Below are 144,179 nucleotides of genomic sequence, written 5' to 3'. Positions count from 1 at the left end.
CATTTCTCAAATGAACTGAGGGAATCACTTTCCTTAAATCATTTGAGTAGTCTTCATTTATTAGGGTTTACAGTGTAAAGTTCACATTCTGCATGATCCAACACAATCTCACGGCAATTCGTAACTTTTTGATTTAGTGGCTAATACGTATGAATTCGTACAATCTAATTCGTACATTTTCGTACAATTTGCTCATCACCCAATGACGGTTAGCTTTAGGGGTGGGGTTAGGTGCCACGCCTCCTTTTTAAAATCGTATAATTTCGTACGACTGAACTTGTACGAATTCGTACGAATTAGCCACTAAACTGACAAAATGTAAAATACTTGCGTTTTCTCGTGAGATCAGGCTGCATGATCTTATTTTCTACATGCTTCTTACCTACATAAACCCAACTACTAGCTTAACTATTAGTAGGCATAAAATCATTGTTTCAGGCAAGATTTAAAGTTAATGGTTTATTAAAAGTGAGAATTGCACCTTAAATTGAAGCATGACCAGGAAATAAGTTTTAATGCTAGTGCTCTCTTTTTTCTGTTTGTTTTTACTAATAGAAATTACTTTTATTTATTTTCATCCTCATTGGATTGATTGGTTATAAAGTGTGGGATCCCTATACACTGTTTAAAAAATGAATGACAGAAAGTTAAGACTTTGCTTTAACTTATTTAATACGCCAGTCAGGATTCAACTTAATTTTTTAAGCAGTACAAAAAGGCAACTAACATTTTTAGTCAGATTTGATTGATGTAAGTTGAGATGACTATACAATTTGATTTGATTCAACAACAAAAAAAATGAAGGCAGCAAGAATTTTCTTTTTACAGTGTACATTTAGCTACATATGAATATATTTTTTATTTCCGATTGACTTCCCAGAGAGTGAACGTGTGTTTATGGGAATGTTTTTACAGAGCCGATCCAAGTAGCAGGTCTAACTTGGTCCGACTGAAATTTGGGAGTTAAACAGAGACACTCTCCAGATCATGCATTAATATATATATATATATATATATATATATATATATATATATATATATATATATATATATATATATATATATATATATATATATATATATATATATATATATATATATATATATATAAGATACACACGTTCACACATACACACAACGAACACTGTGTGAAGAGTCTTCCGTTTTCTCTCTTACTGCCACATTCCGACTTGCAAGACTTTTGCCTTTATGTGGGATGTTTCAAATTTGTGACGATTGCCATGGGAGACCAAATACTGTTTGTCACAAAGACATCAAGCTACTATGCAGTCTTGCAGACTGAGGAAAACACGCCATAAAACACCGCTGTGTGTGCCTGCGTGTATGCGTGTAGCTGAGGACGAGGTGGTGCTGGAGTGATTGCATGAATGCATGAGCAATATTCGATTATTGATGAAAAAGCAAGGAAAAAAAAGACAAACCCTTTACATATCAGCATTTCAGCAGTGTTTATTGATGCTGAAGATTGTGGCATTAAGATTCGTGGTTTCTATTAGCGAGACTTGACTTGTATGTATTTATAAACATTGATTGCATTTCTTTTTTAATTCGCTTTTTTAATACATGGGGTATTCTGTATTATACAGTGCCCGTATGATTTGATTATTACGAACGTGGGTTTTTTGTAGGATTTTTGTATTATTATTTGGTTGCCTTTAATTCTAGCGAATCAACAAAACTATTTTATGTAGTCAACCAGTGCAAATACCCCCCTTTTTTGTAGCTATAATCGATCCTTTCAAATACAATTTTGCATGGGAGGGAAAATAGGAATGTTTTTGGGGGGAATTGCCGCAGTGTTCTTTCCAATGGAAAACGTTAAACAGAAATGATTCTGCAATGTATCTATTTTGACCATTTGTGTGTGGGTGCGTTTGGACTTTCTTGCAGCTTTCGATTGAAGTGCTCCAGATGAAGGGAGTATATACGAGACCCCTCTGCCCCGCATCTGAGCACCCAACCCAGTCTCATTGCAGTTTCTTATATAGGTTGTTTTCACATGACGCGCGAAATTCAGATGAAGGGCAGGAAGTGATTCTTCTACAAAGGTATCGCTATCAAAACATCAAAATGTTTGTTTAATGTTGTTTATAATTGTTTAAATCAGCCAAAATTAGAAATGTCAAACAGCTTTTATAGACTTCCAAAAATTTTTGCTCATAAATGGGAAAAAAAATTCAAGAAATTGACTGAAAAATGTTAAAAAACGTGGCGTGTGTACATTTTTTCAATGCATTCATGTGTGCAAACGTTTTTTGAACGCTATAATTTGCTTGATAGCAGTAATAAAGACAGGTCTAACTATGTGTATTATATGTTAATGTATTAAATAAAAATCAGATACTACAAACACCATCACACTTACAGGGTGCTTTCACACCTAGACTTTAGTTTCGGAACCTGGTGCGTTTCTCCAGTTAGCGTGGTTCGTTTGGCATATGTGAATCCAGCAATTGCGCTCGGATCCACGGCAAAACAATCGGTCCAAAATCGTCTGAATGAGGTGGTCTCGGCTCGATTGAAATGAACTCTGGAGCGGATCGATTGTACTGAGAAAGCGATATGATCCAAACCAGGCTATATCACAGTGTATTATGGGTATGTAAAAGGCATATATGCGGCTATAAGAAGAGAGAATTATGAGTAGGGCGGGATGTCATCATTCCCACCGGTAAATGTGCGTTTCATGTTAAATATGAAAGTGAAAGCATGTTAACTATTAACGAGAGCTGTTTATACATTGGGAAAATTGACCAAACAGCAGTCTTGGTTTATCTGTTATTTCTCTCTATAATGTAAAAGCCTATAATGCATAAGCCAACTGCTATGTATGAGAAAGTTTTACCTCTGATTTATATTTGGTGATGTCTGTGGGTGTCACCATTCAAAATTAAAGCCCAGATTTCCGCTTATAATGACTTATTGCTCATCGTCATAAATTAAAATAAGGACGCATGACAGTTGAGCCGGACTCTGAAAAATAAACCGTGGATCTCTGACCAATGTGAGGAGAGTTTACTCGCACGTGACAACATTGTAACAATTTTAATCCTTGATTTGGAACAAAAGAATCGATCCACATGTGTGAAAGCACCCTTATAAAAATCCAGGAGAACATGCATAACTTACCCTGCCATGTAACTGCTGCAATGAAATCTCCATCTCCTTTTTTTTCTGGTTCGTTTCCATGTCTTTACTAGCGTTTCGGCAGAATAAACAAGCCTAACCTTAACTTCAAGATGTGCAGCAGAGTTAAATATTGATGGGAAGTCGAATGAACGGAAAAGAAAAGCTGCTGTTGCGAGCAGAACTAGATGGTTATTATTGTGGAGCGCTGTTTGCTCGTCTGTAAACAATACTGTAACGTAAAATCTGGTGCATTGTGATGGTGTATAGTGTAGAAAACTGTAGCCTATTGAATCATTTGTTTATTAATACAGCTGTGTTGTACCACAGCCGTCATATAATTACACATGACAGTTTAATTCTAGTAAACACTATAGCATTTACTATAATATTTTTTCATGTAATAGCTTACAGTATATACCGCCTCGATGACAGGCAAATATATTTTAGTTTAGTAAAAAAACTCTGTCCTTTTCATAATATAGAGATCATACATTTTCTACTTAAAATATCTACCTTTAAAATATGGTATAAATCGTGAAAATATGGACTTTCCTCTATGTTTTCCATTCAGTTTTTGCTTCCTGCCCTCCATCTGAATCCCGCACGTCACCAGAACCACATGATTGCAAACAACCTATAGTCACGGAATTTAATCTGTCGATTTGTGTTCACAGACATGATTTTATACGTTACTCAACTACTGGTGGAAAGAGTGCTGAAAAATCATATTCAAGTAAGATGTAGTGCCAATAGAGTAAAAGTATATCTGCTGTTAATATTACTCAAAGTATGAGTAAAAAGCCCTTTTAAAAGCACTCAAGAGTAGTGAGTATTACACTGCTGATGTGCCAGGGATGTGTAAACGTAACATTCTGTAGTGCATTTAGTGATTGCTTAAGGCTGTTTCACAGTCGACATCCTTCATTTTCTCATTAGTGACATGGAGTCTATAGACGCACAGTCTCTAGGTCGCTGAGTGAATAGATTTTGGCTTCTTCTTGGACACTTTTAATGCTTCCAAACACTTTGCTGAATATATAAAGCGCCCATGTCATGAAGTTTAGTATGATGCGATTTACTTTCTATGTACGATTTGATTAGACAGGAAACGCAGGACTGATTTGTCTACTCAGCCAATCACAATAGACAAGAAAATAATAATGTAGTGACTGCAGGTTGAAGGAAAATAGTGGAGTAAATGTATAGATACAGCACTAAAGATGCACTCAAGAGAAAGTAAAATGACACATTTTTAATACCCTGCAGGCACAGGACATCAACATGACAACATATTGACGTTGTACTCCAACATACCCCAACGTCATGGGGACATTGGATTTTATTTGGAAATGAAAATCAGGTTGACGTCAGAATCCAACAATCAACGTCAATGTCCAACCTAAAATCAACCAAATATCAACATTTAATCATGTTACACCTTGACATTGTGTGGATTTGGGTCACTTTCCAACACAACCTAAAATCAACCAAATATCAACATAATTTGACGTCGTTATTGGACGTCAAAATAACGTTATCCTTAGACACTGGCTAGGCATTGAATTTTGGTCACTTAACATCATGATCTAAATCTAACCTAATATTAACGTCTTATGATGTTGTGTGCCTGCTGGGTAGTTAGTAAATAACAATTCTTAAGAAAAACTGCTCAATTACAGTCATTTGAGTAGTTGTAATTTGTTATTTTACACCAATGTACTCGACACCTATTGTTTTTTAATCTGGAATATCTTTCGTGCCAACACATTCCCACTCCTGACAGTCAAAATGATATTATTTACACCACACTATGAGCACGTAACCCAGCTCCTAGCCCTAATCCTAACCATTTGTCAGTAAAAAAACACAGGATAGCATGCAGGCAACTGATACCAATGTTATCACTCAATTGAATGGGCGTTATCAGTGGTTATCAGTTGATAGATATAGGCACAGAAGGCTGTTATCATCCATCCACATGGTTAATTAGCTATAGATCCCATATGGATGCGGCCGGAAGTTAGCGAGAATTATTTATATTGTTTATAAAATTTTCCATTAATTTTATTTTATTAATGTCTACCCCAACCCTAAACCCAACCATCACAATAATGTAAAAACAGATCAGGAGCCTAGTAGGCGCAGAAGGCCCCTACTGGCCCATATCTATCAGCTGATAACCACTCAATCCAGTGATAACATTTGAAGCGGCTGATGCAGGAATAAGTGCAGTCACAATTTACTCAAATGACATAAATATTTCTAAACTTGGAATATTTCTGAGAGGAGTAGATATGATGATTGTTTTCATCTGCAATATAGCTCAGGTACCAAACGCTGTCTGTGACAAACTCAAATATGGCCGCCAGAAATAAATGTTACGTCAGTTTTGGTTGTCATGTCAAGCTAATATGCAAGAGTACACTGTAAAAATGCTGGCATCCACATAATTCCTTCATATTGTCTTAACACAAATCAATTAAGTTAACTTAATTTGCCTACTGCTTTTTTCAAGTTGTTGAGAAGAGGGTACATGCGAGGTTAAGTGCTCCAAAGTACTTCTGAAAGCATATTCATGACTAGTCGGGAGATACGAAAGATACCGTTTAGTAAAATACAATATCTTAAAACTCATGTTGAGGAACACAAGTAAAAATGGCTATTATTGAAATACCTTAGTTAATGGTCATGTTGAGGAACTTTGTGTCTGTGAACAAGGATTTTGTGACTAACAGATTGTCGTGAGACTGGGTTGAAGGACCACAGTGCGTGTTTACGTTTTTAAAGTGTCAGAGTAAGCCGAGGCGATCCTTTAGAACAGCCTCTCGTCTACTTTTGTCAGCTGTCTGAAGAAGAGAAACCGAAGTAGTAAGCTACTTTACTTCAGACTCCTCTGACACATCGCTTTTGAAAGCAAAGTCTTCTCAGCAGGTCACAGTGAAGTCTGAAGAGTGTGTGAGTGAGCGTGGACGCATGCGTTTCTATTTATTGTCCTTTCCGGGTTATCTTTAAGCCACTTTAAACCTTAATGTGTTTGATAAGACCTTTGTTTGTCCTGACTGGTATGTGTTTCTATAAATGTTGTCACTGTGTTTGAAAACGAGGGAGAAAAAAATAATGCTTTTAATGTGCCAAGCTGGATTGTCCAGCGATGTACAATTATTTCCGATTTTGGAAAACCCTCTCTTTGGATTTGGAAATGCATGTTCAGAGCTATTTTGTTAATAAAATGAAATAAATAGGAATGGTGTGCGTCTCTGGGAGAGAATATGTGCATTTGGCATTCAAAGGCACCCACGTCCAATGTTTCTTTGCATGTCATAGACATGATTTTGATGGTTCATGAAAGGGTCAGCCTATTATTCATCCCTATCTTGACGGATGATGTGTTAGCATGGAGGAAAGCAGGGGGCGAGTCACGTCTGTCTGTCTAACTCACGTCCAGGACATCAACTGTTTCTTGGAATTTGTCAAATCAGGTTTTCTCATGGAGTGGAATCCATACGGCATCAGATTGCCTCGTTAACCAATAACAGCTCTGCAAAAAAATAATAAACATTCGTGTCAAAAGAGATTCCCAATGGGAATGTCTTTCCCTTAAAAGGGGGTAACACAGATGCAGAAAAACCGGGTTGCTAGGCCAACAAGAGCAGAATCCCTTGAGTGTTTGCAGAACAGCTTGCAGAAAAACAGAAGTGTGTTCTGCTCTCCAAACCACTCATCCTCTAGGATGAAGGGAACAGAACACTTTTCACTAAAAGTAACACTAATACACAGAGTCCTACACTCTCAGAAATAAAGGTATGTGAGCTGTCACTGGAGTGGTACCTTTTCAGAAGCTACACATTTGTACCTAAAGGGTCCCTATTAATACCTCAAGGATACATATTAGTATTTAAAAAGTGCAAAAGTATACCTTTTAAATGTTTTAGGTACGAATATGGACCCTTTAAGTACAAATGTGTATCTTTTGAAAAGATACCACCCCGGTGACAGCACATGTACCTTTATTTCAGTGAGTGTATAGACAGTAGATGGGTTTCCATCATCCTGTTACTCACATTTACTGCATATACTTCATGAGAAATTAGTGATTTCAAATTTTAAAAAAAAAACTTAATCCCTTCATTTTGTAAGCGACTGTAACATCAATAACTACTTGTTGACCACAATATTTCGTAACGTATATAATTATTTAAAAAAAAATCTTACCTGTGAAATGTTATGCCTTCATCTTTTACAGTGTGGCCAGACGTTGATAATTATCGTATTTGTAAGATAATTTCGACCTCTGTAGGATGTGCGATCAATAATGAAAGAAATCCTATAATGTACGATAATTTCAGAATTGTATGGCATTTAAAATGAGTAGATGGTGGCCACATTGACGTGTCGAAGCAACAAACTGAAAGTGGACCATGCTTTTTCTATTATAATGTCTGTGGGTCAAATGTATGGACAGACACACACCAAACAGCAGCAGGGCAGAGGTGCATCAGTCACTGAATACGGTCATGGTTTCTCAACTGTCCTCCACATTCTGTCTTTATGCTCTGTAGCTCAAAGGGCTCTATGCACAGCTAGTGTTTTTCAGCCAATGATAAACTTTCAGTGAAATCTTAATGTGACTATTTTCAATTTCATAAAGTTCCTTTTACAGCATCGATGCTGTAATGTAAATACAATATATATTGTTAAATAGACTTACGCATTCATTTGGTTGTACAAGCATGAATCGAGATGAAAGACCGTGTAACCGCTAGCACCATCAGGATCAGCAGGCGAATGCAGAAACTCCATTCAAAACACTGGGGTAAAATAAACTGCCAGGTTTTAAAGACATGGCAGGGAGAAATGGAATGTAATGCAGTGCCTCTTGTCCGGTCTGAGACTTACTTCATATGTTATATCAATCAGGCAGTGAAGATCACAGATTTTTAATGAAATCAGACCTTAGATGTGGTCAATTTTATAATGGAAAGACAGTTCACCAGAAGCGCTGAGGATGGTTGGCTGAAAATTAAAAGTCTGTGTGCATATAGTCCAATGACTGCATTCTGTATTTAGCTTTTCCCTTGTATGGTGGCTCTGAACTGTCAAAACACCTCTCAAAGCGCTTTTTTGGAAACAAAAAGCAGAAAAAAATCTAACCCAGTTTGAATTTTATTCTGATGGACGAAAGTTTCGGACGTGGTGTGGCAAGACGATTGACAACGCGAGGTCTAATTTATTTTTTAACATGCAAAAATTACGGACGAAAATGTCAGATTCAGATTTTTAAAAGATTATCATTCAGCCTACCTGCAGCGCACGTGAGAGTTGGATCCGCAGCAAATTCGCTTACGCACTATACCTATTTCATTTATAACTTTAAACTTGACTTTGCAGGCCGATCATCTTTAAACTCATTTTTAAGTGTCCTAACTTGACTGCTTCTGCAGAATGGGATGTTTCTTTTCTCAACTGTAAATGTGCGCTTTAGCGATGTCAAAATGAAAGCAAACATTCAAAAGGGTTCTGCGTTTGGTCAATTTTAGCTTAATTTTAATAATATTAATAATAATGAATATAATAAATTAAAATATTAATTATAGTGTACAGTAGACCACTGTGGGAATGTGCAGTGTCCAACTAAACATCTTTAGCTTATATGTTTATATGTAGCATTTTCGGCTACATATCCCCTAACTGAAAAACTAATGTGAAAATAACAGGCAGTTGCGTTTTTGCTCAAATTAATTTAATGGCAAATTTCTTCTGCGTTTTTTCCTTTTAGAGCTCAAGAGAGTTGTATTTATAGAATCGGTTAACCAAAACATGAAATGAATTAGGCTGCTCGCCTTCATGTCATCCACTAGTCCAGTTTTCTCCCATGTGAGTTGAGTACGCCTCCGCCGCAGAGTGCACGTTTTAAATGCTTAATACGTCCCCTCTAGGGACCAGATCTCTGGACTATATGCCTAGCTTTAATCTCACAGTTTTCATATTTTAATTGGTACTTCATATTATAAAATATCTAAATGTGTGTTCTGAAGGTTGGAATGACGGGAGTGTTAGTAATTAATGACAGGAAAAAAAATTGTTTTGCGTGAACTAATCCTTTATGAAAACTGTGGGGGGCACAAATTCTTTCTTTTGCACCCCCGTAGCGCCGGGCCTGGCCATCAACATGCCAATCCATACTAGAAACTTGCTTACCTATATGTAGTTATCTGTCTATGCCAACTGCTTCAAACTTCTTAAACTATTTCAATTATTGAATTTTTAAAGCTACTTCAAACTTTCTGACTAGGCTTTCTCCAGACACCATAAAATATATCTACCAACTTTTCTAGTTCAAAGTATCTTTTGTGTTGGCAAGAAGAAACTTGTACAAGAGGAGCATGATTAAATGACAGATTTCAAATGTTGTAGTGAACTATCCCTTTGAAGGTGCACATTATGCATGCTTTAATTAGTAGTTTCCAGTAGTTGGTGATTCATGCCTGTTTTTAACACTTTCAAATCACATTATGGGACCTTGGGCTCTGTTATGAACGGTGCTTATAGTGTGTAACCAGTGTAAATAATCTGCAGCTGTGTGTGTGTGCAGATTGATATCAGCTATCAGAGTAATCAGACGTAATCAGAGTCTGAATCTGTGCAAAGCATGATGGGATGTGTAGTACAGGGGAATGGCTGATGGAATGGACATGAAACTGGAGCGCCCTCTAGTGAGTCTTTTGGGTACTCCAGCTATTAGTAAGTGAGTTTTATTGACAGTTTTGGTCTTTAAAACAACCTGTACAGTAGAACAAATCATAGAAATGAATCCATAAAATGTATAAAAATAAATGAATATTGACAGCTCAGTGTCTGTTTTTAAGAAATATGCAACTGTAAGTTAATATTGTGCTCAAATATTTCCTCTATATAACTTGACTTGACTTGCAAAGATGGCCATAATTGTCATGTGAAGTCTCTTGTAAAAATTAATCATGTTTTAATACAAATTAAACCAAAAAGGCATGATTATTGTAGTTAAACCATGATAAACACAATCCAACCAGATGTCGCAACAGTGGTTTAGCCATGGCATTTCTTGTAAATGTGGTTATATAATTGATAGTCAATGATAATCAAGGGATACTTTTTAAAGCACACAACAGTGTTTTAATTTTAAATAAATAATCAAAACTCAAATAAACATAAGATGAACTCAAAAAATTGAAATAACTAGAAGTAAACAAGTGACGGGAACTTATATACGATAGAAAAATTGCAACCAGAACAGAAATATGACAGACTTTATTATAATAATAGAATCTTTCATTTGAGATGAACTGCTTTAAAGAGTTTTGAAAGTGATTCTTTTTGTTTTGTGTGTGTGTGTATATATATATGTATATATATATGTATGTATATATATATATATATATATATATGTATATATATATATATGTATATATATATGTATGTATATATATATATATATGTATGTATATATATATGTATATATATATATATATATATATATGTATATATATATATATATATATATATATATATATATATATATATATATATGTATATATATATGTATATGTGTGTGTGTGTATATGTATATGTAGCTTGCATTTATACACCAGTGTATTTGTTATGCAAGTTCGTCAGCAGCCAGTGATTCTGTTTGAAAGCATTGATTAACTGTTTTTAGGTCATCCAGTTTTTTTCCAACTGAATGGACATTAGGATTGGATCCAGAGCTTTCCTCCATTCATTTCTTACCCTTTGCCGTTTGATGGTTTGGTTTTATATAATAGGGGTCCATCCATTCGTCCGTCAACACCTACTTCTATTCACACGCTGAGGAATTCGAGGCACAAATTGCCAAGCTGTCCTTTCATAACAAGCTCCAATGAGAACATCTGACCGTGAAAATCCTTTCAACTGACCAACTCGATGCCATCAGATTATTCCAGAATGTTCAAAGGTAAGACGATCAAATGATCTGGCTGTACTAAATCTGCTTTGAATAGATATGATGATATAAAATAATTATATTTTGGCATTGTTCACCTAAACAATGACCAACTTATTTGAAATCAGCTGAAACAACACAATTCTAGAAGGTTTTTTTTTGGGACAACTTAATTGTTTTATGTTCAATCCACTCAAATTTGTAAAAACTATAAGTGAACCTTAATCTTTCATGTTAGCTCAACACAAATCCATACAATTTTACAGTGTTGACTCCTTTTTAAAGAAAGTTATTCATTTGTTTTGTTTTTTCTGGTTTCGTCTTTTATTTTTAATTTTAAAAATGTAGTCTGGAGCTTTCATGAAAGCAAGATCACTATAGCAAGTATAAAAAGTATTTATTTCCCATGTGATAACAGCCATTTAGGCTATTTTCACCTGAAACCTTCCCATCCATGGAGATTGAAGGTGCCCTATAATGAAAATCTTGGCATAGTAGAATAATAAAGGATCGGTATGGAAATGGGTATACTGTGAGCCTCAGACGCCACTGTTTTCTTATTTTCTTGTAAATTTCACGAGTGTAAAACCCTGGTGGACAACGGGCCAATCAGAAGACAAAACAGACTGTGACGAGATTCACAGCCCTCCGCACAACCACAATCTAGAGATCAGTAAAAGAGAGGAAAAATACAAGTTGCATTAACTGCAGAGAGAGAAAAGACTAACAAAACAAAGAAAGGGGTTAGTAAATTACAATTGTACAAAAGTGTATAAAAATAAATAAAAGCATAAGCTATCAGAGTCAATGGACAACAGTTCTTCATATGGTACCAAAAATCAGTCAAATTTTTAGTTGTAACACCTACAGAAAGATTTGAGGAGAGGGTCGAATTCAATCAGAAAATGTCCAAAAGTAGGGATTTAAGCCCTGCATTTTTGTTTATGTATAGACCATTTCAATGTGGTCATGTCATTGGCCCGTGAACATTTCCTGCTTGTTTTCAAATTATTTCATAACTGTAACAAAAGGCAGTTCAATCATAACTTAATGTTAAAACAGCTATCATAACATTATTTATCAATACGTGGCTCATTTTGGATTCTCTGAAGCTACAGAAATTGAAATGTAAAACAGGAGATATGTTGGGACCATTGTTTTCGTTTACATCCCTCAAAATGGTCTATTATCAAATTTCCAAAAAAAAAAAAAAAAAGTTGAAGATAAATTTTTTAGATTTATGTGCAGATTCTGAGTAATAACAAATAATTTCTTTTAAACTAAAAGATTGTGCAAAGGTAGGAGAGGTGTTTAAATAATGATACAAGACGAACCAAAACTTACTTTAGGTCATTTATACGGACTTGACGAGCAGCTGACGTATAATTAAGAGTACAGGACTCAAACGCCGCTCTGACATCATAAAAAAGCTCCGAGATCAATAATAAGCACGCCTCAGGCTCTAGTGTCAAGCCTTTAGTAAGACAACAGCGATCATTTTCATCCCTTCGTCATTTTAAGCGGATATTTCCCGTTTGTAGGACTTTCATTTTGAAAACGCAAGCGCCAAATTGTTTACTGTGCGTTACTGGGCAACCACAGCACGAGGCATGTACAAACTCGCCTCAGGACGCAAAATGCAAGTTTTACAGATTATACATTTATTCATCTCCACAACGAAGAGGAATGAGGTATGTTTAGTTACATCTTTTGTTAATTTATCGTGTTTATTGTGAAATTAGATGCGTATGTATCAACAAACACTTGTAGACTGTTGAATAGTGTCAATTCACTCAGCTCAACTGTCATCTGTTCATGCAGAGGTTGATATTAATTCGTGGCTGTGTTTTCTTTGACTATAGCTTTAAAATACAATGCGATACAACTCTATTACGCACTGTTGTCAAGTTTAATTATGATTTAGCTTTTATCCACAACAGATCTGGGGAGCAAAATAGGTTAATGTTACTCTGATTGTCTGTGTTCAGCTTACATCATGCGCGCGAGAACTCAATAATATTCACGACAAAAACCATACATGGTCAATTATGGATCTTCTGATTCTAGGGGTATTTTATGGTGTAATAATTAGCTTATAAATCAGATATTCTGAAATTCGGAAGATTTTTCGATCTTACCAAATCTATTAACCTGCTATGTAGAAAACAGAGAACAACTGAACTTATTAAACCAATGCAGTATATAAGTTAGCACCTTTAAAACTGGATTGAATCCTTCTGAAATGTTGTGAACTTGTGTATAACTCAAAAAAAGATTAAAAAATAAAATAAAATTCTCCATTTTTCTTATGAATTCATCAAAGCTATGCGCAATATTGGTGGGAAAGAAATTATATGAAGAAAAAAGTGTATTATTACATAAAATTCTAAAATACGCATACAACCATTCTTAAAGTGCCCCTATTTTGCATTATAAAAGGTCATATTTGGGTTTGGGGGGTCTCCAACAACAGGCTGACATGCATGCAAGGTCAAAAAACACTTTCATTGTCTTATAATATGCATTTATTTTTACCTAATTATCCCAATGACTCCCATATCATTTGTTCAGCGATTCATATTTGGTGGTGTAGTGTATTGACATCTACACGTTCAAGCAAAAGAACCCAACCCAACACGATTCGTTTATTTGACTCTGAGTCGACTATTTCATTAAAGAATCAATAGTTTTAAACACAGTGAACTTTCAGATTTAAACCTCAGCTGGATGTTTTCATTCACTTAGTGCTGTGCTGCACACTGCATAGAAGGTCATTTTCAAAAACCCATAATAGGGGCTCTTTAACATGTTGTAAAATGATAGTTTGCATCACTAGATATTATTGTTGCTTGTTATTTATGTTATGAAACATAGATTTTAAATGTTTGCTTCTTATATTTGACCTCAATCTCTTTCAGCATTAAACTGATGCTTCACACTGGGATTTCTGCTTTGCTTCCGTGAACCGTAAATCTACTGTGATTTGATTGGTCATCTTCATCGACGAGGTATAAATATAAAGCCACACAGGTTTAAAACACAAAGGTGAGTTACTAATTCAACTATGTTCATTTTAAGGCAAACTATCCCTTATTTATAAAATGTATTTCTTGTTTTAACAATACAATAATTCCTAGTAACTGTGGAATATTCTTTCAAAACACATCAAACTGTGTCGGCATGGTGGCTCAGTGGTTAGCACTGTCGCCTCACAGCAAGAAGGTTGCTGATTCGAGTCCCGGCTGGGTCTGTTGACATGCGCTATAGGTGAATTGAAGAAACTAAATTGGCTGTGGTGTATGAGTCTGTATGGGAATGTGAGAGTGTATGGCTATTTCCCAGTTCTGGGTGGCGGCTGGAAGGGCATCTGCTGTGTAAAACATATGGCAGAATAGTTGGCGGTTCATTCTGTTGTGGTGACCTCTGATAAATTAGACTAAGTCCGAAGGAAAATGAATGAATGGACACATCAAACTGCACAGACAATTTGCATTTGATCAGAAAGTGATATTTAATTAATAATTAAAAGCAACTTTAATTTACATTACAGTGATTTCTGTGTAAATATAGGGCATTCAAAACTGGCACGCTGAAAATTGGCACTATTGTCAGCATTTACACCTTCTGTGTTAGCTTTTTTTATGCTAACCCACATCTATGCTTCCTATTATTTCACACGGTCAATGTGACACCACACTTTGAAGCTTTCTATTTATGGCAGACATTTCCTAAACTCACAGTCTTGCGTTATAAATTCAGTGCTGCTTTTTACAGCTATTTCTGCACACCTGAGATCAGATTCACATTCACTGCCAAAGAGGACAGACTGGCACTTGTGATGAATGCAACAGTGCTGGAGGAGCACCGCTAAAGGCTGACTAAGGCAAGACCGCTTAAGGAGTGTTTAAGGGTGCAACTCTGGGTGTCATTTTCCTAATTAGAGTTCTTTCACAGTACACCAAGGCTAAAGTCGGTACATTCATTTTTAGCTAGTTTTGTGCACAAGGTTATCTCAAAGTAACTCAAAACTGATGAATTGGTTGTGCATGCAAGAGTGCACAGCAAAACAAGCAATACAGATTCAGTGCACATTTACAGCTGCTTCTTACCACACATCCTTCCTAACAAAATGTGTTGTACTTCTTAAAGGGTTAGTTCACACAAAAATTTAAATTTGATCATTAATTATTCCTATTTCGTTCCAATATCCAACCTTCTATCATGTTCATAGCACAAATTAAGGCATTTTATATACTGTAAAAAGCGAATAGGTATCATAAACAACCCATATCATTCATAAAAATAATCAAAAATATTCCATGTCACTTCATTGGTTCAACTGTAACCATACAAAAGCTCCAAGAACAATTTTGTGTGTCAAAAACACCTGTAAAAATGACTTTATTCACTTGTCATGTGTCAAACTCAAGGCCCACAAAGCAAATCCTGACCGCTGTAGAATTTTATTTGGCCTGCGAGGAAAATTCTAATTTAAGTATTCGTGCAAATAGATTATATACAATGTAAATGCAAACTGGTTGATGCATTTGCTGCGAATATCCTCTGGCAAAGTTTGAGATATTTAACTCAAACGTAAAATTCATGTGAGGTGAAAAACATTCTAATCTAGAGTGAGTGACGCTGTGCTTCATGTTTGGTATGAACCCAGCATTATAACAAAAGTCCATGATACTTTATATCATATATTGACTATAAACTATATCTCCCATAATGCATGCTGGTTTTGTGAACCAAATCTGATCCTTAATTTGTATTTTCTATTGGATTCAAGTCAGGTGATTGGCTGGGCCATTCCACAGCTTGATTTTCTTTCTCTGAAAGCATTTGAGAGTTTCCTTGGCTGTGTTTTGGATCATTTCTTGCTGAAATGTACACCCTGGTTTCATCTTCATCCTCCTGCTAATGTAGACGTTAAACTGAAGCAGCGAATATTAATTTAAAATGAAGGACAGAGGCTTGCTGAAGAACTACTGAGAGATTTCAGCTGCTGTCTGGGCTTTCACTGCCTTTCTACACCTCCCTTTCTTCATGTGTTCAATACTTTTTCCCTGCGTCATTTCATTTTATTGAGCATAACTTCATTTGTAAACAAATTAGTTTTGTTTTCTTTGCATATATAAATTTCTTTGGTTGTTACCAACATCAGGTGAAAATATCAGGTTAACAGCACCTTTAGAAATATGTTTTAATTACTTCAATATGTTATAATGAAATAAAGAGAAAATTATTTAACAACATGTTAAGAGCAATTCTAACATCAGTCTTACAGTTATGTTTGCTCTGGTCCTTTGAAAATGAGCTTGACACCCCTGCCCTACTAGTCTTCCAGGTCAGATTTTCTATATGCAGCATGCTGCTAATAATGGCAAATACAAATGGCAGTCTAATGTTAAAAACATTGTAGCGGCCATAATACTGTACAGTGTACTGTTGCAGAAAAGCCAGCCTGATCTCGTAAGGAAACGTAACTATTTTACATTTTGTCAGTATTATGAGTTCAGTACGAAAATGTACGATTTTTAAAAGGAGACACCAAACACCCCTAAACCTAAAGCCGCCTTTCCACTGCACACGACAAACGTCAAGCAACAGTCATTCATTTCCAATGGAGAGTTGTCCGGGAGCTGCGTGGAGTTTGATCATCTCCGCAGAATTTGCATCTGATTTGAGTTGCGGATCCGTTAAAATATTTGAACTCCTATGACTAGTTGCAGTGGAAACTGTCTTTGGAAGAAGAGTAAATTATCCTTAATTGTACAAATGCGATCGTACAAATATGACACTAAATCAAAAAGTTACGAATTGCAGTGAGATAGTGTTGGAAAAGGAGGCAGTGGTGAGCAAAGTCATTTTTAGGTTTGGGAGCTTCATATTATTACAGTTGAACCACTGAAGTCGCATGAAAGTTTTTGAAAATGTTTTTAGTTCTTTTTCTGGACTTCGAATATCAAGACCACTGCTGTCGAAGGAGCTCTCAGATTTCATCTAAAATAGCTTAATTCATGCCCTGAATTAGGGTTGGGTCGATAGACGATTCCATCGTCCATCGCCGATGGCCGATAGACATCACTATGCTGAGCCGGCATTGCGATCCTCCCCCCCCCATCGCAGCAGCAACAAACTCGCGAAAAATACACACTTAGGCCCTGTTTACACTAATACGTCTTAAGCCCTGCTCACACTGTGAGATTTCAGCCACGATTTTGTCATCTTAGACAAATTTGTGGAATCCTAAAAGAGTCCTGAAATGCTAGGCTAAAATCGGAGATCTTTGATCGTTAGTTTGACATGTTCACAGACAGCCGATTAGTGTCCGTTGCGATCAGATTTTTCCTCCGATGAAGTTCTGGCAGTGTCAGAAGATTTCAGACACTTTCCTGCAGTGTGACAACTGCTGCGATGAGCATCAATCTAAGAACCAATAGGAGCGGTGAATTTGATGAGGCAATCCATGCAACAATTCAAATGACCACGGAGAAATGCCAAAAAAAAAAATTCTTCCTGGTTTTATTATTGAGACACCGTGAGGAAAATTGCATCTACAGATTGTTTACGTTGGCTGTGAGGAATCATTTCAGAACGCGGGATGGTGAAAGTGTCACGGGTGGATGACGTCAAACTCCGGAGGTGTTTACTTTTGTGTTTAGCACGTCTTCATAGTCGTTCAGTCTTACTTTATGACAGCTGAGATCTTAAAGTGTGACATGGGTTTCATCTAGCATTTCTGAAAAGCCCTCCTTACACAATACACCGCTGAAAACGCACATCACGTGACCACACACACACAAAAACACACTGGATCGTGTCTCACTATAGTTGTTAAACGTGATATTTAATTAATCTTGTCTCTAACTAACACCTCTTCGGTCTTGAATCTATCAGGTAATGTGTCACAGCATCAGCACACTGCTTCAATCTTTCACTTTCACGCTTGTACTTAGTAATTTTAGTGAAAACCTCAGATACTGTTGGTTGGTTCCTGTTGGTTGTGCATTTTTTTATCAACCAAGTTTGTCGACGCCATTATAACGACACAGATCACTCTGCCTATTCCTGCCAGAGTCCTGCAGAAAAAGTGACTGATAGGTGGTCATTTGTGTGTAACTTATCTTTATTTATGATTTGGTTATGGGTAAAATAAAGACCATGCGGGTCAGGTAGTTGAAACGGTAGGCTACAAATAAATAATTTGTTATGAGTTCATAAATAACTAATTCACTGATGTCATCATCCATCAGGATGTTTCACATTAGATATTGTACGATGCCAAATTGGTTGATATTGCCCAACCCTACTCTGAATATGAAGCAAGATCTCTTGAGAGTGCGTAATCAATAACCGAGTTTTCATTTTTGTGTGAACTAACCCTTTAAATAAACAGAGGTATTCTGTATGCAATCTACACCAACGTACCTTACGTTTCCCACCAGCCTCGTGTTTTATCTATGAGCAGGCTGACATTCACCCAGGTGTATGTGAACCACACCTTGCTTATGGAGTTTCAGTAATTGTTCGAACTCGCTCGGCATTGAATGCACATTTTTCTTGCTCTCCCGATTATCGTAATAATGGTTGGTGATAGGTCGACTGTCGTTCGGATGTTTACCGAAGGGCCAAAAACCGTACAAATGGACATTAGTACAGATTTCTAGAGCCAAGCTGGCCATGATGAGCCCAGTGCTGGGGCGAACAGAGTTTAGGCCTTGCTCACGCCAAAACTTCGTCAACTTTCTCAAGTATTCTGGATTCAGGAAAATGGGCAGCGGGCCCTCTCTGCCAAAGTCTTCCAGTGTGTAAAAGGCACGCAGGGATACAGGCGTGTTGTGACCGTAGGAGAAGGCTGGCAGCAGTAATAAGGCTTGACCGTATGAGTGAAGGCTTTCCACAAATGGACGCCGCCGCTCCATCAGACCACTATACCTGTAAGATGAGAAGCAGAAATAAAGTCTCAATATATACACTGATACACAGTTGAAGTCTAAATTATAAGCCCTTTTCTTTTTCAAATATTTCCCAAATGATGTTTAACAGAGCAAGGAAATTTTCACAGTATTTCATATAATATTTTTTCTTCTGGAGAAAGCCTTATTTGTTTTATTTCGTCTATAATAAAAGCTCTCTCTTTCTTTTAAATCATTTTAAGGTCAATATTATTAGCCCCCCAAGCAATATTTATTTTTTGATTGTCTAAAGAACAAACCATCGTTATACAATGACTTGCCTAATTAACCTATTTATCCTTTTAAATGGAACTTTAAGCTCTTGTATCTTCAAAAATATCTAGTCAAATATTATTTACTGTCATCATGGCAAAGATAAAAGAAATCAATAATTAGAAATGAGTTATTAAAATTATGTTTAGAAATTCTTTCCGTTAAACAGAGTTTAGGGGAAAAAATTGGGGGCTAATAATTCAGGTGGTTTAATAATTCTCACTTCGACTGTATATAGCCAAATGAGGAGATGACATCAATAAGAAGTACATGAGAAATGATTCTTGGCAAATATTAGTGTTGTTTACTGTTAAGTGAATGGGCAAGTCAAAGTCAATCAATAAATCAATGCATCTAAAGCTGCATTCAGCTGTCAAGAGTTGTGTGAACTTCCTCTGTGAAGTCCTCTGTGAACTTCACATACTTTTCAGAGTTCAAGAGTTTAGCTGATCCTGATAAGCACTCGATGTTAAAGTTGCAAACACAACTGCTATCTTCCTCCATGAGTTTAGGATCAAGATAGTTTTGTTTTTAGCTCGACACAATTCCTGGGATGTCAGGTAGATGGCCAATGTTTCAAAGCTTTTGAAGAGTTTTTTGAGTGCCTTTTGCATGTGATGTTCAGCCAACACATGGCCGTGATATTTGGTGTAGACTTTGATTGACAATATATGTTGCCATCATTAATTTTCAAAAATGTATATTGTGTGCTGATATGAATTTAAATGTAAGAAACATGGTTTGTTCATTGAATAAATTTTTTTGTGTTTTATCATAACTTTATTATCACAACCATTGAGCCATTTAATTTCCCTTAAAACAAAAGTGCTAAAAGTGATGAGTAAAAACGTTTGTCACAAGCCATATCCATGAAATTCGAACCAGAAAACCCCAGATTTCTGCAGATTGTTGAGCCTGTTTTTACTCTATATGCAGTTGTTTATATTATGTTGGTTATATCATAAATTTGCAAAAAATATAGATAATTTGTACACAGTGCAATTTATAATATAATATTCTCTATACCTTTTAGTGGATGTGTTATAGGATACCTATTGTAGATTTGTTTACCAAACAAGGGGTTCTAATTGGATTTGCATTTTAAAATTTAAGTAAAAGTAATTTTTTTTATTTTATTTACGTTTTCAGCTCCTATATTCAAAACCATTCAGCATAAATCTGCATACGTTTATTTATTTAACAAAAAAATATCAGCAGGAATAGAAAAATACATGCAGTAAATAAATGGGGTATGCGTACAGACCTTTAATTTCAGCTTGCCAAGCCCAGCACTTCTGGTGAACTGTTTTCATTATAAAATTGCCATGTTTTATAATGCCACATTTTTCAAAAAATCGGTGATCTTCACTGCCTGATAAATATAAGTTATAAAGTGGGTCTCAGACTGGACAAGAAGCACTGCATTACATTCCGTTTCTCCCTGCCATGTCTTTAAAATATGGCAGTTTATTTTACCCCAGTATAGTTTTTGCGCTAGCCTGCTGATCCTGACGGCACTTGCGGTTGCACGATCTTTCATCTTGTCTTATGTTTGAACAACTAAATGAATGCTTAACTCTATTTAACTGAATGTATTGTAATTACATTACAACATCAATACTGTAAAGGAACATTAAGAACTTAAAAATAGTCAGATTATCATTGGCTGAAAAGTACTAGCTGTGCATATAATCCATTCTGCAGATTCTGTTGACCCTCCCATGACTGATTGGCTCGAGCTCCTCTATCCAAATTCCCGCCTTTCGTTCATTTAAAAATAAACGGTCGCTATCATCACCTGCACTCTGAACACCATCAGCTATGTGCGATATGCGTTGGATAAAGTCTATCGGGTTAAGATATGGTTTCATTTAATAGTAACCACAGTATTTTAATTGGATAATTTTAAAAGATTGGAATTTAGCCGAATGAGCCAGCTGAGGCTGAACCATAGAGCTGAGTTACCGCAGCTAAACATCCGCAGAAAGAATTGCAATACAAAAATGTTTTACAGTATGTGAAAACACCAATTTCTACACTTAATGTGGTTACACATTCAAGCCGTATACATTTTTTACATACCATTGACAACGCAAATAACATCTACTTAAATGTTTTCAAATGAACGATCCCACGAATGCTGTTTGTGTTTGACTCGCTACAAAGAGTCCATTCAGTCATACGTCATACGTTCGGTTATGTTTTATAGCTTATGTTTTCATAAATTTTCAATCATTTCTAAAAGACTCAATTGGTCATTCATCATATAATCTGACCACACGGTGGTACATTTGCCAAAAGCAATTATGGTCACAAATTCTCTCATTACAAACAGTTCAACGGAACTTGCGAGCATAGTTGGTTAACGTTAGTGATTCAATAAAAACAACTCATTAGAGTTGTAGAGGCGCCACAAACTAGGAAAACATTATAATGTTGTTCTGTTTGCGTGGTCGACACAATAACTTTTCACATGCCTCATCTAGATAATATTATATATTAGACATTGCTGTAATGCATTCATATATATATATATATATATATATATATATATCCTTAGTACAAATCTTGTTTCTTTATTATATATTTCTTTGGACAGTGCTCTTAGTGAGCACACAACTGGATCGAGGGGTATTTCTATATCTAATATCATATCTATTTCTTTTTAAAAATATTTTCAAAATTCCGAAATCATAGGACAGTCCCAAAAAAATGTGGGTATGATCTCCAATTTTACCACATTTTTTTTCAAGACAAAGCAACAGATCTCACTTTACATATGTAGAAATCATCAAAGGAGTATTAAATTACCTCATTTTTAGTTTCCTATCAAATTCTTTCCATTATTGACTATTAATTCCTTTATGTCATCTTTCACATAACTCAATCCAGACCTCGTCCCATTTTATCTTTTGTATAAAAGGGAGACGTGTCTTTTAGCTGGAATGTTTTTTTTTTTTTGCAATATTTATGAAGTATTCTTCTATTTTAATTGCTGTAAGAATTTAAAGTTTAATTTTATGACCAAACAAATGATTATTCTTTCTCTTCTTTCTTCAAATCACAAGCGTTAAAGGGATAATTCACCCAAAACTGAAAATTCTGTCATCATTCACTCACCCTCCACTTGTTCCAAACCTGTTTGACTTTCTTTCTTCTATTGAACACAAAAGAAGATATTTTGAAGAAAGCTGGAAACCAGGTAATGATTGACATCTGTAGTATTTAATTTTCCTACCAAGTCAATGCATACAATTCTGACAGTATGATAACCCTGCATAAAAATATCACGGTTTGACGGTATTGTGATTACTGCTCTAAAATTTATTCTTTTTAAATGTGTGGGTACAAAAAATCCCATTTGCACACAATACATTTTATTTTGAGAAACATTTCAAATATTTTGGAGCAATAAACATGTCAGGCTAAACCAGGGGTGCCTAAACTCGATCCTGGAGGGCCAGTGTGCTGCACAGTTTAGCTCCAACTTCTTTCAACACACCTGCTTTAAAGTTTCTAGTATACCTAAAAAGAGCTTGATTAGCTGGTTCAGGTGTGTTAAATTGCGGTTGGAACTAAAATATGCAGGACAACGGCCATACAGGACTGAGTTTGGGCCCCCCTTGACTAAACAATTCAAACGAATCATTGACTTCTGCTGTCTTCATTAGTTTCAAAAACACAGATTTCTTCGCAATTTAAAATAACATATTTGAAAATCTTTTCTGCTGGAGATACTGCTGTCCTAAAAATCTAATAAAAAAATCTTACAAATACCTTAGGATTGGTATTGTAGAAAATTTTGGCAGTTTTAAAATCTTGACTTTTTCAAACTGTGGTAAACCTTGAAAACGGTTAGAGTCCCATGCCTGGTTTAGCTTTCTTCAAATATCTTCAACTGTTTCCGACAGAAGAAAGAAACGATAAGGGTGAGGGTGAGCAAATAGTTTGTCCTTTTTTCATTTTTGGGTGAACCTCAATCACAGACTCACTTCTCATGGAGGATGCTGGGATTTGCTGTGACAAGATTGGTTTTGTTTCCCACATCTTTCTCATATCTGTCATCAAGTGGTGGAAGGTTGCATCTAAAATACAGGGGTTGATTAGGATTAGTCCATGGTTACTGATAGGAAAATTATTTAGTATTACTAATGCTGAAATGGATTATGATCATTGTGATAATAATGTAAGCAATAGTTCACATAATATGAGACATACCTAATGACAAACTGGGCTGAATTGATTTCTTCTCCACAACTGCTATTGGCCAAAATACCTCCATTACCCACCACAGCACATGACTCCCATGTAACATTTCCAAATGGCTGCTCCTACAAAAAAAGCACGCACGCACGCACGCACGCACGCACGCACACACACACACACACACAAAATATAAAAAACACCATCTGAAAAACAGTCATCAGTTTTAAACTTTGTATTAAAGTTTGTATCGCTACCTTAGCCAAGATGTTGAACAGGGCTTGGGTCACCTGTAGTGGTTTTCTTCTTTCTCCATCATAGACAACATTTGACCCCAGAGGAGTGTTATTCTGTGTGACCACAGCCTTTGACACAGCATGGCATTTGTCATTTAGTAATAACCTGGAGAGAAACAGAAATGCTACGTTTATGATTCTCTTGATTAAAAACATCAGATCTAACTGTAAAGGGATAGTTCACCCAAAAGGAAACATTTTCTCACTACTTACTCCCTCAAGTGGTTTTAAACCTTTATGAAGTTCTTTCTTCTGTTGAACACAACAGAAGATAATTTGAAGAAAGCAACGGTAACCATTGATTTCTATAGTATTTTTTTACTAGTATGGAAGTCAATGTTTTCAGCATTCTTCAAAGTATCTTCTTTTGTGTTCAACAGAAGAAACAAATAAAAGTATTTTTACTGTTAAACGGACTACCGTTTTACCTGAATCTTTTAAAGTTTGCCTCGTGTTTTTTCCAGCTGTTTGAATAGTTTCCCAGTGCTTTGCCAATGATCACACTGTCTCTGAAAGCATTACAAACACATACAAATGGAAATTATAAACTCTGGTGTTTCACAAACAAATGCATTTACATTTAATCAGACAGTTTTATCCAAAGCGACCTACAAATGACAACACTGGAAGTAATCAACACAACCAAAGAACAACAATATGCAAAGTCACACTAATGTAAAGTCCTATTTCGCCTATTATCCCTACATATCAAGTTACAACCTTCCTTTGTTGGAAGTTTACATTGTAGCCACTTTTGTGAAAATTGTCCCTATTAAGTTCTTGACTTTCACCATCGAATTAGCTGCTAAATCATCCAAATAAATTGTAGAAAAAAGCAATCCATTCCATCACCAAAAAATATTTTGTAGTACCTGTATTACTGTCAATATGTCTGAATGGCTCAAGATGCTGGATTATAAGGTTCTAGCTGACATTTCTGTCAAAATTGATTGATTTACATAATCTTACTCTGGCAAGTTATTTACATTATGTGCTTTATTTATTTAAAGTGTGTATGTATTTACACACTTTATGTATCTTTATGTATTTATGTATGTATCATTCCCATATAAATATTTATATATGGAATGAAAAATCATGAAATGAAAATAACTGCTCAATTTCTCAGATCCATTGAGAATGCCCATTGTAACCTTGTACATTTTAATTGAACACATCACAAACAGTACCTATGGTGATTTTGTGACGCATTTTTAGTTCGAATAGGCTACCAAAATATTGAAAACTAAATCCTCATAATGCGCATAAAACTAAATATGGTTTTGTTAAAGAAAAATAGTTAGACTACATGTTTTTCTTAGATTATTTGTGTATTGCAACCATAGTATTGTGAAAAGCCATGCTGAAAATTGCGTGCTGATATTTTAGCTGATGAAGTCTGTTATAGCACCACCCAGCGGCCAAAAGCATTTTGCAGAAAATGTGGCGAACACAATGACCACAATGTAACCAACTGTATACATAAATATACAATAGTGTTTTAGTCACAGAAGATAGAAAAATAGATCAAAACAATTTAGTTAGTAATTAAATGCAGTGGTGAAAAGAGTACTGAAAAATCATACTTAAGTAAAAGTACCATTACTTGCCTATAAAAATGTTGTGCAAATAGAGGAAAAGTATCTGTTGTAAATATTAGTCAAAGTATGAGTAAAAAGTAGACCTTTCAAAAGTACTCAAGAGTAGTGAGTATTACGCTGTAGAAAGCTGATGCTTTAACATGTAATTTGTGGATGTGTGTAAACGTAACATTCTGTAGTGCATTTAGTTATTGCCCAGCAGGCACACGACATCATAAGACGTTAATATTAGGTTGGATTTAGGTTGTGATTCAGTGTGTAAGGACAATGTTATTTTGATGTCCAATAACGACGTCAAATGACATTGATATTTAGTTGATTTTAGGTTGTGTTAGAAATTGACCAAAATCCAACGTCAAGCCAACATCTTAAAACCAACGTCATATTGACAACAAATACTGACATTCAGCAGTTATGCCAACCAAAATCCAACATCTGATAGACGTCAAGCTGTAACATCATTAGATGTTGATATTTGGTTGGCCGTTGGACATTGACGTTGGCCTGACGTTGGGTTCTGATGTCATCCCATTTTTCATTTCTAAACAAAATGCAACGTTCCCATGACGTTGTGGTACAACTTCAATGTGACGTAATGTTGATATTTTGTGCCTGCTGGGTGTTTAAGGCCATTTCGGTCATCACACAGTAAACATCCGTCATCTTTTCATCAGTGACTGGTATCTAAACAGTCTCTGAGTCCTTGTGTGTAAAGATTTTAAACATCTTCTTTTGTACACTTTTAACGCTTAACAGTTTGCTGCAATTATAAATCGCCCTTGTCTTGAGGTAGTTCATTATGTGGCGATTTACTTTCTATGTGTGATTTGATTGGACAGGAATCCCAGTTTTATACATTGGACAGGAATATACATTTTTCTAATCCCCATAGACAAGAAAATATAAAGTAGAGACTGCAAGTTGAAGGAAAGTAGTGAAGTAAAAGTACCAATACTGCACTAAACATTTACTCAATGGATAGTAAAAGTACACATTTTTAAAACTACATAGTAAAGAACAATTTCTGAGAAAAACTACACAATAACAATTACACAGTTTGAGTATTTACACCCCTGATTATATGCTGTATGAGATCCAGCAGAGAGTGTAATCCTTTTTATTAATTAATTTATTTTTACCTGAAATACATATTTTTGTTTAGATCTTATGTTTACATTGGGTGTCTGCCATGTTGATGAAAAGACATCATGTGATGTGTAACAATGAGTGATTTTGCATACGTACTTGCATGCCTTACAAGATTGTGTGTTGGAGGCTTTTTGAGGAAACCTAGATGCAGGGTGAGGGATTACATTACTGTGGAGAGAAAGAGATTTAAAATGAACAAACAAACAAACAAACAGAACCACTCTAATATTCTAGTGGGGATTCAAAGAACTGTTGCAGAATAATAAGCACCACAAATGTCAATCTTAACTTGGATCGGAGGAATAAATTTATATGTAGACAGACAAGCTTGCAGCTCGCATAATAGCATACTGCATAATCACATAGTGGATAATTACATAATGGGTAATTACATAATGCAGTTAGCTCTTATTTCCTTGAACATCTGTTATGGGCAGAGCAGACAGCCCTTCTAAATGCGCTGCTGATTTATACCAACTCTTTCTATATTGTTTAGCCAATAGGTGGCGACAGATGACATGTTTATCAGCATGTTATTCATTTGTTCGATGGCATTCTGTACCAATTCAAACACAGGATTCATTTAGAATGAAACGACTGACTGTCTTAAAGGGATAGTTCACCCAAAACTAGGCCTATCACAATAATCAATATATCTTGCACTTATCGTGCAATACTTGGACACAGAGATAGGAAATAATGAAGTACAAATACTTTGTTACTGTTGAAGATTTTTCTGGTATCAGTACTTTAATCCACTATTTATTTTTTGACAACTTTTTACTTTCTACACCTTCCATTTCTTAATTGGTCTCGTTTCTTTCGTTTTGTGGTGCGATTTACATTTTTTCTTGTCATTTGAGTTGATTTTTGATGCACTCAGTCTATTTTCATCATTGCCCGCCTGCGGCTTTCACACACATTATGAAGGCTAGTATATGAAGATTACTATGAGAAAGGCAAGGATGACTACGCAGATAAGACTAATGGCCCGTTTCCACTGAGTGGTACAGTACGGTTCGGTACGCTTTTATGGCCGTTTGCACTGTCAAAAGGTGTACCGAAGCGAACCTCACCATACCACTTTTTCGCCACCCTTTCGAAAGGGTACCAAACACAAGAAAATGGTCGATAATAACGAGTCATGGTCGATCCGGGCTCAAACAAACCTTGTTGTCGTCTTGATGAACAGCCACAAAGCCAAAAAGAAGAGCAGTTTTACCCTGTGCCCCTTAGTTTTTTACAAGCCAGTCTGAAGCGCGAGCGGTTTTGCTTTCTTGCTTGCGCTCGCCACGCATCTATGAAATAACAAACTTCTTGAGCTGATGATAATACCATGCGCTTGATTATTGACGTGCTTTTGAAACCCCGATCCTGTCAGACACTGACAAATGCGAGAGTGACCCGCAAAAAACAAAGGAGAAGCCGGAATAAAAGGAGCACATTATTTTTTCAGCAAACCTGAACAAACTGCCATGTTTAACTATTATTATCACCTTTTGGAAAATTATGAACTCAGAATGATGGAATTACTGTCTAACAGAGGCTACATGTGCTGCTGAAGATTACAGACACAGATGAGAGGTTTACACTGACTGTGGGCTTTATTTTGTGTTGTTTTTAACCTAAATAAGGACTAAATGTGTGCTGTGTGTGGTTTTACTGTAATTGATAACATATCGAAGACTGTAAGGGTCTGTATGTGTTTATATATGTTGCATTTATTTATTTTTTTAATATAATTACAGACATTACAGTTGGCTGTTTCGCACTGTCATTGATCTGCAGTTATAATCAACTCATGTTCATAGAAAAGTTAGTAATAAACATGTATACACAAGTATTTATGTGTACAGCATTTGTTTTGTGAGAAGTGCTTCTCATATGCAAGCGACCCATACAGCTTTATTGTAGACATTTCCTCGAGCGAGAATGACGTCGACTTAAACTTTCTGTCGTACACCACGCCCACCAAAAGGGTACTCTTGGTAGTGGAACTGATAAAGGTGACCCGTTCCGACCCGAACCGACCTGTACCAGTCAGTGGAAACGAGCCAAAAGGGAGTCTGCAAATTTAACATGATGACGCTGCCCTGTTTACACGGTAATAAGACACATTTTGCTCGATTAGATCACAGGTAAACAAGAGAGATACATTCCAGTTTAAAAATATGCCATACAAATGCTTAAGGTAAACAGTCTTTAGTCCACTTCCGTTCATACTGCACGGCATTTCTCTGGTCTTTCAGTCTAATACCACAAAAAAGTGCTTTTCTTTGTAAAGATTTGTACATTTAGTACTAAAACAATCAAATACTATATAAAAACTATGCATTGAGATTTATTTCCTTTTTATTTCGATGACTTCATATTTCCTAATACAGAATTTATGCTGTTTAACATTTTTTTAATAGATTTTTTTTAATTGGCTATATGATTTTACATATAGGCATTTTAATCTTCAATTATGATTTTAACAAATGTTGTTACAACAACAAAAGTAATTATACTGGGCAATTCAGCAATAAAAATATAATGCAAAAGATCCAGAATTTATTACATGAGTAAAGGATCATGCACTTGTTTTGTAGGTTGTAGTCAGGCCTGTGTAGCTTTAAGCATAGAATAAATGTATTAACAGAATTAATGTGTATCCATTAAATAAAACATTCACAATACCCTGGAAAAAAACACTAAAATAACGGGTTATGTATGAGAGCTGCTAAAACAAACAAACAAACAAACAAAAATAGTTTGCAGTCATTTACGATGTGTATTTATTTTAGCAAAAGAAAATATATTTTCAATATTTTCAATAATATTCAAATATAAAATTAAAAAAATTCAATATATTTTGGACAAACGTCAGTGTAAAATGTAAGACGTTATTTATAAAGATATACAAGCCCACAGAGTTATTTTTAGAGTGTATTGACATGAATGGCAGCTGTTGTTCTTGATCCAACAGTCACAGTACCACATGCTGAATTGCTGTGAGTTTGCATCAGGATGATGATACATGGGGGGAAACCGGATATTTACCCACCTAGTAAAACTAAAACATGTAGTAGTAATGGGTACTACTTAAGTACATTTTTGAGGCTCTACTTCTTTTTTTTTTTTACTTGAGTACAAAACTGTAATCAGTATATCAACTTTTACCAGAGTCATTTTAAACATGAGTATCTGTAATTCTACTTGAGTAAAGGATGTGTACTTTTGCCATCTCTGCTTGGACATGATCGCAAAAGTTTTTGGTGTAGTAATAAATATTCACAAATAACGTTAAGGCCATTTTACAATTACATTTACATTCTACCTCACCGGTGTCAATAATAATTGGACATCTACCTAATAGGGCATTTAATTGTGTATATTTAAGAGGACATCCCTCTAAGTGAGTCAACAAATCATTCACTCAACTGATTCATTTAAGAACACTGATTCATTCAGGAAGTTAACACCTTGTTTGTTTTAGAGACGTAATTGAATTTGCTGTGAGTTCGTTTGGATGGTTTTTGTTAGCAGAGCAATTAGACTGCTGGATTCATGGCTGTGCTTTTAAGGTAAGTTACTTCATTTGTTGTTTGTTGAACTGTTTCGTTATGCCAAACCAATCTGAAGTAAATAACGAGTAAAAAAGTCTGTATTTCAACAATCTGACAATTATATTTATGTGACTTAGCTCAGAAAAATGCAGTGTTATACAAAACAACCACTGTTAATAGTTTATGATGTACTCTTTTGGCTTGCTGGCATGAGTTTCTTTTCTTTTACTGCCTCTTGCCTTTCATATTTAGTCTTGCTTTGTTATAGTTTTATACACATCAAATCTGCAATTTATACACCAAGTTGTAAACTGCTGTCGACTTTACAAAAGTGTATCCCTGCTTAATTTCCACACGGTCAGCTTTAAAATTGCTCATGTACCTTGCCTGACAAAAGTCTTGTTGCTTATCCAAGTTTTAGCAACAACAAATAATAACTGGACTTCTAGTTGATCATTTAGTATCAGAAGTTGCTTATATGAAAGGCAAAGTCCTCTAGATTACACTTATCTTAGCAAAATAAATTATGATCATGCCTTGATTTTTATTTATTTCATTAGGACAGTAAATTCTGACTTTGCTTAGACAAAAGTCTTGTCACTTAACAGAAATAATGTACAGTATAGAATATAAAGTCATGGTGCAGTGGGAAAAGAATTAATATTGTGTATGACTCCCATGAGCATGGAGAACTGCATCCATACATCTCTGCAATGACTCAAATAACTTATTAATAAAGTCATCTGGGATGGCAAAGAAAGTGTTCCTGCAGGACTCTGAGTTCATCAAGATTCTTTGGATCCATTTTCAATGAATTCTCCTTCATCTTACCCCAGACATGCTCAATAATGTTGATTTCTGGTGACTGGGCTGGCCAATTCTGGAGCACCTTGACCTTCTTTGCTTTCAGGAACTTTGATGTTGAGGCTGAACTATGAGAAGGAGCGCTATCCTGCTGAAGAATTTGCCCTCTCCTGTGGTTTGTAATGTAATGGGCAGCACCAATGTTTTGATACCTCAGGCTGTTGATGTTGCCATCCACTCTGCAGATCTCTCACACACCCCCATACTGAATGTAACCCCAAACCATGATTTTTCCTTCACCAAACTTGACTAGTTTCAGTGAGAATCTTGGGTCCATGTAGGTTCCAATAGGTCTTCTACAATATTTGTGATGATTGGGATGCAGTTCAACAGAAGATTCATCAGGAAAATCAATCTTCTGCCACTTTCCCAAATGATCAATTAGAAGTCAAGTTATTATTTGTTGCTTTTACGACTGGGATCGATGACAAGACTTTTGTAAGGTAGTGTATAGTTTGTGGGATATTGTAAAGTTATCAGTCTATTGCAAACAGCCAAGCAAAGAAAAGTCTTTGTACAAGTACTCGTGAGACTGGTTTTGTTCCCTATTTCTTCGCCTCTTGCTATATCTTTGTTCCTATATCTCCCTATCTTAGTTTTCAATTTCTATTACTCCCACATTGTCTGTTACTCCCTATCATCCACACCCACGCTCTCCATCTCACTTCAACACTGTTTGCAAAATAGAGCTAGTCGTCTTTGAGTACAGCCCTCGGTTCAAAAAAAGGAGAGAGAGTGATAAATTAATTTGGGATAAAGTACTATTTCTTTAACCTGCATAAAGTAGTTAATTTTGCATTCCAAGTCAAGTCATGTAGGCTTTTATTCATTTCAAGCATATACAGTTAGTACGACAAAACAATGTGCTACATACTACAACGAAAATTTAACAACATAAATGAACAAAAACTAAATAAGAAATCTTATTAGCTGATTTCCTAATTAAGAGAATACAGATTGACAAAGTGCCTATGCAAATGTGCAAACAGAGGCATGTTTTAATAATGTTAAAGTAATAGTTTGTTTGACATTGTTTCTTATGTTAAGGTATTTTGAAGAAAGCTGGAAACCTGTAACTTTGACTTCATGATGTCAATGGTTAATTTGGCCCAATCCCAAGTCTATTTTTGCACCCCTACCCTTTGCTCTTCCCCTTCCTCTTGGTCCTTGAAACAGAAAGTAAAGGGGAAGGGCTTCAAAATTTTTAGAAATGGGAGAGCACTACAACAACAGCTCTTGCTTCATATGAGATTGACGATCGCGACTGTTGAAGTTATTCCAGTTGCGTTATTTTTTTGGTTTTTATCTTCAAGAAATCACTGATGGCAACAATATCATGTTATCATAACAATATAATGTAACAATAAGATTGTAACTGTACTGTGCATTTACACCTTGGCCGTATCTATCCATGTACACACAAGAAAACAACATTAACATTTTAGCAGACACTGTATAAAGCCCATTCCCAGTCACTAGACTTTTTTTTCCCAAGTGTCAGAATGTTGTTGTACTGCTATACAGGAGTTGTTATTACTATGGATTATAGATAGCGAAATTTAGCGGCTTTTGTTTTAGCACTTTTTTTTACCATGACAGTAAAACAGAAAGGTTATGAACATATTAAAACATATGCTTGTTTGTTGTAAAAATTCGTAATAATGACACAAAAACTAATTTCACTTCCATGTGCAGCCATGCTGCCGTTGTAGTTGGTGTATTTTGGGAAATTTTCTTACCCCTTGGTTTTGAGTGTAGTCCTGAAAAATCTTCGTTTTAAGGTCTATCTAGCCCTTCCCCCTAGCCCTATGCCAGGGGCGTTGCTAGGGTCAAAAGGGATAAGGGGCTTAGCCCCAAAGAATAAATGGATCTATATGTGTTCTTCCAGCCATCTTAGGTATTTTCACAAGAATAAAGTCGATTTATTCAATGCTAACTGATAAAAGCATGTTACAGTAGATTATAGCTATAAAATAATAAGCTAGATTCATGAACTCACTGTGATTTAACTATTACAGAAACAGATGTGACTGGCTATATCATATCTAGATAAATATGTCTAGATATCTATATCATATCTAGAAAGCTATACAATTTAGTTTTTTCTGAATAATTCGCATGTATTTTTAAAATGAATTACGCACATTTTATTGATCACAGTTATTTTATTTCATCAAAACTGCACACCTTTTATATTGTGAAAACACATTTTAAGCTCCATCAGCAGTTAGAACTATTCAGTTTAGTGAAACAGTTGTATTATTACCTCATCAGCTTCAGCTCCTCAAAATAATGAATGAATGATGACAGCAGTAACAGGATTTTTTTAACACTTGTCGTGTGAACAGTACCACTCCCACCTGCCGGTAGAAACAGGTACTGCTGAACAGCTGACTATTTAATACTCAACACGAATGTTGCGTTAAGTGTAATGTGCATGATGTATGGTAATTTTAAGTACTTGGATAACAAAATAAATGTTATACAGCCTATTTTTTATTTAAGTGCAACATATTCCAAAAGATCAGAGGCTTTTGACAATACATCAGGGGCAAGTCCCCACCCCCAACCCCCCTCGCAACGGCACTGACCTACGCCTTCAAGCTAAAGAGAATTGGGACACCCCTTCCCCATCACGTGCAAAATGGGGGGTAGGGGTAAGGGGAAGGGCTAAGAGGTAGAATTGAAATTGGCCCTACAATGTAAAGCCCAACAGTCAACTTTATGATGAAATGAGTGTCGTTTACTCTACTTATTTGAAAAGAGTTTTGAACTCAGTGTTGAAGGTAACGACTTATTTAAATACCTCATTACTTCAACTTAAATGGAGTAAGTTCACAGTACTCATACAGATTAGTTTCTTAATTCAAATGGTTTGTAGCAATCGGTTTCCTCAAACGGTTTGAGTTGCCTTAACTTATCAGGTTTTACAGTACTCAGTTGGTTTGAGTTCTCTTAATTTATTGGGTTTTACTGTGCTCAAACTGCTTTGTTTACTTAAATGGATTAAGTTGACAGTACTCATTAGGATTCGTTTTTTAACTTAAATGGTTTGTTGTAATCGGTTTCCTCAAATGGTTTGAGTTACTTTAATTTATTGGGTTTTACAGTGTATATGTCTTATTTTGGGTTCAACAGACTAAAGAAGCTCGTAAAGGTTTATAAAAGTTGTGTAAATAAATAGTGATATTCAGTGTATTTTGGATAAATTATCCCTTTAAAACGGTTCCTCAGAGCAGTTCTCCATGATCACATTCGCAACTCAAGGTCCATATCTGAGCTTCAAGCAGAGTTCATGTCCTCTAAACAAGCAGTCATATGCAAACAGCCTCCAGTGAAAAGAAGCTTAAAGTTATCTTGATTAAAAAAAGATTTTGTAGGCTACACAGGTGACTTTAGACCTTCTAAACTCAGGGTAGAGTCTATTTGTAGGTTTACGCTTTCTGAAGCCTGTGTGGCAATTTAGCATTATAAAGTTACCGACATGATTCACTATAATCCAATTTAATTATGCTTCTCTTCAAGTCAAATTGAAGCCTTCAGTTTGTTTGTTTCCTGTAATTTGCCATATACATGATAGAAACCTAATTCAGCTACTGTGAAGCACCCAGTGATTTTGTGCTGTTGTGAATTTCTTTGGGAGTTTAATCTCCCACATGCCTTGTAGTGATTAAAGGCTGCTGCTGTCAGTGTAACAGCACACAAGAGAAAACAAGAGAAAGGTCACAAGCAAGACAGCAAACAGCCATAATTTAGGGGATGGCTGAATAATTATAGTCATTATAATTAGATATTGTATAACATGGTTAACATCTGGCTATGAGACACTATATATAACTACACTAGAATGTAGTGTTTATGTGTATATATACACTTCCGGTCAAGTTTGGGGTCAGTTTTTTTTTTTTTTTTTCCTCCCAGAAATTATTCTGTTCATGAAGGCAGTGTTTATTAAATGTAAAAAAAAAAGTTAAATCATTAAATATCTATTAAATTTTTAAAAACAGCTTTTTTTTTTACATTTTATTGTATGTAACTTTACACTATTACTCCATTTTTGCTTTTATTACTTTAACTATTATTATTAATAATAATAATAATAATAATAATAATTAATATTAGATTGATTTCTGAAGGATCGTGTGACCGAAGACCGGCGTAATGAAGCTAAAAAATGCATCTTTAAAATCACTGGAATAAGTTATTAAATTAAATGATAAACTGCCTTTGAACAGTTATTTTATGGTGCAATAATATTTCACAATTTTACAATTTGTATTTTTGAATAAATAAATGCAGCCTTGGTGAGCAGGATAAGCTTATTTTAAAACATTTACAAATCCTACTGACCCCAAACTTTTGACCAGTAGTGTATATCTGACAATAAACTTAAGAGCTTTCTTACCTGATCTAAACCTTATTTATTTATTTAATATATTAGTCATGACATGTTATTTATTTAAAGAGCCCCTATTATGCATTGAAAAGGTCATATTTTGCTTTTGGGGGTCCCCAACAACAGGCTGATATGCATGCAAGATCAAAAAACACTTTCATTGTCTTATAAAATGCGTTTATTTTTACCTAATTATCCCAATGACTCTTATATGATTTATTCAGCGATTCATTTCTTCCCAAACCCCTCCTTAACGCGATGCGCTGATTGGTCCGATGACCCAGTCTATTGCGAATGGTCGACTGCGTTCAGCGCGAGACCTAGCACGGCTTATCAGAGTGCAGAGTGTATGTGTGAGCCCAATGTAGGAGTGCATTTAAAGGAGTGCAGTTAAATACCAGCATATTGCTCTATTCTTAACCATGACACACAATCAGTAATAATCCACACAGTGGCAAAAGCTGAACTATTTTGAAACCTGACCGCCGCACGTGTGTATAGGAACAGCTGACGGTGGCCATAGCAAGGACAAACGGCAGAGGATCGCGAGCTTACAAACAACAAAGCAGCACACGTTGCATTTTCTTTTTTTTTATTGTGGTTTTATTAAAGTTTTTATAAGCATAGTATACAAATATCATTTACTTAGAATGTTTACATTCACAAAAAAATAAACAAATAGACAAAAAATAATAATAGATAGAAATTATAATAATAAATAAATAATATTGACATGAGTCACATTTTCAACGTGCCTTTAGACGTGATACGAGAATAAAAAGAGTTAACCAGATACAGTACAAGCGGTTACAAGTAATAAAACATAATTAAATACATAATTTGCAAGCTAGAGAAAACAAGGAAGCAACCATTTTAACCGCACTTACTTACACTTGTGAAATGGAGGAAGGAACTGATCCATGAACTGTGCACTGATAAAGTTCCTGTCAAGCTCTGACAAAGTCCCATACATCAATAGTCTTTTCTGATCCTTCCTTTAACAAACAGCTGACGAATCTCCCATTGTACGCGTGTAGATTGCTGAAGAACTCGACAGAAAAATGACGGGAACACAGAACAAGGCTGGGGCTATAATGCTGAGGTGTTTTTCCAAAAATTATGTTAAACCACTGACTCTTAACAGCCTCATCTTTAGGTAGAAAAAGTAACACTAACTATCCCTCACACTTCAGAGCACAGCGTCTTCGCAACATGATTCAGCCGGGATCTGCTACAGTGTTTGTCTTCTTTTTCTTTCCGCAGTGTTTGTGTGCGGGGCTGGGGGAGGTCAATTTTCCCAGGTCTGCGCGTTTGCAACAAATGGGCGGGGCTTGAGTTCCATATCAATGTCACGCCGACACGGCTAACGATTCGTTACAGAGATGAATCAATAGTTTTAAACACGGCACACTTTCAGATTTAAGCCTTAGCTGGATATTTAACTTCACTTAGAGCTGTGTTACACACTGCATTGAAGGTCATTTTTAAAAACCCATAATAGGGGCTCTATAAATAAATCCAGATAATTGTGTTATTATATTCTACATTATTTTTTTGTTTTTATTATGTCGTTTCTATTATTAACTTTCATAAATATTTGTAGTGTCTGCTACAAATGTCCAGCTAGTGTTCAGTGATACCAAATTAATCATCTCTCTAATTATCATGTGCTATATTATTTCTGCGAACACTTCAAAAAGAGGAAGGGTTACAACTGCAGGCGTGAACATTTGTACTAAAAGAATCTCATAATGCTTTTCCTAATAGTTTTATCTAGTAGTTCCTTTTTGGTTTTGTTCTATTGCACATTTTTTATAGAAGTGTGTGCTGCATTTAATATATTTTACATAAGAGATAAAGACTAGTTGGTATTCAAAAATGTACAATTGAAGTCAAAATTATTCGCCCCCCCGCCCCCCGTTTTTTTTCTTACACCAATTTCTGTTTAACGGAGAGAAGATTTCTTCAACACATTTCTAAACATAACAGTTTTAATAACTCATTTCTAATAACCGATTTATTTTATCTTTGCCCTGATGACAGTAAATAATATTTGACTAGATCATTTTTCAAGACACTTCTATACAGCTTAAAGTGACCTTTAAAGGCTTAATTAGGTTAATTCGGCAGGTTAGGGTAATTAGGCAAGTTATTGTATAATGATGGTTTGTTCTGTAGACTATTGAAAAAATATATAGCTTAAAGGGTCTAATAATTTTGACCTTAAAATCGTTTTTAAAAAATTAAAAACTGCATTTATTCTAGCCGAAATAAAACAAATAAGACTTTCTCCAGAAGAAAAAATATTATCAGACATACTGTGAAAATTTCCTTGCTCTGTTACACATCATTTGGGAAATATTTAAAAAAAGAAAAAATATTAAGGGGTTTAAAATTCTGATTTCAACTGTAGCTAAAAGAAATATTATTAAAACAAATGATGTTTATGTATCCTTTAATGCAATTTATTAGCAATTGTGATGTATAACAGATAATTATAGGGGTGTACAATATTTATTGTAATTATCAAGGTTGTCAACCTCGCTAAAAACAAACAGTCATGTTTCTGAAGAGTCTAAAACCCTTCATTTCATGATGAAGCCAGCACAAAAGCTGTCATGGGTCAGTGCCTATGTTTGTACTTAAAGGCTCCCATTACCTTTAAAGATTGCTTTTGAAAAGGTTTCCCCCCAGTTGTACATTTTGAGAGTGTATTAGAATACAGCTAGAAATCCACTTTAATTCATAAAGTTATGAATATGAAATTGTCTGTTTAAAAAGGTGAATTTCATAAAACTTTAGATTTTTTTCTTAATTTTGGCTTTGCATTAATATGTAAAAACATCAGTGATGTCGCAAGTGTGTAAGATATCAGTATTCAGGCAAACAAATGCAACTTTCAATTATTTACTCGTGTGAAATGTGATTCTAAGCTTTACTGAAACAGAACAAACAATAAGCATCTAAAGTCCAACTTTTAGACCTGTCCAGCATCCCGAAACACTAAACCATTTACCAAAACCATTTTAAAAAGTATCATCTTCTCGCTTCAATGAAAACCTCCTTAAAAAAACGACGCAGTATACTCTTTCGCTAATCAGATGCCTGCGTTGAAACAGTTTCCTGACGGCACAAAGATAGAGAGATCTTATAAAGATTTATTGATGACTTACTTGACTTGAAAAGACTTCCTTCAGTCATGGTGGTCTGATATCTGTTAACACTCTGGTCTTTTCAACTTTACTCTCCAAATGGATACACACAAAAGGCTGATATACTCACTTGTTGGAGATGAAAACCCAGAAGGCCACACTGCAGAAGGAGCACAGAAGGATGACAGGAAGCAGCCAGCGCATAAGAGTCCTCATAACGCGCATCCACTGTTACACACGGTCTCGGTGGCACACATATCCGCGGACATGCGTGTGCTCTCGTTCAAATGCAGATGCTGCTGCCGCTCTCTCCGTATTTTACAACTCTGCCTCTTTCTTAACGACTGCACCCTTTTCTTTACTCTCTCTCTCTGTTTCTCTCTCAGACTGTTAATCTCCTCACTCTCCCTCCCTCTGCTTAATTTAACTGCCCCTCGCTCTCTCTCTCGCTCTCTCTTTCTCTTCTTTTCTCCACTGACAGGCCTGGCTTTTTATTACTCAATCCATCAGCCCACTTTTCTTCTCACATGCACAAGAACAAGTTCCTCCGCTGCTTTTCTGTCCAGCGCATTCCTTTAAGGCATCTTTCTTATTTTATCCTCAGCACTTCTTCACCTCATCCTGTTTCCTCTCCGTACTTCCTTCTTTCCACAGAAGCTGCTCTGACTTTCCTTCCGTCCGTTTCCCCAGAAAAGCTGTTGCTTCTTCTCCTGCATTCTCAACCCCCTCCCCCTCTCTTTCACCCTGGACAAAACTTGCCTGCCCCTCCTTCTGCTTATATCTCAAACACACTCTCTCTCTCTCTTTCTCTCTCTCTCTCTCTTTCTCTCGGGGTAATACGAGTGTCGAGTACAGAATTAGCCCATGGCATGGCAGCACCTCATGACTGGAGGAAGGGTTATGTGTACAAGAGAAGGTTTCACCCCTTCGTTTCAGTAGCCAATGATGGTCACAATGCAAAGGGCAGCAGCCAATCAAATGCTTGCCCACCCCCACCCCCCGACAACCCCAGTTTTCTTCTGAGTCTGAGAAGGGAACATTCTGTTGTTGTAAGTCTAAACATGTGCTGCAGTGATTCAGGCTGTATGTGTTAAAGATATTTAAGGTACAGGTTGAGCATAACATTGAAAGTTTCTGTTTGTTTACTCGGCATCGTAATGTATGAACCGCTATGATTTTTGTCTTCTGTGGAACACGTAAGACATTTTGAATATTATTATTACTTCTGCTTTTGTCCCTACAGTTAAAGTAAGTGAGGTTCAAAACAACTCTGGACTCTTTTGACTTTCTCTATCTATCTATCTATCTATCTATCTATCTATCTATCTATCTATCTATCTATCTATCTATCTATCTATCTATCTATCTATCTATCTATCTATCTATCTATCTATCTATCTGTCTGTCTGTCTGTCTGTCTGTCTGTCTGTCTGTCTGTCTGTCTGTCTGTCTGTATTAGTGGTGCAATGAATCACAAGACTCAGGTCAGATCATATTACGTTTTTGGAGTCAAGGATCAGATTATTTGTATTACTTTCAATACTTTCTATGTATTCTTTAAACAGCTATACCTAACATACACTTACTGACCACTTTATTAGGTACACCTTACTAGTACCGGGTTAGACCCACTTTTGCCTTCAGAACCTTTGTGGCATAGATTCAACAAGGTATTGGAAATAATTCTCAGATTTTGGTCCATGTTGACTTGATGGCATTATGCAGTTGCTGCAGATATGTTGGCTGCACATCCATGATGCGAATCTCCCTTTCTACCACATACCAAAAGTGCTCAATTGGATTGAGATCTGGTGACTGTAGAGGCCAGTTGAATACAGTGAACTCATTGTCATGTTCAAGAAACCAGTCTGAGATGATTCGCGCTTTGTGGCGCGTTATCCTGCTATGAGTAGCCATCAGAAGATAGGTACACTGTGGTTATAAAGGAATGGACATGGTCAGCAACAATACAACGTTGACACCATGCTGTGTTGGTACTAATGGACCCAAAGTGTTCTAAGAAAATATCCCCCACATCATTACACCACCACCACCAGCCTGAACCATTGATACAAGGCAGGATGGATCCATGCTTTTATGTTGTTGACGCCAAATTCTGACCCTACTATCCGAATGTCGCAGCAGAAATCGAGGCTCATCAGACCAGACAACATTATCCCAATCGTCTATTGTCTAATTTTGGTGAGCCTGTGTGAATTGTAGCCTCAGTTTCCTGTTCTTAGCTGACAGGAGTGGCACTCGATGTGGTCTTCTGCTGCTGTAGCCCATCTGCCTCAAGGTTGGATGTGTTGTGTGTTCAGAGATGCTCTTCTGCAGACCTCGGTTGTAACAAGTGGTTATTTGAGTTACTGTTGCCTCTTCTATCAGCTGGAACCAGTCTGGCCATTCTCCTCTGATCTTTGGCATTTGCACCCACAGAATTGCCGCTCACTGGATATTTTCTCCTTTTCAGACAATTCTCTAAACCCTAGAGATGGTTGTGTGTGAAAATCCCAGTAGATCAGCAGTTTCTGAAATACTCAGACCAGCTTGTCTGGCACCAACAACCACACCATGTTCAAATTCACTTAAATCATCTTTCTTCCCCATTCTGATGCTCAGTTTTGAACTGCAGCAGATCGTGTTGACCATGTTTAAATGCATTGAGTTGCTGCCATGTGATTGGCTGATTAGAAATTTACGTCGACAAGCAGTTGGACAGGTGTACAGTGAGTGGGCAGTGAGTGTACAGTATTGAATACTAGTAAACAATCTTTTTTTTTCTAGCACAAATAAATAGAAATGAAATAAGGGCCGTAGTAAGTTTTACTTCACGTAGCTTTAATATTTTAGTATTAAAATAGCAGTAGACAGATCTGAAAAAACACATCTGATGATGATGAAAAAAGCCTTTATTTGTCACATACACTGTTACATATAGCGAAATTTGACCCCATGAGCTTGAAGGACTGCATCCATACATCTCTGCAATGAATCAAATAACCTAATAAAGTTATCTGCAATGGCAAAGAAAGCATTCCTGCAGTTCATCAAGATTCTTTGGATTCATCTTCAATGCCTCCTCATTCATCTTACCCCAGACATGCTCAATAATGTTCATGTCTGGTAACTGGGCTGGCCAATCCTGGAGCACCTTGACCTTCTTTGCATTCAGGAACTTTGATGTGGAGGCTGAAGTATGAGAAGGAGCGCTATCCTGCTGAAGAATTTTCCCTCTCCAGTGGTTTGTAATGTAATAGGCAGCACAAATGTCTTGATACCTCAGGCTGTTGTTGTTGCCGTTCACTCTGCAGATCTCTTACATGCCCTCATATTGAATGTAACCCCAAACCATGATTTTTTCTTCACCAAACTTGACTGATATCTTTGAGAATCTTGGGTCCTTGTAGGTCTTCTACAATATTTGTGATGATTGGGATGCAGTTCAATGGATGATTCATCAGAAAAATGGACCTTCTGCCACTTTTCCAAATTATCAATTAGAAGTCAAGTTATTATTTGTTGCTCTTACAACTGGAATCGACGACAAGGCTTTTGTCAGGTAGTGTACCCACCAAGATTTCATCCCTCAAAAGTTCAGTGTGCAAACACAAAATTAAGTTTTCTTTTACACCCTTTTTTTGGGAATTTTAAATATTGTAAAAATTCTTACAACATTTATGATGATGCAGATGATAATTAAACTTAGCAGTTACTCTGAGCATCACTTGAATTCCGTAATGTGGTGTGTGTGGTCTATACTATAATCTGTTACATACCTAAAATTCAGCACTGGAAAAAAATTAAGAAACCACTGAAAAATAAATGAAGAATGAAAAAATCTATTATCTGTAATGAAGCAAATTAATGTTTTATTCAAAACACATAATGTCAATTGCCAAATCCAGAAAATCGATATGTCATAAGCAAATTATTCAAAACACATAATGTCAATTGCCAAATCCAGAAAATCGATAATAACCGTCTAATAAATGCTGTCTTCATTTCCTTCCAATGCTGTATATTTATATTGGTTTGGAACAATGTGTGGATGAGTAAATGATGACTCCAAATGATGAACATTTCCCATGATTTTCTGGAAAAAATGGCTTAGATCTGTGTCCTTAAACACACCACTATCCTTGTGCAAGGACCTTAGGGTATAGATGTTGTAGTTAGGGATTTTTTTTACAATGAATCAGGCTGAAAAAACAAATGAGGAATGGAGAATGAATATAAAGAGACCTATTTTAGTCTTAGCCAGTCTCTTCATTGCTCTGTTCTAGTAGAAAAGCTCATGACGCACTGTGAGACACTACAGCATTTCCTGTGTGATTTCATGTGATCCTGACCGAAAGAAAAATGTGATGGAAAAGAGAACAGATCTCTTTGTACAGTACCATTATTGTATCCTGCTACATTATTTAGGTACATATAAATGTAGCCTGAGGTCTTGCAAAAAAACATGACATATGAACTGACATAAATATTAAGCAGTTCTGGTTATCAGATGTTCATATTATGTGAAACAACTAAATATTTGAATTTCTTGTCGTTTCCTTTATCTGCTTGATGACACCTATAATAATCTTTACAAGCAGTTAGCATTTATTATTTACATAAAATGAAAGAATATTTCATTTTGCATAAAGAAAGCTGATTAAACTGAATTTATGATGATTATAAAGAAAAAATTTGACATGTCTTTGTCCTTGATGTCTAGATTATGTTTATCAGATGCAGAGGCAAAAGGAACACACAAGCAATTTACATAAATTACCTGTCGTTTTTGGCACACATTAAATATTTGTTAAATTCTTTCCGCTCTTTGCCATTGGAATTTCCAAAGCATATGCAAGCATAGTTTAGAAACAAATGTAAACACAGCTCTGAATGTCTGTACTCTTAGTCCAGTGGCCCTGTGCCAATCGTTTCTAAGTTCCCCCTTAAATTAGGATGTAGAGGGAATAAAATATGCATAGAAATAGAATAATCAATAACAGAGATGCCCAGTCCTGCTTCCGGGGGGCCTGTGCCTGCAAAGCTCATTTTCAGCCTCCAACAACTACGGTTGAAATAAAGCCTAATATATTTCATATTATAACACAACTGGCTATAACATAACTGCCTCCTTTCATTTTCATTGAAAACTATGAATCATAACCCTGTCTCTTTTGCTGAATATCAGTTTTAATAATCAATATTGGCCATTATAAACGTGTAACAAACAATAAGTTAATACAATATAGGAAATAAAGGCAAGCAATGAGTAAAAATATGCAGAATCAGTGTACGTGTTTACATAAATTCATAAATTAACTTATCTGCGCTCAGCCGAAACACGTTACCTGAAAACAAGTAATCAATTCAAATACCAAAGAGTAGTTAGATACAGACAAGATTAATTAAATATTACGTTTAACTAACTATAGATCCAGCAGTAGATCCTTGATAAACTGTACTAGGGAGGTGTGCTCAATGCACTTGCTGACTGCCTGCAGCTCAGACGTGCGCATACACTGCCCCATAGAATGCATTGATAAGTTAAAAGCATCAGATTTAGGTGAAATTTCAGCTAACCCTGCACAAGAAGAGCAGGGTAGTGTTTTCCAGCTTGACTAGCTGTAAATTATTTGATTAGACAATGTAATAATAATAGTAAAGATAACAACAACAGCAGTAATATAATTACAGTAATGTGATTATTTGGTTTGCATATAGTAGCTTGATTGAGCTTTGGAGTCAGGACTGATTTGATTATTGTAACACTATTAGCCATTACAGGACTGGAAAATGATTATGAGAGAGGAAAGTGATAGGAATCTTGCCTTTTATTTTGTTCCATATTCATAACAACTTTAAAAAGGCGATGCTAATAATATTGATAGCATGTCAGTTATTATCTATTCTATAAAAACAAAACGTATTTAAACAATGAGATTATGTGTGTGATTTGAGCTGGACAGAATCTGAACATTAAAAGAAAGTTCTTAGTTTTAATGAACTCTGAACTGAACAATTTCAAAAGCTGAACTGATTTAGTTTTTTATTGCATGTACATTTAAAAAAACAATATTTATGTGCAACTCAATGTTTCCAAATGTACATACAGATGTATGGTATATAGGGTTTTCCACAGTGGGTTCACAAAACAACCAAACATCAAAATCCAGAAGTTGTAGAAATGAAAGAACTTATAAAATACAAAAAAATCCATGGGTGACACGGTGGCTCAGTGGTTAGCACTGTCGCTTCAGGGCAAGAAGGTCGCTGGTTTGAGTCCTGGCTGGGCCAATTGCCATTTCTGTGTGGAGTTTGTATGTTCTCTCGTGTTGGTGTGGGTTTCCTCCAGGTGCTTCGGTTTCCCTCACAGTCCAAACACATGCGCTATAGGTGAATTGAAGTAAACTAAATTTGCCGTAGTGTATGTTTGTGAATGAGCGTTGATGGGTGTTTTCAAGTAATGGTTGCAGCTGGAAGGGCATCTGCTGTGTAAAACAAATGCTGGATTAGTTGGCGCTTCATTCCGCTGTGGCGACCCTTGATGAATAAATGGAATAAGCTGAAGAAAAATGAATGAATGAATGAATGAATGAAAAAAAATCCATAAACGCGGAAATTACATTACTGAGTCAAGGACATTATGAGAACAATCAAAACAATACATTCATAATGGTTTTGTATATCATCAAAATGAAAATATAACTGATTTGTTGCTTTTCAATTACAATTCAATTGTGTGCTTTTTTTTACCCATATTGAGGCACCCAGTCTCCCTTTTTTTTCCCTAAACTATACACTACCTGACAAAAGTTTTGTCGTCGATGCCAGTTGTAAGGGCAACAAATAATAACTTGACTTTAAGTTGATTTGGAAAAGTGGCAGAAGGTATTTTCCCGATGAATCATCTGTTGAACTGCATCCCAATTGTCCCTAAAACTGCAGAAGACCTATTGGAACCCACATGGACCCTAGATTCTCAAAGAAATCAGTCAAGTTTGGTGAAGAAAAAAACATGGTTTGGGGTTACATTCAGTATGGAGGTGTGTGAGAGATCTGCAGAGTGGACGGCAACATCAACAGCCTGAGGTATCAAGACATTTGTGCTGCCCATTACATTACAAACCACAGGAGAGGGTAAATTCTTCAGCAGGATAGTGCTCCTTCTCATACTTCAGCCTCCACATCAAACTTTCTTATAGCAAAGAAGGTCAAGGTGCTCCAGGATTGGCCAGCCCAGTCACCAGACATGAACATTATTGAGCATGTCTGGGGTAAGATGAAGGAGGAGGCGTTGAAGATGAATTCAACGAATCTTGATGAACTCTGGGAGTCCTGCAGGAACGCTTTCTTGGCCATTCCAGATGACTTTATTAATAAGTGATTTGAGTCAGTGCAGAGATGTATGGATGCAGTCCTCCAAGCTCATGGGAGTCATACACAATATTAATTCTTTTTTTCACTGCACCATGACTTTATATTCTATACTGTACATTATTTCTGTTAAGTGACAAGACTTTTGTCTTAGCAAAGTCAGACCTTACTGTCCTAATGAAATAATTAAAAATTAAGGCCTGATTATATTTTATTGTGGTAAAATAAGCGTAATCTAGAGCATATAAGCCTAGAAGTCAAGTTATTATTTGTTGTTCCTAAAACTTGGATAGGCGACAAGACTTTGTCAGGTAGTGTATTAAACTGTGAGGATGGTACTTCTAGCATCTTAAAATGTAAATTTTTATAAATTCATTTTAATAGGTATTGTTTTTCCTCACTATCTTATTTTATATTTTCTCTCATTACAAAAAAAAAAACACAAAATAAAATTCAGATCTTTCTGACTATATATTCTGTATTAAGTCTGGTCTTGATGGGAGAATATATTCTAAAACCTACTGATTAGCTATTGATATATTCAATAACATTTGATAAATAAAATTAATGATCAGTTCATCATTCTAATAGTCATAAAACAATGGTTTTTGCAGCCGCTTTTCTCTCTGGAAGTTTCCAGTAATCCCACACTGAATTGTGGAATTCAGTCATAAAAAATGGAATTAGCTTTACAATCCAAGAAAATTCTGGACGAATCAAAAGAAGTCATCTGCCCTTAATCAAATCACAATGTGGACAGTGTACTGTGAAAATTAAACTGCAGAAATACTGTTTTGTCTTTTGTGTGTGTGAATGAACTCATGCTTTTCTGTATGAGGACATGAACACATGACCTTGATCGACTGAGATCCTCTTCACAGCTCTTTAAAAACAGTTTTGTTTGCAAATTGTAAGAAAATTCAAGCATCTTCACATCAAAACATAAATTAATGGATGTTTTGTTGTTGAACTCTTAATAGTTTCAAACTGAATTATTGTTATGCAAATGTAAGACTTTTAGCAGAAAAGATTTACATCAAGAAGATATTTGATAATATAGAGAAAAATGCACAAGCCTCTTGATTTATTAAAAAATCACATCACATGTTCAAAAATGAGCACATTCAGCCCAGCACACTGCATTGTTCTGGATTTTTAGTAAGAATGTCATAAAAGCTACTACTTTGTTTGTTTATAGCAATGAGTTCTGTCTTAAAAATTAAAGTGGGAACATTTTTGAATTTGTCCAGGACCCAATGAACCAAGTCCGAGTGTGAACAAGCCCTGAGAAACACCATTAGCATGACTGTTGTGGACTTAACCAGCATCATTTCTCCAGTGTGTGTCGACAGAAATCAACTTTTCCACTAAACATCAGTCAAGGTAAGCCAAATGAGTGTTATTAAGTGTGGTATTAAGTGAGTACTTTTTCAGTTTCCTAGTGTGACTATGTGTTTATATGCACATTTACACTTAATAGAGGAAGCACAGGATGACGGATAATCTGAATCATTTGGAGAACTGACTGGCAACATGATGCACTCCTGTAGTTTGATGTAGTAAACAGATCAAATCGTATGTAGTACATTTGTTTGTAGTAAGCTGGATTCCCTGTGTGAGATAATTTGATATATAGGTCGGCATTAGAACAAAAAAAATGGATGATGATAGTGATTATTTTCTTGCTTAATTAACTGAACATTACTGATAATCACTGACAGATTTTATTTTTATTATTATTTTAAAGTTAATAATGACTTTTCTATATAATAATTCCATGTGGAATCATCTGTGGTTCAGTTTTCGCTCGTGGATGTGCACTGGTAGAGAGGAAGAAACACATCAGATTGCGTTTCTGGACATTTACTAAAGTAAACATTGTGCAGCAATATTCTTCTGCATTAATGTACAAAGATTGAAAAATAAATGTTCATTAAAATGTGACCTGCAGACTTAAGCGATTAAGGCGCTGTTTGTGTTGGTTTTCTGCCAGGGTTTGCTCTTTAATTAAATATTGACACTAAAATTCCAATGGTAGAATCTCAGAGGCAGCACGAAATGCCAAGACATATCGTCTACACAAAAATGATGTTTTAATGCAAGGAATTCATCATTTGTTATTATGGAAAATACTTACGTTTTAAACCTAAAGTTTGGTGTCTAAAAAAAGTACCACAAGATGGAGACAAGCATTGGACTATCTTGCCAAAATCGATCGTTTATATTACAGGATTAAAACTTGAACACTTCACCAAATGAATTTAAAGTTGGAAAGACTAAATAGTGATTTATGATTGTGTTTAAGGAGTTTTTATTTATCCGGTTTGCTCAGAGAGGGAGACAGATTATCATTTTTAGACCTGCGCTGAGGAATAATTCACTATGGCAACATTTGCAAACATAATGAAAAACCCAGCATGGCTGCATACCATGCCTTGTGAATGTGTATGCATATTAGGAAACCTTTTGCTGAAGTGAGAGGTGATCATGTAATATCTTAGATTGACAGTTCCTAGCTTGATTTAGTTAAATGAACATTAGTTAATAATGCATAGCCTTTATTGTAAGTTTTGATGCGCATTCAGTGATTTGCTCTTCAGTGTTTGGACTTTAAGCAGTGAAAATTAAACCACAACGAACGAAACTAAACTTCAACTCTGAAAACTGGACTGACAGTTTGAATTTCAGTTTACTAGAGCTTCTATGTTAAGCTGCTTTGACACAATCGACATTGTAAAAGCGCTAAAAAAATAAAGATGAATTGAATTGAATGTACATTTCACACCAGATCTATTGTATCTAAAATAAGTGGCAATTAATACCAATAGAAAAGTAGTACAGAAATGCTGACTGTAAATACTAATAGAAAATGTTTTGAATTAGGGCTCCACAATATTGGAAAAATATGACATTCCAATATTTTGTTTTTCTGCGATATATATTGCGATATGAATACAATTTCACTAGATGACTTGAATAGCTCTATTGGGAAATCATTCATTAATTTATCTTAAACTGATTGGGATGATTCTGTAGGAGGGTGAATCATGCATCAAATATAACAAATAAATTACAAGCACAGTTAAATACAATAGAGCAAGTATATTTAAAAAGGATTAGTAAATTAGAAATTAGTCAATTATTAAATTAAAGTAAATTAGTATAATCAAATATAAAACAACACTGTATAGTGCATATAGTGCTGTAAAGTATATTGTATAGTGCATATAGTGCTAGTATAGTGCTGTATAGTGCATAAAGTGCTGTATAGTGCATATAGTGCTGTATAGTGCATATAGTGCTGTATAGTATAGTGCATATAGTGCTGTATAGTATAGTGCTGTATAGTGCATATAGTGCTGTATAGTGTATAGTATAGTGCATATAGTGCTGTATAGTGCATATAGTGCTGTATAGTGCATATAGTGCTGTATAGTATAGTGCATATAGTGCTGTATAGTATAGTGCTGTATAGTGTATAGTATAGTGCATATAGTGCTGTATAGTGCATATAGTGCTGTATAGTGCATATAGTGCTGTATAGTGTATAGTATAGTGCATATAGTGCTGTATAGTGCATATAGTGCTGTATAGTGTATAGTATAGTGCATATAGTGCTGTATAGTGTATAGTATAGTGCATATAGTGCTAGTATAGTGCTGTATAGTGCATATAGTGCGTATAGTGCTGTATAGTGCATATAGTGCTGTATAGTGTATAGTATAGTGCATATAGGGCTGTATAGTGTATAGTATAGTGCATATAGTGCTGTGTAGTGTATAGTATAGTGCTGTATAGTGTATAGTATAGTACATATAGTGCTGTATAGTGTATAGTATAGTGCATATAGTGCTAGTATAGTGTATAGTATAGTGCATATAGTGCTGTATAGTGTATAGTATAGTGCATATAGTGCTGTATAGTGTATAGTGTAGTGCATATAGTGCTGTATAGTATAGTGCATATAGTGCTGTATAGTATAGTGCATATAGTGCTGTATAGTGTATAGTATAGTGCATATAGTGCTGTATAGTGTATAGTATAGTGCATATAGTGCTGTATAGTATAGTGCATATAGTGCTGTATAGTGTATAGTGCATATAGTGCTGTATAGTGTATAGTATAGTGCATATAGTGCTGTATAGTATAGTGCATATAGTGCTGTATAGTATAGTGCATATAGTGCTGTATAGTGTATAGTGCATATAGTGCTGTATAGTGTATAGTATAGTGCATATAGTGCTGTATAGTGTATAGTATAGTGCATATAGTGCTGTATAGTATAGTGCATATAGTGCTGTATAGTATAGTGCATATAGTGCTGTATAGTGTATAGTATAGTGCATATAGTGCTAGTATAGTGTATAGTATAGTGCATATAGTGCTGTATAGTGTATAGTATAGTGCATATAGTGCTGTATAGTGTATAGTATAGTGCATATAGTGCTGTATAGTATAGTGCATATAGTGCTGTATAGTGTATAGTATAGTGCATATAGTGCTAGTATAGTGCTGTATAGTGCATATAGTGCTGTATAGTGTATAGTATAGTGCATATAGTGCTGTATAGTGCATATAGTGCTGTATAGTGTATAGTATAGTGCATATAGTGCTGTATAGTGTATAGTATAGTGCATATAGTGCTGTATAGTATAGTGCATATATTGCTGTATAGTGTATAGTATAGTGCATATAGTGCTGTATAGTGTATAGTATAGTGCATATAGTGCTAGTATAGTGCTGTATAGTGCTGTATAGTGCATATAGTGCATACAGTGCTGTATAGTATAGTGCATATAGTGCTGTATAGTATAGTGCTGTATAGTGTATAGTATAGTGCATATAGTGCTGTATAGTGTATAGTATAGTGCATATAGTGCTGTGTAGTGTATAGTATAGTGCATATAGTGCTAGTATAGTGCTGTATAGTGCGTATAGTGCTGTATAGTGCATATAGTGCTGTATAGTGCATATAGTGCATCAAATATAACAAATAAATTACAAGCACAGTTAAATACAATAGAGCAAGTATATTTAAAAAGGATTAGTAAATTAGAAATTAGTCAATTAGTAAATTAAAGTAAATTAGTGTAATCAAATATAAAACAACACTGTATAGTGTTCACTGTAGAAATCATTTTAAAAATTTGCCTTTATTCAAATTTCAAATGGTAAAAATTTTTGTGCCTGACATTTCACTCCATGTAAATTTGAACAAATCTCACGTGTTCTGAACTGTGGATCTTGGTTTACTATAAAATAAATTATAGGCCATTTTGAGGGATGTAAACAAAAACAATGGTCCCAACGTATTTACTGTTTTACATTTTTAATTTCGGTAGCTTCTGGGAATCCTAAAAGAGCCACATATTGATAAATAATGTTATGAGAGCTGTTTTAACATTAGGTTATGATTGAATTGCCTCTTGTTACAGTTATGAAATAGTTTGATAACAAGCAGGAAATGTTCACGGGGCAATGACATGACCACATTGAAATGGTCTATAGTATAAAAGTAGTGAGCGATATCAATGCTAGAATGATATATTGTGCAGCCCTATTTTGAATTGTTTTAATTGTTCAAACATGTAGTTGGGCACACACCTTTGTGGAAAAGCCAATCAAATCAGTTATTTTCATAATTTTCTCTCTATTCAAATGTTAAAAAGAAAAAGTTTATTTGTTAAAATCATTAAACTTAACTTGTAAAACCATAACATGTTATTGCGTCCCTCGATGGTTAGTTTTTACAATAATATTTGATCATTTTAATGGTGCATTGGGCAAGTATATAGTAATGTGTGCATATTTAGTGCCCATTTATGTCGCCATTTTTCTGGTTTTTATCTTAGCTCTCAGGTCAGTGCTTTTTACATTTAAATAAACATTAATAAGTGCAAGGTTGCAAAATGACACGTGACGCTTAATTTAAGTGACAGCAACTTTTATTTACAAAATAATACTGAAGGTAGGTCAAATGTAACATGGTGCAGAAAACAGATCAATTTAATGTGAGAAATGGTGCTTTATGTATTCCATCAGCTGCCTAAACTTTTAATTCATGGTGGCATTTGACATTTACACTCTTCAGAAAATCCAACTCAATCTCCTTACAAATGAAACAGAACAGTTTTGTGCTGGATTGGAGCAAAATGGACTGTGGTGGCGCAGTAGGTGGTGCTGTCACCTCACAGCAAGAAGGTTGCTGGTTTGAGCCTCAGCTGGGTCAGTTGGCATTTCTGTGTGGAGTTGGCATGTTCTCCCTGCGTTCACGCGGGTTTTCTCCCGGTGCTCCAATTTACCCCTCAAGTCCAAAGACTTGGTGAATTAAGTAACCTAAATTGTCCGTAGTGAATGAGTGTGTATGGTTGTTTTCCAGTGATGGGTTGTAGCTGGAAGGGCATAAAACATATGCTGGATAAGTTGGCAGGTCATTCTGCTGTGGCGACCCCAGATTAATATAGGGACTAAGCCGAAAAGAAAAGAAATGAATGAATGAATGAATGAATGAATGGAACAAAATGAATGAATACGTCTACACTACTTGACAAAAGTCTTGTCGCCTATCCAAGTTTTAGGAACAACAAACAATAACTTGACTTTTAGTTGATCATTTGGTATCAGAAGTGGCTTAAATGAAAGACAAAGGCCTCTAGATAACACTTATTTCACCAAAATAAAATATGATCATGCCTTGATTTTTAATTATTTCATTAGGACAGTAAGGTCTGACTTTGCTTAGACAAAAGTCTTGTCACTTAACAGAAATAATGTACAGTATAGAATATAAAGTCATGGTGCAGTGGAGAAAGAATGAATATTGTGTATGACTCCCATGAGCTTGGAGGACTGCATCCATACATCTCTGCAATGACTCAAATCACTTATTAATAAAGTCATCTGGAACAGAAAAGAAAGCGTTCCTGCAGGATTCCCAGAGTTCATCAAGATACTTTGGATTCATCTTCAATGCCTCCTCCTTCATCTTACCCCAGACATGCTCAATAATGTTCATGTCTGGTGACTGGGCTGGCCAATCCTGGAGAATCTTGACATTCTTTGCTTTCAGGAACTTTGATGTGGAGGCTGAAGTATGAGAAGAAGCGCTATCCTGCTGAAGAATTTGCCCTCTCCTGTAGTTTGTAATGTAATGGGCAGCACAAATGTCTTGATACCTCAGGCTGTTGATGTTGCCATCCACTCTGCAGATCTCTCACATGCCCCCATACTGAATGTAACCCCAAACCATGATTTTTCATTCGCCAAACTTGACAGATTTCTTGGGTAAGAATCTTGGGTCCATGCGGGTTCCAATAGGTCTTCTGCAGTACTTGTGATGATTGGGATGCAGTTCAACAGATGATTTAACAGAAAGCTCTACCTTTTGCCACTTTTCCAAATGATCAACTAGAAGTAAAGTTATTATTTTTGGGATGACAACTGGGATCGACGACAAGACTTTTGTCAGGTAGTGTATGTCCAATAATCTTTGAAAACTTTGTGTAATTCTGAAACATCACCAAATAGACATTAAAAAGTAACACAATCTCAAGTTTTAACATGCGTTAACATGCAAATAGTAAATACACACTTTGAATCCCTTACACATGTTCAAAAATCCAGATGAAATATGAAATGGAGATGGGTCCAGATTGAATACTCTTTAAGGAGCTCTGTCCTAAATAGTGTAATAATTTGGCTACTCACTGGACTAAAGATGACTGTCTGTATTTCCAGTTCCTGCAAACAGATGCTACTTGTGTACAGTGTAGAGTTTCAGTTTACTCTGCTTCTGGAGATCAATAGAAATGCATTCACCATGACAACAACTTCAAACAGAAAAGGCTACAGCATGTCATATATCACATAACAAATATTGTGTATTCCACTCCACGTTCCTCGTGTATCTTTTCAGAACTGTACAGTATACACAAAGAATGCTGCTTGAGCTTTCATTGTCTGTTTCTATGAATTAAGGTCTGGATCACTTAGTAAGTCTGTTGATTTAAAATGGGGGAAAAAGTTTCATGAACATTTTACTTTAAGACATGTTTGTTTCTAACTCACAACATCATTGATTGATTGCGTTATCCACCAAACAAGAAATCGATTCACTCAAGCTTAGTTATTTATTAACTGGCCTCTGAAGCATGAGTACGTTGAACTGTAAAGTAGCATTGAGAATCACTGAAGGAGGAATATCCAACGTGGAGAGACCAAAACAAAAAAGGTACTCACACTTTTACCCTTACAATCAAGTACAATTTCAAAATCTCATAACACTTTTCTTATAATAGATCCACAGGATGAAGTTTTCAGCAGTTCAGCGTGAGACATGGCTGATTTTGCTCACTTTTCTACACATGTGGATTGGATCAAATAATGGATGCCTTTATCCAGGCGGTAAGATCAAGTCATTTAATGGGAACTTACAATTAACAAAGAATTCAGGAAATGCTTCAGTTGCATTATAATGCCAGGGTGTCTGCTATTGTCTTAAGAATGATTAAAAGTTGGTAAATCAATTTAGAGAGATTTAAGACCCTTAAAAAGTATTTTAAAAAGTCTTAAATGCTATTTTACATCGTATTCAATTTTGTATCATTTTTAGTTACATGCTAAAGTTTGCCTGAAATTAATCTGTGAATATTGTCTTGCTGTGTAGTTTATGAAACCGATAAGTTTATTTATAAACTAATTTCGAGAGGATCAAGTGCTTATGATTGCTTGCAGCCGGCACTGCATTATTCAATTTATGATTCACCAATCAGACGATTGCTAAGCCACTATAAAAACCCTGAGTTCCATATAACAGCCATCTTCGTTTTGAAGAATCCCCCCTTCCACCCCTACTACTCCTCCTTTCCTGAATGGGTGGCTCGGTGGCCCAGTGGTTAGCACTGTTGCCTCACAGCAAGAACGTCACTGGTTCTAGTCCTTACCAAGCCAGCCGACGTTTCTGTGCGGAGTTTACATGTTCTCCCCGTGCTCACGTGGGTTTCTCCCGGGTTCCTCGGTTTCCTCCCACCATCCAAAAATATGCAACTTAAGTTAATTGACTAATCCAAATCGGCACCACAGACATGTTCCTAGTAAGTAGTTATCTCTTAGGAGCAAGTTATCTCTTATCTGTTCAGTAGCTACTACAGCAGGGGAGTTCTCAAGTTCTACCTGAGCTCAAACTCCCCTCTCGCCTTGCAAATGGGAGGGAGCCCCGGGCTCGAGGATCTTATGAGCTAAGGGCTCTCTCCCGGGACAGCATGCCAAGCCAGCTTTATAACCAATCATCAGCTAAGTGTGAACTCTTGAAAAGTATTACTACTACGTGATCTCGCGGTGTTTCCATGTCACTTCTCGCGTGTGTTTGGTTGTGAGACGTAGTTTGGACAAAGTTGTTGGTGAATCTTCCTATTGTCAAGTCATGCGGTGTGAAACCTCCTGTCGCCGATCCATCTTGCAGTGTAATCACAGCACCGTCAGAACGCTACCCCAGATAGTCATGCAGTGTGAAAACATCTGTGATGCCACTACTTTGATAATCAGATTTCACTGTTTAAACCCTGTATGTATATACCCAGAATGCTGTTTTACTGTGATAACTCTTTCATACAGGTGATTATGAGTTTAAATTGAAACTGGACAAGAATGTCATCCCTGCTTTGGCGGGATGTGCACAGATCCCCTGTGCGTATTCTGCTCCAATGAGAACACATTCAGGCCGGCTGATCTGGTTCAGCGGGAGCCCTGACTTCCCCATCAGCCCACAAGAGATGGAGCGTAAGGACGGCCTGCTGAGACCACTGGCTTCTATTCTGGAAGAGTGCAGCATTATTCTGTGGGACTTCAGCGGACATGAAAGAGTCGAAGAATATGGAGTCATGTTAGAATGGGGAACCAATGAAACGCATGTCTACGATGAGAGAGTCGCGGTGTCTTATTCTGCTGGTATGTGTTTTTGACTTAATGCTTGATTTTAACTCCCACTGTGTGTGGTTTTGAGCAGCTTGTTTTAAAGTAACCCACAGTATGGTGGCCCTTTTGAGATAAAGTGATAAAACAGAAAAGTACAAGCCCAAATTACATATTACTTTAGCTTCTGGAATCAGTATACAATGAACCTTTTTCCCCATAATAAGTACCTATTTAGTATACAATTTCCATTGCAGCTTAAATCATTCATGCATTTTCCATCAGCTTAGTCCAGGCATGGGCAAACTTGATCCTGGAGGGCCGGTGTCCCTGCAGAGTTTTGCTCCAACACTAATCAAACACACCTGAACAACCTAATTAGTGTTTTCAAGATCACTAGAAAGCTACAAGCAGGTGTGTTTGATTAGGGTTGGAGCAAAACTATGCAGGGACACCGGCCCTCCAGGATCGAGTTTGCCCATCCCTGGCTTAGTCCCTTATTTATCAGGGGTCGCCACAGCGGAATGAACCGCCAACTGTTTTGGCATACATTTCACACAGCGGATGCCCTTTCAGCCATAACATAGGAAAACACCCATACACACACACTCAAACACAGCCAATTTAGTTCATCCATGTGGGGGAAACCAGAGCACCTGAAGGAAACCAACGCAAACACAGGGAGAACATGCAAACTCCACATAGAAATGCCAACTGGCCCAGCCAGGAGTTGAACCAGCGACCTTTTCTTAGTTTAGCGTGAACTCTTCCTTTAACAACGAATGCCTGCATTCTGATAAATAACACAGTCTGCTTAACTTCTTTTTTCCCAGCAAAACTGAACATCAGTCTACACACTGAAGTCCTTGAAGCTGGAAAACAGACAATAATAATCTGCAGTCTTCCAGACCTCTGCCTCAACAGTGATCCAATAGTAACCTGGAAGGGGCTCAACTCAAAGCAGCTTCGTCGTCTGAGATTTCCCAGGGAAATGGAAACATATTTGATGTACAGCGAGCAGCTCTTCTACACACCCATCCCCGAGGATCACCAAGCCGAGATTACATGTGAAGCTACGTTTGGGAAAAATCTGAGCGCCAGTGCTTCCATGACTTTGACCGTTCACTGTAAGCACAGTTATATTTCACTTTCAAATTCACACTTAAAGCCTCTGATTAGTGATGAAGTTTGTGTGTGTTTCAGCTCATCCTCGGATATTGAACAGCTCCACGTGCTCTCTGAAACAGGATCTGCTCACCTGTGTTTGTGTCAGTCAGGGTGTGCCTTTGCCTGATGTTCACTGGCCTCTGCAGAACAACATTGATTTTAACACCGTTGTTACATCAGACGGCCACATCACCGTGAGAAGCACCTTCACCATGACTGTGGTGGACCTTACCAGCATCAGTTCTCCAGTGTGCGTCAGCAGAAATCCACTTGGTCAGACAAATATGACTCTTCCTCTGAACACGGATGAAGGTAAGCCAGATGTTAAGTGTGGTTTGTAAACCGCGTTGCTTTGCATAGCATCACCATCTGTGCCTTTGTGTGTCTACAGTAATAGAGGAAGCAGAAGGTGACGGGCAATCTAAAAATGATTTGGAGAACTAAAAAACAACAAGCCTGCAGACTATGATGGTGGAAGTGTTCCAGTAGTTCAAGTAAAATCAAATTTCATTTGCAATATTAACAATGTATTTAATGTACATCTTAGTGTACATTAATGTATTTAATATCCTAATGCAATGGTATATATTTGTGAGCATCTTATGTGCATCATATTATCTTATGTGTTTGCATTGTCCTTGCTTTCTTATGTCCTTGCATTGCTTTTAAATTGAGATCTTTTATCAAATTAACTGAACTGTCGTGTTCTGTCATTCTACTAATGTGTTTATGAGCTGTTAGTCAAATTGGGGGGAATTTACATTCTTGCTTCTCAAGAATTTTTAGAAATATTTCTGTTTAGTTAGCAGAATTCATGACAATGTTTACATTGTTTACTTTAAATGTAACAAGTTATAATGAGGCTCCTACATGTGAGAATAAAAATAAAAATAAAAAAGTGAACTCATGATTTTAGAAAAGCACTTTCTTTAATTATTGAAAAAAATATATTTTTCGAGCTGTAAAACCTTCCGGATTTACCACTTACAAAGTCCACCATGTAAATAGCAAATGCGCTATGGCGCAATGCAACTGACTCTTAAAGGGAATGTGAGATGAGACTCTGATTGGTTTATCCTCAAAACACACCCATAACTCATTAAGAGAATAAGCTCAACCCTGTTAGACCATACGACGAGGCACAGAGCATAGATTAAAATAAAGCTCTTTGTCTTTATATCACTCCAGTATGACTGTGGACACACTATACCTGCAAACAGTTCTGTCCAAACAGTTTTTAAAAGCTGATTTTCATCATAGGTGCCCTTTAAATGAAATAAGCTAAAATGTTGGCATAAAATCTGAACACTTCACTAGCAAGAAAACGATAGAGAATGAGTGTCCTCCAATCTGCCTTTACTTTCACTTTCTTTTTCTCTCTTTCATAGATAAAAGTGTTGTATGCACAGGCATCCATTAGTCTACATAATTAGTTTAGTTTGTTAAGTGCAAAGATTTGTTTAAAAACTATTTCTAAATTCAGTTCTAATTGCCAGCAAAAGAATAAATGAACAATAATAATAAAGTGTTATATCCAAACACACGTCCTATGCCCCTTATGGATCAAAACCTGACAGGTGGACAAATCTAAGCTTGATTTTAATAAAACAAATATAAATATGCAAATAATAAATAATACTGCTTATAATGATAATAATAACATTATACAAATGCAAGTTGTCGTAAATAAACTGAAAAAAGTCCCCCAAGATTATGGGGTGGAGGCAGTGGTTTTTATATTTGTGTAGAAAATAATAATTTTTGTAATATTTTATTTCATTCTTTTTCATTTGTAAATATATTTGTGTATTGCTGTGCATCCTGCGTGTTTTAACTAATGCGCTCTGCGCTGGACTTTAGACCTGCTCTCAGCTAGTGCACAGTCTATTTTAGTTCCTCAAAATAGCAAAGCGATAACAATGCGCCTCAACACACCTCCATTCTAGACCGAAACACCAATGAGTCCACAAAGTGGTGCAAATGGATTTGCTATTTAAACAACGTAGCGGAAAACGGGAAAATTAGAGTTGCGCTTGTCTGAAAATAGCAACATGTCAGGGCAAACACATCTTGCGCCTTGTATCAAAGTGTATGGGGTGTATGATAGGGCCCTAAAAGTCTCTTTTTTAAATTTCTGACAATTTAAATGCCTCCCATTTTGAGGGCCACTGCAACGTGACGTAGGAGTGCAGTTTCCCCGCTCCCACCGAATTGATTGACAGCAGCGTATTAACATGTCTCCGTATAATCATATCAGCAAGACAGGACGTATGCAAAGCAACTGGGATTAAAAAATCTGTTCAGCTCTCTGTGATCATCAGTCATTATCAAATGTGATCAAGAGTGAGTTTTACAATTTTAAAACGGTTTTAAAACGGTGCATGTCTGTAATAAAGTAAGTTAAAGACGGTAAAATCGCTGTAATTCATCACCACAGCTGCATGTCAGTACAATTATAAAAGAAGATGCTTCAATCCGGGTTTGTTGACGTTAAATCAGGTTTATTTTGTGCATTAACATAACGGATACACATACAGCAGTGGATATTAACGTGTGTATCCTGTCGCATTTGCCGTGCTGTGTGGGTGTGTGAACTTTGTAATGACATTGTGTGTCACTCATCATTGCAAAAAGGCTTGAATTAACTCCAACAACAAATACATCAGATAATCATTGGGAAAGTTCTTACTGTAGTATTTCTCACAAACGTTACGTGAAATCTGCTTCCTTCATGTCTGTCACTGTGCTGTTTATCTGACACCGCTGAGGCGGAGACTGAGGCACACTCTGACAGGCACGTGGGAACGGTGGGCAGGGAGAACTAGCATTAAAGGCACAGGCAACAGCTACATTGTGTTCAGAGCAGAAAATTTCAAACTTCTATAAGGTACAATAAATAATCTTATGGGTGTTTTGAGATGAAACTTTACAGACACATTCTGGAGACACAAAAGACTGATCTTAAATCTTGAAAAAGGGGTTAAAAAGGTAACCTTTAAATCATGTTAAGTGAATTGTCTACCTCACAGAGGTGTGTGTTTGTACCGATTAAACAATCACAAAAGGGAGACGAGCACAAAAACGGACTACATTCCTCTTAGAACCTTAGATCTTAGATTAATAATGCAATCTGTCAATAGGGTATATGCGGGAGAATGCAGAAGGACTTTTAATTTGTCAGTTATCTGGGTTAAGTGCTTCCGGTGAACTGTACGCCATTACAAAACCGCCGCGTTTAAGGTCTATTTTCTTTAAAAATCAGCTATCTCCACTGGCTGAGTGATATCTGATATAAAGTGGGTCTCAGAAACACTGCATTAAATTACATTTTTCCATGCCATGTATTTATAATATGAGCATTTATTTTACCCCAGTGTATTCAATGGAACTTCTGCCCTAGCCTGCCGAAACTGACGGGCACGTGCAAGTAAACGGCTTTTTTTGTTGTTTTAAGCTTGAGTAACTAAATGAATGCAAAACTAATTTCACTAATTAAATTATTTTATAATAATTATATTATAATTACATTACAACACTGATGCTGTAGAAGTAACCGTATAAAATGGAAAAAAAGTCACATTAACCATTCACCGGAAGTTTATCAGTATGGGAGGAAACACTAGCTCCGCATATACCCTATTACTTTTTGAAATAGGGTTAATATATTAAGTGAATTTTTGTGGAGGCATTGTGAATCAACAATAAGCAATCATTTATAATACTTAGAATCATTCGCATCACAAACAGTCTACTGGGTCATTTAACCAGTGAGAGATCAATATCTGCATCTCCTACTAAAGTCCAGATTATACCGCTTTAGTTTACTTTACACTGGGAGACCAACTGCAATCAAGAAATGTTGCAGCTTGTCAAATATCCCAGGACAAATATTGTGTTCATTTCATTCTGTTGCTTAATCAGTCCTGCCAACATTTTGCGCTTCTGCAAAGTCCCTTTAAAGCAAGTCATTTCACTCGGTGGCCATCTTTGAAATGCCTAAAAGGTCATAGTAAATAGGAACAGTGTAGTTCAGTTTGTAGTGTTTAAGTTCAGTTCAGTTTAGCTCAGTTCAGTGTGGTTTAATAATCACTACTGAGAGTCCAAATACTGAAGAGCAAATCCAACGATGCGCAGCTCTACAGATCCCGAACCATGCAAGCCAGTGGCGACAGCGGAGAGGGAAAAAAACTTCACTAAAGGCGGAATTGAAGAAAAAAAAAACCTTGAGAGAAACCAGGCTCAGTTGGGCACGATCATTTTAATTTCTCTGCTGGCCAAATGTCTTGTGCAGAGCTGCAGTCTCACTGGCGGAGGCTGGAAGCTGGCCTCAGTGAAGACTCGTCTGTCTCTGGAGCGTCACAGGAATCAGTCTCATGTTCTCCACTTTTCCATGACCATCACAGTAGCTGCTCAGGATTCGGCCAGGTCCAGGATATAAAAACCTTGGGATCATCTCGTCGTTGGTCTTGGATCGAATCAGTGGCTCTGCATAGTCTGAGGGCCTCGGGAAGAGTATCCCCAGGTGGAAATGGAGAATAAAGAAAATAATTAGCGTAGCTGATGTTCACAGTGTATATCAACAAGACGCATAACCTGTGTGGAAGCCCCCTAAGTGGTGCACTAAGTGTATGCTTTACTAAACAGATAGGTCTTTAATCTAGTTTTGAATTGGGAGAGTGTGTCTGAGCCTCGGACGTTATCAGGAAGGCTATTCCAGAGTTTAGGAGCTATAAATGAGAAGGCTCGACCTCCTTTACTCGACTTTGCTATTCTAGGTACTACCAGAAGCCCTGAGTTTTGAGACCTTACAGAGCGAGTTGGATTGTAGCGAGACAGAAGGTTTGTTAGATAAACAGGAGCTAGATTATTTGAAGCTTTATATGTAAGAAGCAATATTTTAAATTCAATACGAAACTTAACAGGCAGCCAGTGTAAGGAGGATAAAATTGGGGTGATGTGATCAAATTTTCTAGACCTGGTAAGAACTCTTTCAGCTGCATTTTGTACTAATTGAAGTTTGTTAATAGAGGATGCTGGGCAGCCAGCAAACAGAGCATTACAGTAGTCCAGCCTAGAAGTCATAAAAGCATGGACTAGCTTTTCTGCATCTGAGATGGATAGCATACTTCGTAACTTAGCGATATTTCTCAGATGAAAGAAAGCAGTTTTTGTGATAAGCAACAGAGGATCAGCTTGATTATTTGTGTTAACAGCACTAATGTTTATTCTCAGGTCCCAAGGGATTTTGTGAGATTTTCTGTTCACATTCAGGACTCTGGTTAAAAATCTATGTTGTCCTGTTTATCCTGTGTTGTCATGGCACACACCACATACGCTATCAAAGCAAACCCCAACCTGATTTCACCAAGAAGGACATGCTCCTAGAGTGACATCTATGTTGATCCTGGAACTACATTCCAATCAGCCAATCAGAATTAAGGGATACGTTTACTGTTTATGTTAAGTTTGGGTTACGGTTAGGTTTATACATTTCTACACGATTGTTGTCCAACTAGTATTCCGCTCTAATTTGGGGAGTAATTTACAGTTGTGGTTGGGTTTAGGGGTAGTGAATAGGTGTGGATTACGTTTTAGAACAAAAATGATGTTCCAGGATCAACATACTAATCCTGGATCGCATCGTACTTGACAAAATCATGAGGTGCCGAAGCAAAACCATGAAATCTAGATTTTTTTGGTCCTCATTTTTTTCTCTATAAAAGATTTTTTTTAATATTGTAGTGCAGTGTTTCTCAACCACGTTCCCAGAGGACCACCAGCTCTGCTCATTTTCCATATCTCCTTAACCAAACACACCTGATTCAGAGCATCAGCTCATTAGCAGTGACCTGCAATGAGTGTGACAGACAAAGGAGACATACAAAAATACATGCAGTGCTAGTGCTCCTCCAGGAACGTGGTTCGGAAATACAGTTTTAGTGTACATCTAAGATGACATTTTAGTGCTTTGTTTTATGAAAGCGTTTTAACTGTGATAAGGAACACAATGCAATGCAGAAGGCCTGATGCTGACTGGCTGAACAAACAAGCGCATCATATTTGGTCAATTTTAACATTGCTAACATTTAGTCTGCTAAATGACTAAATGTAAATGTAAACATAATTGTTCTACTGAAGATCAGATCAGAACAACAAATGTACACCTCCTTTTGAGTAAGGCTAAACAATGTATTTTCAAATCCTGGAGGGACTGCTCTATTATTTTTAAGAAATTCATATGTAAATAGTACTGGTTGTACAGGGGAGGTGGAGATTGATATGGCCACTGATCTCTTATGAAAATAAATGCAGCTTTGTTGTCTTCAGTGGAACTATTGGAGCTCAATCTGAGCTGCATCCAATGCTTTGAAATGGGCTCACCTAACCCCACCCCTAACCATCACAGTGACATCACTCACTCCATTTGAGTGCATTGTGTCTGACATTGCATCAGCTTGCCTCACAAAGGCTGCATCCAGATACTATTGGAACTTTTTGATATACTCTCCAACCCTATGAATCATTTCTGGGTCCTTCACATCTCTGAATATCTTCCGATGTTTTAGAGAAGGTTTTGCTGTTCATTTAAATTTGAGGTTTTGCATTTGAGAGGCGTAAGGGTGTTTCTAATTTACAATATTATTGATTTGTTGTGGTATGCATCAGAAAAGAATGCACTCAGGCACAGTTACATATTAACTGGTCTCCAAAGCTCTTCCTTTAAAAACGATGTGCATAAATAGTTCTCCTCCAGCATACTGAACTGTAATAGATTGAGAAGTACTGACGGGGGAGATTCCAAGATCTACTCATAGAGATTGAGATCAGCACAAAAAGGTATACATTTTTTTGTTTTTTTTGCCTTAGAAGTTTAAATTTTTCAAAATGTAATAATAATGGTCCTAAAAATCACAGGATGAAGGTAACGACTGTACAACATGAGACTTTTGCTTACTGTTCTACACATGAAGATTGAATCATCCAATGGATTGCTCCTCCAAGGAGGTGAGATGAACCAGACATTTAGTGAGAAATGAAGTTTCAGTTTTTGCTATGATAACTGTTGTATGCAGGTGATTGAAACAGCTGTGAGGATGCGCCCATTTCCCATATATATTTTTACTTTTTTAAAAGTGATATCACCCCAAAAGATCTGGTTTAGAGGATGCCCAGAGTTCCCTCTCTGCTCACTGGAGGTGGAAATGAAGAATTGTTTGATACAGCCACTGCTTTCTTATGAAAATGAATGCAGCGTTCTCTGGGACTTCAGTGGAGATTAAAGAACAGAAAGGTATGGGCTCATTGCAAAATGGAGAACAAATGAAACACATTTACAATGAGAGGCGTAGTCTCTTTTTCTACTGATATGTATGAACTTGTGTTGTGATACTCATGACTTCAACATCACCTTCCAGCAAACCCAAGTGAATAGTGATGCTCTGTTCTTACCAAGAAAGATAACTATAAGTTTCATAATCATATTAGCTTGTGTCTGGCTTGACAAAGCTCCTGTACGAGGCCCTCTTTTCTATCCATATGCACCAGGCACTTTCCTGTTGTATTTCCCAGCATTCAGTCCATTTGTACGCATATATTCATGAAGGAAGCACATTGTCAGTGTATGTGTAACAATAAAAAACATCCACAAGGTGGAGACAAACATTAAACGGTCAAGATAATTTATTCATACATGTCCAGTTTTAACTAACAGTTTTCAATTAACTACATCTAACATTGCTTAGGAAGACAAATGCGAACAAAACACTGAGCAGTAGCGTGCTTAGTCATATTAACTTGGATTAATGTGTTAGAAAGTGAAGTTCAATATTTGAATTATTTTCATTTTCTGGTGTCCTCTAACTGGACAACCTGCTGCGGGTCACTGCGTCTCTCCATCAGTCAGTGAAAAGCAGACTCTTAGGCTACTAGTTAAATAGGGTTTGTCAAATAATCATGGAATATACCTCAAGGAGCCAGATTAACACAAATAATGGCATCTCAGTGTTTTCTTTCATGCTTTGGAATACATAAACAACTGAAGCTGTTAAGGCACAGACCTCAAAATTAAGGTAGATCTCCAATTTTAAACTCATCTAAAATCTTCAATCCCTACATTGACAAATGCTTTAATTCTAAGGCTCTTAAACCACACGCTCTTGGTATTATCAAAAGAAGACTTACCTTCTCTTAAATGACCAAGGCCATTATTTTTACATTCTCAACGAACTGCTGCTTACTCTGAAACAGCAGTGCCATTGCAGCAAACAATTGTGTTTAATAGACGTCTAATAGACATCTAAACATAAATAGATTGGCTAAAGGCTAAACTTGGACTGTCAGTGAGAATATAACCGACATCTAAGAATAGCCCAAAACTAGACTAGTCATCAAATAGACACTTTATGTGGTCATTGATTTCGGTTTATTCAAGGACTAGTCTAGGCCTATTAGAAGTCTATTAGACTTTAACTGACAGCCCAAATTTAGCCAAGACAACCATGTTTAGATGTCTATTGGACGTCTTTTAGAAACAAAAAAAAAAAAAAGTGCTTGCTGGGATGAGAACTGTGGTCCTTAAATGGTATAACAATTTGAAACCTCCACCATAACCTAAAAGTTCTTAAGGATCAAATCTAGTGAAGTAGGTGCACAGCCTTTCAAAAGATGCTCCATTTTAATAGTGTGCAAACAAAATTCAATACGTGCACACTACACAAACTAATTCTCACAGAACGTTCTCTCCAAACAGAGTAATAATGGTTTGTTCGCATTTTAAACGGAGTTGCTCTTTAACAGTGTCGATGGCAGGGGTGTCCAAGCTCAGATTTGGAGGGCTGGTGTCCTGCAAAGTTTAGCTTCAACTTTCTTGGAACGAAAATCTGCAGGACACCGGCCCTCCAGGACTAACTTTGGACACCAATAGTAGTTTGTAGTTCATTTCCATGATTTTTCATCTGTGCACAAGTGGAAGCTGCATCTACATTATACACTTACACAGCCAAGATTATACATAACATTTCTTTTCTAAACTGTGTTGGGGGGGGGGGGGGGGTTGGGGCTTTTGAAATGCTGTGTAGATTCATACAGACACACTGTGGAGATCAAAGAGCTGTAACAAACGGTGTTTATTTTCATCACTTAAGTGAATTAAACAACACATAGGGGACAGCAGTAAGACAAACTTATTTCTTGGTCTCATCCTCTTTGGACAGAGTTTTAATGATCTCCTCTTTCTTAGCCTGCTGTCTCTCCTCGCGACGCTTACGGGCCTCACGGGTCTTTGTACGACGAGCTTCAGCCTGATCACTGCAGAGAGAAACATGCACAGATTAGCACTGCTCTCAACAGCACACTAAGAGCTTGTTTTATCATGTTTACAGACATATTTCAGTGGTTTACTTAAACATGCAGCATGCAGAGCACGCTGGGTAATGTAGTTTGGACACTTACGCCAAGAGCTTCTTGCGGGCCTTGTCTGCTTTGAGCTTGTGTATGTGCTCCATCAGGATGCGCTTGTTCTTGAACACGTTACCCTTTGCCCTCAGATACAGGCTGTGGTACCTGGGGAAGACACAGACGTTTTCATTTGTGGATCCCTGCATTAAAAGTCTATCCTCGTGTATGCTGCATAACCATTTATTAAAGGAAAAAAAGAGATTACAATGTAGTAACATTAAAACCCCAGCAATTTTGTTCAACATTTTGCATAAAATATTTTACATAAAGTACAAACTTCTGGGCTACAATGTGCGGAGTTAAAATGAGTGTTAAACATGGGCTCACATGTGCCTGTCGATCTTCTTGGCCTCTCTGTAACGTCTCAAAAGTCGACGCAGAATACGCATGCGTCTCATCCAGCACAACTTCTCAGGCATACGTGCATTTGCGGTACCCTTTCTCTTACCTGACAACAAGCACAAAGAAAAATCACAATATAGTCTGAAAAAGTTGATCAATAGCATTGGATTTACAGCATGTTTTGATGCATAAACTGAAACATACAAAAATTCAATGCACATAGTATAATTATCCAGTAAATTGATCCATACCAACGCCCATGTGACGACCCTTCCTTCGTGCCAGAGTATTCTTGCGGCATCGAGCACGAGAGTGAACAGTGACGGGCTTCTTGATGATCAAACCATCCTTCACCAACTTACGAATCTGTTGGCCTAAATAACAAAGACATAAAACTGTTACTTTTTAGGGGGGTGCAACAATTAAGAAACTAAAAATATATATATATATATATATATATATATATATATATATATATATATATATATATATATATACACACATTCTCCAGACTTTCAGCAGTGAAAATTAAACCACACTGAACTGAACTTCAACTCTAAAAATTGGACTGACACTTTCAAATTACTATAATCTTCTATGTTAAGCTGCTGACACAATCTACATTGTAAAAGTGCTATAAAAATGAAGAAGAATTGAAATTGCATACGGGAGTTTGCGTTGGCAATTTCATTGGTTTCGTTTGGGTCCAGCCACACTTTCTTCTTGCCACAGCGCAGGACGCTGGAGGCCAGCCTCTTCTGAAGTCTGAGCATACTGTAACAAAAAAATAAATAAGACCATTTTAGATAAACATTTTATATTAATTTCTGTACAAAACGCAGAGCTGGTGGAGTTTTTATAAAAGGCTAAATTAAGACCAGGTAAGACAAAATAACATTATATAGTACAAAAATAGCATCCTGCAAATTTAGATTGAAATATTAGCAACGCTTTCATATTTTAGAAAAATTTAACTTTAAAATTCAGACATTTTCATTTCCTGTGCAGTAGATTAAAGTGAAGCAAGTAGATTAACAAGACCAAACACCTGCCAATAGTTCTACTTCAAACGAAAGATTGATACCCCAATGACAGATGTTTGTTTTAAGCATAATTTATAAGCTTTCATTCCCAGAACACAATACATTAACATCTTAAGTGCATCTTGATTTAATATATACAAATATGATTCAATGTACAGCTTTAAAAGCCAAGTTAACCTATTTGTGTATTCAATTACTTCAAAACGATCTTTTTCCCAAATAAGCTTTCGCTACATTCTCTATAAACCAGATAACGTGCACTATTAATTGTGCGCAAGCGCAGAATAACTCCTCTACGATATAATATAGGCCTGCCATTTTGCTCAAACCTAGCAAAATAAACCAAAATTATCCCATATAGTCGCTTATTTCTTGCTTGACTTGCTTTAAAAATACGCTAAACGTCGAAATAAATCTATTCTGGTTAAGGGGCATGTCTAGACATGTTGAGCACGTTTTGTTAGCCGGGCTGCGCAGGCCCAACACTCCACGTAGCCTTTGTTTGTCGTATTAGATAAACAGAAATAAAGCAATAGTACGATACAATGGTAAACTTCGAGCGGATTACCACAAACATTTTTATTGAACACATCGTCATACAGTTTTATCGTTGAAACGACACGTTTGCTTTTGCCACAACATGGCGACGATACTCATGCAGCAGCGCTACATTACAAACGCTCTTCAGGTGCTGAATCGTCTTTCTTTTTTACAGAGCAAGGAGTGTCGACCACATAAATACTTAGATATTATGTTTAAAACGACTCCTCGAGCTAAATGAATAAGATAAATAGAGTTTAACTCGCGTAAAAGAACGCACCTCATGGCTGGTGGTCAGCGGAAAGCAGCAGCCGCTGTCAATGAGGAAGATTTCAGGACTGTGCCGCCGTATTCATAAGGGGTGGGGGGACTATCACGCAGACAACATAGATATAATAACAACTTTAAATGTAATACGTGTACGTGTTTAGTATATGTTTATCACTTTAAAGAGTTATGTTATATTTTCATTACATATGAGCATTAATATTAATATTTAAAGATAAGATATGTCTGTTTCGACAAAAAATAATGGTACATTCCACCAGTCGTACTGCTGGGAAATGTAGGCGGCGGTTTTTGTAGGCAAGCTGTGGATTGCTGGAAAAGGCCACACGGGGGCATTGCTTTACCTTTTGAAAGATGAGAACTTGCGAATTAGGCATTACTATTAATTACTACAGTGAATTAATAGACAAACTAGTAATAAATTCAAAGTATAGTTTTGGTACTATAGTACTAGCCTGTTTAATATATAGGTTCTCTTATTGTAAAGCACTTTGTGACTTCTTGTCTGCGAAAGGTGCTATGTAAATATTTGTTTACTTATTTTACTTTACTATAATAGTACTGGTGGTTTTTCATGGACCCCCAAGGGGCCACAAGGGAGAGATAGATGGTCTGAAATGCTGGAATACTAATTAAAATAAAATAAGGTATGATTTAAGTATAATAATCATGAATCATTTTAAATTCATCAACAAATAAATTAATAAAAATGCATTAAATAAAATATTAATTTGATTAAATGTAATAATTTATCAGCTAAAAAGTTTAAGGAAATGTTTAAATGAATAAACACAGCATTGTAACACACAGGGGAAAATGTAATAATATAACTTAACTAAAATTAAATGCATGTAAACGCCGTCATAAAATACATAAAAAAAAATTTCTACATATTATATAATTACATAACACAACAACAATAATGTAATAGTAAAAAAAAAAAAAAAAAAAAATACACTAGTTTTAACTGGTGTCCATGGACCCCAAAGGGGCCATAAGGGAGAGATAAGTGGTCTGAAATGCTGGGAGACATTAAAAATGTATAGAAAATAATAAAAATAAATAAGGTTTGATTTAAGTATAATAATAATAATGAACAAATATTTTTTTTAATTTATCAACAAATGCATAAATAAAAATAGATGAAGTAGAATAAAAATAATAAATTGCTTAAATGAATTAAAAGCTAAAATTATTAATTAAGTAAATAAATGAATAACAGCACTGTAAAAAAAGAGGAAAATATAATAATGTAACTTAATAGAAATTAAAATACATGTAAATGATCTCTTAAAATACATTAAAATTTATTCTAAATATGATATAATAACAAAACAAAAAAACCAACAATGAAAAAAACAAATACACTACTTTAAACTGGTTTCTATGGACCCCCAAGGGGCCACAAGGGAGAGATAAGTGGTCTGAAATGCTAGGAGACATTACAGATTTATAGAAAAATAATTAAAATAAAATAAGGTATGTTTAAGTTTAATAATAATAAAGAATGAATAATTTTAAATTCCTCACCAATAAATTAATTAAAATAGATTAAATAAAATACGAATTAGTTTAAAATAAAAAAATTGCTCAAGTTAATTTAATTAACAGCTAACATGATAAGTAAATGTGTGAATGAATACACTGTAACAAACAGGGGGAATATAATAATATAACTCAATAGAAAGTAATTACATTTAAAAGCTCTCATAAATAATATTTACTATAAATATGATGTTTACATAAAAACCACAACAACAATAATGTAATAGTAAAAATAAAAAAAGAAATACACTAGTTTAAAATGGTGTCTGTTTAAAATGACCCAAGGGGCCACAAGAGAGAGATAGGTGGTCTGAAACACTGGAAGACATTAAAAATTAAGAGAAAAATAATTAAAATAAAATAAGGTATGATTTGAGTATAATAATGATAATAAACAAACAAAATGATAATGAATTTTTGAATTAATCAACAAATATATTAATAAAAATAGATTAAATAAAAATATTAATTTGATTAAATGTAATATAATTTATCAGCTAAAATAATTAATTAAGTAAATGTTTAAATGAATGAACACAGCACTGCAACAAACAGGGGGAAATATAATAATGTAACAACAAAAATTAAATACATGCACAGTTTCTGCAAGTCAGAATTATTAGCCCCTCTGAATTATTACCCCCCCCCCCCCTGTTTATTTTTTTCTTAACAGAGAGAAGATTTGTTCAATACATTTCTAAACACAATAGTTTTAATAACTCATTTCTAATAACTGATTTATTTTAACTTCGCCATGATGACAGTAAATAATATTTTTCTAGATACATTTCAAGACACTTCTAAACAGCTTAAAGTGACATTTAAAGGCATAATGGTAATAAGGCAGGTCAGGGTAATTAGGCAAGTTATTGTATAATGATGGTTTGTTCTATCAAAAAAATATATAGCTTAAAGGGGCTAATAATTTTTACCTTAAAATGGTTTATAAAAAATTTAAAACTGCTTTTATTCTAGCCGAAATAAAACAAATAAGACTTTCTCCAGAAGACAAAATATTATCAGACATACTGTGAAAATTTCCTTGCTCTGTTAAACATCATTTGGGAAATATTTAAAAAAGAAAAAAGAAATCAAAGGGGGCTAATAATTCTGACTTCAACTGTAAATGCTGTCATAAAATACATCAAAAAATATTCTAAACGTGATATAATAACAAAACACAACAACAATAATGTAATAATAAAAATAATGAAATAAAAATAAATACACTAGTTTAAACTAGTAAACTAGTCAAATAATTAATGGTATGATTTAAGTATAATAATAATAATAAACGAATATTTTTTTATCAACAAATACAATAATAAAAATAGATAATTTTGAATAAAAATAATAAATTGCTCAAATTAATTAACAGCTAAAATAATTAATCAAGTAAATGTGTAAATGAATAAACACAGCACTGTAATAAACAGGGGGAAATATAATAATGTAACTTAATAGAAAGTAAACACATGTAAATGCTCTCATATTAAAATGTATTTTAAATATGATATAATAACAAATCACAATAACAATAATGTAATAGTAAAAATAAAAAATATACTATATTAAACTGGTGTCCACGGACCCCCAAGTGGCCACAAGGGAGAGATAGGTGGTCTGAAATGCTGAGAAACATTAAAAATTTTGAAAAAAATAATTAAAATAAAATAAGGTATGATTTAAGTATAATAATAATGAACAAATCATTTTTAAATTCATAATTTAAATAAAATAAAAATAGATTAAATCAAATATTATTTCATTAAATGTAATAATTTAACAGCTAAAATGTTTAATTATGAATAAACACAGTAAGCATTGTAACAAACATGGGGAAATATAATAATGTAACTTAATAGAAAGTAAATGCATGCAAATGCTCTCCTAAATTACATAAAAATGTATTCTAAATATGATATGTTTACATAGAAACCACAACATCAATAATACAATAGTAACAATAAAAACAGAAATACACTGGTCTAGCTTCAGCATCAGGGATTATTTGATTATTGTTTCTATTATTATTGGTTATTTGATTATTTCCAGGCTCGTCTTTGATTTATTTTCTGAAGGTTGAATAAAAGGGCATTGCTGGAAACTAATATCAAATCTTATGAGACATTTAAGAGAACAGGACTGCTTTTTCAGTTACTTATTGTGTAAAACCTTTTTCTGATTTCTTATATTTGTCTTATATTTTTATGCATTAACAAAGTAATACAGTAAATATACGAAGAGATCATTTGCAAAAACAAATAACTACACAATTAGTTAATTTTCATAAATCATGTGCTGTTTATTGTGCATTAAAGTGTTCAAAAACATATTAAAAACATTATTACATTATTAGTACATTATAATAGTATATATATATATATATATATATATATATATATATATATATATATATATATATATATATATATATATATATATAGTATATATACATTATATAATATAATGTATATATTATACATTATATAAAATAGTATATATATATACATTATAATTATAATAGTACATTATTAAAAAACGAATAATCTGTTTTGTAGATGAACTCTTCATATGAAAATAGGAACTCTTCCTACGAAAGAGCACAAAGGCATATTGTGGTTTTCTCTAATAAAGCAGAATCAAAGGGTGTGGTCATGTCGCTTTCATATGGAGCGATATTATAGAATGGGGAGTAGAGCTGCCATCGTCCATCTCATAGTAATATTGATCGATCAACCAATCAGTGCGAGGAACACAACAAAACTCCCGCCCCATTTTCATCTGATTGGTTGATGAGATACGGAGGGCGGGGCTTGATTTCTTCGCTGAACAGCTGGAGACTGAGCTCGTTGTATTTGCTAAGGGAGAGGGTTTCAGTAGGGCTGGGGGCGCAACAGCGCGGTGACAAGCCATCTGCGAGCCAAAGCAAGGAGGAAAAGCACCTTTATCTGTTTTATTTTACGTTGAATTACTTCACAATGCATAACGAACTCAAAGCAGGCTCCAAATGAAAGATTAAAACCGAAGTTAAAGTTTAAATCAATGGTACAGGAGGGTAATATGTCCAGGACGCCTTCCACCTCAACCCAGGAAATCCAAATGGACATGTTCGACCACCACGGCTCTCACGCTCAGGTAAGAGAGACAGGCACTTTTACAGCTTATACCGAAAGTGCATGCAACCAGTGGAAGACTAAATAAAACCCGTTTGGTCGCTGTTTTAGAAAGGCTTTGTGAATAATCAGAGATTTTGTTTGTGGCGAAGATTACTCGTTATCAACCGTTGCTCGTATTGTGGTTACTTGGCAACAAGACGGCATCTTCGCGCGTTTGCCACAACAGTCTTCTAAACAAGTGTTCTGCAAGGAAAGCGACACAAAGTTGTTTGTGAATTACGGACTGTTGTTTTAAACATTTCAAAACTGCATTTTCTTTGGTTATAAATGGGATTTACATTATTTCATCACCTTATCCCTGTTCGCTTGCTCTCTCTCTCTCTCCAGACAGCTGGCCTATAACAGTCTTGCATTTTTATGACAGTCTATTCTGTTTATAAGTTACGAACCATCGCTGTTGATTCAATAATGAGTGTTCAGTTGAAAGTAAGTGTTCTAGTACATCAGGGATCCTAACATTTAAATTAAAAGTTAATTAAAAGTGGTGTCTGACACTCAGTGATGGAAAGATGATGTCAATAACATACGCTGTAAAATGGGATGTCATCTCAATGTTTCTAAATTTGGGGGTCTTACCCGAAAAACACGCCCACATCCATCTATCCATCCATCCATCCATCCATCCATCCATCTGTCTATCCATCCATCCATCTATCTATCTATCTATCCATCTATCCATCCATCTATCCATCCATCTATCCATCCATCTATCCATCCATCCATCCATCCATCCATCTGTCTATCCATCCATCCATCTATCTATCTATCTATCCATCTATCTATCCATCTATCCATCCATCTATCCATCCATCTATCCATCCATCTATCCATCCATCCATCCATCCATCCATCCATCCATCCATCCATCCATCCATCCATCCATCCATCTATCTATCTATCTATCTATCTATCTATCTATATCTACATCTATCTATCCATCCATCCATCCATCCAATAAAAGGGGGTTTTAAGCAGCAAAACAAAAACTGTAACTAGGATTTACTCATTTGCAGCAAAAAAGTTAAGAATACATGTGAGATCAGATCAGAATACATGTGTTTGGGCATGGGCTGGTATAAGTTTGTGACGGTATGATAACCTTGGATAAAAATTTCACGGTATCAAGGTAACATGATTACAGCTCTAAAAAAAGTTCTTTTTAAACATCTTAGTAAAATACAACACATTTCCCCCCATTGAACACAATATATAGTAATTCATTTAATATTTTTCAATTCACAATTCACTTTTATAATCTTTTGGAACTGTAAATAAGCTAAATAAGTAAAATAAATCATTGACTTGGCGACGCAATGGTGCAGTAGGTAGTGCTGTCGCCTCACAGCAAGAAGTTCGCTGGTTCGAGCCTCAGCTGGGTCAGTTGCCATTTCTGTGTGGAGTTTGCGTGTTCTCCCTGCGTTTGTGTGAGTTTCCTCCGGGTGCTCTGGTTTCCCCCACAAGTCCAAAGACATGCGGAACAGGTGAATTGGATAAGCTAAATTGTCCGTAGTGTATGAGCATGAATGAGTGTGTATGGATGTTTCCCAGAAATGGGTTGCAACTGGAACAGCATCTGCTGCGTAAAACATGTGCTGGATAAGTTGGCGGTTCATTCCGCTGTGGCGACCACGGACTAATAAAGGGACTATGCTGAAAAGAAAATGAATAAATGAATGAAATCATTGATTTCTGCTATCTTCGTTAGTTTAAAAAACACAGATTTCTTTACAACACAAAAAATACATTAAAAAACCTTTACATATACCTTAGGAACCGTATAACAGAAAACGTTTGCGGTTTTAAAACCTTTACTTTTTCAAACCGCGGTATACCTTGAAACCTGTTATCGTCTCATGCCTACATGTATTGTTTAATTTATGCATACATAAATATCTCCTGCTTAATGACAATGGAATGTTATTTAACCACTATTCAAATTTATTTAAAGTCAAAAGTAGGCACTTTAATTGGATTTAAAAATCCCAGTCCATCTGATCAAAGAAACTCTTGTAGGGCTGGAATAAATGGAAAGTGAGTAAATCATGTCAATTTATTTTTTTAATGAACTAGCCCTTTAAAGGAACACTCCACATTTAAAATTGATAAACTCTTTTAAAATTTTTTTTGCAAGATGCTATTGAGTGATTATCAGAAGATAAGCTAAGCTAAAAGTGCTTCCACAGTCCTGGAGATCAGCTGAAGAGATTAATGGTAAAACTTAACTGTTTAACTGGGGGAGCATGCAAAATGACTCTATTTATGCAAAAATTCCCATTATATAGGTTTTTTACTTACTTTTCCAACTCACCATCTTTTTCTTTACTTTGTTCATTTCAACATTTCAACATATGAATGACAACAACAGCTTAGACAGCTTCTCAATAGCAATTTACTTTTTACTTTTGCTATCTATATTTTAAGTTTGACACTTGTTTATTCGTGTTTTGACAAGAAAGTTTGGTCACACTATTTTAAAGTACAGTACTCGCTATTAACAAACTTTCAACTAAGATTAGTGCAATGAACTCCTAATTTGCTCTTTATTAATAGTTAATAAGGTAGTAGTTGGGTTTATGTATTGGGGTAGGATTAGGCATATACAGTGTGCAAATTATACATTGACGATCGGGGGGTCAACTTTTTTGGTAATATTAGTTTGTGTAATACATGCTTCACTGAATCAAATTTAAGTATTTATTTAAATCACATCTAATTTATTGATAAAATATATTTAAGATTTCAGTGTTTTGTGGGATAGTCTGTTTAGTGTATTCTGACCTGAGTAGCTATTTTCAGCTTACTTTAAGTCAAACTATACAAACTATGCATCTAATTTGACTTTACTTTTAGGCGTTATGTATAAACAAACACCTATTTTATGAGAAATCAGTCTTGTAAACTCTTAGGGTGTCTATCAAAGCTCTAAAACTGCCAGTTTTGACTTATTCTCACGTAGACTGATTGGCGTGATTATGCATTCATAATGGTATGGGGTGGACAAATGATTATCTATTATTTTAATTGTTAACATTATTATTTAAAATACAGAGCAGGGTGAACTTTTTCTCAGATTCAAAGGTCCCCCCACAACCATATCTTGTTCAATCCTCTCCAAACCCCCATGTAAACCCCCCCAAGACTATATACTTTTTAAGTACTAATAAACAGCCAATATCTTAATAAAAGGCAGGTAACAAGCCACCCACTAGTTAATAGTGAGAATTGGGCCCTATACTGAAGTGTTACCAAAGGTTTAACTTCAGTGTGAGAGTTTAACTGATGGTTTTTTCCTCAGTTTCTTTTCTCTTTGCTTTTTTCTGGTTTGTTTCACAGGACGGTTCATTGGTTGATGTATGAATGTGCACCTGCTCCATAAAAGCCACTCATCATCATTCCCTCCAGCACAGCGTACTACTGCGCTTGGCGTGTGGATGGGTGTTTCAGTAGTGTTTCTGATTGTTAGGGCTGTATTTATATAATGCTCTTTATATAATGCAGTTAGTGTGAATGTGTGTGACCTGTGCTGTGGAGAGCTGCTCTGTCTGAATCATGTCTATACATAGATGTGAGGAGGCGGTGTGTTGAGAACCAAATGTGTGTGTACAAGCTGTTTGAGCACAAAAGAGGCATATTCCCTAGTTTCGGCAAATCTTCATGAAGGTTAGGACCACAAGTGTGTCTTTCGTTTCAAACTTTAGTTAGAGTGTAATCATGCTGTCTGATGATTAACTCCCGTATCAGGGAGATTTTTATTTATTTTTTTACACAATTTGTGTTTTAAAGGCAAAATATGTCATTTAAATTACAATATGTAATGTAAAAGGAAGCGTATTCACAACATGCAAAGGTGTAGTTTGATGATGCTCTCACTGAGTGTGGAATCATGGGAGTTGTGGTCTTCATTGCATCCTCCAGGACTCCTTCAAAATTCATGTTGATGGATGAGCTACAGTTGAAGTCAGAATTATTAACCCCCCTAAATTATTCGCCCCCTGTTTATTTTTATCCCCAATTTCTGTTTAACGGAGAGAATATTTTTTCAACACATTTCTAAACATAACATTTTTAATAATTAATTTCTAATAACTGATTTATTTTATCTTTGCCATGATGACAGTAAATAATATTTGACTAGATATTTTTCAATACACTTCTATACAGCTTAAAGTGACATTTAAAGGCTTAACTAGGTGAATTAGGTTAACTAGGCAGGTTAGGGTAATTAGGCAAGTTATTGTATAATGATGGTTTGTTCTGTAGACTATTAAAAATTATAGCTTAAAGGGGCTAATAATATTGACCTTAAAATGGTTAATAAAAAATTAGAAACTGCTTTTATTCTAGCCGAAATAAAACAAATAAGACTTTCTCCAGAAGAAAAAATATTATCAGACATACTGTGAAAATGTCCTTGCTCTGTTAAACATCATTTGGGAAATATTTGGAAAAATAAAAGAATTTAAAGAGGGTTTAATAATTCTGATTTCAACTGTAAATGTATTTAACACTTATTATCATGGTAGTATGAAGCAGAGTAAGGCTGAAAGCCATTGAAATAAACTGGAATTCAAATCTTCCTCTATTTTGTTAGCAACGCTCCTCTTCCAACAATCCAATCAGTTCCAATCGTTTTCATTTGGATGTATGTCATGATAGGGGGAAAAAGGACTTCTATTCCAAAACGTCCATTTCTTGATGACTTTTAAGAAACTTCAGTGTTTCCCTGTTTTCTATTGACCTTATTCTTCATGTATGAACCATTGCAATCTTTTTGGCTCAAGACGTCCAGTCTCAGTCACTTCCATTGACAATTGCAAAACAGTCTGGTAACGGTCTGGATGGTCCTTTTCTTCTTTGGTTTGGAGCAAATGAAATCCATTTCTCCAAAATAATACCTGAAATACTGATTCATATAACCACAATACAGGATTCTACTGTGTTATGATCCATCCCAGAGGCCTCCAAGCCCAGAGAAGTCCACTACACTTTTGGACACTGTTAACATAGGGCTTCCTTTTGGCACAGTACAGTTTTAACTGGCATTTGTGTATGTAACTACATATTGTGGTATTTGATATATTTTCAAACTTCAGATTTATTGTGTTCTGAATTCATGGACAGATATCCAGTTTGTAAAAATACAGTTTCAGGTTTTCAAGATGAAGAAATTCAGAACATCAAATACAATGTTCTAAAATTCAAAACTAGAAATTCAGACCGTGAAATTCAGATTCAGCAGGGTTAGGGGTGATCAACAGGGAAGAGTAGACGATCACCGAAAAGTCAAACTAAGAACCACTTGCCTCTGCTTTATTCTTAGTTAATTCAATGTTTTTTTTATCTACATATAGCCTAATGTAAAATTAATCTCACATGTATTTAAGCTTTAAGTATGGGGAAGGCTGCTTTTGGTTTTCGGGTCATATAAAACAAACATTATGTTGAAAACTCATCAAGTGGTTTTCCCTCTACTCGAGTCATAACAATATAGACTTTTAAAACACCTCATATGTTGTTACCATTTGAAACAAAGTTTTAAGCACCTAACAAATGAGGTTAACAAGAAATCTCTGAGCCAGTCATTCATAGTGATTCACTTTTATAAATTATAAATGAATCGATTCGAATGACTATGAATGAACAATTCAGTGACAAAGATAGAGATTTGGCGCCACCCACTGGACATTTTGGTTTTAATCTATTTTAGCCAAAAATGATGTCATATTTTTAAATGTATGGAAAAATCAGATCATTTAAATAAATATAAATGTAAGGTTAAATATGACATCTTAGATGTGAATAGATGATATTTAAAAGAGGCAGCATTTCTGTGTTGATGACTTTGGGCAAACATATCATAAAAATGTTCTTTAAATACTATACTTTATGCTATGCTGTACTATAGAATAAGAAATGTGTGCATGCAAATATGTCATTTACCACAGTTGTAAAATGCTGGGACAGTTTGAAAATGCACCTGGAAAGAGCTTGAAAAGGCCCTGTGTTGTTTGAAATAACCCATCAGAGGTTACAGTATAGGTCAGAATCAGCTCTGTATCCCTCAAAACACCAAAAACGTAAAGTAAAATTGATTTACCAATGAGATGAAATTGAATTAAATACATGAATTCGGTTCACTGAAGCATGTATATATTTACTACATAAACTACTGAAAACAGCTGACCCCCAATAGTCAGTTTGCTGAAGAATTGTGTCCTCCTGAGCCTCACATACACCAGTAAGCTCACACAGCTCTGTGATTGGCCAAAATGCTTAGTTTGACTTTTCGGTGATCGTCTACTCTTCCCTGTTGATCACCCCTGACCCACTTTCTGCTGAATCTGAATTTCATGATCTGAATTTCTGGTTTTGAATTTTAGGATATTGAATTTGATGTTCTGAATTTCTTCATCTTGAAAACCTGAAACTGTATTTTTACAAACTGGATATCTGCGGTCCATGAATTCAGAACACAATAAATCTGAAGTTTGATAATATGTCTATAAAAAATTCACTCTTCAAAAATTCAGTTGTCTTGGAAATCAGATGTTCAATATTCAAGTTAGGAAATTCAATTTAAGAAATTTAAATTCAAATTAAGAAATTCAAGTTAAACTATTTTTAACCGTATATAAAAATTCACATTTATTAAATTAGAATTGTCAATATTTCAAATTAACACAGTTCATATTCAGATTGTTTTGATGCCGTGCCGCCTGAGGGATCGGAGATCACAGTTGTTCTTCTTAGGCTTGCACCCTTGTCCTTTACACACTGAAATGCCTCCAGATTCCTTGAATCTTTCAATGATGTTATGCACTGTTGAAGGTGAACTATCCTAACTATGTCTTCTTGTCATCTTTCTTTGAGTAACATTGTGAGTAATTTGAGTAACATTTCAATAATTTTCTCATGTATTTGTTAGCAAATGAGCGATCCTTAGCCCATCTTTGCTCTTAAAGGACTAGACCTTTTTAATGCTGCTTTTGTACCAAATCATAATTACAATCACCTGTTTCAAAAAAATGTGTTACAAGGAAAAAAAAAAACACATTAAATAATGTTTGTTGCATTGTTCGCAATGAAATACAAGTCAAAGTAAATTTGATCAATTTGCTTTCTTTTTTTATTTGCATTTTTCATACCGTCCCAACCTTTTATGATATGGGGTTGTAGTTTCTAGAGGCTACAATGAGCTCCATCCTGGATTTGGGACATCATGAAGGCGAAAATTGAAATAAACCCCACTCCCGGGCTGATATTTTTTTTCAATGTGCACTAGGATGTCAGCAAATCAGAAATCTTTAAACCAGCTGACCAACCAGAGTCTATTGTGTTTCTGAGGGAGGGCTTTCATAGCATCAGGAAGTCAACTGATTATTTGTTTGAGAACAGAAACAGTGGTGTAGAGTAAGGTCTATTTTTGTACCCCGACTATACAAGAGTTATTATTAGGGATTATAGATAGCGAAATTTAGCGTTTTTTATTTTAGCGTTTTTTTTAAGCGTGATGGTACAACATGAATGCCGTTATAAATGTATTAAAACATATGCTTGTTTGTTGTAAAAATTTGTAATAATGACAAAAAAATACTAGTGCGTCTCCTGACTTCCGTGTGCAGCCATGCTGTCGTTGTAGATGGTGGATTCTGGGAAATTTTTGTACCCTTTGGTTTCGAGTGTGGTCCTGAAAAATTAAAGTGATTTGGGACACCCTTACCCCTTCACGAGAACGTGGAAAAAGAGGAGTAGGGGTAGAATTGGGATTGGGCCTAAAGGTCAATTTTTACAGCCTCTTCTCTTCTCTTGTCTTCTCGTTTTCTGTGATGAACTAGTGGTGACACTGTGTAACTCTAAAAACCTTCCCCCTTCCCTGTGATACAGCTTCTCCCCCTTAATTACCCAATTAGCCTCAGAGGTTGTTTGTCAACAGGAAGCCTCTCATCACCATAGCAATACATCCCTCCTCCCTCCCTTGACATTTTGCTGGCCTTTCTCAGATCTTTTTTTTTTTTTGCAGTATATGAACATTTCCTGCTGCTCACAAACCTCCCCTATCAAACAGTTTATAGTATAACAAGATGTGGTTTAAAACATTTTATACAGCATGTGCTCTGTGGATGATGTGATGAGAAAATGTGCAGGCGGCATCAAAAATGCAATAACTTGGTTTTTTCATTATTGTTAAATCATTCAAAAACAATGCAATAGTTGAAACAAAACTGAAATATACAATTAAATCTAAATATTACATGCAAATTTAAACTTGTAAACAAACGTATTTAATACAAAATATCACACCATTAACTCATATTTGACTTCTAAAACATTACATATTCCTATAAGAAACTTGGCTAATATTGCCAGTGGTTTGCCTTATTTCTGACAAATACAAAATTAAACTAAAAATAATTATGTACAATTAGGGCTGGGCGATATTGCAAAAACAATTATCATGATATCATGTTTCATATCATTCGATATCGATAATTATTCAATATTTTTTAACAGTACATTTAGGAATATTAGGCTTTTTTATTTAACCGCTTTATTTTAAATTACCCACTTTACTAAGGCAAATAGTTTTAATAGTCAAAAATCTAAATATTTAAACAAAATATCTCATCTCTTTATAATAAAATACACATTAGTGTTAAAGAGACTTTTAAACTTCATAAATAAAATGTGTGTAATGGTAAAGCGTAAATGTTGAACAATTAAAGCAAACTTTAAGGTGTGAATAATAATGATACACTAACCGCAAACTCTAAACAACACATTATGATAATCAAATCTGAGCTTTCAAGTAAAGGACCATCATTATTCAAATACATACTGCAATATTACAAATTGTGAAGTTGAATGACTATATTACCACTATGCTAAAAATCTTTTCGATGGGGTGCTAGTGGCTGGGATGCACAAGAAAACAAACCAAAAAGCCACTCTGGCGACATCCTTTTTATTTACAATCTCCTCACTGCTGCTATACGGCACTCATTTTCACATGTGTTGTTATTCTGACCTGACGTGACAAGCGCGTGCGCCTGGATTTCATGACCATTTACAATAGACTTTGCACTCGCGCTCCCCTGGCATCTCTCGTAATTAGGTGACCACCATCCATTTTCTCAGAGAATGACAAACAAACAAACCATTGCTGCAGCTCCGATGCAGGTTTATGGAGAAAAGTAAAAAGCACTGCAGTGTTTGGGTGCACTGTGTGTGTGTCTGAGGTAATTAGTCTGCCGTTATTACTGAAATGTGTATATTCCATACAAAGTGTGATGCAGATTGGTTAGTTCTACTTGCATGAATTGCGGTGCGCGTGCGGCATTCGGAAAAGTTCAGATGTTTTCAACTAGATACGGCTGGAAAATGCCAGCAATGCCTCCATTGGAAATGACAATGACACCCTAAGCTTATTGGCATTGCTTCTAAGGCGCGCGCTCAGCAGCCACATTTTAATAAAACTATAGCCCTCATACCGAAACTACATACCGAATCTGTTTTTAAACATTATTGACAATGGTGTTCGGTCAATAAATATCGATATTGATTTTATCACCCATCCCTAGTACAATATATTTAATTAATATGCATTGCACAGGGAAAATGTTGAAATTATTAACAGACATGCTAGTCATTTCCTTTTCAATTGGTAGTTAAGAAACAATGGTTGCTATTGGCAATGTGCTGATGATTATTGTTTAAAATTGTCTGATACGTTTTTGCATGTAATACATTGGTTAATCTCTCATGTAAATAACACAAAATAACTTAAATAAATTGTTAAGGTTTTAATTCTGATAAAAGAGATCAAGGGGTGTGACCGAATTAAAGTAGCGTAAGAAGTGTAAAAAGCTTTTTGCAAACCATATTTTTCCATAATCAGATGTATTATATGTGAAATAGATTGTGTGAAAGGAAAAATGTTGTGCATGACTTGATTTTATTCCACTAGAATAGACTCAGTATAAACAAGAATCAAAAAAAGCTGAGTTGAGGATGCTTCATATTGGGGAAGACAAGGCATTGTAGAATGATTTCTGTAAGCTTGTAATAAGTTTGTGTTTATATAACGATAATGTAGTTAAAGTAAACAAGCACTGAGGCTTGTTTTCTGTCTGTGTGTTCCCGGAATCAATAACAGTGCAAATGTGTCCGACTTTGCACTAGCCCGCTTGCTTACAGAGATATTTACTTTTTAAGCCACAAATATTTGTACATTTTAGATCACCACTCAGTCACGGCAAATGTTACACAGCAGCTCTCAGATGTGCTCCGTCATGAAGTTATATTAGCTGTCTGAACCTTAAATGACCCCTTGATAATAACGTTCTAATCTCTTTTTTCTCATATCCAGTCTCAGCATTACGAAAGCCGTTTGTAGGTTGTTTTTCTGGAAGTCCAAGTGTAAACCCTTTCAAATCATTACTCTGATTGTAAGGCAAGTTTGACAGGATTATCTGTTGATTGTCGAATGTGTCTGTTGACTGTTGGTCAGATTTGGACATTTGATAAAGAGGTTTAATAACATGGTTTTTGTGTCAGAAAGCTTGTGTGCAGTGTTGTGAATGTGGGTTTTGAGCATGTTACAGTGATGCCTGATCCATCAGGCTCTTTTAGTGCCACCAAACCCAATTAGCCGCCTTCTGGTCTCCATGGCAACGGAGTCTGGTGCCTACGAATGCCACATAGAGGGGTCTGCCGAGGGCAGCCAGGCCATTGGCCAATGTTAAGGCCAATCAGATTACCGAATCCCACAGAACACTGGCGGACACGAGTAATTATGGGTAATCATATCTGGACACAGAGACAGGATGTGGAATTCACAGTTTGTGTGTGAGAGGGCATGAATACAAAAACTGACCATTATTTCTAATCTCCCCTAATCTCTCTAATGTTCCCTCTTTCAGGGGAAGTATGCAAAGAGGAAGAGCCGCTTCAAACGCTCAGATGGAAGCACCTCCTCCGACACGACCTCCAACAGCTTTGTCCGGCAGGTAAGACGGCCAGTTCCTTATGTGTCACTCGCCTCAGTTCACAAATGTCAAGTTATTATTCCTCTCTTTGAACCATCATGCATCATAAAAACTAGTTCAGGCTCTTTCAGCATACATTTTAAAGCAATTACATGATGACATTAGGTGTCATTACCATACTGAGTCATGCAGTACTGTCAGTCTGGGGTTAGAGGATCTGACCTGTAGGTGCTTGTGCACTTTTCCTTCCCACAAGTTTAAATATATTCACAAATCCCAGATCAGGTTGCCTATTTGTTGTTTGATGTTATATATTTATTAGTGTTGTCACGATACTAAAATTCGATACCAGTCGATACCGAAACTTTAAAAACGTCCATTTCCCGCTGACATTTGAGCTCTATTGAGCACGTTCTTAAATAGCGCTGATTTGCCATTGTGTTCACATGCTCAACAGAAATGACTGTGATTGGCCCTGAAAGGTCATCAGTTCACCGAACTCACCACTGTTTACTGAGTGTAACCACAGATACAGGGACACTGGAGTGTTTCAAAGTCATTTCGATCAGCTGGTTTGTCTGTAAGCTGACATCCGAGCGATCCGCTGATGAATTGCGGCTTTAAAATGCTCCAGTGTCCCTGTATCTGTGGTTATACTCAATAAACAGCGGTGAGTTTGGTGAACTGATGAGAAATTAGCCTTGAGTAATTTAGTTTTGCTTGTGTATGTTTTTTGTTTGTTTATTTTCAAAGTGCACTAATGGTTGACTTTTATAAAGAGCACTGTTTTAGAAAAAAATTCTTGCTTATTTTTTGCTGGAAAAAGTGTCATCTTCATCTCTGAGGACCTGAGAGTGAGTAAATAAATCACAAATTTTCCATTTTGATTGGACTATCCCATTATTTGAAAAAAAGGGTTAAATAAAGAGGAGTATGTGACACCAGTTTAATAATAAACACATGATTTTAAGAATAAAATAAGATGAAATAATATAAATGGAAAACCTAGAGATACATGCATGATGTAAACTACACTGTATAATACACAATGTACTTTTTCTGATATACAAATTATGTTAGTAATTCATATAGTAACAATTTAATTTTTATTGTCATTACAGTGAAATGCTGGAAAATGAAGAGCATTTTGATTGACTATTACAAGCTGGGAAAATGTCAGAGAACCATGTCAATGCAATTATCGTTATAACACCTGCTGAATAGATCTACTATTTGCACATTTGCCTGAGGAAGGAATGATGGGGTAGTTACATTACTATCACTATTTTCCATAACATCTATGTCCTTCCATAATATTAGCTGACATTAAAACTAACAGATAGGGATAGCTATTTATTGATTAGCAAACCATGTAATGCCATACCTGTCAGGATGTAAAAATACAGGACAACAATTAGCTTCAAATGATTGAAAACATAGCAAACATTAGAAAATATTGACAATAAAATAAAAGGTCTAGCCTATTAAAATCAATGGCCTATACGGAAATTAAATAAAGTTATAAAATCTTGGTTACTTTTTAATCGCTGTATTTGAATATTGATTAAAGTTACTACAATTATTTAGTGAAAAGCAGCAAATTAATTTCTCATTTTGTTTTGTTTGATAACAAAGGTTCTGTTTATGCCCATTTAAGAGAAAATTTTGTGTTTAAAATAAAACGCGCAGGATGGACATGTTTACATATTATATTACGTGTATTTGTCTGTTTAAACACACTTAAATCACCAGAGTATCCCAAACTTTCGCTCCTCTTTAAATGGCGTGTACAGAAGCTGATCTGGAAACAGTTTATCATAGGAAGCGCGTTCGTCAGTCAGCATGCATACACTGATTCAGAGGTTGCGGCAATTAACGCACAGCTTTAATGGATAGAAAGTGAATGCAGACGATTTCATATTAATTTCAACGTGCTTTAAAGCCAAAATGAAGCAAAAGCACAATTCTCTTGAACAGCTCTTGCAATTACATAACATTTTCAGCTCTGTATTTATGGTACTTTCACTTTTCATAGAAAGATTAAACATACGGGGGAAACATGGGGAAATAGTTAAACAGAATGATAGTGAGCAAAAATGGGAGGGTTGACAGGTTTGTTTCATGGTAATTGTTATTGATGTTATTGATCATCGTCCGGATACAGCAAAATAATCATCTTTATCATAACATTACCTCTGCCTTTGCCGCGTTTTTTCCTCTTTCTTTTCTTTTTTCCTCACGTGTGCTGCGTATGCAACGTCTATAAGTCACGTAAAACTATTAATTGTAAACTGAAATAAATATAATTTGATTATATGGTTTGGAATTGGATGTTTTATGAGATTATTTACATTTTTGCGATTTATTTTGTGTTTAATTAAGAATTTTGCAGGATGGCAAATATTTGCAACTTTGCGTTGATTTTGCGTTGAATTCACGAATGCGGAATCGCAAAAAACTAGGGGGTCTGGTGCGACTGTCACACATGCATTTGCTCTGGGCAGGGGAAATTAAATAACACGTAACATATATTTACTATCACAGCCACTTGCAATTAACTAATCGAAACATTTCAAATTGCGTATATGATTCAGTTTCGATTAATCGCACAGCCCTAATTGCAAGTCAATTTGGATAAAAGCTTCTGCTTAATGTAAATGTAGACATAAACATTAAGCATCAGGCTAATATTCTATATTTTATTCCCCTCATGTCTACTTGACATTTTAAGAAAAGTTCCTGTGTCACGCTGAAATTTGTCCACCTCTACTAAAGCCTCCTCACAGCCCCTGCTGCACGACATTTGCCCATCCGCACGAGGTGTCGCACTAAAACACCTCCTCCTTGCCTGCCAGCATGGGCATCTTTGCCCCCTGTTGCCAACAGAAAGGTTGCCTCCCACCCATGCTCACCTATACGAAACTTGTGTACCTTCAAAAGCAAATATATTCAGTATCCACCATAAAATGTTCTTAGAAGAGTCATGAATATGTATGATCATATAGTAGGTTTCCGCGAGTGTCTGCCCCCTCTTTGGCAGCCGAAAGTATGAAAACCTGTGTAGGCCTTGGCCTCATATACACCCACGCTTATACACATATGAACAAATATACACACACACACACACTCATTTGTGCACTTATACTGGCCAGGTTTCCATGGTGACAGGGCCCCGAATCTCCCCACAGCATACAGCGCAGTCAGAAGAGGAGGAGGCAAATGGATTAGTGTGCTTGTGTGTGTATATAGGTGTGTGTATGTGTGTTTGGGAGCGGATAGGCCGATTGATTGCTGACAAAAAAAAATTGTGTGGTTGCAAACAGTCAGGGTTACATGTCAGTCTGGACACACACACACACACACACACGCAGACACAGTGTTCAGTGTTGTATTGTCGTGTGGATCTCAAGCCGCTGTTTGTTAGCATGAGACCCCTGAATAATTGACCGTGAGTCCCCGTGGGCTTTCCTGATGGATCACTTTCTAATTTCCCCATTAGTTTCAGTGCCATTAGATCAACCTTCCATCGTTTTGGCACTGAGGTTGAGTGCTTCTTGGCTCTCTGTGGACCGGCTGGTGTGTTTGATCACGGCTTCAAATGGCAGCTGCACGACTGAACATCCCCTCGCATTTCCCTTTATACTACGGTCACACCTGATGCCACACAAAAGCTGCTGCGCTCTGTGTGTCTGTGAAGGTTTGCGTGAGTTGTTTAACATGTTTGTTTGTTGTCTGGGCTATTTCTGTTTTGTCTAGAGTGGCACTTTTATATTTATCTCTAGAGCTGTATTTTTAAATAAATGCAAGAGTGGGCAGATTTTAAAAATGTGACAGGCTGAAAGTGTGTGAGATGATTTATAACATGCAGTTTGTATAATGTATTTATTTATTTAAAGCTTGTATTATAATTTATGTTTAGATTATTATGCCAAAGTGAGAGTAAATTTCCTAGCCACAGAAAGGAAACTTTTCATTTTTCCGTTTAGTCTTAGAACAGGATTTAACTACAGAAGAGTCAAGCTGTAAATAGCAAATTATCAAACTCTTATTTTTGTTTATTTTTATTTTTTGAGTGAGATGCTAATGGTCTAATACGATAAAATGATTTATGCTAAGCTAAGCTAAACGTGCTCCCACCAGACCTGGAGATTGGCTGAATGGATCACAAAATGGTTAAACCCAACTTTTTAACTAGCGGAGTTATAAAATGAGCCTATTTCTAAAAAAGTCGATTGTTTCTTAAAGACGCTTTTACAGAAGAATCCACCTGATTTTTAGGAGTGGTTGCATTTAAAGTGACAGAAAACGGCAGCGTGTGCTTATAATAAACAGAACAACATCGTGTTTTGGTGTAGAAGCTAATAGTTATTGTTATAGTTAGACTTTAAAATATTACATAAGCAACAGTGCTGTAAATCTCACACTCAGGGCCCTATCATACACCCGACGCAATAAGGCGCAAGACGTGTATGGCGCGATTTGTTGCTATTTTCAGACCAGCACAACTCTAATTTCCTCGTTTTTCGCCACGTTGCTTAAATAGCAAATTTATTTGAGCAACTTTGTGGACTTATGGGCGTGCTGGTCTATAAAAAAAATGTGTTAAGGCGCATTGTTGGTGTCTGCTATTTTGAGGAACTGCAATAGAGTGCGTTAGTTATGCGCCTATGCAGGTCCAAAACACTTACACGTTGCTTAATACACACAGGATGTACAACAATAAACAAATATCTTTACATATAAAAAAAGTATTTAAATGTTACAAAAATTATTGTCTAAATAAATATTAAAACCACCACCTGCCACCTTCACCTCGAGGCTTTTTTCAGTTTAAATAATGACAATTTGTATTTGTATAATTTTGTTATTATTATTGTTAGTATTATGTATTTTATGCATGTTTATATTTGTTTGAATAAAAACAAGTTTAGATTTGTCCATCTGTCTGGTTTTGGACCATATGGGGCATAAGAACAGGACGTGTGTTTGGATATAACTTTATATTATTGGATATAATATAATTTTCTCACCACACTTCGTTATTATTGTTCATTTATTTGTTTGCTGGTAATTAGAACTGAATTTAGAAATAGTTTTGAAACAAATCTTTGAGCTCAACAAACGAAATTATATATGTAGACCAATAGATGTCTTCAGTGGAGTGCGTACAACACCGTTTCCTTATCCACGAAACTAAAGAAGTAAAGAGAAAATAAAGAGGCCGAATGGAGGAGGCTCGTTCTTTGTCCTTGCATTGCTGATGGTTTGTTTAACTATTTTCTCTCTGGTGAAGCATTTATTTTTTCCACTTACAAAGTCCGCCATGTAAATAGCAAATGCGCCATGGCGCAACACAACTGACTCTTAAAGGGAATGGGAGGTGAGTCTCTGATTGTTTTATTCTCAAAACACACCCATAACTCATTAAGAGAATAAGCACAACCCTGTTATGCCATGCACCGGGTGCAGAGCGTGTTTTTCCGTCCCTAAAATAGCAAAAGTGAATTCAGACATGCTCTGAATGCTTTTGTGCCCTGCAATTTACACTTTGTGCCTAGATCGTTAAAAAAAGAGCCCTCAAACTTTGTTTGCTTGCTTTCACATCAATATAGATTTAGCTTGAGCAAGTTCTTAATTTCAGTTAGTTTTGTTATTTTTTTTTTGTCTCAGAATCAAATCCCTCATATTTAGTCAATACGCAAACATGCATTTTATTTTTTAATTAAAGGTCCCATAAAGTGCTTTGAAATGTGTATTTTTATTCAATGTTTGACAAGGGTGGGACATAATGTGACTCCTACCCCTTTAAAAAAACAGCCAGTAGCATTTTATTTTATCACCGCTCTACCAGTGAGAGTGGTTGGTTGAGCTCAAGCACATCAAATTAAAAGCCAAGGAGAAGCGACTTGAAGGAAGCGGGGCATGTCAGATACTAGAGAGCATTTGGTTGGTCACGATTTGAGAAAGTGTAGTATGAGGTGACAAGAACAAAATCGTTGATCCATTTAGGCAGAAGTGACAAACTACAAGCTTTACATGTTTATATCAGTTTTATATCTTCTAAATGCGAATTTTGACACTGTTTTGGAGCACTCTGGCTTACAGATATGTTAAAAACTAACAATACAGACACTAACATCTAAAAAACTAATTTCATGGGACCTTTAATTATGTTTAAATGTTATTTTAGGAGTTTTATTGTTTGTTTGCTTGTTTGTTTTCTTAACATGTAGATTTGAGTCATTTATTATTGAACACCATTAACATGAAAATAAGTGCCAGTTTGGAATTTTGCAAACAATTTTAAGTTGAGAAGAATCCTGAATATGAGCTGGACCTGTGGTAACAGTGTACCACACTACACTTTGAATAAATCATATTTGTATAGCTAAAAATAGCAGGTTTAAGAAGTATATATTTTATACACATACGCAATCTGTGGGCTTGTAATATATTCATCTTTTTGTTTCCCTCACGTCCACCTGACATTTTAAAGGTAAGCAGTAAGCAATTTCTGATAATGCTTTTTGATATTTGAAAATAGCAAAGCAAACACGCTTCTACCCAAAGGCATCACAGCACATATCAATGCCTCCACCTGACATTTATGACCCAACATGCTATGCAACACAGGTAACAACTGGGGCAAAGTCATTGCTTTCACATAACAAAAGCCAAACAAACAATTCCTCACATAACACGAAAGGTGAACCAAAGGAAAAAAAGCATTATATCTTGAGTCTGATATTTAGCTGTGGAAGGTTTTACTTTCACAGCTCTCACCAGCTGGAAAATAATAATGCAAAAAATGAACAAACAAGCGAACACGACACACAAGTATATTCATTCGAAAAACAGCATGTCTTAGTTTTGTAAAATGCTGCAAAATCTACATTACAACATATTGAGAAGAAATAAACCAACCTCTGCATTTGCATTCAGCGTTATTTCCAGCACTGAAAATACAGTATTAAATAGATAGTTCAGTCAAGTAGAAAAATCATGTTGTCATTTACTCACACTGCTCTTATTTAAAAGTTTTTGGGGTTTCTTTCATCTGTGTACACAAAAGAAGATATTTTGAAGAATGTTGAAAACCAGTGGCCATTGGCATCCAATTTAAGGGGGGAAAATTACAGTTCAAGAATTCACATTTAGGTCGGCGCCAATAGCATAGTGGTACTGTGCGGCGACATAAAGCACCGACGTGCTCACGGCATCCCGAGTTCGATTCCCGGCTAGAGGTCTTTTGCCGATCCTTCCCCTCTCTTTGCTCCCAATGACTTCTTGTCTGAAATCTCTACTGTCCTATCATAATGAAGTTGAAAAACCCCTAAAAAATTATTATTAAAAAAAAAAAGAGTTCACATTAACGGATGCTTGATTAAGCAAAAGCATATTTGGCATGTTCTCCCGGGAGAGAGCTCGGAGGATCCATGAGCCCGGAGCTCCCTCCGGTTCAATCAGGAGGGAGAGAGGGGAGTCTGAGCTCGGGTAGGTGTCGAGAACTTCCCTGTTATTGAAGGAGGAAGGAGTGGGGGTGATAAAGACGGTGAGTGGTGACAGACAGAGTGCTGTTTGAGAGGCTGTTCCTAAGGGTCAAAGGTCGCCCTCTAGTGGTTGTGACAAACAGATACGACTTGAGGATGTCTGCATATAGACTAACGTTCAGGATTTTGAAAGTCTCTCATTATTTTGTTTTACATTTTGTTTGTACTCTATTTAGAGGTGTTGATGCTTGCATTGATTCATTGAGCAGACACTTTAATCCAAAGCAACATGTAAGTGCCCGGATTTGCCCAGCTGGCAGTGGTCAAGCGTTATGGATTTTTCAGCACTGAATCCGATAACTGGACTGATGGGTTTTTTCCTGCAGTTGCATGTAATCTGTGTAAACATCTGATGCTAGCTCTTGGTAAATTTGGTAAATCTTTTAAAATTGTCAACGTTTCCAAATTACATGGTAGGGCTGTACGGTTTGGGGAAAATATCTAATCACGATTATTTATTTTTTGTAAAGATATTGCGATTTCAATTTGATTTGTGATTTAATTTTGTAAGTCAAGCTTCAGCTCAATAATCTGTATCGTAGCTTCTTACTGCTAAAATGTAATGAGTGTTAGTCAAAAAAAAGAGCTGAAAAGATATTAACTAACCCCAAAATTTATTCAAATTTATCTTTAAATATTCAGAAATGAAACACAAATTTTTATTTGGAGCAAACAGTAAACACAAATAAAATAACCTTACCTTTCTGTAAACATGTTGAATTAATAATTATAAAAATACAGAACACTCAGCAAACTAACATGGCTGAAACAACTCTGAAATTGTACTTTGCTGTTGCTTGCTACTAGATTAAGTGTCACTGGCAATACTTTCTATTGACTTTTTAGCAAGATACTCATCATTCAATTGTGCTCACTCAATTGCAAGTAAGACTATCACACACAGACGGCAGTCACACGTTTGCTTTGGGCAAGGGAAGTTAAATAATACATATATATTAAATATCACAGCCCCTTGCGGTTAGCTAATCACAACGTTTCAAATTGCGATTCGATTTTGATTAATCGCACAGCCCTAGTTCATAGAGTGATGCAGCAATGACACGAGAACATAATTCACTGTAGGTTTTCTCAACATTTTCCTATAAGAGTGTTTTTTTTAATTCATGAGAAATATCTTAGGTCAACATAATTGATGCTACTTTAATGTTTAATTTGAGTTGTAAAGCTGTTATTGTGTAAAATATAAATTTTTAACTACAGTATAAAACCCAAATGTTTAGGTAACTCAAACCATTTCAGGAAACCAATTGCAACAAACCACACTCAAAAAAAAAAAAAAAATGCCCGTTCAAACTACTTATTTAAAATAAGCGGAAACAACACAATTCTTGAGATTTCATTGGGACAACTTAATTTTTTATGTTCAATTGACATAAATTTGTTAAAAGTGTTAACTTAATCAATTTGTGTTGGGACAACATGAATGAATTGCTGTGCATTTAAGTTAACAGTGCATTTAAGTTCAAAAACGAATCCTAATGAGTACTGTAAACTTAATCCATTTGAGTAACAAAGCAATTTGAGCACAGTAAGACCCAATAAATGAAGAAACTCAAACCAACTGAGTACTGTAAAACCCATTAAGTTAAGGCAACTCAAACTGTTTGAGGAAACCAATTGCTACAAACCATTTGAGTTAAAAAACTAATCTATACGAGTACTGTGAACTTACTCCATTTAAGATGATGTAATCAGGTATTTAATTAACTGATTACCTTCAACACTGAGTTCAAAACTATTTTCAAATGAGTAGAATTTACTTTCAGTCAAATTTGAGTTAACTACACTCATTTTATTTGATGAAGTTGACTGTTGGGTTTTACAGTGTAGATAAGAATGCTTGTGGTATGAGTCTCTGCATTGTATGTGTGTGTGTGGATGTAGCAGAAGCGGAACATGTTTATACTACATTATTACACCTCCATTATAAAACCTCAGAGGTAAATCTCAAAGGAAGCCTACACCAAATGATCCTTCTGGGTTCTGATGTCATCGCTGCACCTCTCGCTATATATCACAGTTATTGGCTGGTAATCTTATAATCTTCAAATCCTGGCCTCATATCTGCCTGACCAATGTAATACATCAGACTGTGACTACAAAGGAGGTCACACGCAGGTGATTTCGAACTAAATGAAGCCGTTCTACTTCAATGAGTCAAGTGACTGACTAAACGCATGTGTGGGATCCAGCGGTAACAGACTCAATGAGTCAGGTGCCCTTCTGTCCTGGTTAAAGATGGTCTCTCTCTGACTCCTCCTGCTCTTTCTTGCTTTCTTTCTTTATTTCTTTCTGTCGGGCTGACGTTTACATTCCGACTCTTTCTGGCGCATGCCACTCCATACCAGAGTTAAATGCTGGAGAGATGGCAAGAGAAAGAGAGAGAGAGAGATCTGCCCCTGCCTGTCACAGCTAAATTTAACCCCTCAGTCTGCAAATGTAGCACAAGTCCTGCAATTTGACCCCCGCCCCCCCAATTCTTTCTCTCTCTCTCTCTCTCTCTCTCTCTCTCTCTCTCTCTCTCTCTCTCTCTCTCTCTCTCTCTCTCTCTTTCCTCCGTTCAACTTAGAAACTGAGTGCCGGTTTCAGCTGTGTATGTGTGTTTGTGTGTGTCAGAATGAGCCCGGAGGGGGGTGTTGAGGTTAGCAGAGCAATTGGTCACTCTATGACACACACGTATAGTCTTCAGCCTAACTTTTCTAACACACACCCATAACGGCTACACGCGCATTAATACATACCCTTGTGTAATACACACACAAGCGCGCGCACGCATCGTGTTTGGTGTGGACTCGGATCTTTGGGTGTGACTCTGTGTTACCGTGGCTAAGGAGCAAGCGCCATGGAGACCACCGCACGGATTCAGAGGCCCGCAATGGTAAGAAACTCAAGGAAACATCTGCTTGTGTGGAGGTTGATTAAGCGTACTAATGACAGCGTTCAAAAAACATGCCATGGAGCTTTTCATTTGCACCTTCTCTCTACCTGTTATTTTGTCCCTCTCTCTCTCTCTCTCTTTCTCTCTCTCTCTCATGCTGCCGTTTGATTCCATTTTGGGTTGGGCAGCTGCTTTAGGCCTGCTGGGTTTAAATTAGACCTCCAGCACTGCTCAGGGACCTTGCTGGTTACTGCCTGCCCTGCAACAAGGCCCTTTGCCTGGCTTTTATTCGGCCTTGACACCCATGGAGCTTGATTATTCGGCAAAATCACGTGTTTTAAATAATGCATTTATTCATGAAGTCATTATGGAACTGCATGAGATGCGATTAATTAAGCTTCCATTATGATAATTACATTTAGTGAGTTTTCAAAGGAACTTTATTTGGGGAATGAATACGGATGAAAATGCTCCGGTGCTAGTGCTTTTTCAGATGTTGTTCAGTTGAATCACTTGCGTGTTAAAATGTAATCTGAAAGAGCAGGTGAAATACTTCTGGAAATTCCCCTCTGTTTATCAGGTTTACAGCGACTAGAGCTTGACTTGTTTGGTTTGGTATTGCCTTTGAATTATAGGCAGCTTTATTTTTTCTAATATAGATCACAGTTTATTTTGATGGTCTTGTGTTAGTTATTTTGCAGCTACAAGTCAGCTTGTAGTCATTGGAGTATTAGTGGAGTATTACAGTATCACCTTTAGGTTAGACATAGCTGACATACTTTTAAAGTTACTTGTAGTCAGTGGTGGAAAGAGTACTGACAAATCATACTCAAGTAAAAGTACCACTACTTGCCTAAAAATGTAGTGCAAGTAGAGTAAAAGTATCTGTTGTAAATATTACTCAAAGTATGAGTAAAAAGTAGACCTTTCAAAAGTACCCAAGAAGAGTAGTGATTAGTTAGTATTACGCTGTGAAAAGTTGATGCATTTACATATAATTTGTGCATGCGTGTGTAAACGTAACATTCTGTAGTGCATTTAGTTATTGCCCAGCAGGCACACAAACGTCATAAGATGATAATATTAGGTTAGATTTTGGTCACCTGACATCACAACCTAAATCTAATGTATAGCCAGTGTCTAAGGACAATGTTATTTTGATGTCTAATTACGACGTCAAATGACGTTGATATTTGGTTGATATTAGGTTGTTAGAAAGTGACCAAAATCCAAAGTCGAGCCAAAATCTTAAATCAACGTCAGGTATGGCAACTAAAAACCAACATCTGATAGACGTCATAGTGGTAATGTCCACACAATGTCAAGCTGTAACATCATTAGACGTTGATATTTGGTTGGTTTTAGGTTGGACATTGACGTTGAGTTCTGACGGCAACCCGATTTTCATTTCCAAACAAAATACAACATCCCCACAACATTGGGGTACAACGTACAACGTCAATCTGACGTCATGTTGACTTCTTGTGCCTGCTGGGTGTTTAAGGCCATTTTGGATATATATATATATATATATATATATATATATATATATATATATATATATATATATATATATATATATATATATATATATATATATATATATATATATATATATATATAAAATAAAATAAAAATTATAGATGTAAGAGATGTGTATTTATATAGATATAAACGTGGCTAGCATTAAATGTTTCTATTTGAGTTTGATCAGATTCTGTGAGACAATAAAGCTGTGATTTATTGCTTAAGTCTGCGTGTCTGGGATCAGATTTATGCATATTGCATATCAAATTCATACAGGAGCAAACAGAATTCAAGCTTTGTTTAGAAGCATCTTAGTCTTTGCTGTAGGAGTCAATGCATTAATGGATGAATATTATCTGCTTGTCAAATCTGTATGCTCGTGTTACTATTATTCGTCATTCTCTGTGACTGTTTACTTCATAAACTGAACAGTTCAGCTGTCCTTAGGACAAATAATGAATAACTGGATCCATGTGGTGCTTTGGGAACAAATGAATTCAGAAGCAGATGGCTTTAGCGACATGTATTCGTCACTCTTTCACATCACACTCATTGAACTCTGTTAACAGTAGAAGTAGAACTGTAGGATCCATATGTTATTTAGCTAAACAATATCATCTTCCTTAATTGTACAACCCCAAATCAGAAAAGGTTGGGACAGTATGGACAACACAAAAAAAAAGAAAATAGTGATTTCTAAATTTACTTTGACTTGTATTTCATTGCAGACAATACAACAAACATTATTTAATGTGTTTTGTTTTTTCAAAATAAACACGTATTCCCATTTTGGTTCTTGCAACACATTACAAAAAAGGTTGAAACAGTAAAGCATAATGTTGCCTTTCCTTTTCACAACACTTAAAAGATGTTTAGGAACTGAAGACACCAAGTGATGAAGTGTTTCGGGTATAATTTTGTCCCATTCTTTCTGCAAACAAGTCTTATAGTGGGGAACAATTTGTTGTTGCATTTTGCACTTTAAAATGCACCACACATTCTCTATTGGAGACAGGTCAGGACTGCAGGCAGGCCAGTCAAGTACCTGTTTCCTCTTCCTCCACAGCCAGGACTTTGTAACGTGTGCAGAATGTGGTTTTGCAATGTCTTGTTGAAATATGCATGGGCAACTTTGGAAAAGAAGGCAGCATATTGTGCTCCAAAATTTCTGTTACTGAGTTAGTGTTGTATTTATTTGAACGTGTAATGACCCAGTTTTATTGTGAGCCATTAAACAGAAACCAAATTTTAAAGAGATGAGAATTTATGAAAAATGAAAATTTACGTTTCGAAATTACGAAAATGTTTCTATATTCAGTTGAACACACATAAGAAAATATTTTAAAGAAAGACAAAAACCTGTAACCATTGACTTTCATAGGAACAACAAATACTGCTTCCAGGTTTTCAGCTTTCTTAAAAAAATTCATTCTTTTGTATTCAACAGAAGAAAAAACAAAGAAACAGAAGTCAAATGAGTTTGAAACAAGTAAAGGCTCAGTAAATGATAACAGAATTTCAGTTTTGGGTAAACTGATCTCTTTAATCTGAAAGATATTTATAAAACACTCGTTTTACTGCCTATTGAACTGCTGTTACATATATAAACCTGCAGAGAAACCAAAACTATAACTGCCAGAAAATTAAAACAATTTAAGAGGGTTAATCTCTTAAATCTAGACCTTTATTCCTCAATAAGTTATTTAGAAATGGTTATAAATAAACTACTGTTTACTCAGTATGATTTATTTATTTATATATTTTTTTCTAACAATATGCAAGCTGCAAGTCTGTAATGAATTCATATATTGTGACTCTAAAGTTTGTGAATATATTTAAATGAAAGCGTTTAAACTGAACCTAAACTTTAAAATGAAATGAAATATTTAAACTGAAAGCGTTTCGATGTAGAAACAATATTCAGTTTTGCCTATTTTCACAGTTTTGTAATCTTCATTTGTTTTCCCCAAAGATGCTGATTTAATACAGAACATTCCTTTAAATCAAAATCATATTTCTCAAAAAAAAAATAGGCATAAGATTTATGAGAGAGAAAGAATCTGAGCATTTCACCAGTCGTTTATTGTTTGTTTCATATAGAGAGGGCCTAGTTGTTACAGTTGATCATCCCACAATGTGTGTGTGGGAGAACATGTTTTCAGAGCGAGCACTAATCCTTCCTCTCCACCTCTCCCACACACTCCTTTTCATTTTCGTCCCATTTCTCATTTTTCTCTCTCTTTCTCGATCAGCCATCATCTTTTGGCATGTCTTTTGTTTCTGTCCCCGCTCTGTGTTCCCGTCTTGCCGCCGCTGATGTCTTGACAGTGTTATTGATGTGCAGTGTTTGCGGGCTGCTTTCACAACCTGGGGAACCTTGCATGCTAAGACGGAAAATGTCAACTTTGTTTACGAGCTGTGCGGAGCCTGTGCTGATATTATTGTGAATGCGTTGCTACTACAATGAAACTAGCTTCATAACATTTAGGCCTGGGATATTGCTTTGAGGTTTGGCCGTGCTGTGCGGAGGGAAATGGATGTGATAGACCTTTACTGAGGTGACCTGGTACCGACCTTGAAAACTGCCAAGCACATTTGTGGCTGACAGTTACACGAAACAGGACGCAAGGGCAAATAGCAGAATTAATAGTCAGTGAGAGATCAAACAAAGCATTTGAGACAAAGAACAAGGTTCTACAAAGAAAGGTTTTCAGTTGTTATATGAGAATTTAAAGTGTAAATATGTAATAAACTACCTGAAAAAAGTCTTGTCATCAATCCCAGTTGTAAGAGCAACAAATAATAACTTGACTTATAGTTGATCATTCGGAAAAGTCAGATTTTTCCGATGAATCATCTGTTGAACTGCATTCCAATCATCACAAATACTGCAGAAGACCTATTGGACCCAAGATTCTCACAGAAATCAGTCTGGTTTGGTGAAGGAAAAATCATGGTTTGGGGTTATATTCAGTATGGGGGCTTGCGAGAGATCTGCAGAGTGGATGGCAACATAAACAGCCTGAGGTATCAAGACATTTGTGCTCCTTTTCATACTTCAGCCGCCACATCAAAGTTCCAAAAAGCAAAGAAGGTCAAGGTGCCCCAGGATTGGTCAGCCCAGTCACCAGATATGAACATTATTGAGCATGTCTGAGGTGAGATGGAGGAGGCATTGAAGATGAATTCAATGAATCTTGATGAACTCTGGGAGCGTAATCTAGAGGACTTTGCCTTTCAAATAAGCCACCTACCAAATGATCAACTAGAAGTCAAGTTATTATTTGTTGTTGATAAAACTTGGATAGGCGACAAGACTTTTGTCAGTACACGTGTACATATTTCATGTTCCTTAAATGAAGAAAGTCATCAGGGCTTAAAATGTGTGAACAAGTTACAGAATTTTAATTTCCTTGTAAAATTTTTTCATGCAAGATTCTTTTTTGTCTGATCTAAATAATAGCTTCTAATTGTTCTGTAGGTCTAAAGAAGTTCCTCTTTATGCTGTCGCCATACAGGCCCAAAGTCTTGAGTGAAATCAAAATCTACATTGTTTATTTTCTACATTGGTTCTTTTCACCAAGATCTTTTTCTTTGCTTTATTTTTTCTCTGTTGATGTCATTGAAGGCTTCAACCACAATAGAGTTTTTTATGTATGATTTATTTATTAGATTTTTATGATGGCCACAGCATACTTAACCACACCACTCTTACCGTTAGTTTGCTATTAGGGAATGATGTGCAAAAAAAGCCATGCCCCCTACTTAATATGTAATTTCAGTTGGAAGTACATCAACAAACTGAACTTAAATTCTCAGCGACGTATAGCTCACATGAACTTTAAAGCATATTTACACCAAGAATAACTTAAGTACAATTAATAAAGATGACACTGACATGAAAATGACAATTAAATGAAGTGATGATGATCAGAATCACTTTCAAAATGTTTTTTTACCCCAGCTAACGATCTATAAAAACATTGAAAGACAATCAGAATCTGTCCTGAGTTTGAGTTTATCAAGCAACTGAAAGCACAAATTCATGCTTATAATGAACAAACCAATATTGTGAGCGATGTTAGAGTAATCTTAATAACAGACATTGATGGTGTGAATGTGCCTTTCAAGAAGATGTTATATCAGATTTGTTTGTCAAACTTAATCTGCTTTAGTTTCCTTTTTAATTAATATTTGGTTCAGCCTTGAGCCTAAAATGAGACTAAATCATCCTCAAAAGCTTCTAATTCCACCTGTTAGATGAGCAGATCATTTAAGATAAATGATTTCTCTGGGAAAATGAAAAAGAAATGTAAAAGCTTTATTTGAAATTGTTAATAGCTAGATTTAAATCACATGTGGACAATTACATCCTTGTGAATTTTAGTCAATGTTATATAATATTTTTGTGAATCTTTCTAAGAGCCACATCTATAATGTAATAGCCATGGACTGATTAAGTTCAAAGGTGTTTACAATCTTAGATTTTTGTTGTTGTTTTTTTTATTATGCTTTAAACAACAGATATATGACATTAGAACAAACAAAACAATGCCAGGGTGATATAAGGTAAATAATAATAACAGTATAAAAATAAAGAAACAAAACAACAAGAGTATAAATAATTGAATAAAATTCTTACAGTTACAAACAAGCAGGACCTTTACATTAATAACTAATTTTGAAAATGGAGCACAAATTGACAGTTTTGGCCTTTCTGTTGACACTATGCTGAATAGTGCAAAAGTAATTTTTCAGTTCTTTATAAATCAGGGTTTTTTGTTGGAAAATTTACACTTATGAATATGAAACTTAATCAACAACATAAATAGATTAATAACAAAAACGTCATTATTCAAATGATCATAATTAAAATATCCAAAAATTACATTTTTAAAATGCAAATTAATATTAAAGAGTACCTTTTTTTGATAAAGACACAAGCATCATACCAAAGCTTTTAACATAACCACAGTGCCAGAACATGTGAGGTAGTTTCCAAATGCAAAGAACAAAAAGAGCAATTTATATCATTCATTCATCCATTTATTTTCTTTTCAGCTTAGTCCCTTTATTAATTTGGGGTCGCCAAAGCAGAATGAACCACCAACTTATCCAGCACGTTTTTACACAGCGAATGCCCTTTCAGCCCAACCTATCTCTGGGAAACATCCACACACACTCATTTACACATACACTACGGACAATTTAGCCTACCCAATTCACCTGTACCACATGTCTTTGGACTGTGGGGGAAACCGGAGAAAACAGGGAGAACATGCAAACTCCACACAGAAACGGCAACTGAGCTAAGGCTCGAACCAGCGACTCAGCGACCTTCTTGCTGTGATGCGACAGCACTACCTACTGCGCCACTGCGTCACCCCAATTTATATCAATATCCTTTTAAATTTACTGAGAAAATGTTTAACCGTATAGAATTTATTAATTAGTTTAAAAGATATTTCTTTTATCTTATTTGTAACAAAAAATTTGTGAGGTAATAACCAAATACTTTCCAATAGGTAATGGAACTTTGCTTGGAAACAACTTGGTTTTAAAAAAAGAGCGAATAGATTTGTTATTTTTAGACTGTGAAAAACAAATTTTACCACACATTGTGTCAGCTAGACTGATTATGGGCATATGAATCCAAGTTACATCTTTAAATAAGGAAACAATACTAGAACTAATTGCAATACCAGAGAAATTGCAGTTCTTTGTTTTTGCTTGAAGTTTTGTAGAGGAAGTATTAAAGGCTTTAGGGCTATGATGTGACAACAAGAAAACACTGAAACATACTAGATGTTGTTAGTGCACAATGAAACAGCAAGTAATACATTAAAATAAATGTGAAACTTTGAAGAAGAATAACTACAAATTAATTTTCTTCTAAAACAGTGATGTCAAACTCAATTCCTGGAGGGCCGCAGCCCTGCACAGTTTAGTTCCAGCCCTGCTGCAACACACTTACCTGTATAGGTTTCAAACAAGACTGAAAGACTCAATTAGTTCGATCAGCTGTGTTTAATTAGGGTTGTAACTAAACTGTGCAGGGCTTCGGCCCTCCAGGATTGAGTTTGACATCCCTGTTCTAAATCTTGCAATAAACTATATATTCTTTACTTTAATATAAAAAATCCTTTAAAATAATTTTAAAGGGGACCTATTGTGCAAAATATCACTTTTGCATGGGGTTTAAATACAGTTGTGTGGCAACAGTGTGTGAATATAAGCAGCTTCTAATGGTAAAATTGTGTCATCAGAGGGATTGTGTCATCAATAGCCCCGTCTATTAGTGACAATCTCTCCTTCGTTAGCGTAAGACATTAGTCTAGTTTTTGAATCTGCCACTATGCTGACACGTAGGCATGTGTAGCCCCACCCTCTTTTGAAAAAAGCACAATCTCATTTGAATTTAAAGCGACAGTTACCAAAATGGCACAATTAGGACAAAGCCTAAAAGAGTCCGTTTTAAAGAGTTATAAAAGATTATTTGTAGAAAATGTTTACAGTGTTAATTAAACCTAAATGCCCCTATGGTCTATGGTTTTATTTTTTAAACATACCAAAAAAGTTCTCTATAAAAGTTCAGAAAGTTTAAGTTTTAGAGTCTGATGACAGACATATCATTATCTCACAAAACATAAAAGTCAGTGGAAAATCCCTCGACAGAAAAACAAATCCGCCCGTTTGTGTGGTTTGTTTCTGCCAGGATTTGGATTTAGCCCACTTTATGACTGCTGCACCAACAATTACAAATATAACCTCTCTGCTATAAAAGTCATAGTCTAGCAGGCAAAGTGTGTGTGCAATCTGTTGCTGCTTAGTGAAGCTGGTGATAGGGTTCCTGTGACCCTCTGTTTCACAATGAATAATTTAACATCATTGCATATGGCATATGTCTGCCTGACACATTCTCATTTCTATTTAAAACATGCACACACACACATACATTCAAACACACAAATATGTGACAAACCCATTGCACTCATGTTCACACACACACACATACAGAAGCGCATCCTTCCAGTGAGTCATTCTTGCAGCTGTCCGCACACTCGTCCACACCTCCCACGAATGAGAGTGCACTAGACACCTGAAACAGAGACAGGAAAACCAGAGAAAAGTGGGAAAAGAGAGATGAGAGGAGTGGGAGGCTTATATAAAGGTTCTGACACTGATGTACTGTGAAAGTCAACGGCACAACGTTTGTGTGTGTCTGCCTTTAGTATCTTTATGAACTTGACCAGACTCTAAAGCAAATACAAACATCAGTACAGGCATATGCATGTTTCTTCAACTGGTCATGTGGACTTGACCTCTCATATCTGTGTTTAAACTGCTGAAAATTGCTAGAGAATAAATGAAAGACAGGGTGTATGCATGTGTTTTTTATATAATTACACATTATTCATTGCATTGATGGATAAATACTGTTAATGGAGATGATAACTAATCTGCTCAGTGAGCTTTACCTTGGTTTTTATTTAAGCTTTTGTCTCCTTGGTCCACTTTTTTTAAAATCAAACCTGTAAAAGTTATTGAATTATTGAAGTTTATGCTCTTTTTTTTAATCATTTGTAATCAATGATGATTAAACTAATTTAATATTCATATTTAAGAAATTAATATGCATATGTATAAAATGTAAAGTAATCATTTGTAGCGGAAAATACATTTGAATGACTTGAAGAGACAATTATTTAGATTATTTAGATAGATGGATGGATAGATGGATAGATGGATGGATGGATGGACAGATGGACAGGTAGATACATGAACGAACGGACGGACAGATGGACGGATGGAAGGACAGACGGACAGATAGATAGATAGATAGATAGATAGATAGATAGATAGATAGATAGATAGATAGATAGATAGATAGATAGATAGATAGATAGATAGATAGATAGATAGATAGATAGATAGATAGATAGATAGATGTAGATATAGATAGACAGACAGATAGACAGATAGATAGACAGATAGATAGATAGATAGATAGATAGATAGATAGATAGATAGATAGATAGATAGATAGATAGATAGATAGATAGATAGATAGATAGATAGATAGATAGATGTAGATATAGATAGACAGACAGATAGATAGATAGATAGATAGATAGATAGATAGATAGATAGATAGATAGATAGATAGATAGATAGATAGATAGATAGATAGATAGATAGATAGATAGATAGATAGATGTAGATATAGATAGATAGACAGATAGATAGATAGATAGATAGATAGATAGACAGACAGATAGATAGATAGATAGATAGATAGATAGATAGATAGATAGATAGATAGATAGATAGATAGATAGATAGATAGATAGATAGATAGATAGATAGATAGACAGACAGACAGACAGACAGACAGATAGATAGATAGATAGACAGACAGACAGACAGATAGATAGATAGATGTAGATATAGATAGACAGACAGACAGACAGATAGACAGATAGATAGATAGATAGATAGATAGCTTTAAAACGCTTATTTCTTTCAGTTTTCCTCCTCTCATATTCTTAGTTCCTCTTCTCTGGCGCTTGTACTGTACCTTCTGCTCTCTTTCTCGTCCTCCCACACTGTTCCTGCCCTCTCACTCAGCCTGCTCCTCATTCACAAATTGTTTGCATATTGTACAGTAACTCACTGCTGTGTGTGGTCATCTGTGCCGCTTCTCTCTGGGGCCTGTTGGAAAAAGAGATGTAAAGCTGTTGTTGTGTTTGATTTTTAGATAAGGACTATTAATTAAGAAAGAGCTTTTTCAAACGCTGTGCCAAAGGCTGTAAATTCCCCCTCCTTCTCATTGGCTCTCTGTATGTTTTCTGGCAGGGCTCGGCAGACTCCTACACCAGTCGTCCTTCAGACTCTGACGTGTCTCTGGAGGAGGACCCCGAGGCTCTAAGGAAAGAAGCCGATAGACAAGCTCTTGCCACCCTGGAGAAGGCTAAGGTGTCTTTCTTTTTCATCTCTCTTGTTCCAGTTTCTCTCTTTTCATGTCTTATTTATAAATCAGACTTTGCCCTGAGTGATCTAATGTACTTTACTGTGTGGACGCTTGAAAACATCTGATTATTAGATTACGTATTAGGGGTCGCTGGGTTTCCCTTGAGATATTCCTCTCTGGTGCTTTAGAGTGGGAGTTTTTAAAGGTGCTTTATTTTAGTATTTGACTCTTCTGAAGCGCAAAAATAGCATAATATGTTTGCAGATATTTAAGAAACAAGATAAGTGAACATACTTTATCTAAAAAAAAACAATACTGAAGTCAGTTATTCTTCTTTGTAAATGTGTGTTGGAATGTTAGTCTCTTTTGGTCTCTATAACCAGCCCACTGCCCGTTTACCAAATTATATTTTAGCTCTCAAGGTTGCCTAGGTGGACAGCACATTTGAAGGCTTTCTCGATATATGCGGTTGGAGCCAAAAATGTGACCTCTGGGGGGCAGTAGCAGCCTCTGAAATGAGACGCAGATTCAGAGATATACAAATCCACATGAAGTAGTTTTTGGTTAACATGTAGTAGTTTTTGGTTAACATGTAGTGTTGGGGGTAACGCATTACAAGTAATGCGAGTTACGTAATAATATTACTTTTCTAAGTAACAAGTAAAGTAACACATTACTTTTAAAAATGAAGTAATAATATTTGAGTTACATTTTTTAAAATGTAACGCAAATTACTTTTTAGTTTAATTAATTAGCTTTTCAAAAATAAATTGCTGAATTAAAATTAAAGTAGTCACAATGAACCACGCAGTCAATGAGAGAGTGTGTTCATTATTTTGAACTCATTGAAGAAAAGGGGATCGTCTCGATGGACAGTGATTTTACTTACGGCAAATAGTACAAAAGTAGCAAACACATTGCTTTAAACTTTCAGTAATCTGTATATATGGCATATTTAGCTCTGGGGTCAGGAAGTTCTCAGATAACATTATCCTAAAATATTATTTTGTGATGTGTTTTTAAAGGTAAATGAAGGTTATACAGTGCGTTGTTAATTACCAAGCTCTTTTATTAAAAAACAAAAAGAAATAAAAACAACTTCAGAAAGAGATCAAGCCTCAGCCAGGTCAGAAAAGGTAACTCATAGTAACATAATGCATTACTTTCCACAAAAAGTAACTAAGTAACACAACTAGTTACTTTTTTTTGAGAAGTAACTCAATATTCTAATATTGGGATGTAATTCTACACACAGCCACACATTTTTATAGGGCGCTCATTGGGATTACTGGGGGCTGTTAAAAGACTATTAGGACTTAAAAATAATAAAAAAAAATAGTAATTAAGTTTATATAAATGACTAGATATGGTTCTTTATTTGATAAAGTGTTAAATTTGTCTCTATAACCAGCCCACTGCCAGTTTACCCAATTATATTTTGGCACACAAGATTGCCTAGGTTGAAAACTCTCCGAAAAGAGATGCAGATTCAGAGTTATAAAAATCCATATGAGGTGGTTTTTATTTAGTAGAGGTCTAAACCTACACTGGTCTCACGGTTCAGTTCGGTTACGAATATTACGGTTATGAATATTACTGAACCGATACCGAATTGTCAGCGCCTGCATCGCGGTGCACCGAAGAAACATAATAAACATATAACCCCTGTAATTTAGCAAATAATATACAAATTACAAATATAAACATTGGATGAGATAGATTTATAAAATAAGAGCCTCAGGTCAGACAAAGTAACGCAAAAGTAACTCAAAAGTAAAGTAATGCATTACTTTCCATAAAAAGTAACTAAGTAAAGCAATTAGTTTTGGGGAGTAACTCAATATTGTAACACATTACTTTCTAAAGTAACTTTCCCTAACCCTGTTAACAAATAAAATAAATATTACAAATGTAAAGCTGAGCAGCTTGATAGTCAGGCACAATTGCTCCTTTTGGTGTTGTCAATCTGGCAACCCTATCCAATAATTTAAATTTGGACTGCAATACCTAGTTCAACCACTCGGTACAAAAGATTATTTTACTCATAAATTGCAAAACTTCTGAAAAACCTAGATAAATCTCATGGACAGCAAAATCATTTTTTTCTTGTGTTGTGACATAATCTTGCACCACTTTGCAAGTTTGCATACAGTTTAATTATATGTCCCCAGTGTTACCATTACGTGGTTTCTGAACTCTAAACACAGCCACACATTTTTAGGGCACTCATTGGGAATACTGGGGACTGTTACAGGACTATTATGACTTAAAAATAAAATAATAAAAACATTGTAGTTATATTTATATAAATTATCAGATATAGTAGTTCTTGATCTAATAAAGGGGTTAAATTTGTCTCTATAACCAGCCCACTGCCAGTTTACCCAATTATATTTTGGCACACAAGATTGCCTGGGTTGAAAACTCTCCGAAAAGAGATGCAGATTAAGAGTTATAAAAATCCACATGAGGTGGTTTTTATTTAGCGAATAATTTTAAAATGACAAATATAAACATTAGATGAGCAACTTGCATTGTAAGGCTCAATCTTCAGGCACGCTCCTGTTGGTGTCGTCAATCTGGCCACCCTCTCCTATATTTCCAACGGGGCTGAAAATCGTTACCCATTTAAAACAACTATTATAAAATACACATAATTTCACATGTTCAATATGGGTATGTCTAATGTACTATGTTGAAAAAATAGTTTTATAGTACAGATATTATTGTTAAAGGTGTCTTGAAATTCTTACAAATGACACGCTTTACCTTAAAGGACAGTTATTGATAAAACATACTTACATATTTTTTTGTAAATGTAGTTTACTAAACTTTGTTGAATATTTATAAGGCCCTCATTGGAAATAAACTTTAAGTTAAAAATGATTTTTTTTAAAGCATTTACCAAAAACTATATTTATATAAATTATCATGTATGGTTCTTTATTCGATAAAGGGTTAAAATTGTCATTTTGTGATACATTTTCATCCTAGTCATGGAGACACACTTGGGTGAATGATTTTGTTGTAATGTATAACACACTTAATCACGTGTGTTAATTGAGGTTTGCAACACAAAACACATTTCCACTGGGAGATGAGTTTTCAGCAGTTATATTCTATCCTCTTCACTGTATGTAAGATCACTTCTATGTGTAAACCTGTAAACCCAATGACACGTATGAACTGTGTGTCCTTTCTTTCACCTCGGAGGGTTTTGCCAGCTCTCTTTTTTTTTTTCGAAGACAGTTCCCTATTAATTCCCTCTGTTTATCTCTCTCATCGACTTCCTCTTTCTGAAGACCAAGCCTGTAGCATTTGCAGTGAGGACTAACGTTGGCTATAACCCAGGCCCTAATGATGATGTGCCGGTTCAGGGCATGGCCATCTCTTTCGAACCCAAAGACTTCCTGCACATCAAAGAGGTCAGACATCCATATTTACCTTAAAATGTGTCAAATTTTGACTTTCACTTGCAAAATGACAGATGTACCTGAAATAATATAAGAAATCCAGCATACCTGTTTTACAGCAAAAATTTGGAATCTTCCATGTATAACCCAATAAGATGATGTGCTCCCCCTTTTAAGTGTTTAAGTGTTTAACATTTCTTTGGAAGGTGATGCTTTGTAAATTCATTGGCTACATGTTCTTAAATTTGCTTAAAGTTCCAGTAATCTGATGTATGATTGAATCCTTCATTAATATATTTATAGCTATATTTACTTATGATGATGCTAAATGTATCTGCTGCTTAAACGTGATTCAAAGGCTGTGTGTTTTCTGTCAACAGAAGTATAATAATGACTGGTGGATCGGGCGCTTGGTGAAGGAGGGATGTGAGGTGGGATTTATCCCAAGTCCAGTGAAGCTCGAGAGCACTCGGCAGTTACAAGAACAGAGAATGAGACAGAACCGCCTTAGTTCCAGGTAACAGTCAATCACAGTGAGCCTGCGTCTGATGCACAGTTAATGTTAATTTGCTGCACAGTTAATTTCCCAAGTGCTGTTTCATTTTTTAAACTCATTTTTAAACATAATAGTTTTAATAACTCCTAATAACTTCTAATAAATAGTTTATTTTATCTTTACCATGATGACAGTGCATAATATTTTACTAGTTATTTTGCAGGATGCTAGTATTTAGCTTAAAATGCCATTTAAAGGCTTAACTAGGTTAATTAGGTTAACTAGGTAAGTAATGTTAATTAGGCAAGTCATTTGGTTAAAAGGGGTTTGTTCTGTAGTCAATATAAAGAGAAAAATTTTAAAGGGGCTAATACTATTGACCTAAAATCATTTTTAAAAATGTTAAAATTGCTTTTATTCCAGCCAAACTAAAAGAAATAAGACATCCGCCAGAAGAAAACATATTACTGGAAGTAGATTGAAAATATCCTTACTTAATTTCTTTAGGGAAATATTTTTTTAAACATTCACAAGAGGGCTATTAAATTTGCCTGTATACATGTTCAACTTTATTTACACAGTCTTTGTCAATTACTGGCAACTCGGGATGCAACAATACATTTAGCCCATGGTTCAATACATATCTCGGTTTTTTAACACGGTTTTTGGTTCGGTTCGGTTCTGATGGCTTGACACATAAGTGTTTTTTTGTTATTCTATGCTTAGGCAATAGAGGCAATAGGAACAGTAAGAGGTTAAAGAGAAACAAAATAAAAACGATTTATTGCAACACTCCTTTATTTTACCCAAAAGTCAAGAAAAGTACACTAGTTCCTGGTGTATTGTATAATAAAAAATTAACACTGAAATCTCACAACTGCTGGTAGCACATGTACAATCTGGGGAACATAAATTTCTACATTTTGAAAATAAACATACATGTGGACTTAATAAACATAACTTGACCATTTCAAATAAACATATTTGTACTTCAGTAAACATAAATAAACCATCTTAATTAAACTTAACAGTACTCCATTACAGTATCATTCATCCAGAATGTAAAGTGCAATTTCACTTAGGTCAGCTATCTATTCCTATATTTTGAGGTTCTTCTGTAAAAGAATCTTGTGCTTTAGCCAATTCGTACACAATAGTGTTGCGTGTCTTTTCTTGAAGGCTGGGAATTATCTGAAAAAAGTGCTGAAAAAAGTGCAAGACTGTAGTCTGTAACACAGATCGAGTACTTTTATACGATTTTATAAAATAAAGTCTTTAGCAATGAACACCTTCACTGCCTTTGTTATTTTATACGTGTAAAACAATGCTTGCACACAGTCATTTTTTTTATTCACAGATTTTTCTTCCTCAACATTAAACTCAACGGCAAATCCGAAATGTCCCCACATCGCATATTTTATTGACGCTTTCTCGTACTATTGCCTCACTTCACTGCCGCTCGCCATGTTAAAGTGTGAAATGGTAAAGCACCCCCTAACTATAGAGCATAGTGATTGAATATTTACTCGCAGGGAGGAGTTTCCTCATCTCAGCTCGTAGACTTACAGGCACACACAAACAGTCAATTCGGAGAGAAATAAAACGCACATAAATTATTTAAACGTAAAACCGGAAAAAACGCAATTCCCAAGCGTGTTTTGAACCATGGATGTCATACCGAACGGTTCAATATTATATTGAGAATTGTAGCATCTCTACTAGCAACAAATTCATTATTTATTGTATCGTGGCTTCCACAATAATATCAAATTAAGCAGCATAACCATTTACATTTTTGATAATAATAGTAAGAAAAATGTTTCTATGTAGCAAATCAGTATATTCGAATGCTTTCTGAGGGATCATGTGACAGTAATAACTGGAGCGATCATGTTGAACATTCAGCTTCGGTATAACTATGCTACGGTTTTTAAATATATGAAATTAGAAAGCACTTATTTTAAGCACTTTTTATTATTAAGCCATTTTTTAGATTAAATAAATACAGCCTTGGCGAGCAAGAGACATTTCAAACACATGAAACCTTTAGAGGCCGTTCACATATCATGTCTTAAAGTGTGTGGAAAGTGCGCTCCTTTGTCGTCTGTCATTGCTAGACTACCATCAACTGTTTTCTCAGAGGATGACAAAACCTTGCTGCAGCTCTGATACAAGTTATATTTATGGGGAAAATTAAAAAGGACTGCAATGTTTGGGTGCTCTGTGTTTGTCTACTACTCTATCAAAATGTGTATTTTCTATATAAAATACACTTGTCACGTGACTCGCGGCGTGCTTGTGGGATTTTGAAACGTTGAGATGTATTCAAATAGGTGTGTCTGAAATACACGAACGCATCACTCCCAATATGCACTTGCAAAAGACACGATATATTATAAACAGCCCCGTAAACAGCAGCGAATACACATTGTAACACATTTGAATGAATTTTCTGTTGTTCTCTCTATCTGTTTATCAGTAAGTCTGGTGGGAGCTCTAGTCTGGACGTCGCCACAGGTGCCCGAAGGCCCACTCCTCCTGGAACAGGTATGATCACACCATTATGCTGTGAGTCTTCATGTTGTTTTGTGATGAAGATATGACATCCCTGTCATTATATTAACACATACAGACATGAAATGTAAAAGCTATGATTTTACACTGGGTCGATCATTGAACGCGATGGGTTGATAGATAGGGCTTCTCCTCGGGATCCCCTCTGCCCTCCTCTCCTCCCTCTTATCATTCATTCTTCTAGTCTTCCAGCTTTTATCTCTTGTTTTTATTTCCCTTTTTTCTTGATGGGCATCATTATCAACATCTGTAGTTTGAAATCTTTCTCATATTAAGTTATGTTTGGTTTATGAGATCTGTCATGAGAGATTTTCTAAGAAGAGCCAAGTGAAGCAATGCATCATCCAAAAATAAAAAACTAAAAGGAAAATAATAAACATAAAATAAATCATAATTAATATGATTTAATCATGCTGATCTTTTAGAATTACTTCATTGTACTTTAAATATAGATACCTAAATTTAAAGATAAGACAAATAAAGATAACCACTAAAATAATAACTGAAACTTGTATACAAATGCTGCACAGGGTAGTGTAACTTTTAATATCATTAAATAACTATTGTATTTTTTGTTTATATTATAAATAGTTTTTTATTTTTATTCTTTCTGTGCTCAATTTAATTTTGTTCTTAATTTAATCAAGTTTGAGACATTGAGTTCTTAGTAAGTGTGTTGTTTTTCTAAATATATCTATATAGTTTTATTTATTTTTATTATATTTATATGTTTTTTAACTGTTACTTCAGTTGCTTTTATGGCAAAATGTATTTAAAAATATAAAATGAAATACAACGTGATTAAACGTTGTTTAATAAATAAGAAAATCCAGAAACAACTTATAGTCATTTTCAATTTTATAGTACACTGTAAAAATAAATTCGTAAAATTTACTGTAAAAAAACAGCAGCTGTGGTTGCCAGTGTTTCACCGTTAAAACTACGGTTACAAATCGTAAAAGTAATTTCTCATTTTTACAGTAAACTACCGTATTTCATTAATTTAAAGATGTAATATGTTTGTATTTTGAATTACCAACATCTACGCGTCTTTTGTTACACAGCCATATGCATGTTCTGATAAGAAAGTTACATAATGAACCAATGTTCATCACATACAACTTTTCTCTCAAGGAGAAAAGTGTATTAGTGTACAGAAGGTGCTCAGTGTCATTCACACAGCTACTAAACACCAGTATGGTAACACGCATAAAATTAAAGTCATGAAATAAACATTGTTTATCAACATTAGATGTAACTTAAACATCTAATGTACATAACTGATGGAGAAACAACTAAAAAGATCCACAGTAATGTCAACAAAAGCATAAAAAGTGATGCAGGGAATTCTGGGAAAGTCAATTTATGGTTATTCGCCGTATATATTAAGTAAACATTTTGTTAACCAGGATACAGATTTTTACTGTAGCATTTTTACAGTTTTTTTACCGTTGAAATCACAGCCATTTTTTACAGTGTAATTCAAATTTTCTCTCTGACATGTCCATATACAGTTTTAATCAACAGAATTATTAGCCCCATATTTCCCAAATGATGTTCAACAGAGCAATGAAATGTTCACAGTATGTCTGATAATATTTTTTTTCTGGAGTAAGTCTTATTTGTTTTATTTTGGCTAGAATAAAAGCAGTTTTAATTTTTTAAAAGCCATTTTAAAGTCAAAATTATTAGCCCCTTTAAGCTTTTTTTTTTTTTTCGATAGTCTACAGAACAAACCATCGTTATACAATAACTTGCCTAATTACCCTAACCTGCCTGGTTAACCTAATTAACCTAGTTAAGCCTATAAATGTCACTTTAAGCTGTATAGAAGTGTCTTGAAAAATATCTAGTAAAATATTATTTACTATCATCATGGCAAAGATAAAATACAGGGGGGGGGCTAATAATTCTGACTTAAATAATGTAAAGTTAAACCATTTTATCAAACCAAAACCATTTTACCTTTTCTCACTCTATATGGTAAGGTGACTTACATATAACCAAGCAACAGATTTGTACTGGACATTTGTAAAACATTTATCTTTAGTGTATTATTGTAGTTATTGATTTGGAATCAATTTAAAGCATGAAAAGACAATCACAATACTTATTTAAATTATTTCTATTGTTAAACACAAAAGTAAATGATATTACTTGCTTGTCATTTGGGGTTAAATAATATCCCACATTCATTTACCCTTTAAATATCAAATGATACTGGAATATAAATTAAAAATAATTTACAAACCCAAATTCAGAGCTCTTCTCATCACACAGCACTATTAGTACTAGTCCATGAAAAAGGTCATTTCCTTTTCAGTTTCGCTTCTCCTTCACTTTAAAAACACATTCTGTATTCTCTTCATCATCTTTCTGACTCTGCCAAGTCTATACATCATGCTGCTGTTCTTCCTCTTCTCTCGTCTTCTGTCCATTACCCCTGTTTCCCTGTTCTATTGCTCCTTCTCTATCTCTCCTTTACCCCTTTTCTATCCTTTTATTAAACCCCGTTCACCTCCCTATGGGTCCCGTAGCTGACTTGTCATCGGGCCTTTATGACGATGCTTTGGATTCGGATGTTGAGGAGGCGGAAACTGCCGACACCCGCGACCATAAGGGTGTAGGCGGAAGTGTCACCTCCCCTCAAGGCAACCTGCCCCGCCTCCCTTTCTTTAAGAAGGTAACCTGATGATGAATGCATCAGTAGACGGCCTCTGAGTGACTAATAATCAGACTCGTTCCTAACCCAACATGTGGGTGGTCTTTGCTGTCTGTGGACATTATTTTGTTTGTTCAAATTCGCATCTTAGAAATCTTAGTTCAATCAAAGAGCTTAGAATCACCAAGAGGCGACACTCAATAGAACGTTCCATTGCAGCAGCAGCGCCCAGCGATTCCGCCATTCAGGAGTGAAAGCGATTGGCTGTCCGTTGGATCTTATTGCTGTCGCGATGGCAGGCAGCTGCTTTTTATTAATTCATTTAAAAAGCGCATCAAAGCTGAAAAACAACCTGAAGATGACAATACAACACTTAATATCATAGTCTGGTGATTTTAATAGTTTATTTTACCGACTTAATGTTTATATATTAACCATACTTGTTTTCTTGAAACTTTTAGGTGAAATTACTTTAAATTACTCTAATTTAATAGTTTACACACTGACATAGTACATATTAATACTGGCATGTTAAATTAAATTAACATGACTTTCAAAATGGGATGTTGAAAACAGATTAAAGGTACTTTTTGTTGGAGTATTATATTATAAAAGTACATCGTATTTTTCCAGTGTTGTCTGTTAAAAAAGACTAATGAAGTTTTTATTTCTAAAGCTACTTTCTCCAAATTTATTTATTTTTAAACATTTTTTATTCATGATTTTTAATGCTGTCATTAAAAATCATGAAGGCCATACAAACTACCAGATTATGTAGTTTTTGTTGTAGTTTTTGTGGTGCATACTCATTGTTGCTTCACCCTAATTTCAGTAAAACAAAAACAAGTAATTAAGTTATTTTCTTAACCTTACTTTTATGTTATATGTGAAACAGATATTTTAAATATCAGATGTATTAAACTTAGTCTTGTCAACATTTTGGAAATTGTCAATTCTCATTGGGATATTGTTTTAAAATGTTACTTTTCAAAGGGGATGTACTCATTTTAACTCATATTTAACTCAATATTTTAATTCATTCTGTCTAATGTTAGTTATCCGGGCTGTTTTTCTATTGGAATTTTCATTCCAAAATGGCTACCATGTGACAATACCGGCATCTAGAGGCTGTTTCCCAAATAGCAACAGAGTGTCGCCTCTTGGTGATTCTATGCTCTTTTGTTCAATAGTTGAAATGAAACCCATCATTTACTCACCCTGCGTTTAAGAAAAATATATTATTTTTCAATCAGTCTTTAATAGATTTTCATTTTTTTACACAACATAAGAGACTGAATTAAAAGTTTATTATTGTTTACTTATTCAAAACATACATTAAAAACAGTAATTTGAACAAAACTGATTTAAGCGTGCATATAATTAGATTTGAGTGATTTTAGTGATATATGCAGTGATATATGATATATGTGATATGCGTTCTCAGATGTATAGTGGGGGACAGAAGTATTGAACACGTCATGTTTTTTTCTAGGAATATTTTCAAAGGAGCTGTTGACATGGAATTGAACCAGCTTTTGGTAAAAACACAAACAATACAAACAAACAAATATAACAAAACAAGGAGACACTTGTGAAATGACACTAGGAGAATGTACTCAATTACTGAAATGTATTAAATACTTTATATGAAAGGTTTATTGGTGATATCAGCTTAAAGCTGACTCTAATGTGGAGAATAAAGTCATTCATCGCTCAGGTGTGATTTTTTTTTTTTCACAGACTTCAACAAAGTGTAAAAATCTTGATGGTTCTGTGGGTCTCTTCTATCAAATCTTATTTTTATTTTGTATTTTCTATTGGATTGAAGTCAGGAGATTGGCTGGGCCATTCTACAGCTTGATTTTCTTTCTCTGAAACCATTTGAGAGTTTCCTTGGCTGTGATTTGGACCAGTGTCTTGCTGAATTGTCCATCCTCTTTTTATCTTCATTCTTCTGCTAATGTAGATGTTGGACTGAAGCAGCTTAATATTAATTCACTATGAGGAAGGGCAGAGGGTTGCTGAAGAACTACTGAGAGATTTCAGCTGCTGTCTGGGCTTTCACTGCCTTTCTACCACTCACTTTCTTCATGTGTTCAAAATGTTTTTGCTGTGTCATTTCATTTTATTACACATAACTTCATTTGTTTTCTTTTTATATATGGATTTCTTTGGTTATCAACATCTGGTGAAAATTTCAAGTCAACAGCACCTTTAAAAATAAGATTTCTTTCATTTATGGGAGCAGAAAAATATCAATCTGTAAAAGAAAATTATGTTTTAAATGAGGAAAATAGACATGTGTTATGAATTTGACAAAAAAGTCTGCGAGTTTCAGCCTACAACATACTTTGTAGAAATTCTGTAAATTAAACTGCACAACCCAAATAAAAATAATGATAATCTAAGGAACAAGGATTGTCTCTCTATAGAACAGACTTGATTGATTTTATTTTATTTGACATTTTTGCATTTATGAAGGAAAAGCTTCATTATGGATGTGACACTTTTTCGTTACGGATGTGACAGATGTGAAATTGCCACATGTGTGACTTGGTAAATCAAATATATTAGTTTGAAAACATTGACAGAGACATTTTTAAAGTACTGAAAAATACTTGCTAACACAAAAAATGTTGAACGGTTTCTCTATTTTGGTGAAAACTTAATTATTTTCATGGTATGGTTGACATTTGCATGGAATTGCTCATATACATTTTAACATGTAATTTATTTCTGTGAGTCAATGCTGAATTTTCAGTTTCGTTTTTATTCGATGTTTCTGATCATTATAAATGCTGAACACAGTTGTACTGTTCCTATATTAGCGTTAAAATGTTCATTCAAAATGATTTTAAAAATACTTGTTTTAAAAAAATATTAGATTCATAAAAGAACCGTTAAATGTATTAGGTGTTATGGTCTCCACAAAAATATGAAGCAGATCAACAATTTTTAACAGCACCACTCATTCATTCATTTTCTTTTCGGCTTAGTCCCTTTATTAATCTGAGGTCGCCACAGTGGTATGAATCGCCCACTTATCCAGCAACCCATCACTGGGAAACATCCATACACACTCACACACTACGGACAATTTTAGCTTACCTAATTAACCTGTACCGCATGTCTTTGGACTTGTGAGGGAAACCGGAGCACCCGAAGGAAACCTACTCAAACACGGGGAGAACATGCAAACTCCACACAGAAATGCTAACTGACCCAGCCAGGGCTCGAACCAGCAACCTTCTTGCTGTGAGGCGAATGTGCTACCCAATGCGCCACCATGCTGCCCAGCACCACTCAATTTAGATTTAAATAAAATTTGTTTTACATTTTTGATAATTGATTTACATCTGAGAACGCATATATTACAGTTTTGTTTGACGAACAGTCCATAATTTAAAGAGCCCCTATTATGAGTTTTTGAATATTACCATCCATGTAGTGTGTAACACAGCTCTAAGTGAATAGAAACATCCAGCTGAGATTTAAATCTGAAAGTGCACAGTGTTTAAAACTATCAATTCTATTGAGTTGACTCCGAGTCATATGAATGATTCATCCCTTGTTCGGATCTTTTGCCTGCCTTGCCCGGTCAATTTTCAAAATAGTTCAGCTTTTGCCCCTGTGTGCATTAATAATAAATGTGTGTCGTTGTTATGCATGCATATCAGGCTGTTGTCGGAGACCCCCAAAACCAAAATATGACCTTTTATAATACATAATAGGGGCTCTTTAAATTACTAGATAAAGTGTATAGTCAATGAAAAACTCTCAAATCTAATTATGTGCATGTTTAAGTCAGTTTTGTTGTGATTTGTAATAAAATACCCAATCCGGTGCCATCATTGGTGTAAAACCAAGCATGACACATCCTGATCTGCCAAATATAAATATGTGTTAACATGAATAAGATCTGCAAACTGCACCAGAGAAGACATTTATCACTGAATAACAATGACTACGTTTACATACACCCTCATAATGAAATTATAGGGAAAATCGTGATCATGTAAATACAATTCTCTGTAAACCAATCAGAGTTCAGCAGCAAGTCAAGCTCCACCTTTTTAATACCGTACTTGTTATTCCAGGTACCCTTACCAAATAGTCCCAAAAAAGTGGTTCGATATGGTATTTTTTTATGGTAATCGGCTTCTGAAAGTGGAAATGGAAATAAATCCTTACCACTTGGTGGAGAAGTGGCAATGTTTGTTATGTTTGATATAAAGACCTTTGTGTTGCTCAGATTAAAAATAAGTTGTTTACATTTCTAACAGCATTAGGGTGAGTAAATAATGACAGAATGTGCATTTTTTGGGTCAATCTAGAAGACAATCAAGTCATTTGAATAAAAGCTGGGGAGAATTTTACTTCAGATAAAACTAAACGAACAGTCAAGCCGCAGTTGATCTAATCCCCTTTAGAAATTCCATCTTTTCTTCATCTGGCCACATCTGATGCCTTGATTCATTCTCCGTACGGACAATACAGATAACTGAGCCCTCAGTGAAGCACTTTATTAACGGCAACATTTTCATTCTCTTCCAGCATCCTAAATGTATTAACAATTTGTCACTAACAAGCTTCTGTTTGTTTGCCTGCTTTGCTGTTTTCTCTCTCTCTCTCTCTTGCTGTGTGCGTAATGATAGGTGGGCCTGCCAAACAGAAACAGAAATCGGTGAGTCATTGCAAAAGCTAACTTTCTGTTTCGTGCAACCTGTCTTTTATACTTGTTATGAAAGCATCCAAGTCTTATAGCTGTTTTCTTTGTGTTTCTACATGAGCCGAGCAAATACTGTGAATATTTCAGTGCTGCTCTAAAGACTCGAATGTGAATTACGGGTGGCACATAACTGAGGATTTCTCCACCAGCATTGTTTACCACAAAATTGTTCTGAAAGCAGAAAAACCTGTCAGGATTTGTTCGTCTCAGAGCTCCACAGGACTACATCTCATTCAGATTGTATTAACAAATGAATGAATGCGGCCCATGTGTTCGCCCACATGTGTGGACACACAGAATTCTGTCGTCCTCCTGCAAATAAACGCACAACATGAGGCAGAAACACCCCGACAGGTTTCCACGCTTTCCGTTTCCATTAGAGGCTCATGACACAGAGCGAAGCCCACGCGTGTTACTGCTGTCACAATGCTACCGTCACACACGCGCAGATGGGAATCACACTATTCAGAATGATGACATTATTTTCAAGTTCTGTTTGGATGTTCTTGTTGTTTACTATAGCTAGCCATCTGAAATGTTTGGGCATGTATTACATAATCGGGTCAGTGGAGGAAAGGCAAACGGGGAAAAGTTGAGTGAAGGATCTCTGCCTTTTTTTTCTCATACACACTTCCTGAAAATAAACAGGATGTGAAGAGCTTTTAGATTCAAATTATAGGCAGTCAGGAGAGAGATAGGAATATAAGCATCCTAAAAATATTTTAAATAAGTATAGCAACTAAAATAATACAATTAGCCTCTTAACGCAGATTAATATTTGGCATTTTTGAATACTTAGAAGAAGACACTTGGCATATGTATATATATATATATGTGTGTGTGTGCGTGCGTGCGTGCGTAGTTGAAGTCAGAATTATTAGCCCCCCTTTGATTTTGATTTTTTTTTTTAAATATTTCCCACATGATGTTTTCCCACATGATGTTTCCCACAGAGCAAGGAAATTTTACAGTATGTCTGATAATATTTTTTCTTCTGGAGAAAGTCTTATTTGTTTCATTTCGGCTAAAATAAAAGCAGTTTTAAATTTTTTATAAACCATTTTATGGTCAAAATTATTAGCCCCTTAGCTATTAGCTTTTTTTTATTTTTTCAAAAGTCTTCAGAAAAGCAATCGTTATACAATAACTTGCCTAATTACCCTAAACTGCCTAGTTAACCTAATTATGCCTTTAAATGTCACTTTAAGCTGGATGGAAGTCTTGAAAAAATATCTAGTCAAATATTATGTACTGTCATAATAGCAAAGATAAAATAAATCAGTTATTAGAGATGAGTTATTAAAACTATTATGTTTAGAAATGTGTTGAAAAAAAATTCTCTCTGTTAAACAGAAATTGGTGAAAAAATAAACAGGGGGGCTAATAATTCAGGGGAGCTAATAATTCTGACTTCATGTGTGTGTGTGTGTGTATATATATACCAATTTTGAAATTGATATTTTATCGAGATTTTATTTAGGTATTTTACCAATAATAGTCACTGGGTGGCAACAAAATTCATATTATGTCTATATTATGTGTCTAATGAAGTTATTTGCCATTTAACAATTGAATGACTATGTCTAATTATTACTTTTCAATTTGAAATTGATATTACAAAAATAGAGGTTCTGGCAAGATTTTACTTTGGTATTTTACCAATAAAGTCACCAGGTGGCAAGCAAATCCACATTACCTCCAAGTCTTCCATCTAATGAAGTTATTTGCCAATTAACAAATAAATAAGGGTGACACAGTGGCTCAGTGGTTAACACTGTTGCCTCACAGCAAAAAGGTCTGTGGTTTGTGTCCCGGCTGGGTCAGTTGGCATTTCTGTGTGGAGTTTGCATGTTCTCCCCGTGTTGGCGTGTCTTTGCGCCGGTTTCCCCCACAGTCCAAAGACATGCTGTATAGGTGAATTGAATAAACTAAATGGGCCGTAGTGTATGTGTGTGAATCAGTGTGTTCGGATGTTTCCCAGTTCTGGGTTCCAGCTGGAAGTGCATCCGCTGTGTAAAACATATGCTGGATAAGTTGGTGGTTCATTCCGCTGTGGCGACCCCTGATGAATAAAGGGACTAAGCCAAGGGAAAAGGAATGAACAAATAAATGACTGTGTCTAATCATTACTTTCCAGTTTTGAAATTGATATTACAAAAATTTATGTTCTGATGAGATTTTATTTAGGTATGATACTAATAACAGCCACCGGGTGGCAACCAAATCCATATTACGTCTACCTCATGCGTCTAATGAAGTTATTTGGCAAATTTAAAATATAAAAATTGAGGTTTCATTTAAATGTGATTTAGGTGCTATACCCGAAATTTCCACCGGGTAACACATGGTTATTTATTTCTTTTATTTAGGCATCCTACGGTCACAGCTCAACACGTTTCTGTCACAGTTTCACTTTTATCACCAAATAGGAAACCTTAAGAACGTCAGACCTTTTTGACAATATGTGTTTGGCCAACATTAGAAACTTAAGACATTGGTGTCAATAGCCTAGTGGTAAAGTGTGCAGACTTATAGCTCATGGTGCTCACGGCGACCCGAGTTCGATTCCTGGCTTGAGATCCTTTGCCGCTCCTTCCCCACTCTCTCTGCTCCCCATGTAGTCCTGTCTTGTTTCTACTGTCCTATATAAAAATGGTGAAAAATCCCTAAAAATATATTTAAAAATAAATAAATAAAAAGTATAAAAAGAAACTAAAGGTATACAGTGTGTGTTTATATATGTTTAACATACATAGCCTATATCGCATATAATATGTAGAAATAATATAGTACATTTGGTAATATCAATCCTGACACCACCAATGAGAAGAAAGAGCTTGTTTAAAGCAAGCGGCAACCTCCCGCTCTCTCTCGGGAAGCCAATACGGAAGTAACTGAAACTGCAATTCATCAAAATTCCGCTAGTCCTGGCTCCATAATAGAGCAAGTTGCAATTGAGCCCACTGTTAGAATGGCCAATTTTACAACAGAAAAAAAGGTGTTTACAGCCTGGTACAAAGAACGATTTTGGTTCATATAGCTATTATTACTCTCCATGACAACTGTGAGGGGGGTGAATTTTTTTATAACTCGTCCATTTCCTTTATATTAGGTTATATTAAGTTTGCATAATTAAGGGCGTGGCTACTTGAGTGACAGCTAGGTCTCGCTGGTCGCCGTCACTTCACCTCAGCTGAATCCGGCAGATTAGCCGCTGATCTCGGCATATTCATCGTATTTTTGTTCTGTTTTATGTGGCTTTACACAGTCAGCTGCCTTTTGGACTTATTTCTTACAATTATCAGATGATATGGGATGCTGTGTGCATTTAATTGTGCTCACAAACCATTCACGTGGCCTCGTTTCCCATGTGAGTAAAGTTATATACTTGTATACCATCTCTATAAATGTATTTGTTTTATTTAAGATCATTTATCATTAATATTTTTCTTTAGACCCGTAAAGCACTCCAGAATCTGACAGATTGATTAGCTGTAGGCTCTAGAACAGTCATCTGAAGCGTTGTCATTCAGTGTTATGCTGGAGTTCATCAATAGTCTTGCATTTACTAACACAGACTATATTTAAAGTGTTTGGAAGTAATTTACGTTTTCCTCCTGTAGAAAAACGTCATAAGAGCAATGTTTAGTGGCTCAATGTATTACTACAGTGTTTTTGAAAGTCTAAACACTTTATTGATATAGTGTACAGCCAAGCACATGTGGTCAGAACACAAACGAGTCGCAGGTAATAAAGTATCAAGCGTTTTTCCCAAAGTAAAGTCTGTCTGCTAGGTCTAAGCAAAGTGCCAGCGGGCGTCTGTAGCTCCGCCCACTCTCCGCCTCTTTGCCCTTATTTGGTATCCCGCCGTGGGTGCGATGACGCGCGAACAAAATGGCGCGGTTGGCCGCGCCTACTTGTAGCTTCTTTTGCAGTGTTCAGAAACCTATGGGTGACGTCACGGATGCTCCGTCCATATATTTTACAGTCTATGGTTTAAAGGTTTTAAAGCACTGTTTCCATGGTAATCCAATGTCCTGATTTAAAAAATGGTTTTCACAGGATGAGTTCAAAGCTTTCAAATGATGTCTAATTTAGTATGATTACTAAAATATGAGATTTTGATGAGAAAAAAAGACTATAAAAAAGTGCCAAGCATCCCACAGATGGGTGCATTATTATATAATGTTTTGTGCGTTGCTCAGATAATATAACAAAATGATGTTTTTTATTAGAAATGTATGTTTCATATGCATAAGTATATTAATTTTGTGTCTATATGAATACAGAATGTCTGTTTTAGAGTTTATTCATCAACCTAAATAATATCTTTGGATTATTTTCATTTGGAATCTTTCTCCAGCCAACAGAATATTACATAATGATATGTTTAAATATTTGATTTATTAAACAGCATGCATTAATCGATTTAATGAAATATATATTTTATCTATAAAGTCGGAGCACTCACTCCGGTCCCTCGATCTCTGCGCTGGTTGGGAAAATTCCAAATTGAACCCAAAAAAAACATTACAATTGGCTTAAATTGTAGCTCTGACATGGGCATGAGGGATATAAATGACTGAAAAACAGCTGCAGGTGAAGTATATTGATATATCTCTTATATATATTGATATGATCAATCATATCTCTGTTTTGTTCTGTTGATATGTAATCCAAATATTCGTAGCCTAAAACAGATGGAAAATGACTGGATTGTGCTGCTTTTACGGCCACTCACACAGCTTGATCCACCCTGCCATTTCTACCCTTGGGTTTTTTATATATATATATATATATATATATATATATATATATATATATATATATATATATATATATATAAAGACACTTTACCTATTTAAAAATAAAGTGCATTTAGGTCAGTGTTTGGCAAATGTTTACTTTTGGTTATGATTTCTCTAAAGTGGTTTCATTTTGTGTGTGAATTTTCAGATGGAACATGTTCCTCCTTACGATGTGGTGCCTTCCATGAGACCCATTATTTTGGTGGGGCCGTCCCTTAAAGGCTATGAGGCAAGACCACACTTCTCTCAGAAATTGGCAATTTATCATTTTAGTCATGTTGTTTATGCTCATATTGTGTGTGTGTGTGCGTGTGCGTGTGCGTGTGTGTGTGTGTGTGTGCGTGTGTGTGTGTGTGTGTGTGTTGCATTGTAGGTAACAGATATGATGCAGAAAGCTCTCTTCGACTTTCTAAAACACAAATTTGAAGGCAGGTGGGTACCATAATGTGCATGCCATGATTATAATGAATAATAGACTTCTTCTCATCACTATGGAATTTGTAAACATTTAGGTATGTTATCAAAGATGAAGCTCTGTGTAGATCATTCATGATGGAAATATCACAGCACACTCATGCTATAATTGGAATACCGTCGTTATGAATTATTGTTTGTTCCAGAATATCCATCACCCGGGTGACAGCCGACATCTCACTTGCCAAACGCTCCGTCCTTAACAACCCCAGCAAACACACCATCATCGAGCGCTCCAGCACCAGATCCAGCCTGGGTACGAAACAAACCTGCACATAAAATGAGAAATGAATAACTACTTCTAAAGAATGAACAAAAATGTGAACTGTTTACATTGAGAGCAAAACACACACAAAATGTAATAGACTAAAAAGTCTTACTGATCATATCATAAAACTGGTATACAGAATATGTTAAAGTCAGAAGCAGGTCCTAAAATTAGCAGTCACTCACTAAGTGCCAAATGCAAGTAAAATCCTTAAATCTTATAATGTATATTTATAAAACATTAAACGTCTTATCAAGTTTGTAATTAAATTAAATTATGAATATGAAAACATGAAAACAAACAGCGGCACAGACATTTTAAGCAAGATTTACAGTGCATCTGGAAAGTATTCATAGCGCTTTACTTTTTCCACATTTTTTGATGTTACAGTCTTATTCCAAAATGGATTAAATTCATTTATTTCCTCATAATTCTACACACAATACCCCATAAGGACAATGTGATAAAATATTTTTTGAAATTGTTGCAAATTTATTACAAATAAAAATCCTGAAAAATCACATGTACAGAAGTATTCACAGCCTTTGCCGTGAAGCTCTATATTGAGTTCAGGAACATTGTCTACATACACCTGTCTATATAAGGTCCCAGGGTTGACAGTGCATGCACAAACCAAGCATGAAGACAAAGGAATTGTCTGTAGACCTCTGAGACAGGATTGTGTCAGGTACAAGGCTGGGGAAGGTTACAGAAAAATTTTTGCTACTCTGAAAGTTCCAATGAGCACAGTGGCCTCCAAGTGGAAAATGTTTGGAACCACCAGGACTTCCTAGAGCTGGCCGGCCATCTAAGCTGAGCGATCGGCCTTAGTCAGGGAGGTGATCTATAACCTGATGGTCACTCTGTCTGAGCTCCAGTGTTTTTCTGTGGAGAGAGAAGAACCTTACAGAAGAACAACCATCTGTGCAGTAATCCACCAATCAGGCCAGACAGAAGCCACTCCCAACCTGGAATTTGCCAAAAGGTATCTGAAGGACTCTCAGACCATAAGAAACAAATTCTCTGGTCTGATGAGACTAAAATTGAACTCTTTGGAGTGAATGCCAAGCACTACGTTTGGAGAAAACCAGGCACTGCTCATCACCAGGCTAATTCCAGCAACAGGACTTGGAAGACTAGTCAGGATAGAGGGAAAGATAGTCACCCTCCGACTCGGGCGACGTTTTATCTTTCAGCAGGACAATGACCCAAAGCAAATTGTCAAAATATCAATGGAGTGGCTTCAGAACAACTCGGTGAATGTCCTTGAGTGGCCCAGCCAGAGCCCAGACCTAAATCTTATTGAACATCTCTGGAGAGATCTGAAAACGGCTGCATACCGTCGCTTCCCATCCAACCTGATAGAGCTTGAGGGGTACTGCAAAAAGGAATGGGCAAAAAATACCAAAGACAGGTGTGCCAAGCTTGTGGTATCATATTCAAAAAGACTTAAGGCTCTAATTGCTGCCAAAGGTGCATCAACAAAGTATTGAGCAAAGGCTGTGAATACTTATGTACATGTGATTTTTCAGATATTTTATTTTTAATAAATTTGCAACAATTTCGAAAATTATTTTTTCACATTGTCATTATGGGGTATTGTGTGTAGAATTTTGAGGAAATAAATGAATTTAATCCATTTTGGAATAAGGCTGTAACATAAAAAATGTGGAAAAAATTAAGCACTATGAATACTTTCTGGATGAAAGTCAGATCAGTTGGAAAAGATATAGCAACTTAATTCAGTATAGTTTGGAGGTTTGGAGTTAGTTTGGTGGTTGCAGTATGAACGGTCTAAGAGGAGATATGTTATTAAAATAGTCTAAGAAGAAGAAGACGGAAGAAGAAGTTTATGTAGTATGACCGTATGTTGGCTTTCTCAAGCAACCATAATTATTATTAGCGCTTAGCATTTATGTAAAAATGATCATTTAAAAAAGTATTTATGTTGTAAATAAATTCATTGTTGGTAAAAGTAGCTGAGCAATGACTGGTCCTGGTCACAGATTTCAAACTCAGTTCCTGAAAAGCCGCAGCACTGCAGTTTAGTTCCAACCCTGCTTCAACACACTCCCCTGTAGGTTTCAAACAAGCCTGTAGGACTCAATTAGTTTGATCAAGTGTGTTTAATTAGAGATGGAACTAAACTTTTTTTCAGTTTGACGCCTGTGCTAGAAAACATCATAAAAAAAGTCATAGAAAACATCAGATACATTTTCTTTTTGTGTTTGTGTGTCTTTGTGTGAATAGGTTTTTAGACTTCAGACTCGCGGAGGGGTATAAATGCATTAGTCAAGCCCTGTCAGTTTTCTCTTGTGTACACCAGTGCATATTGTCTCTGTTTCCTGAACATTTTTCTTATTCTTACTGTTTCCTCCTGTTGCTCTGTTCCGTCATGTCTGATCTGTCTTTTTTCTCTTTTTCATCTCTCTCTTTCCTGACACACATTCCCACCATTCATTTCCTCCCTCTCTTTTTTTCTTCACCTCAGACTTACTGGGTACGTATCCTATCCTCCCATCCTTTCCCTTATAACTGTCGATTCATTCATCTAACTCTTCATTCATCTGTCCTTTTACTTAACTCTCTTGCTTAAGTTTGGAGTGAATCCTCTTAACTTGTCAGCACAGTTGTGGTGTCCTTTACTACACTACTAAAATAACTAAATTTTTCTATAACTTTCCAAAAAACTCTATTCTGTATGTACGCTACCTGACAAAAGTCTTGTCATCGATCCCAGTTGTAAGAGCATCAAATAATAACTTGACTTCTAGTTGATAATTTGGAAAAGTGGCAGAAGGTCAATGTTTCTGATAAATCATCTGTTGAACTGCATCCCAACCATCACAAATACTGCAGAAGGCCTATTGTAACCTGCATGGACCCATGATTCTCACTGAAATCAGTCAAATTTGGTGAAGGAAAAACCATGGATTGAGGTTACATTCAGTATGAGGGCATGCGAGAGATCTGCAGAGTGAACGGCAACATCAACAGCCTGAGGTATCAAGACATTTGTGCTGCCCATTACATTACAAACCACTGGACAGCAAATTCTTCAGCAGGATAGCGCTCCTTCTCATACTTCATCAAGGTTCCTGAAAGCAAAGAAGGTCAAGGTTCTCCAGGATTGGCCAGCCCAGTCATCAGACATGAACATTATTGAGCATGTTTGGGGTAAGATGAAGGAGGAGTCATTGAAGATGAATCCAAAGAATCTTGATGAACCCTGAGAGTCCTGCAGGAACGCTTTCTTTGCCATTCCAGATGACTTTATTAATAAGTGATTTGAGTCATTGCAGAGATGTATGGATGCAGTCGTCAAGCTCATGGGAGTCATACATAATATTCATTCTTTTTCCACTGCACCATGACTTTATATTCTATACTGTACATTATTTCTGTTAAGTGACAAGACTTTTGTCTAAGCAAAGTCAGACCTTACTGTCCTAATGAAATAATTATAAATCAAGGCATGATCATGTTTTATTTTGGTAAAATAAGCGTAATCTAGAGGCCTTTGCCTTTCATATAAGCAACTTCTGAGACCAAATGATCAACTAGAAGTCAAGTTATTATTTGCGCCAAGACTTTTGTCAGGTAGTGTATATAATGATAGTAAAGACTTTTTTTGAAGTTTTAAAGTTGCTGTCACCCAAATTGAATTCTGATGTTAATATCATGCAAATTCATACAATATGTTCATTTAAAAAATACAAATACTATTTATGTTGCCTCTTTACATAACATCAAGTATATTTAATCATGTTTTTTTAATAGTAACTTGACTCAATGGTAATTTGCCAAGTAGTATGGCTTGCTGGTTTTATATCCTCTTAAAAATTCACTGAACGCATTGATCCTGACTCACTGTAAAAAGTGTGATCCCACTTTCATATATAGCACTTCACACCCACACCAACCCATACACAAACACGCAGGCTGATCTGCATAACGGCAGCTTTAAACACACTTCCATGGATCAATGCAGAAAACTCATACTGCTCAGCCATCCATTTGTTTAAACGCAAATGGAACTAAACTCACACATGCAAATATTCGAGCAGACCATAATAACCACTACATGCATGATGTGTACTAACATAGGGTTGAGTGCCATAAAATTGTGAGGTAAGTCTGTGGTTCTATTGTTTATTAAATTTGAGTTGTGTTTGTGTGTGTGTGCTTTCAAGATTCTCTTGATATAGAGCAGAGCAGTCGGGTTCCAGAAGCCCATTAATTTTTTCTAATGGGACATTGATTTTTAAAAACAACTCATAAACTTTTACAGGCAGACCTCTTGTGTGATTTGAGGTTGTAATCAACTCAATGTGCATTTGAGGAACCCATTTTCTGACATTTATTCCTCTTTTTTTAAACATTTGTGTTAATAGTAAAATATTTGCAGAATAACTGCATTACCCATGATCATATACAGACAATTCCACCAATCAGAGCAAAGCAAGCCAAAGGAGATCTATAGCTCTATTAATAATCTTACATAAGTCTGTCTGAACAGTCTCAAAATTAATGTTTTGGTTTCAATTGATACAAGTTTAAGTGGTTAAATTTACAATTCTCTGATTGTGTCTTCTATTTGTCGGATTTTCATATACTCACCGGCCACTTTATTAGGTACCACTACTCGTTAATGCAAATTTCCAATCAGCCCATCACATGGCAGCAACTCAATGCATTTAGGCATGTAGACATGGTCAAGACAATCTGCTGCGGTTCAAAGCGAGCATCGGAATGGGGAAGAAAGGGGATTTAAGTGACTTTGAACGTGGCATGGTTGTTGGTGCCTGGCAGTTTGGGCTGAGTATTTCAGAAACTGCTGATCAACTGGGATTTTCATGCACAACCATCTCTAGGGTTTACAGAGAATTGTCTGAAAAAGAGAAAATATCCAGTGAGCAGCAGTTCTGTGGGCGCAAATGCCTTGTTGATACCAGAGGTCAGAGGAAAATGGCCAGACTGGTTCCAGCTGATAGAAAGGCAACAGTAACTCAAATAACCACTTGTTTCAACCGAAGTATGCAGAAGAGCATCTCATGCCGAACCTTAAGGCGGATGGGTTATAGCAGCAGAAGACCACACCTGGTGCCACTCCTGTCAGCTAAGAACAGGAAACTGAGTCTACAATTCACACAGGCTCACCAAAATTGGACAATAGAAGATTTGAAAAACGTTGTCTGGTCTGATGAGTCTCGATTTCTGCTGCAACATTTGGATGGTAGGGTCAGAATTTGGCATCAACAACATGAAAGCATGGATCCATCCTGCCTTGTATCAATGGTTCAGGCTGGTGGTGGTGTAATGGTGTGGGGGAAATTTTTTTGGCACACTTTGGGCCCATTAGTACCAATTGAGCATTGTGTCAACGCCACAGCCTCCTTGAGTATTGTTGCTGACCATGTCCATCCTTTTATTCCCACAGTGTACTTATCTTCCAGATTGATAACACGCCATGTCATAAAGCTTGAATTATCTCAGACTAGTTTTTTAAACATTACAATGAGTTCACTGTACTCAAATGGCTTCCACAATCACCAGATCTCAATCCAATAGAGCACCTTTGGGATGTGGTGGAACGGGAGATGCTATCATGACGATATAGACCAAAATCTCAGAGGAATATTTCCAGAACCTTGTTGAATTTATGCCACAAATGATTAAGGCAGTTCTGAAGGCAAAAGGGGGGTCCAGCCCGGTACTAGTAAGGTGTACCTAATAAAGTGGCCGATGAGTGTATGTATTTGCTGTGAATCAAAGTCTTTAAAATTTATATGGGAAAACGAATAGGGAAAAGACTTGTGGACCAACAGTTTATAAACACTGCAAATAAATAAATATATAAACATTTGGTGACATGTATGCTTAAATTAGACAAACTAATGTATGGTTAAAATAAAGACAATCGTGCTTCTTCACAACTCTATTGTATTGATTTAATATAAGATACTCTAGAAAGCAAGTCAGGTTACAAATGTTGCAGTGTGTAAATTAACTTTTATTAAGAGTTATGCACGAAAACCCAGTGAAAACACCTGTTCTTAATGTATTTATGAGTGTATAAACTGTATATTGAACATGCTTTTTGAATATAGTTTTTTTTATTTGACAGCTGAGGTACAGAGTGAAATCGAGAGAATCTTTGAGCTGGCTCGAACGCTTCAGTTAGTGGCTCTGGACGCAGACACAATTAACCATCCATCTCAGCTGGCCAAGACCTCACTGGCACCAATCATTGTCTATATCAAGATCGCCTCTCCAAAGGTACATAACTAACCTAATACAACTCCATCAAAAAGATGACTATAATATAATATATATGATATATATGATTATAATTTATCCGATTGTGCTAATGTATTGTGCGATGTATTTCTGCTCTCTCTATCAGGTGTTGCAGAGGCTGATAAAGTCCAGGGGAAAATCTCAGGCCAAACATCTCAATGTCCAAATGGTGGCAGCTGATAAACTGGCACAGTGTCCTCCTGTGAGTATATGACTGGCTGGTCATTTGCATTCGCTACATTTCCACGGTCAAAAATTGAGTATGTTAGTGTGTGCCAAGGCACAGCACATTTCCGCTGTCAATTCTTAATAGGGCCTCATCTGGAATACCTTAGGGCTAATGGCCACGGCTTTTGGACTTACCGAATGCCATGGCTCATAGCTGGCCAGCTGGGACCAGAGGAGTGCTCATGGAGTTTAACTCAGTCAGGAGAGGGTTCACAGTGATGCTTATTTACTTTGTTATCCTTTCAGATTACCAAAGGTTTTACATTTGATGAAAGGTCATTCATAGATGAGCAACTTCAGCATATATAAAATGGCATATGCCTGCTAAGAGTGACAACAAAACTCTTTTTTTTATGTGTTTGCATGCAAATCAATGAACGGGCTACACAGAAAGCCACATTTACATGAGACAACATGAGACAAGTTTGCCAGGTTTCTCACCAGCAGCTGATGTCACTGCCCAAACATCAGCTCAAACTTGTCTATGGGAAATCTGTTAGAAGCTGCTCTGTTATATGTTATCACTTTTCTTTTTCACTGTATCTATCTATGAATGCAGCTTTTTTTTTCATTTTAAGCAATGATATATTTAGTAATATAGTATAGTAATATAGTAATGATTTCTGAAGGAGCCTGTGCCACTAAAGACGTTTAAGTCTGTATAGAAATCATAATTCACTGTGTTTATTTTGCTAGCACACATTGTTGTGCTTCAAGTCAGAAATTATTTCTTACAAGTTAATCCACTGGGAAAATAGTTTGTTTTGGTCATTTTCAAACAACCATATGCTTCTGCGTTTAGAGTGGTGGTTCTTTACTGTTGATGTCAGTTTGACAGAAACTAACCGTATGATTTTGTTAGCTCACATTGCTAGTTATATGGTGAACAATTCATCTGTGCATGTCATAAGGGAAAAAATTAGCTCTTGTAATCAAAAATTAAAATCAGAAAATGCACTTCCTGTTTGTTTTCATTTAAATTCTCAGATTACGTGATTATGAGGTATTGAGCGTGGCTAACATACTTAACCACGCCCCTCCAACTGTCAGTTTTGCCAACAAACAGAAATGGTGAGGAGATGTGTTTTAGGTTGTAATAACTCTCCAGAAACACCTTTCCTAAAGCTACAGCCACTGTTTTCTCATTTAATACTCTGTTTCTCTAGGACTTGCATCACAATATGAAAAAAACAGACTTTAACCACGCCCCTCTTACTATTAGATTGCTACAAGGGAATGATACGTATAAAGAAAGCCCCACCCCCTACTCAATATTCCGTTTCAGTTGGAAGTACTTCAACAAACTGAAATAAGTCTCATCGACTTCTGGTTCACGCAGACTTTAAAAAGCACCCCCCCACACACACACACAAATCTTAGCAGGGTGTTTTCACACCTCTAGTTTGAAAAAAGTCAGGAAAGTGGGTGAGTCCAGCTTTGTTTAGGTGGGAGTGTTGAGTGGCCAAAGAGGGAAGGGTTTGCATGAAAAGGGGAGTTTTAGTACGTGCACTACAGCTGATTTTCACAGAGGCAACACAAACACAGATGCAGGGGAGATAGACAGTCACTGCGTTTGCATGGACATCAGTAATGGAATTATTTGCCTTAATCTGAATAAGACAATAATATGATGAAGGTGTTTACATGAGCTGCTTTTTGAGTGTTCCTTTCATTATCCCGTTTTACATCTTATACCACATAGTTCGATTAACATCATTGCGTCACCACACTATTCACATTTCCTCTGGAGTTTCGTGTAATTTCAGGCATTTCATTCTTAATTTGTCAATTTTAACTGCAGTTTGGCACTTTCACTTTCATTCAGGAACATTTTATTTATGCCCCCCGTGACAAAAGAGATATTGAAAACGAGTATGAACTGCTGGAAGAGTGTTGTTTTAATGGATTAAAAAAAAAAAAAACTCCATTTCTCGGTAGATGGAGAGACTCGGTAGGTGCAGAGAATAGCATCAAACAGCCTACACTATCACAAAATGTGGTGAAAACCATACGTGACGAAAATCCTACACAATGGCAATAGTTTGATTAAGATGTTTACATTTGGAGAGCAGCATTTACAGCGGATCTTTCAGTCCATAATATTGTAGTGATATTAACATACTGTAAACTTAGTAACTAAATCATTTTGACTAAGGGTACAATGGTAGAAAATGTTCCTTATGAACATTTTTTGTCGCGTGTTAGCAGACAACTGTAATCTACAAATGTGGGTCCTTCATTGCGGCACATTTATAAACGCAACACTGATGACCCATGGCTCCAAACAATTCATCTTCTTCCACTTGTTTTAATTACGGTTGGCAACACAATGTGGCGTCTCTCTGAACACTGTAACAGGTAAAAACAGTCTTCCAAGCTATATCATGCATATTAATGAAGTTGCATCTCATTCACAATAGGCATTCTATTGTGAATGAGGTGCAACTTCATTAATATGCATGATATAGCTTCAAAATTGGTTCAAACCAAGTCTTTCTCATGAATTAATGCGGAATACTCAAAGAGGTTACGTTGTACCAGCCGGTACAGATAGCCAGTCTCCACGCTGGAATTTTCGCAAGGATCTCATGGCCGTGACGTAGCTTCAAAAACTCTTTTCAAACTGGAAGAAAGAATTTGCTCGAAATAACGCAAAATAACTTTTTAGTAAAATATATGTGTCCTAATAGTGTTTTTAGCAATGTGGGACACATATATGACTGTCAACATCTTAAAAAATGTATTTTGGTGATTCATGACCCTTTAAATGACTATGTAAACTACATTTGCTCACCCTTTTCTTTTCAAATATCTTCTTTTCCAGGAGCTGTTTGACATAATTTTAGATGAGAATCAACTGGAGGATGCATGTGAACACCTGGCTGAATACCTGGAGGCCTACTGGAAGGCCACACATCCACCGAGCAGCAACCCGCCCAACCCTCTGCTGAACCGCACCATGGCCACAGCCGCCCTGGCCGCCTCGCCCGAACCCGTCTCCAACCTGCAGGTACAGGTGCTCACTTCCCTGCGGCGCAACATGGAGCTCCTGGATGGCTCTTCCGCCGCAGAGCAGGGCCAACAGGAGGACGAACATGCCCTCTAAGACACATATTGAAGGGTCCCAGACCCGTCTCCCAATCACAGAAATGTATCGATGGCTGCTCAAGAGATAGAAACTGTATGTTGTGTGTCCCTGCTCCTCTCCTTTGACTGATCTCCCAGTGATATAGATAAAGCCACACAAACATGTGCACAAAAGAAAAGCAAAAATGATCCATATGAACACACTCACGCCTGTCTGACTTTCCAAAGGCCTCTTGTCGTCTGGAAAATGTAGTTCAGGTCGCTGCCCTCTTCCAGGTTGACATGGCATGAAAACTTACTCCCATTCTGCTATTAACACTGAGCTGAAAATCTAACTAGTGCATTGATGACGGTGTTGTTTACACAAGTTTAATGAAAGTGTGTGTCTGTGTGCAGAAGTGAGAGAGAGATACATGCTGCCTCCGAAATCGCATACTTCCCTACTATATAGCACGCTAAAATCAGTATGCGAGCTGAGTAGCATGTGCGAATTCATAGAATTCGAAAATCAGTATGCGAGAAGTAGCCGGATGACCTACTACTTCTGGCGAGATTCTGAAGTGTGCATCCCATGCACGCTGTGCTATCCCATGATGCACCACGAGAGAATTCATGAATGGGAGTAAAGCGACGCAACTCATGCGTGTAGGTCACGTGATCTGGACAAAATGGTGGATGTAGTACATCCGAATTCTATTCATACTGTATAGAACATACTTTTCTAACGGCCGAATAGTACCTTTGAATTCAAATGCAGTACCTACTGAGTAGTAGGCGGTTTTGGACGCAGCCCGAGTGTGCTTTTTAAAAGTCATTCACTAATATTGGCAATCTTATATAGCATATAGCAAACAAGGCTGGAGAAAATGCATTTTTAAAATAGTTTATTGATCTTTTGCTCAAAATATTAACAAAAATTCTTTGACAAATTTGAAATATAATTGAAATCCAAACCTATCAAAAAAGTAATATCTTTGTTAAAAATGCCATATTTATTGGCTCCCACTATGAATTGATATTAGATAACTATTTTTAAAGTATATTTCCTTATATATATATTTTTTTTTTAGTAGACCTGTTGGATGACTAGGAACAGGACATTGAGCAAAGTTGATCTCCTGTTACACACGGGTGTAAACATGAGGAAACAAAAGCCAGACTCATTAATCAAATATATAAAACTGAAGAACAGAGTTGTGATTTGAAGGAAAATAGTAGAGATGCTCTGGAGATTGGTATCAGCCGATAATCACATTTAACGACTCGATCAGTACTTATCTATTTATTTATTTTTCGTAAAGCTGCCTCTGAACATTACATGTATGCAACATACTTAATTTATTATCTTAGGTAAGGCGAGATCTCATACTTAAAGGGTAATTGTGCTTATGCAATGGCAAAGTTATATAAAGCTTGAAAAATCGTAATTGGTATCGGCCAATCACAATGACAAGGAATCAGTACTCGTTATCGGCTGCAAAAATCCTGATCGGAGCATCCCTAGAGAATAGCAAAAATACTGAACATACTCTTTTCCACCATCAGGATAATAAGAAACTTAAATGCTATCTCACGGCAATCCATAATGTTTTCATTTAGTGGCTAATTCATATCAATTTGTACAATCTTCTTCATGCATTTCACGATTTGCTCATCCTCCAATGATGTTTGGGTATAGAGGTGGCATTTGGGGTCACACCTCCTTTTAAAAATCATACATTTTTGTGACAATTATGTTAAATAGTTACATTTACTCATGAGATGGGGCTAGAAATAGTGTTATAAATCAGCCTGTAAGAGGATGTGTGTCTATCTTGTCCAAACACACTGTTAGGATGATGGTTTGAGAGGTTAAAAACCTCCAAGAACCACAGCTGAAGAATTGCAGAAGGTAACTGGCTCTTGGGGACAGAAAGTCTCTAAAACTAAAATCCAACACCACCACAAGCTATTTGAAACTCAAGTGTCATCAGTTTTGTTGTTAATATTCTGAGTACAAAGTTAAACAATGGAGATAGCCTTCAATTCTCATTTTATTTACAGAGGCCAATATTAGTGGAGGGCACTGTATCTCAGCTCAATCTGAACTGGAAGAAATGAGCCTCCATCTGCTCCATCTGCACCAATGCATGGTTGTCAAGGAGACCAAAAAAGCTACGCAGCTGCGAGATGCTCTTTAAACAAAATAACTTGTCCTGTTGGAATCACCTCGATATTTAAAGTTTCATTTGATAATAGAAAATGTATATAAATTATACGCATGACCTGAGAATGGAAAGAACACAGAAAGAGAATAAAATCTATATAATAACCTACAATATTATAAAATAAACAATTATTTTTACAAGGGCACCTCATATAGTCAGGTATTTAAATAGTTTCACTTGATTTAAAAAGAAATGGGGGGAAACATTATACCTTATTTTATTATATTATTTAAATATTTTAGAGAATAGAAGATAAATGGAGAATAAAATGTGATTTACTGCCATACAATGCACTTCATATACTCAGATATATTTAAATAGCTTCACTTGACGAGAACAATCTAAATGTTTTATAAACTGTATAAATGATTTGAGAATGTAAAGAAGAATTCAACTGATAGGATATGATAAAACAAAAATAGTCAATATTTTTGTACTTCATAAAACATAAATATTATATAAATGACGCGTTTAATATATATTAACACTTTAAAAATGGAAAGAAAACCAAGATGATAAATACTGTATATAATAAACTTACAATATGATAGATCTTGCTCAATATTTTTATACGTAATGATTTTTTTTGGGAGTGGTTGAAAATTCGAGACAACATTTGACTTTAAAGATGACTAATATAAAATATAATTTTGAAAAAGTCATCATCAAATATGTTGAAATAGGCTAGTTTATTGTGTGATGTTTTGAACACGGCCACTAGAGTGCGCTAAAACACTAGTTGTTTGTTTTACATCATGCGTATGGTGTGCATTGGTGTCTGCAGCTTGTCAGATGCATTTAACTTTTTAAAGTTTTTACAGGTATTTTTTGCATACTATTTTAAAGTGAAATATAGATATACATATTTTATTATATATTTTTGCAATAATCTATAGCATGTCATAGAGATTGCATCTAACATACAATGTCCTTCATAGCAAAAGCTTGAGTAGGGAATGAATTTTAATGTGTGTAAGCTACAGTCTCGTTGTCTGTATTGTGTTGAAATAACAAAACATATGTCAAAAAGCTGACCTCTAACCTTTCTATTAACTGCCTGCTCTGTTTTTGTGTGTGTCTGCATGTGCATTGGCCTGTGCTGGTGTGTTTTGGGGATGTGGCTTGCCATAGGGGCCGTTCCTGGTGCATGGAGAGCAGAAGAGGGAAGGGCCTGAACGCGGCGGCCTGCAAGACTACCAGAGTGACCTGAGCGGAAAGCAACCACTGCGCTCCTCACGCAGCCAGCTGCAAACCGGCAGCAGAGGTCTGTCTCGTCAGGACACGTTCGACTCCGAGACCCAGGGCAGCCGCGATTCTGCGTACACCGATGACATGGAGACCGATCCATACGAGGAGCCCGACCCATGCCGCTCGTACCGGCTGAACCCAGCCCACCACGCTCCGCGCCAGGCCTCCTGGGAGGATGAAGGGGCGGAGCCTGACCAGGAGAACCTCAACATGGTACCGCCTCCAGCTAATCAGCACCAGCGTGGGCGAGGAAAGCTGAGGGAGCGCTACTGTCAGGACGCAGAAGCCGGAGGAGCCACGACAGGCCGCAACCACAACCAGGAGGAGTGGAGCAGAGACGTGTACATTCGCTAGAGCAGGTTTACCTGAACACACCAAGTAGAACCTCTAGCTTGGATCTGTTTACAACCCAGAGAAACACACAATCATTGACAGACACTGTACAGCTCTCCACATTCACATTACGCTAGCTCTCTTCCATTGCATCTTTAGTTTCAACCTGTTTTTGAGGACGATACACTAACCCACAAAAGTTTGGAAGAGTGAGAATGAGTAATGTTTTTGAAAGATGACTTTCATGCCTGAAAAATACTTTTAAAATTATATCAGATTAGTATTATAAATGTAATTAATAATACAAAACTGAATGTTTTTTTTTTTTGCTGTAATTTGAGTCTTTATTTGCATGTGATTCTTTAGAAATCCTTTGCATATTATGACTGACAAATGAAATAGTTTTCATCACAGGAAGTAATTTTCGCAAAATATATTCAAGTGGAAAAATTATATAGTTAATAAAATAATATAGTTAATTTAAATTGACATATTTCGACATGATATGATTTTGCTGTACTTTTAATCCAACAGATGCAGCCCTCAGTGAGCATACACAATGCTGCTTCACCTAAAATGTAAAACTTTAAGCATTTTGGTTGTTTATTTACGCGATCACATTTATGGGGGTCTAAAAATACAAACTTTAAAAATTATTTCAAATTGCATGGTTTTAAAAACATTGTTATTGACTCTGTGTAAAACTATTCTTAAAACATGCGTATGCATACGTGTTTAGTCTATTGACCTTATTCTTAACATGTGAGCGGGAGCCATTGGAATCTTTTTGGTTTCTTTTGCCTCCATTGATTTTTAAGACGTTAAAAACAGCTCGCTATGCTGCTTGAGTTTGCAAACTGATATTTTCTTATTATGTTATTCTACATTTTTGACACCAGGAACGTTTTTAGAATTTTTTTATTATGTAATAGTGCTAAAAATCTTATTTAATTTATGTATTCATTTGTTAGTTGATTTTTAATTGAATATTTTTTATTGAAATGTTCTTGCCATGAATGTTCTTACCCCTCCTTGGGCTGGAGGGGGTCCAGTTCGGGGATCACGGGATCTCATCTCTGTTATTCGCAGGCGATGTTGTTCTGTTGGCTCTGTCGAACATGGACCTTCAGCATGCACTGGGGCGGTTTGCTGCCAAGTGAGATGCGGCTGAGATGAGAACCAGCACCTCCGAGGCCATGGTGCTCCACTTGAAAAAGGTGGTTTGCCATCTCCAGATTGGAGGAAAGGCCTTACCCCATGTGGAGGAGTTCAAGTATCTTGGGGTTTTGTTCACGAGTGAGGGAAGGATGGACCGTGAGATTGACAGGCGGATTGGTGTAGCAGTAATGCGGTCGATGTACTGGCCCGTTGTGGTAAAGAAGGAGCTGAGCCGAAAGGCAAAGCTCTCGATTTACCGTACAATCTACGTTCCTACTCTCACCTATGGTCATGAGCTTTAGGTCATGACCGAAAGGAAAAGATCTCGGATACAAGCGGCCGAAATGATTTTACTTCGCAGGATGGCAGGGCGCGCACACTTATAGATAGGGTGAGGAGCTCTTTCACCCGGAAGGAGTTCGGAGTAGAGCCGCTGCTCCTCCACATCGAGAGAAGTCGGCTGAGGTGGCTCAGGCATATCCCACCGGGAGGAGACTTCGGGGAAAACCCAGGACACGCTGGAGGGATTATGTCTCTCAGCTGGCCTGGGAATGTCTCTGTATCCCCCCGGAGGAGCTGGAGAAGTGTCTGGGGAGAGGGAAGTCTGGGGCTCTCTCCTAAGACTGCTACCCCTGCGACCCGGCCCCTGGAAAAGCAGTAGAAAATGAATGAATGAATCTTGCCATGAAAATAGCTTTGGTTGCTGACATGGCATTAAATAATCAATACATTATTCTACATTTTTATGTACAGTGATGATCATATTTGTTTGTAGAGCTAGTAGTTTGGTACGTTTTTTTATTTAATAATTATTTCTTCCAAAGGTAACTGAATCAGATGTTCTAAAACAATCTCAAAACGAGCACACTCAGCATCGCAGAATAAGGTCAATATTCAAGTGTGAGTACTTGGCAACTAACACAACAATGGTGCACTACAGGTGCTGACAAGGTGTTAAATAAAAACTACATTACATTATTCTACATTTTATGTATAGTCATGAACATATATGATTGTAGAGATAGTGGTCTTCTGACGTTTATAAATTAATAATAATTTCTTCCATAGGCAACTGAATCAGAAGTTCTAAAACACTCAAAAATGAGCACACTTACTCATCGCAGAATAAAGCCGCCTTTCCACTGCTGACGACATTCGGACACGACTGTCGGAATACACCCCCTTGTGGCAGTCGCACAGAATTTTCAGTTTTGTTGTGTACCATGGGAGGGAAGCTGTTCTCGCAGTGTCCAAAATAAAGGAGTGCAAATCCAACAGCCTTTTTTCTCCATGCATTCACCATGGTTGAATGAATGAATACTAAAAACTCTTAACTAGAAAATTTTGGAGGGAAAAAATAAAAAAAAATTTATTACTCCTATATGAATAGAAATGTGTGTTTTTTTTAATAAAGACTTTTTTCGGGTTAAAAAAATGACCAAAAAAAACTACTCGCGCACACGTATCTGCTTGGACAACACTGGAATACATCACATCTGGTCGGCCGGTCACATACAGCCTAGTCGCAGGAGTTCAAATATATCAACGGATCTGCAGCTCAAATCGGATCCGAATTTTCCAAGATGATAGGATCTGCCGGACTACTCTTCATTGGAAATGGCTTCCGGTCTGTCGCTTGTCGTTTCTCGTGTGCAGTGAAAAGGCGGCTTTAGGTCAATAAGCAAGTGAGCAAGTACTTAGCAACCAAAACAACAATGGCGCAACACAACACATTGTGTTACTTTAAAAACTGACTTCGCCATCTACTGGACAGGCATGGCATGCATCTTTTAAACCAAATCCCTGTAAGCATGATATCATTTTGACAACATCTGTATGACATTTCTACAAAAACGCCAAAGAAAAACATTTACTTTTAGCGTGTCGTCTGAACGACTTCTTTCAAAAACATTTGTCCAAACTTTTGACGGGTCATATAAGCAGGAGATCCTGCTTAAATCTCCATTCTCTTTTCCTTTTTTTGTATAGTACTGCATGAATCATTATGAGGTTAGTAACTGTTCTTGCTGAGCATTAAACACGATTCAGAATGTATATCCAAAATCTTGCAGACGTATGCGTGCGTTCGTTTGTTTCGGCGGTCAGGTAATTGTGTATGTGCGTCCTCTGTAGTCTTAAACAGGGTCTTTTCTGATACACAAGAGTCTCGGGAGAGCTCCACCAGTTTGATTTCCCAGACTACTACACAACTGCAGAGCGTGTGTGTTTTTTGTGTCATATTTATTTTATTTATTGAGGTCTGTCCAGTCTTTAGCCTGCTAAAACCTTTACCGAGCTCCACCGCTGCTTTGTGCTCCAGAAGGGGGCGCTGTGGTGCTCTCATCGTCTAGTTTAATAGGGCTAACAAGCGCATCCACAGATGATAATCCAGATCTGCTAGCAACTATATAAAAGGCTAATATGCAAATCGAGAGGACAATTTTTTTAGAGCTAAAAGCCCAACAGTTAAAGTCGAACACGAATAGCGTTGTGCTGATTGTCCCGTCTTCTGTGCCTGCTCAAGGGCTTTTAGCATTTGTGCCGCTAATGTACCACTGCCATAGGAAACATGTTCTGCCTTATTCACACAGGCCAACCAATCACAAGTGCCGGAGTTGTTCATCAGGCCACTCCCACCACAATCAGGGTGGGTTGTCTTAACTCAGTGCAACACATGCAGTTGTTGTTATTGTCGTCGTGTGTGTGATAGTAGTCGAAACTGCCATTTTTATCTTGTTTCCACAGCCACACGTTTGCACTTCCACACATTTCAAGGTGAAACAAGGTATTTCTTGCATGACGAATTCACTTCGCAATCTGAGAATCGGAATACAATCACAAACACTGATGTATTTCCAGTACGTACACACATCCTACTGCCAAACTCATGCTAATATGCTAGTGCTTTTTGTGTTGTTCTCTCTGTGGCCAATTTCTAAGCCAGGACTGTATGTGTGTGCGCACGTATGAAAACGGGAGAAAATCTGAAGTCTTTACTATTTTATGTAAGCAGAGCATTTGGTAAATGTCTTCTTTTTTCTTTTCTTTCAAAGATTATCATGATGAAATTCGCTAAATATACAAGTAGATAGCTTATACTAAATAATGTTATTGTTGCATTATCGCAATTGTTTCAGAATATAAGGACAACTGATGTATTCTTTGGTGCCTGATTGTAGCTCCATTTTCCTTTTTGTTTTTAATCTGTGGATAAATTCATATTTTAATTAAAAATTTTAATCTGGATCAACAGTTTCCAGTGCCTTTGCTATTGTCCTGTTGTTTATTAGCTCTGTGTAACTCTCACATAGTCACCCACTGAAGCTAAGCAGGGCTGCGCCCGGTCAGTAGCTGGATGGTAGACCAGATTGAAAGCTAGGGTTGCTGCTGGAAGTGGTGTTAGTGAGGCCAGAAGGGGGCGCTCAACCTGCGATCTATGTGGGTCCTAACGCCCCAACATATTGATGGGGACACTATACTGCTCAGTGAGCATCTTTTGATGAGATGTTGAACCGAGATCCTGACTCTCTGTGGCCATTAAAAATCCCAGGATGTCCTTCAAAAAAAGAGTAGGGGTTTAACCTTGCCATCCTCGCCAAATTTGCCCACTGGCCTCTGTCCATCATGGCCTCCTAACAATCCATAATTATCTTCATTACTCCACCAATCAGCTTGTGTGTGGTGTGCGGTCTGGTGCAATATGGCTGCCGTCGGGTCATCCAGGTGGATGCTGCACACTGGTGGTGGATGAGGAGATTCCCCCCAATGTGTAAAGCGCTTTGAGTGTCCAGAAAAGCGCTATATAAATGTAAGCAATTATTATTATTATTATTATTATTATTACTTTTATTATTACTTTTATTAAAATCTTAACATAATCAACTCTATACTGAAATCTTAAAATATAATAAAACAAATATTTTTAATTGAAAAAATAATAACTATTTACTTAAAAATATATAAATTAAATATACAAATATATCAACTTTAAAAAAGATATTTACCACATACTCAAGTAATTCATTATACGAATAAAGTGGAATTTAGCATAATTAAGCAGAAATGCTTGGTTGCTTTCCATCAATTTTCCCAAATTTTTATTTAATATCATGCATTAATTCATTTAAACTAATTTTGGAATAAACGATTCCATGCGTATTCAATAAAAAAGGTCAGGAGAGGTTTTTCTTCAATGTCAAAAATGCAAGTAATTTATTGGATTCAAACAAATCATTCGATTTACAGAATTGTGGTATCCTCAATGCAATGCAAAAGTTACATTCAGCAAGTGCGAACAGTTTTCATTTCCTGACTTCAACTTATATAGGCAGCTGGTATTAACAGGTGGAGTGTAGTGAAATTCGTCATTGGTCAATCATTCTCCAGTCCTCCATTGGCCGCACCCATACATACGTCCTCTTTTTCTACTAATTCTCTGCACAACGTCAAAAAGCTCAACTGCAAATTTTGTGCTGACAGGAAGTTTCGCTGCAAAGCTCAAGTTAATTTTCAGACAACTTCATCTACTTCTGCAAAAATGCTTCATCAGTATGCAAAACATATTACACTTGAGAAGAGGTTCAGTTAATATCACCTTTAAGCAATACAAATACAATTGTTTATTGAAAAGAAAAAGAGACAAAATTTGTTAAAAAATATGCTTTGTAATTTCTTTTTCCTAACACTAACATGACTATTATTATTACACTTAACAATGTCATTAATTCAATAAATATATCACCCTAGCAGGCACACAACGTCATAAGACATTAATATTAAATTAGATTTAGGTCGTGATGTCAGGTGACCAAAATTCAATATCTAGCCAGTGTCTAAGGACAACGTTATTCTAACGTCTAATAATAA

At 36.0% G+C, this 144,179-nt stretch overlaps 4 protein-coding genes across 8 annotated transcripts; 2 read left to right on the top strand and 2 right to left on the bottom strand.

The window, feature by feature from the left end:
* Positions 1-14,602: 14,602 nt before the first annotated feature.
* Positions 14,603-39,288, bottom strand: st8sia6 (ST8 alpha-N-acetyl-neuraminide alpha-2,8-sialyltransferase 6). Its single transcript, XM_056453228.1, has 7 exons — positions 38,684-39,288; positions 26,690-26,761; positions 24,272-24,352; positions 23,805-23,949; positions 23,563-23,675; positions 23,337-23,429; positions 14,603-19,051 (listed from the first exon to the last, which is right to left on the bottom strand). Exons 1-7 carry the CDS (start codon positions 38,776-38,778, stop codon positions 18,571-18,573), a joined length of 1,080 nt encoding a protein of 359 aa, XP_056309203.1. The 5' UTR covers positions 38,779-39,288; the 3' UTR covers positions 14,603-18,570.
* A 279-nt stretch (positions 39,289-39,567) lies between these two features.
* Positions 39,568-57,695, top strand: bckdhbl (branched chain keto acid dehydrogenase E1 subunit beta, like). Of its 3 annotated transcripts, none has more exons than XM_056453227.1 (7): positions 39,568-39,602; positions 47,178-47,310; positions 54,225-54,330; positions 55,540-55,872; positions 56,670-56,963; positions 57,040-57,315; positions 57,395-57,695. In XM_056453227.1, the coding sequence occupies exons 3-7, from the start codon at positions 54,234-54,236 to the stop codon at positions 57,445-57,447; spliced, it is 1,053 nt and encodes a 350-aa protein (XP_056309202.1). In that variant the 5' UTR covers positions 39,568-39,602; positions 47,178-47,310; positions 54,225-54,233; the 3' UTR covers positions 57,448-57,695. The 3 variants fall into 3 exon arrangements, with proteins under 3 accessions (XP_056309202.1, XP_056309200.1, XP_056309201.1); XM_056453225.1 differs by having other exon boundaries at positions 39,600-39,658; XM_056453226.1 differs by lacking the exon at positions 39,568-39,602 and adding an exon at positions 39,659-39,749.
* An 8,418-nt stretch (positions 57,696-66,113) lies between these two features.
* rpl19 (ribosomal protein L19) lies at positions 66,114-68,743 on the bottom strand. The gene is made up of 6 exons (XM_056453224.1): positions 68,665-68,743; positions 67,469-67,575; positions 67,053-67,175; positions 66,787-66,907; positions 66,454-66,564; positions 66,114-66,309 (listed from the first exon to the last, which is right to left on the bottom strand). The coding sequence occupies exons 1-6, from the start codon at positions 68,667-68,669 to the stop codon at positions 66,186-66,188; spliced, it is 591 nt and encodes a 196-aa protein (XP_056309199.1). The 5' UTR covers positions 68,670-68,743; the 3' UTR covers positions 66,114-66,185.
* A 4,349-nt stretch (positions 68,744-73,092) lies between these two features.
* On the top strand, positions 73,093-138,480 carry cacnb1 (calcium channel, voltage-dependent, beta 1 subunit). 3 transcript variants are annotated; one of them, XM_056453222.1, is made up of 14 exons: positions 73,093-73,355; positions 84,316-84,402; positions 105,214-105,333; positions 108,631-108,753; positions 109,122-109,258; positions 111,717-111,784; positions 119,129-119,157; positions 124,159-124,239; positions 124,384-124,442; positions 124,631-124,740; positions 130,880-131,031; positions 131,159-131,254; positions 134,105-134,290; positions 137,706-138,480. In XM_056453222.1, exons 1-14 carry the CDS (start codon positions 73,263-73,265, stop codon positions 138,174-138,176), a joined length of 1,812 nt encoding a protein of 603 aa, XP_056309197.1. In that variant the 5' UTR covers positions 73,093-73,262; the 3' UTR covers positions 138,177-138,480. The 3 variants fall into 3 exon arrangements, with proteins under 3 accessions (XP_056309197.1, XP_056309196.1, XP_056309198.1); XM_056453221.1 differs by lacking the exon at positions 119,129-119,157 and adding an exon at positions 114,349-114,494; XM_056453223.1 differs by lacking the exons at positions 73,093-73,355; positions 84,316-84,402; positions 119,129-119,157 and adding exons at positions 94,546-94,830; positions 114,349-114,494.
* The last annotated feature ends 5,699 nt before the right edge of the window (positions 138,481-144,179 follow it).

Source organism: Danio aesculapii, chromosome 3 (assembly GCF_903798145.1).
Source record: "Danio aesculapii chromosome 3, fDanAes4.1, whole genome shotgun sequence".
NCBI lineage: Eukaryota > Metazoa > Chordata > Actinopteri > Cypriniformes > Danionidae > Danio > Danio aesculapii.
This window is presented reverse-complemented; position numbering and strand designations above follow the sequence as displayed.

Bases quoted from the DNA above. Each gene is read 5' to 3' on its own strand.
- st8sia6 (XM_056453228.1), bottom strand. From the start codon at position 38,778: ATGCGCGTTATGAGGACTCTTATGCGCTGGCTGCTTCCTGTCATCCTT. The intron at 23,950-24,271 runs GTAAAACGGTAG...GTTTCTCTCCAG, and splicing joins GCAAACTTTAAAAGATTCAG to GTTATTACTAAATGACAAAT. The intron at 23,676-23,804 runs GTAGCGATACAA...CTTTTTTTGTAG, and splicing joins TGTTCAACATCTTGGCTAAG to GAGCAGCCATTTGGAAATGT.
- bckdhbl (XM_056453227.1), top strand. From the start codon at position 54,234: ATGAAGTTTTCAGCAGTTCAGCGTGAGACATGGCTGATTTTGCTCACT. The intron at 54,331-55,539 runs GTAAGATCAAGT...TCTTTCATACAG, and splicing joins TGGATGCCTTTATCCAGGCG to GTGATTATGAGTTTAAATTG. The intron at 55,873-56,669 runs GTATGTGTTTTT...CTTTTTTCCCAG, and splicing joins CGCGGTGTCTTATTCTGCTG to CAAAACTGAACATCAGTCTA.
- rpl19 (XM_056453224.1), bottom strand. The intron at 67,176-67,468 runs GTATGCAATTTC...TTTGTTATTTAG, and splicing joins AATTGCCAACGCAAACTCCC to GCCAACAGATTCGTAAGTTG. The intron at 66,565-66,786 runs GTGAGCCCATGT...TGTCTTCCCCAG, and splicing joins AAGAAGATCGACAGGCACAT to GTACCACAGCCTGTATCTGA.
- cacnb1 (XM_056453221.1), top strand. From the start codon at position 73,263: ATGGTACAGGAGGGTAATATGTCCAGGACGCCTTCCACCTCAACCCAG. The intron at 73,356-84,315 runs GTAAGAGAGACA...TCCCTCTTTCAG, and splicing joins ACCACGGCTCTCACGCTCAG to GGGAAGTATGCAAAGAGGAA. The intron at 105,334-108,630 runs GTGTCTTTCTTT...CTCTTTCTGAAG, and splicing joins CCACCCTGGAGAAGGCTAAG to ACCAAGCCTGTAGCATTTGC.